The sequence below is a fragment of the Coloeus monedula genome, assembly GCF_965178545.1.
Source record: "Coloeus monedula genome assembly, chromosome: Z".
Lineage (NCBI taxonomy): Eukaryota > Metazoa > Chordata > Aves > Passeriformes > Corvidae > Coloeus > Coloeus monedula.
The window spans coordinates 62,434,366-62,578,544 of record NC_138822.1 but is presented as its reverse complement, the minus strand read 5'-3'; the positions used below and the strand labels follow the sequence as shown (position 1 = coordinate 62,578,544).

At 41.3% G+C, this 144,179-nt stretch overlaps 3 protein-coding genes across 6 annotated transcripts; all 3 read left to right on the top strand.

Annotated features, from left to right (window-relative positions):
- Positions 1 to 74,979: 74,979 nt before the first annotated feature.
- Positions 74,980 to 94,020, top strand: SLC30A5 (solute carrier family 30 member 5; the record flags this gene model as incomplete). Its single annotated transcript, XM_082301429.1, has 16 exons — positions 74,980 to 75,053; positions 75,219 to 75,341; positions 77,769 to 77,835; positions 79,144 to 79,229; positions 80,618 to 80,705; positions 82,458 to 82,545; positions 83,347 to 83,423; positions 84,527 to 84,697; positions 85,333 to 85,621; positions 85,987 to 86,195; positions 87,203 to 87,360; positions 87,980 to 88,109; positions 88,515 to 88,740; positions 90,096 to 90,322; positions 92,243 to 92,371; positions 92,967 to 94,020. 16 exons carry the CDS (start codon positions 74,980 to 74,982, stop codon positions 93,135 to 93,137), a joined length of 2,313 nt encoding a protein of 770 aa, XP_082157555.1. The 3' UTR covers positions 93,138 to 94,020.
- Positions 94,021 to 101,360: 7,340 nt separating this feature from the next.
- Positions 101,361 to 108,095, top strand: CENPH (centromere protein H; the record flags this gene model as incomplete). The annotated part of the gene is made up of 9 exons (XM_082301690.1): positions 101,361 to 101,515; positions 101,611 to 101,666; positions 102,901 to 102,949; positions 103,327 to 103,401; positions 104,069 to 104,125; positions 104,976 to 105,039; positions 105,337 to 105,388; positions 106,575 to 106,735; positions 108,009 to 108,095. 9 exons carry the CDS (start codon positions 101,361 to 101,363, stop codon positions 108,093 to 108,095), a joined length of 756 nt encoding a protein of 251 aa, XP_082157816.1.
- Positions 108,096 to 109,008: 913 nt separating this feature from the next.
- CDK7 (cyclin dependent kinase 7) lies at positions 109,009 to 140,974 on the top strand. Of its 4 annotated transcripts, XM_082301408.1 has the most exons (14): positions 109,009 to 109,067; positions 110,102 to 110,165; positions 112,915 to 113,117; positions 116,890 to 116,949; positions 120,370 to 120,403; positions 122,251 to 122,318; positions 124,074 to 124,142; positions 125,468 to 125,578; positions 126,730 to 126,848; positions 127,872 to 127,971; positions 129,710 to 129,796; positions 131,519 to 131,668; positions 133,853 to 134,000; positions 136,791 to 136,958. In XM_082301408.1, exons 1-14 carry the CDS (start codon positions 109,029 to 109,031, stop codon positions 136,814 to 136,816), a joined length of 1,278 nt encoding a protein of 425 aa, XP_082157534.1. In that variant the 5' UTR covers positions 109,009 to 109,028; the 3' UTR covers positions 136,817 to 136,958. The 4 variants fall into 4 exon arrangements, with proteins under 4 accessions (XP_082157534.1, XP_082157532.1, XP_082157531.1 ...); XM_082301406.1 differs by lacking the exons at positions 109,009 to 109,067; positions 110,102 to 110,165; positions 112,915 to 113,117; positions 136,791 to 136,958 and adding exons at positions 116,552 to 116,696; positions 140,639 to 140,974; XM_082301405.1 differs by lacking the exons at positions 109,009 to 109,067; positions 110,102 to 110,165; positions 112,915 to 113,117 and adding an exon at positions 116,552 to 116,696.
- Positions 140,975 to 144,179: the final 3,205 nt, after the last annotated feature.

The following is a 144,179-nucleotide window of genomic DNA, read 5'->3' as shown; positions in this document are numbered from 1 at the left end:
AAGTGCTTTGCTGTGGCTCCTTTAGGCAGTGAAGATGCTCAGTCCTGGAGCCCCTATTATGCTCAAGATAAAAGCACAGGTGAAACTAATAGATGGAAATTTAAGATGGAAATGTAGCTAAGGAACAGGTCACCATTTTTAAATAGCATGGGGGACAACTTTCAGACAAGCTGCCAAGGAATGTGATGGCTTCCTCTGATCGAGAGCAGCAAATCTTTAGAAATCTTCAGCAGAGTTAGAAGAACATGCAGATAGCACGCAATGTCCTCCAGTGCAGAGAAAATAGAGGAGTCTGGAGCAAATAGCCTTTTCTCGCTTCAGTCACGATGATTAAAAAGTGACTTTTCTGCAGATGTGAAAAGAAAATTTGGACCTTTTCATGCTCACTGTGAAGCATTGGGAAAATTCATCTTGTAAGTCCTTTGATACACTGAAAATCATCAGGTTTTGCACCAGAAAGGAAGGTAGATGTTTTTGTAAAGGTCAAATACTCATATCTGAACACCATAGGCAGCCTTGTCTACTCATCTTACTTATTACAAGAATTAATAAAACCATTACCTCATCAAGCCTACTCCAGCCAGATGGTCATCTTGCTAAATAGATGGCTTTACACAGTAGATCAGCTTCATGCTGAGGCAGAAGTCCAGAACACTTTTGATCTGTCATGTAGAAGATGCTGCAACCACTTTCCCTCCCTTTTAAGAACAGCGGGGCTTTTCTGTTCAGGCAGGTAGTGATGGAAAAGATTGCCAACAGAAGCAGGCACTTGGTTCATGGATAACAAGGACATTAGCTACTTTTGCAGCAAAAAATAGTAGCTACCAGAACAAATCTGTGATTTAGGGCTTCCAAGAGGAGACATTCTTTTTTTCATTGTTTTTATAGCACTTTAATGATCAGGGGGAAATAAAGTTACAACTATTTTCTGATGCTGCATCTCGGAACTATTATTTATAGCCTATATAATTCATCTCCAAATCCTGATTTTTTGGCAATGCAAAGCAGTAGCTAGGCCAGGAGTTAATGATAATGAGCTAAGCATTTATCTCACTTGGTGCCATGTCGGCTTGTTCTACTTTCAAATATTATTTGCTCTTATGCATGCTGCTCTTCTGCCAAAGCTGGAGACAAATTGCTATTTTTCCAAGAAAAAAAGCACTGTGACTCGATTCCAATTAACAGTGTAGATTTTAAGTGTAATCTTTGTATTGCTCCTTTTCTTTTTCACTCCTATTTATCACTATTGGGTACATGTCATCTGTTACACTCTACCCTTCCAATGCTTTTCCTCTTTTCTCATGTCTGAAGATACAGTTGAGGTAGAGACATATTGAACAAAAAGTGAATTTTCAGGCTCTGGTCTGAAAAGACAGAGGCCCCAGAGGTCGTATAATTCTTCTAGCATGTTCAAGAACTGTCCCACTTACAAATATTTGCTAAGTAGCTTTCTCCTGCACCGTGCCCTGAATTCCCTTTGAATTTGCCCTTACCTTTCATTTTTCATTCTGCATGATGGAGCCCCAGGTTACTGTCAGAACAGACCTGTTTAATGGTCCCCAAATGTTGCTTCTTCTGTGCAATTGAAGATGGCAACAGTGTGCAGGACTACAAAAAACCAAACCAAACCAAACCAAACAAAACAAAACAAAACAAACCTAGTCATTTTATTCTTTATGTGGGGATTGCTTCTTTGCATCCTGTCTTCTCAATGTCAGTGAATTGATCCAAAGATCAAAATGGAAGGTATTTTTCTCTATGACTATGTTCCACTCTGAGAGTATATTTCTCTCTGAAGTTAGAATTAGGCCACAAAACCTGTCATATTGTAAGTTGTTACACAGAGAAATAACAGACAGTATATTTTATAATCCACCTGTGTTTACTTTTTAATTTTGATTGAAAATTGGAGGTTTTGTAAAACTCAAGACATTTAAATTACTCAGTCTTTTAATATACTGAATATGCAGTGAGAAATGCAGAATACAGAAAGGTACTACTCTGTTTGAAGATTTTTACTTGTAAACCTAGTAAAAATTTAAGCCAATCAGAATATCCTTGTGCTCTGATTTCCCTGATCATTGCCTTCCAGAAGAGAAACCTCTGCTTGGTTTTCCCAAGTAGAGGGACCTTAGCTTATAGTCTTCATACTTCATTGACCTATTGTTTCTATAAGATTAATTCTGCATTCTAGTCTACTTTTTGTTGTCATAGTTTTTTACTGCCTCAATAAAAAGATTTTTTAAATTTAAAAAATAATTTTTGCTATAATTAAATTTTGATTCACATTTATTTCAACATATTTTACAGACGTCAACTAACTGATATCCCTGTAAGACAAGTCTAGTTTTTCATTTTTCTCTTGGTATTTAGCATTTTGTACAATCTAAACTGAAAACTAGTCTATGGTTTCAGGTTTTTAGTAGCTAGTGGTTTTTACACAGGCTCACTCCACCAACCTCAAACAAATACTGTCTAAAACTTCTTTGTCAGGATTTCATTTTGGTTGTCAGGTGACATGAAACATAAGGAAAAGTCTGCTAGTGACTTTATTCATTATGTAGTCATCTGCAGTATCTACAAATACATTAAAAAACACAGTTAAATTAAGTGTTGTGATTCATAAAAGGGGAAAAAATTCATTCAGAAAATTAAGTAGATGTTTAAGTTCGTACATGAATTTGTGAATCCATGACTTTTTAAAACTGGACAATAAACAGGATGTGCTTTGACTTTTTTAGTAAGAGAGATTCAGAATGAAAAATAAATTATAGTATTTCTAGCAATGAATGCCTAACATTAGAAACCACAGCAGATAAGACCATTTTACTGAGAGGCTATCTGCTACGTGATAGTCCCTAAAAATGTTTTTTTTTTCCTTTTTAATTTCCTCTGAAGAATAACAATAGGACCAAGGAAATAATGTAAAGTTCATTACATAATTGATAAAAAATCTTCTGTAGCCTGTTTTCTACCTTGAGGCATATAATCAAGACTAAAAACACATCATAAAATCTTAGCAAGAATAGCAGAAATAAGCAAATCTCACTGCTATTTATATCTGCTTTTTCTGCATCTCTTATTCATTTTGCTGTGATGATTTTTAAAATAAGAAAATTAGTTGACTAGAAATTTCAACTTAGTCCTACTCTTTAGGATTAAATAAAACCTGAGCAGCTAGCATTCTGCCAGTTGTACTTGGAGCCACACAAGTGTGCACGGCCTTCTTTTTATTAAATAAACTTTGAGGTGAGTCAAGACATTGAAGGCTTCCTTACACCCCAGCAAAGGCATATCTTTAGGAGAGGTGATAGGAAAATTGCCTGTAATGAGAGAGCACACTTCAGCCAAACACACAGCGGTGCCTTCAGCAGCGCACACACCTGTAGTGAGGCACTCCTCTGAGCACCCTGCAGCCACACACACGCAGTCCTGCCTATCAACTGCTAGTCTGCAAAACTGTGTTTGAAGAGAGCAGTGCCCAAATCACCTAACCTACCAGCCCCTCAAGTGCAAGGTGCCTAAGAAAGCAGAATCAAGTAGTAAAGACCTGTGTTCTGTGGAGCAAACAAATCACATCTTATGAAAGCCTCCAGGAGTACCCTGTCTGACAAGGTACAGACTCCTGCCTCTGCCCACGCAGTAGGCAGGGAGCACAGACACCGGCAAGACTGCTTCATACAAGGCCTAAAATCTAGGTGCAAGTTAGGTGGCAAAGCCAGAAACACAAGTTAGGCTGGCCAGCCCCTAGCCCAAGAAGGTAGCAGTCTGAAACACCCACCCTTCCAAGAGAGCAGGGCCACATGGCGCACTGTGCTCCAGTGGCTGCAGGCAGCACGCTACAGGGCACAGAGCAGCACAGCCCCTTCACACCTGGCACTGTTTCTTTAAAGACATTTGGGAGGTGTAGAGGCTTCAGAGTCCATTCAAGACTGAGTCCCAGGAACGGAGGAGCACAGAGTCACTTTGCGCATGTGAATTCCAGCCATCTGAGCCTCAAGCTGAAGGTGTATTAGTGTGTCTGTGATGCTATACCAGTGGCATGCAGAGTGTCATATTCTGCTCCAAATTGGCTCTAACACTTCTCTGGTACATGGGCTGATGAGCTTTCTAGGTAGACGCTCTTGCCATTCTATTTTTAAAAAACCTCCATGTAATGTCATATGATCCTTAGAGTTTCTCTAGGGACAACACACTGCTTCATGAGGGAGGCTGTGCTACATCTATCTGTAGCTTGAAAGCTGGCATGGACACGGCAGACAGTGACATCACCCGTCCACTCAGGCCTAGCACAATGCCAGATGGTGGAGTTCTGCATTTTCTCCCCAAGGGTTCCTTTCCTCCTGCACAGCGCTTCTCCTCTGTGGAAGCCACAGCCCAAGGCAAGAGATGACAACTGCACTGACAGCACAGAACAGACCATGTGGGCATCACTGCTGCATTTCAGCCAGCTCAGAATCACCACAGAATTTAGGTCTGAAGACAGCATCCGTTCCTTGTGCCTGAAGCTGCACAGAACATGCAGGAGGACACAGGAGTGTGGCCAATACTTAGTGCAGCCATCTGTTAAGATCTCCTACTTTCATGGAATGTGCTGGAACCTTCCTCTTGACCTCCTGCTAATTTAATTTAAATTGACAAACTAGTTCAAGAGTCATCAGAGTGATTGACAGAGGCTGAGGCTGCATAAAAAATGAGACATGAAAATGAGGAATGAGACAGAGAGAGAGGAGGAAGTTTTTTCTAGGATATTATAGATGAAATACAGGTAGCATCTAGTAACCATCCAAGCGAGCAACATGGGTGAACATCAGTCATCTGGCAGTAAATGGATTCTGACTTCTATAATGCAGAAAAAATGCTTAAGAAATACTGAAAAACTAAAGCATACCCTAAAAAAAAGTCACATTTAACATCAACTCTGAGACAATAAAATGGAGAAAACAATACTGTGGTATGTGGCAAAAAAAAAGAATGGCAAACTTATTTCTCTTTGGGAAATAAATTTGTGCTGCTCCTGAAGTCTCTTTCAATGTCACAGATCCAGAAATGAACAGTAGGAAAAATATGCACAGTCTGAGAGAACATTTATTTTAAATAATGCCTGTCTATTTGCTGGAACATCAGAGAATTGAATAGCTAAATACTGTGTACCAATCAAAAAAAGGAAATTACAAATAAGCCGAAATTACTTTGGGGAGAAACTATGTCTATAAACAACAATAAAAACAAAGATCTATGTCTATAAACAACAACAAAAACAAAAATAGAGCTTATTGTGTTTTACCTTCTGACCCCAATCAGGAAAACAGTTCTGTTTCCTAACTTCTTGGTTAGCCCCACCTGCCACATAAATAGGTGACAGATCAAGCTGCAACCATTATATCATTGTCTGGGAAGGATTATTGTCATTATAATCTGCAGAAAAAATGTAATAAAATAAATACTGGGAAATGGAGATGAGGTTTTCAAAAATAAGCATAATTATTTGTATGCTCTTTGTCAGCAATCAGATATTTTCCTGTGCAGCTGACCAGCTTCCCTAAGCATGTACAAACCAAACACCATAACACACTTGTCTACCGGCTCCACTGTGCACTTTCTCCCCTCCACTCTCTCCAGGATATGGCTTAAATTGCCAAGAACAGCTCAAGACAGAGCATGATTAAGTTGTTTTTCCAAGGAGTGAAGACATTGGTCTACCTGGCAAATTCATGACCCCATTCCGTAGCTTTTGGTTTGAAACTCTGTATGATGGTCACAGAAGAAAGACTGCACTTCTATCTCGCTCCAGCAGTGTCTGAGCTTTCTCTCTCTTGTGCCAATAGTCTCCGTCTAACATGTCCTCCCAACTGTTTCTCTTCCAGACGATATGAAAACCTGCAAGACAGTCTGAAGTCTCAAGAACGCAGTGGTTTATGTCAGTGTACATGTCCTATTCCATGTTCGGGTAACACTCTGCATAAAGTGTTTCAGTATGTTCTTCAGGAAGATGTTTCATCCTTAATTTTCTGTTTATTTTCTTAAAAAACAAACATAAATCATCTGCTCCAAGGATAACATCACCTGGGGTTTTCTTCATCTTCACCTTTTTATGGCTGACGTGGATCATTACTCGTGGTAATGAGGTTAAAAGCATTTCGGCATGTGAGCCAATACTGCATCTGGCTTCTCATCTCCCAGAGAATAGGCCAAATGATAAGAGCATCAGAACTGTGGTGGGAAAAGCAAAAAGTTATGAGGTAAGAAAATAATCAGTAACTAGCCATCCTAGATTCAACCAAGACCTTAATGTTATTTGATACCACCTCACATCATTGCAAGGGGCAGGGAAAAGGGACTCCCTCTGGCTTCTGAGAAGGGCATGGCTTCCATTCAAAAACATATGGTGGAAGGGGGAAAGCTGTCTGTCATTGTTCATTTTTCTTGGATTCTGTGGTAAACATTTTTGCATGTGAATCACCGTCTCTTTTCTATACTTCTGTAATTAATATTGTTGCTGTTTCTGTTTGTTTTCTTAGCTCATTGCTGTTTCCAGTAAATTGGTTTTATCTCAACCCATGACCTTCACCCTTTGTGCCTCCAATTCTCAACTCCATCCCACTGCAGTGGGAAATGGGAAGGAAAGGGAGAGTGAGAGTGAGAGTGAGAGTGAGAGTGAGAGTGAGAGTGAGAGTGAGAGTGAGAGTGAGAGTGAGAGATCAGCATCTGGTTTGGGACAGTCTCTGTGGAGCACTGAATTGAACAGTACGATACCTAACCACAACACTAATCAGGAGACACATTCCTGAGTGAAGGGAGGTCTGCTTAGTGACGAGACTAGTAGCATGAAACAAAGCTCAGTCAGATGTGGAGACCCAGACAGCTCCACATCTTATGGTCACTGAGGTCAAGGCTGCCCCCAGCCTTCACATCCCCAACTAGTCCTTTGTTTGCTATTACAAGGTCCAGCAGCCGACCTCTCCTCATTGTGTCCTTTACCATCTGTGCCACAGTGTTATCATCAATGCTCTGCAGGAATCTTCTTGACTGTGTGCCTCACTGTGTTGTCTTGGAGCAGAGTGATTGAATTCCCTCACAGTAATGAGGTCTTCTGACTGAGAGGCCGTTTCCAGCTATCTGTAGAAAGCCTCACTTACTTCTTCCTCATGATCAGATGGCCTGTAGCAAACACAGCAGTGCCAGCCGTGTTAGCCAGCCCCTCAATTCTTACCTATAAGCTCTTAACCCATTCTTCATCCACCCATTGGTAGAACTGGATACATTCTGGTAGCTTTCTCACATAAAGAGCAGATCCACCACCTTGCCTTCTGGCCTACCTTTCCTAAAGAAAGCATAGGCTGTCCCTGACAGCATTCCAGTAATGCAAGCTGTCCCATCTCTGTAATGGCCATGAGATTATGGCAGTGGCAGCAATGAGAGAAAATTTCCTGAATTTTTTTTTTGCATTTTCAAAATTGTTCTTCAGAGTGTTCGGAATAACCCTTTATGCCCAGGGTTGGTTACTAGTGCTTGAACAACCTTTAACACTCATTTGGTACACTGGTGTTTAATTGAATGCCTGAATCTCAGTGACCTCTGTATTCTACTGTCAATATTCAGCTTTCTCAGCGCCAATCATGAAAGAAGGAACCCTTACATTTAATGCTTTAAGGTGGTGAACAAACTTGTAACATTCTGGGATTACTGTGCTGATCATGGTAGCCTTTAGAGGTTTTTACACCTTTCTGCCAAAATTATCTTTGATTATTTGACATTTATCTAGAACTTGGCCACCTAATACCTCTGTTGCTAGAGAAAGAGAAAGATCAAGGGGTACTGCCTCATTACTTAATCTCTGTTGTTACCTCCCCAAAATCAATATAATCTGCCATTTTCCTCCAGAAGAAATCACATTGCAAAGGTTTCCATCACAATGTAAAGAGAAACTTGTAATGGTGTGCTGTTCATCTAAGTACTCCAGGCAAGACAAGGAGTACTATGAGGTACATCTGTATAAATATACCTTCTATTCTGTGTCATCACGTATGTATGTGGGTTGAAATAAAATCACGCCACTCTTCAGTTGCCCACAATTAGGGAGAATAAAACATAACCAGAAGGTCAGGTTCTTAACTAGTATAAACCACCAGCACTCTGTTGTCTCCCATGTTTTCCCATTATCCTCATCCTATGCAGCTTTAGTCCAGAGGAAGAAATCTATAAAGTGTGTACTACCCATTGCAGAAGACCCATATTCCTTTCTCATTGATGCCCCTTCTGTAGGATTTCTCATTCCCTCCTACCCAAAACTCCTGTTTTGACCACATAAAGAAGGCTTTTTTTCACAATGAGATAGAATTAAAGGGAAAGAGAGAGATGCCTGCATGCATGTAATTAATAGAAACTTCCAAAAGAAGGTCTGGCGGTTTGCAACATACAATTAGCTTTAATAACAAAGAGAAAATAAATTGGATGACAACTTACTCAGACTAACTGATTATCCAGTGGAATGTAAACTTATTAAACATTTTTAATCTAAGACATAAGTTGGAATTTTCTAACAGCAAGGTTGATTGCCTATGGAACAATTTATCAAAGACTGCTGTAGATTATTTATCACTTGAGGTCTTTAAAACTGGACCTTCTTCTCAGGGTCATGCGCTAGCCAAGCATAAACTGCATCATGCAAAAGGCACTTTCTAGTAATCTGTGTTGGATGTCTGTGACTTTTCCAACCTGAAGGTCCGTCATGATTCTGTCTAGATTAAGGTCTAGATGGGAGAAACAGGTAGAATGCCCCAAAATGGATTCACTGCCAAAAAAGACTTAGAGCAATAGATACTCTGACCCAAAGAGTGAGTGAAATACATCCAAGTCCAAGACATAGTTGAGATGCATGGAAAGGCTCTTTTTTAAGTCTGTAAGTGTTGGATAACAGCCTTAGAGGGTGGGTGCAGTGCAGACAGTTTGCAGTGACCAGGCATATCACTTCCAGCAAGTATTGGGTGACACTGCCCTCAGACGGTCAAGGCAGAGTAGGTAAATACTTCCTAATTCTTAAAATAAACTTATTAACTGGTTATATACATTTCAAGCAATGCACTGCAAACAAATCTCCATCACAATGAACCCCTGAGAAAATGGTCGTTTCTTTGTCTACAGCTATCAATAGCCCGGAGTGAGATTATTCCAGAGAACAATGTGCACTACAGAATAGACCTCCTGCTGCAAAGGGAGAACAGGAAGAAATTAAAAGGAAAAATCCTTCTCAGTGTAAGACCTTTGTACCATAGCTAAATTTGTCTAGAAAGTTAACACTAGGGAAATGAAATGGGCACTGCAAAATCCTCCATTAGCTGAAAGAATATTATATTAACATCAGATATAGAATATACTTACATTTTTAAATCATCTTTTATGCTCAAGTTATGAGAATGCTCTGCACAGTGTGAAACTGGAGATGCTGGAATAGATTATACCACATCTCAACAAGAATGAGGGGCACTGGGGAAGCAATTTAAACAGGGCTACAGGAGGAGATTCAGGTTCCTTCTTCGGATTAGGTATTTACAGGTTTTCTGTATTGTCATATCATCCCAGTAACACAGCCCTTCTGAGGTGCAGCAGCTCAGGCATCTCTTCTCTGGCTGTCCTGACAGCTACAGACTTGGAGTCAGGCTCCTGCGACCACCCCGAGGAAGGCTGGCAGCACTGGCTTCAGGAGAAAGAGGAGTTCTCATCACTGCAGCTCAGCCACTGGCTGCACTGTCAAGACAGCAGCACCTGACCACAGGATGAGCCATGACACTGATCCTCTTCCAGCTCCTAACAGGCACACTTGCCAGTCCATGTGTCCCCAACCTCTGCTCTCACCGAAGGAGATGGATGGAACCCCTTCCTCACCCTCAGTGGCTAAAATGCTGTCCTGGGCTGTGGGGCATGGGGAGATCCCAGCTCCAGGTCCCCAAGGACATCAGGACGGTGAACACCCTCCAAAGACTTTTGTGGTGTGACACCAACATCTGGACCAAACAATTGAAGTCACCAGTGTGGTGCAAGCCGAGACTCAGGCTGGATTCATCTGAGCTAATCTATGCTTGTGCTTCAAGACATAATGAATCACATTCCTGGGAGTCCCACTCGCCTCCTCTGGTCATGCATGAGCTGCGAGTGAGCCACACAGACAGGGGCATCTGCACTGGAGTGTCCAAGTTTGGGAAACCATAGACAGATAAGAAGTTGCCAACTCTCTCAATTCAATTTAGAAGAAACTGAGTTAGAAAGATAATTCACATTTTTTTAAGATAGGGGGAAGAAACTCCTTCACACACCTAAAAATTAAAAGAGACTCTTCCGAAGACCTGGGGTGATTAATCTGGAGTGGGAGAGGTCAGAAACCAGCTCAGAGGGCACATTTTGCTATAGTAAAAAACTGCCATTTTCCCTTCCTTTTTGGTAAAGTTGCTACCTTCCTGCTTGCTTGGGCTAAGCCAAAAAAGATGTTTCTGTCCAATATTCTAAATTTTTATGGAAGGTTTTAATACAAACTCAAGGAGAATCAAGTTCTAAAATCCTTTTCACATGTCGTCTGAGAAAAAAAAGTAAATAAAATCTCATCTTGTGGTTAAGCATATTAATGGTGGAAAACATGGCAGGAAAAACGTGCCTCTGTCAAATGCTCTGTATAAGATCATTCTCATAATCAAAAGAAAACTAATCCTCTTCCACTAGATAACAGGCTTAGCTAGCCAGTGATTTTACTACCTCAGACAAAAGTTCTCTGAATTCAAAGATAAAAAGCGACAGAGATTTCAAAATGTTTGAAATGCATATAGCAGAAAGTACTTAGGTGAAAAAAAAAATCAAACCAACCAACTTTCTCTCTTGGGTACATTTTTTTAGAGAAAAAAAGAAAGCAGGGGAGAAGGACACTTTTCCACCTAGACTTCCTTTATCATCTGTCACACGCTGTTCTGTCAGTTGGGGATTGGACCAGACCTAGCCAACAGCCACCAGAGAAGTGTTACAAAGGTGCAGTGGTGCAAAAGGCACTGTGCAGGATATAAACTGGTCATTTTCACATTTCTGCTGCAGACGTGCTTGCCGTGGCTGTAGTATATTGAAATAATTCTGATTTAGACTGCAATAACTTCCAAGTTTACCCAAAACTAGGCAGATGCCTACAAGTTTTCCTGCAGGGGCTTTTCACACCTTTTAATTGACTAAGAAATATAAAGGATAAACAGCCTTCTCATTAAAAAGACAAAATAAAAGATTTTATTAATTAAAATATTAAAATTAAATCAACTCAAAATTAAATATTTGAGTTGATTAAATTAACGATGCCACTCTGAGTAATTTCAGCTGAGTTCCTCTGTTACTTCTGAAATTAAAAGTTCAAAACTGAAAGAACCCAATGCAGATTTAAGACAGAAATATATTTTCCAATGTTTGAAAATTCTAGTCTTGGTAAATCTGTTCTTCAGCATCTCTGTGAAATTTAGGTAAGAGTCTCTCTACCATAGAAGGATTATGGGAATGAAACAGAATCACAGAATCACAGAGTCATTGAAGTTGAAAAAGATCTCCAAGATCATTGGATACAACCTTTGACTGATCACCACCATGTCGACTCAGTGCCATACTCTGTCGCTTCTTGAACACTTCCGCCTCTCTGGGCAGCCTATTCCAACGCTTAACCACCCTTTCAGTGAAGAACTGCTTTCAGGCAGTTGTAGAGAGCAATAAGGTCTACTCTGAGCCTCCTTTTCTCCAAGATAACTACCCCAGGAGTAGGTAAATACTTCCTAATAACTACCCCAGCTCCCTCGGCTGTTCCTTGTAGGACTTGGGTTCCACATCCTTCATCAGCTCCATTGTCCTTCTCTGGACATACTCCAGCACTTCAATGTCCTGTTTGTCATGAGGCATATAAACAGTGTTGAGGAGCACATTCAATGCAGGTCGCTCAGGGTGCAGCTGCAGTGGGAGCTGCAGGTTGAGCTCTGGGTTGAGCTCTGGCAAGAGCCCCTGGAAAGAGGCCATGAACTGCCAACTCTTTGCAGAACAAGGGGCCCGGGGACCTGTGGCCCTGCCAGGTGAGAGGACACTGAGACACAGCAGGAGCCAATGACACCTGGATTTCCCTGTGTTTACATGGTGGGGATATAAAAGCCCAGGGGTTCCTTTGTTCTGGGTCCCTCCTCAGAGGCAACCAGCTTGAGCTGTTATTTTGTTATAATGCCATGATTAAATTATTTTAAGGATTTGGACATCTAAGACTCTGCCAAGAGAAACCTGGGACTGAGCCGGTAAGGAAATCTGATCTGGCTGTGTGAGAGTGGGGTGTGTAGCTGAGATTGGGCTTCAATCCCAGCTCAGGTGGTGCGAGAGTGACTGACAGAGTGGCTCCTGGATGGCTGAGCGGGGAAGTTTCCTTAACAACTGGACACAGGATTTGAGGTGTGGCCTCACCATTGCCAAGCACAGGGGGGAATCCCTGCCCTGGTCCTGCTGGCCACACTGTTGCTGATCCAGGCCAGGATGCCATTTGCCCTCTTGGCCACCTGGGCACACCCTGGCCCATGTTCAGTTGCTGTCACCAGCACCCCCAGGTCCTTTTCCTGTGGGCAGCTTTGCAGCCACTCTGCCCCAGCCTGTGGCACTGCCTGGGGTTGTTGTGACCCAAGGGCAGGACCCAGCACTGGGTCCTGTTGAACTTTATATCCGTGTCCTCGGCCCATCAGTGTCCAGATCCCTCTGGAGAGCCCTCCTGACCGAAAGTGTGCTCAGTTCCCTCATCCAGACCACTGATAAAGGTATTAAAAAGAATTTGGCCTCAATGCTGAACCCTGGGGAACAGCACTGGTGACTGATCACCAGGTGGATGTAACTCCACTCACCACCACTCTGTGGGCCCAGACACCCAGGCAGTTTTTTACCCAGTGAACAGTACACCTGTCTAAGCCATCACCTGACAGCTTTTCCAGATGAATGCCATGGGAGACAGTATCAAAGGTTTTACTAACATGCAGCTAGACAACATCCACAGCCTTTCCCTGATCCACCAGGCGGGTCACCTGGTCATAAATGGAGATCAGGTTGGTTAGGCAGGACCTGCCTTTCACTCACCCATGCTGGCTAGGCCTAATCCCCTGGTTCTCTTCTACATGCCTTGAGTGTGATGGGCTCAAGATGATGGTTTCCATAACCTTCCCCAGCACCAAGGTCAGCTTGACAGCCTGTAGTTCCCCAGATCCTCCTTCTGATCCTTCTTGTAGACGGGCATTATACTAGCCAATCTCCAGTCCCCTGGGACGTCCCCGCTTAGCCAGACTGATAATAAATGATGGAGAGCAGCTTGGCGAGCTCTTCCATCCACCACCTCCCTCAGTACCCTTGGATCTCATCTGGTCCCAGAGACTTGTGAGCATCTAAGTGAAATAAAAGGTCACTAACTGCTTCCTCCTGAATTTCAAGTGGACTTTTCTGCTCCCTGTCCCTGTCTACCAGCTCATGGGACTGGTTGCCTTGAGGATACCAGGTTTTTCTGTAAAAACTGAGGCAAAGTAGGCATCAAGTATCTCAGCCTTTTCCTCATCGTTGGTGACAATGCTCCTCCCATGTCCAATAAAGGATGAAGATCTTCCTTGGACCTTCTTTAGCTGCTGAAGTACTTGTAAAAAAACTTTTTATTATGTTTCAGAGCAGTGACCGGATTCAGTTCTAGCTGAGCTTTCACCTTTCTAAATTTCTATCTACCTGACCTAATGACATCCTTGTACTCTTCTGGAGTTGCCTGGTCCTACTTCCAAAGGTCAAAAATTCTTTTTATTGCCCTGAATTCATGCAAAAGCTCTCTGTTCAGCCAGGCCAGTCTTCTTCCCCACTGGCTCATCTTTCAGTACACAGGGATGGCCTGCTCCTGCACCTTTAAGATTTCCTCCTTGAAATATGTCTGGTTTTCATGGAGCCCTTTGTTACTAAGGGTTGTTCCCCAGGAGATTTGCTGAACCAGTGTCTGAACAGGCCACTGCTCTCTGCCCAGTGTAAGTACAGCTTTCTGTACTGGCCATATGTTGCTTTTCACTAGTTCCCGAGCTATCATTGTACTGTGACTATGAAATGTGGAGCCAGGCTGCAGACGGTGCCTGCCCAATGACTGTGAACCAGCGACACTTACGCAACACCACTAACACTAATGACATTATACCAGATTCATAGTATGAAGATTAATGCAGAATCTGGCCTGTATTAACTGCTTCTTAAAAAGTGTATTATTATTCCCAAAATTGGGAATAATGTGTTACACTGACTCCAGCTCTAAGAGAGGCTAGGATCAGCACCTAGGACTCCTTTCTTGCAAACTCATCCAATTCTATTCAGAAAGATATTATCTAATGTGTTAGTATTGTTTTCTTATCTTTTCTTGCACTGATGAGAAATTAGAATGCTTTCTCACTCTTCTATTTTTTTATAAGTTAACAGCCGGCAATATGGTTTTGTATAGATAGAACACCCAATATATAGGCAATAAATTATTCTGAAGCAAATGTTAAAATGTGGTAAGCCAGTGAAATACATCACAGTTTAGCTTGTAAATTAGTTGAAGCTCTTTTATTTAAACCTGTGACAGAATTTGCACTTTGTTGGACTGTGGTTAAAGCACGGTTCTGGAGCCCGCAGGCTAATGGACGTGAAGGAGGAACCTGACTCCAAAATCTTGAAATGCAAAATGCATCAGTCCAGGGGAAGGAATTGTGTTTCCACTATATCCATGCATTTCTATAAAATATCCTTCCACCTTATGCTAGTTAGGCCTTTTTTTTTTTTTGTCTTTTCTTTTTCCACTCAACTAAGATGTAACAATAATGTGGAAAGGAAAATTTCTTGCATTTTGAAAAGGGGCCAGCTGGCAATTTAAAAAACACACATCCTGATAGAGATTTATTGAACAAGCTCTTTAAAACAAACCTGCATCAGTGAAATCGTGTCACCTAGCAGGGGGCCTAGTATTGAATTTATGATTAATGATAGCTAGGTGAACGGGTGGTTGAACACAGATGTGAGGAAAGAGTGAGGGAAGAAGATAAAATAGCAGCTCATTCCTTGGCTTGGCTAACACCAAAGCACTGACTAGCAAAAGTGATTGAATCACAGGTTGTACCTTTCTGTTGAAGCCTTAAACAAGAAGTTACCTTCACAGTGGCTCCTATAAAAACCCATCTTAATATCTCAAGGTTGTCTGGGTGCAGAGTCTCTAGACTCTAAAATACAGGTTGTTAGCTAGGTCTGCTATAGCTAATACTCATGAGCTCCCTTGGTGACTCCAAACTGACTTTTGGATGGGTGTTTCCTGCTAAGGATGCAGTTTTAAAGCAATTTCCTAAATATTTTTGCTGGATACCACAGCCAACAGTGGCAGCTATAGACAGCAGCAGCTGGAGTAGACATCTACCACCACAGGCTAACTCTGCACCAGATTGTGTAATCCATGTACCTCTGCCTGAGAAGCCTGACTCTGAAGTAAACTCTTAAGTTTTAATCAGTGGTTTTAATTTTTCATTATATTCACAATGAAGGCTGCTGTCAAAGTAACTGTTCTCCCTAAGGCTGTGTTGGGACATCTGATCTTCACTGAACACAAGAAGTACAACTGACAGAGAAAGACAGTCCTAAGCTAAGACCTTTGAGCAGCTTCACCCAACCTCAGCTGGATCCTTGATCAGGATTTTTGCCCTTGACAAATGTAGTGTCTTGGGAAGGGCAAGGCAAGATGTTGTGGCTGCTCACTTGAGGGGGCTGCCAAACAAGGGCTAAGTTTTTCATTCTTCCCTAATTAGGGAAGGTGAGCAGAGAAATCACCAAAATGTGTTGCTCAGCCCCTTACCTTCCTGAATCACTCAGAAAGGTCTTTTCCACAGGAAAGTATAGCCATGAGCCTGCCCTAATACTCTTGCAGCATCCAAGGGTTCCCCTACACTCAAAGCCCAAAAAGACTTAGCTGTCAGGCTATAATCAGTTGGGCTTTAAGCTAGCACCTACTGTTCTTGTAATTACCTTCTTGTAGTGATTGTAGGAATTTTATCAGGCTTGTCAGAAATTTGCCCCAAATGTCCAGATGTGCTATGTTACGTGCTATGGCTCTGGAGACACATTCATGATTTCATTGCAGTGATATGTGCTTTCTCTAACCTAAGGACCTTGGAGGTTAAGGATTTTTTTTTTTTTAAAGGAAGGAATGGGGGCTTTTTCTGAATAGATATTCAGTGACTGGCTTTCCTTCGGAATTGCAGGCACCACTGATGCCCTAGTATGTGGGCAAATGGTCCAGTACTTCAGCAGATATTTCCCTAAAATGGGACTATTAGTGTTTGCAGTTTTCAAAGGGAACTTCTGTACTTCAAAGCGACAAGGTTAAAGCACTACAAATGCTTGTAGTCTGATCTTTGCCTCCAAGCAGAGCACCACTAACTCTCACTGGTTTGCAACACTTGGCAGCACACTGATGGGCAATATAATATGTATGAAAATGAGAGAACAAAATATATGGAAGGCTTCAATGGTGGTGCAAAGGGCTGGGTAATACCTTGTATAGCACATCATTTCACAGAAATTTCTGATTTTCAGAACATTGCTTCTAATATTAATGCAGTCATAATGTTTAATATCTCCATAATGGAACTCCAACATTCTAAAAAAATAAAATCTATGGCTTCTAGCTAGGAAAGTATACCTCACTGCTTTTGACCATGCTGATTATGACTGTTTTAGGAGCTACACCCACCCATCCCTAGGACAGGGCGCCTGCAGGCTCCAGAATAGTAAGTACCTGGTAAGAAAACCTATCACAAGCAAGAGTCCTCTCCATACAAATCCACACTTAGGAAGGATGTTACAGATACAAAAATACTCTTGAGGGGCAGTACACATTATTTTAAAATTTTGCCTCTATCCCTTCCTCTTTTTGTATTTAGCAGCTGTGAGGTTGTGATGTCTGCAGAAAGGAGACTATTTTTTTTTCCATGAGAGGCAGACTTCTTGGTAGTTCCATTCTGTTTAATTAGGGCCATCTCTGCTTGTGCTGTCTCTTTATGCAGTTCCTTATCTGGCCAGTATTAACTGATGCTGCTCTGTTGTGCTAAGGCTGGTGCTATATATCTTTCAAATAAAATAAGAATTTGATAGGAGAATGCTTAGAAGAGATTCAAATGACACACTTATTCTGATTATACTATTTTCACCATTGTAAATTACCTCTCTGGAAAACTAAGCACCATTATTCACTCTACAGAGGACGTCATTTCCCCAGGCATTCCTTAGACAGTACAGACCATTACAAAGGTTTTGTGAGCCTGATGGGACAAGGCAGTGCAAAACTGAAAAGCAGAAATAACGCTTCATGAGGATTCCTATGGATGTGTCTCCCCTCTCCTCATGAATGCATCAGGAGGCAGGAAGGAAAAGCATGGATGGACATTTCAGCTCCACCAGTAAACGGTTGATTGTGTGAAATAAAAGGTTTTTGTCCAAGTTCCACTGGTCCCATGTGCTTACCTCAGACCTGTTGCTGTGTATTAGCAGTTAGGGTGTATCAGCCAGGGATGATTCAGACGATGCCTAGCAGAGCTATGGAGCTACTGCCAGATTCTTAAAGAAGATCACAATGTTAGTGTGATGAGCAGGCTAGCAGGACAGCATCTTTGAGATTTCTCCCCTGGTTTTTCCCTCTCTGAACTTGGGAACTGCCTTCGTATGAATAAAATGATCCTGTTGAAAAGACATAACACAGCTTTGGTCTGCCTTGTGATGCCAGTCAACAGATGCTGAGGAAATGAAGCAACAAGTCCAGGATATGGTAGAGGTGTATCTAAACTACTCCTAGTTGTTCCTCTCTGCTGGGGACACCCTTTAGTATGTGGTAAACTTACTGGAGGAGCAAAGATGACTGTAGTCCCACTGCCACCACTGCCTAACACAGCAGGCAGTTTGGGGCCTGGAACACTGTCAGACTGCTGGGCAGACCCACCCCAAAAACTTCTGCAGAGAAGACATCTGCATCCTTCCCGGCCATCCTTCTGCCTGCCAGCTCTTGTGCTTAAGAAACCTTTATGTGCTTGCTGAAGTTTTTAAGCCACCTTTCTGAGCTGGTTTGAAAGCTCACATGTGACTTAAGCAGTTTCTATTTTTGTCATTGCCTGTAAAACCCTTTTGTATAACTTGAGCCTGACCAGGGACACCTTCTCCTAAGCAAAATACAGGGATCCCTAGAGGTTCATCCTGCTCATACCATAACCAATACTTTCTTCCACTTTTTGAAGTTCTAAAATACAGAGAACTGTTGCCTGTTCATAAGGTTCATGAAAAATCTACACCACCTGGAGTAAAATTCTCCTTTACCTGGTGGACTGAAGAAACAATGTAATGAGATGCAATAAATATTCAGATAACAAAATGTTCTAGGGAGTGCCTTAGGTAGGTTTTTTTGGTGGGGTTGGTTTCGGGGTTTTTTGGGGGTTTTTTTGCAATATGCTTTAAATCATTTAAGGGAACAATCACTTTGACGCAAAATACCTCCATTTTTTGGTAGTATCAGTATTTATCATGTTCAGCTTGTTTATCACCTTCACCTTCACATAAAACAGAGAAGCCCAGGCAGCTATGGAAGTGAAAGTGCTTAGGATCAGAGGCATTTCAGGAAAGTGGACATCAAGCATCTAAATATCTTTGGTCTGAGACTCAAAATGTCAATATCAATTTTTGGAATAAAAAAATCCCAACCATCCTGCTGGAGCAAGTAAAGGGAGGACTCACAGGCCCTGGGAGTAATGACAGGCATTTGTACCCCTGCACAGACCTTAGCCAGGCCCCATGCAGACCCAGAGGTGCAGCAGAATGCAAGAGGAAACCTCTGCAAACCACCAACTCCTCAGACACAAAAGCAAACCCGGGGCTTTTTTATCCCAAGGTCACTATTGTGCCTATTGTCATCAAATGATGGGAGGTGTGGATCTGTGCAGGAAAGGATCTACGCAGACTTTAAAGCCAATTAATTTTAGAATTGATTCTCTCTCTTTTGCCAGCATCCTCTACCACCAGCAGGGCTCTTTGCTGCAATCCAGTGCAATGCACACACCTTTGAAAAATGATGCTTTCAAGCTTGCCCTGTGGTGCAGTAAATTGGAAAGTGCTCTTAATAATAATAAGGATCAACATTGACTTTAATGGTCTTCAAACCCTTCATGTAATTTCATTAGCTACCCAACACAGATGCAAGCAGGGATGATGTCATACTTTTTACTTTGCTCTGAAACCTGAGTCAGGCGCCAGAGATAGAAAACAGTTTTATTGTTGTAATCAGATTAAAGTTTCTGTCAGTTGATGACAGATAGGTGATTGCCAGAAGTACATGAGGTTCTTGTGAAGATACAGCTCAGATTGGGGCGAGGGTCTTACGGATTGCATGCAGTGCAGAGTTGTGGGTGCTGTCAGATGGCTGTGAGCTCTATGAATCAGCATGGGCAATTTGTCATTTAATAACATTTCTGCCGATGCAAGCACCAGAAGACAGTGCAGTTTCACAGCATGGAGAAACATCAGTTTTCACACCAGTAGTGACTACCAGAACTCCAATTTTCATTGCAAAGCCCTTTGGCATAAACACCTCATGCAGGTAGCACACCGCTTCACATGTGTGCAGAGTGCAAGTGTCTGTGTGTGCAAGTTCTCTCCAGAGCTAGACTCCTGCTGTCTTCCTCTGCCTGGCATGGTGAGCACCACAGACAGTCTACATTTATCAGCACCTTACCACAGACTGGCATCTTTCCCAAGAACAGGAAGCAATAATGGTAACCTTGTGATATTTGTGGACACAGAGCAACACCATGACCTCTATCCCACCTTCCAGAACTCAGATGCAATGGATAAAGAAAATTTTAAAAATGCAGAACAGAAACAAAGAGAAATCAGGAAGCTAGATAAGTCCATGACCATTGACTGCTTTACAAGACTTTTTCAATAAGCTGATAAGATGCAATTAGCTCATCATCTGAATATTGCAGCAGTAAAATCAATGCTACTTGAGGAGTCTGGCAATCAGTTAGGCACTCTCTCGATATTTGTGACAGTCAAGGCGATTCTGTATAAAACATTGATAGCATTAAAGCACCAAAATACCAGTTCCCTAATGGGTACTGAGAAAATTAACTTATTCCAGCTATGGAGTTATGATAAATTCAGACCTCTGAATCTTCATTTTTAGCTGGATAAAGGGGTTTTTTTCTGGGTGAGGGTTCTTCAGCAATGTCATTGCTGTTGCATAAGAGGCATTCACACAGGACCCAGCACATACCTGCCTAACAAGAAGTTAGAATGAACAAGTCCATCCAGAACAACCCTCTGGATGGACTTGTCGTGTATTAACATCATAACGTTGTTATCCCGAGTGTAATGCTAGACAATCTGATTTTAGTTTTATCCCAATGTATCTGATTAGTAATAGACCTGCAAACATGTAACAAACAAAAATCAAGGTCACAAATACCCAAATCATCAAAATTATCTAAGTAATTTATTTTGATTATTAGAAGAGGCAAGCATCTGTCTGCCTTTCAGCATGTCTGAATGTCCTCTGATTTATGTACACTACAGATACCAAGCAGGGGAATAGATTGTCGTGAAAGGTTGTGGAATCTCTATCATTCAAGATTTCCTCAGAGCAGATCAGACAATCATCTTCCGGGGATAACCCGGGCATAGTTGTTCCTGTGTTCCAGCAAGAAATGGGCTGCACAACCTCTTGAGGCTGTCCAGCTCTACAACTCTGAAAAAGACCCTGATATTCATTTCATGGTTTTCTGATTGTATGGGAAGTCTGTCTGGGCTTTCATCAGATATTTAAATAGTAAACCAGCATTAATTCAGTCATAACAATCATACCAAGAATAATATGGATCAATTTTATTTCTGGCATGATGTGACTTCCCTGGAATTATATAAGGGACTAATTTAGTTCAGCATTTGGATAATTAATAATCTATCAATGTGTTACCTTAATGTGCATATTGAGTTATTCTGCCATCATTTAAAACAGTTACATCACTAATGAGACTATTAACTATAGAGATCATCAAGCCACATTGGATTCATGTTTTCATTATTTCTATCTGAGGCTAGTTTTTAGCTCAGCCAGTTAATAAATGCCACGGTAGTGCTGGCACAGGAAACATGCATCTCTTAATTTTCATTAAGATGGCATAGAGAATGCTAGTAAAGACAGATGTGACTGTTTTGTATCACAGGATCCTGCTAGACAGAGAAAACTTAAAAGTGTATTCTCATTTAGAACACGATACATAGATGCTTTTTGCTTATTATTTCTGGAATTATTTGAACTGTACCAAATTCAGAAGCTAATTAGGATCTAGTTCTGGAAAACTCATCAGCTCCTGCTGAACTTCAAATACCCAAGTAGCTTCACTGAATAGAACAGCTAACTTTAAGCTCCTGAGCATTTGCAGGATAGATTACCATGGCTCCTCAAGTGTGATTACAACCAGTTATCTGACAAATTAACAGATATACCACCTTTTCAAGTTGAATTGGGTAGTGAGTCTGAGGTCAGACAGAAGAGTCCCCACTGGAAGCTCCATTTCAGATTAGTCAAACAACAGATCAAAACATTAAAATGTTTCTTAACATTCTATTTCTTAAAACTCAGACTTTAAGACTGACAATGTGAGCTGCAATGCAGAAAAAAAAATACTGCAAGAGCCTCAGTAAAGTGGAACTTTCAGGGCAAGTTTTAGAAATTACATCATTTGGGGATGTTTTTGCTATTATGTCTCTAGCAAAAATGAAGTACACTTTGAAAGATGAAAATGTCACTTCAGTGCATTGTATTGTGTGCCAGATTGGCCGTGTAGATTCAGATTATAACTATGTGGGCACCAGGCCCATTCTTCATTGACAATCATAAAGAATAAATATTAAGAGATCAAGAACACAGCAGCAGTCAAGATGAAGAACATTCCAATCCCTGTTGCACATGGTGATTCTTTAAATGTTCAGAATATATCCCAGCAGTGATATCAGCAAGGCACAATTGTGTATTTCCCTGGGTCCACAAAGACAGAAAAAATTTCAGCTGCAGTTGAAAACGTATCCCAAAATAATAGAGCTGTAGCAGTGGCTACAGTTGTATGGTCATTGGTAGCCATGCCTAAGTTCAGACACAGACTCCATCAAGTGGTTTGCACTAGTTGTAGTCCTACTTTAGGCCTGTACTTGTCTCTGGCTCATGCCTTCTCCTTCCACACTGTCCTTGGTTCTTTGCCTTCCCACTACTTTACTCCGTACTAAAAAAGCCACCCATCCAGTACATCTGCTCCCAAGCTTCCTTGCCTGGCAGAATATTGTGTGTTCTCCTGTAGAATGAGAAATGCTAGGTAAGAGGTTGAACTGATCTCTGTCTGTTCTAGAGAACAGAAGTTCCAATATCAGTGAATGTGTATTAATGCATGGGAAAAAAAAAAAGAAGAAATAGAATTTTTACTTCCATTCATGTTTTTCCATTCTCATTCTCTTTCCATGACCTCCACTGGTAATGAATCAGCATGAGCCCTTAGTGCCTCACACCAGACACATAGGTAGAGACTCTGGAAAGAATCACATTTTCTCCTTTTCCTTGCCCTGTCATAACTTCTTAGAGCAAGGCACAAGTCTTATATTTCCCCCAAGACCCAACGCCAGAGACATTTCTCACTAATATGAAGCAGTAGCTGAAAAGTCACACAAAAACCTTGCAAATTCCTTACTATTTTTTCCTCTGTGCTGCACCATAGGTCTACACGAAGCTTCTCAGACCAGTAAAAACAAGAGGTGAACACACTTCTTCTAATATTTCCCATACGGATTCACAGATGCAGAAGAAGCTGTACCCAGGGGAGATGACACAGGAAACATGCACCCTCACAGTCCTGCTCCCAAAAGCAGAAAAAGGTATGGGGTAAGGAGCCCTCACTTGGTGCACCTGACATAGGAAGAACCCTATATAACCCAGATCAGAAGTGATTTGCCTTCACCAGTAGCACTGCAGGAATAGGACTTAGGTGTGGAATGCATATTTCTGTTGTTGCACATGTTTAAAAGTTTTTTCAGTAAGGCATTGGGAACAGCCCTCTTGCAGGCCAGGAGAGAATCACGTGCTCATACCCCAAGGATTTCCCACTCTACACTGGTCTCTATTACAGCTTCCTCAGCAACTGGAAACTAAACATCTTTCAGGGAACGCTATATGGGCTAAGTTCTTCTATTTAGCATTGCATGCTGAAGTAAATGAGGCCGTACGCGAAATCCCACTTTTTTCAAATGTCATTGACATTATAATTCTATAGGTTCTGACTTGGCATGGTTTTAAATCTTGTTCTTAACAGTGTAATAACACAAAAGCAGGGACAGAAAGGAGAGGGAAGAGATAAATTTATATGCAACAGATCACTCTTGTCTTTTGCTTTCAAGAGATTTTGCTGTAAAATACACTTCAGGTTTTCATGGGTACCTTTTTAATAATTTTTAGGCCTAATTTAAGGGTGCAGAAAGCAACCGTGTTACTAGTTACACTGTTTACACATCAACTGGCTCGTTAACCTCAAAAAAGGTAAAATAAAAGGACCTAGGCGCATACACTTTCCCCCTTTCTTGCTCCTGCAGAAAATCACTCTTGTGGACATACTGGGAGAGTTTTAAGAAAAAAAAAGAAAAGATACATGATGAAATAAAAATATCAGTAAGTAAAGCCAAGTGAGAAAACATTAGAAAGAGCAAGAACTGTGTTAGGGATGGCAAACTGAGTCCCCGACTGTGCTATTGGGGATAACGAGGGCACTCCAAACACCAGGCCCTGTTATTCCAAAGCAGGTGCAGATAAGCCTTAGAAAATCCTTCCAGGGAAAGTCCTCACCCGGTTGAAATCACAGTGATTTGTTATCTCTCATGGTGCCTGGATCTCACTTTCAAACCTCAGGATATTTATTAGAGCCTGTAAGATCTCAAGATCCCTTTTCTTGTGCTTTTCTTGAAGACAATAGATAGTCAAGATGAAAAGTTAAGGCAGAAGTGTGAAGTCACTCTTCATTCTTAGTGGCTTTAGGAATAAGGTAGTAGGGATACATCCAGACATATTTTTTAAGCCAGGATCTTCCCCACATATAACACAAATATTGTTATGAAATCTGTCAGCAGGTCTGTGATCCCACTGCCCATGGAGTTATTCATGGTCTCATCAGTAGGGTAGAAGCGATTGGCCCATACTGTTATTGTAAGCAATTTCAGCTATGAAACAAAGAAACATTTAAAAATGAGGTTTTTAAATAAGGAATCATTGTAATAAGGTCATTTCTGTATTGATGATGCTGAAACTTCATCCTGGTGCTTGTAAGAGTACACAAGGTGGCCTGACTGCTTTCAGCACACTGTAACAGTGGTGATTTCTTCTGGCTGTGGGCAGAAAAAACTTTCACATCTCGCACCATATGAAAGAAAAGATAAGGCAAGAATGAAAAAAAGCCTGTATTTTAATTCCTGGGCAAACTGGAACTCAAAATGCCAATAGCTGACCCTCAATAGTAACTGTGTTATAAATAAAATATGTAATTCGTGCTATTATGTATAAAACTGGAATGTAATCAGACCCTACAGAGACCGAGTTTCAAAATCCCTGCACCAGCCTGGTTGAGAGGAAAAATTTCACAACACTGAAAGTATTTCTTTCACAATAAGTGAGGATTCCACCTAGGTGGGGTTAGATCTTATCACAACTGTTCCAGGAACCAGAGATGGCCCATCCATCAGCAGAAATAGCCCACTCATCACCCGGGATGGACAATTCATCAGACCCAGGAAAGGCTTTGTGCAGCCCAACTCCGGGACAAGAAAACTTCATGAATACGAGAAGAATAGAATTAATCCGGACTCTGCCCAAAAACTGTATAAGAAGGGACCAGCCAAAGCAGCATTCGTGAACTTGGGAGGTCTGATGCAATAGAGATCAGATCTATGAGTGTTCACCCAGCTCCGACCCCGGGCTCGGTGCTGCTTTTCTCGATCGTGGCTTTTGAAACTGATATTTTGGTCGCATAATGTATGTCATTTCTTTATTAATTTTGATTCGGCAATTTTGTTTATATTAACTTGTATTGGGTTGACCCTGAGTTGATGGACAGTCTTTAAGACCAATTACGCTTCTCACAATTTACATATTTAAACTGCACAGACAGGCGGGACTTCCCCTTTTGTCGGAGCTCGCTTGCTGGAAGGTGGGGGGGGCTCTGAGCCTCCCGGCCCCGCCGGGCCGGGGCCACTGCCCCTTTCCCCCTTTCCCAACGCTGTGGCACGGACCCTGGGTGGCTGGGGGGGACTGCCTCAGAGCCACAGGCAGCTAAAACCAGCCATGGACTGCTCACAGCTAAACCCATCCAGCGCGGCTTCTGGGGACCGGCGGGTCCCTCTCCTCTCCATGCGGAGCCGGCGGAGTCAACGGGAGCCGGCAGAGCCTCCTGTCTGCAGCCAGCACACTTCGTGCTGAACTGAAGAAGACACCACGCAGCCAGCAGCACAAAGGGAGCGAGGCTTTCCCCACCGTAAAGCTGAACAAGAACACCCTTCAGCATGGCGGCGTCAGAGTCAGAGAGAAAGAGAAGTGAGTCCCGTGGGACGGAGCTGGAAATGGCGACGGGAGAAAAGAGGGCGGTGCCACGATTCTGGCGGGCAGCTTAAAAGAAACCTTCTTGCATGCCGTGGTAAGAAACTGTAATACCACAAACTGTTTGTCTCTTTAATCCATTTGAAGAACATGGGGGGATGGAGTATCTTCGTGTGCCTGTGAAGATTGTGAAGAATGCCAATGCCAGGCTATATAGAAGTAGTAAGAGGCTGCTAGAGACTTGTGGCGAAGAAGAGCCTTTGTGTGCAGGCCAAAACAACTTACCCTTAAAAAGATTAATAACCCCATGTGATGGCCCATGTTTTGTAGTGTGAAGGAACTGTGAGATTTTTCATGGAAGAGATGTTCTACACACAGCAGATTGATTGTTTCCGGGGGGGTCTGCTGTTGGTGGCAGTTTAGGAACCACGTGCAACTGAAGGAAAAACCCTTTTTTCCTTAAGCATAAGAGAGAGACTTTTCAAGAACTGGAACACTGACTAACATCCCATGTTCTGTTATCCCTTGTGTGAGCTGGGTAAAAGGAGAGAAGTGCTGGGGGGGGGGGGGGGATTTGCTTTAATTTTGTTTTGTTATTTTTCTCTTTACTTTTAATTCTATTAGTAATAAAGCTCTTTCATTGTACTGCAACTGTTTAAGGTTTGTGCCGGCTTTGCTTTTTCTCCTAATTCTTATCTCACAGAAGGAAAATAAGTAAGTAATGAATATTTTGAATCAAAACCACTACATTTAATTGGTGTTTCTGCCCAGTTTCGAACTCAACCCGCTACATAACTGTAAGGTCCAGCAGGGCATAGGTGATACCTAGACCACGAACAGGCATTTTGGACAGGATTAGCAACCATGTGTTCAGATAAGTTAATGGGTAAGAGGACAGTTTCAGGCTTGCATGGGCTGCTGGTTGGGCAGCAGTACAAAGAGCCACACGTAGCATGATTACAGCAGCCCAGACAGGTTCATAGTCCTTCTCATCCATGCAAGGAAAAGACAGGCTCTGTGCCAAAGGGGCTTTCCTTTCCTGACATTTCACAGCATGTGCCACCAGACAGCTCAGGGCCAAGAGTGGGAAGTTTATTAGCAGCAGCTGGAAGAGTTTAGACAGCTTGCTTTCCACTGTCTTTCTGAAAGTCTTGGGGACCCACACTCGTAGAGAATGTTATCTCCAAAGCACTGATCAAGAATGCATCCACAGGGAATTCAGCTTCAAATATGTAAGAAGTTCCAGCAAAGAAGAAATAAACCAGCTGTCTCAGTGCCCATGGTGGAACAGACCAGACTCAGTGGGCCTACTGCAGCAGGCTAGCTGAACATGGTGAGAAGCTTCTCAGGAGTGAGCATAGTGAAGCCCTGGAACAACTCATCTGCAAGGCTGCCTGCAAAGCCTTGTGCGGAGGGATGGTAACAAAAGTAACCCATCTAGTCACAATGGCAGGAGATGGACATGGAGTGCTCTTGAGGGTCTTTCAGACTTTCAAGTTTTCACAGGTTTCACAGGCAGTAAAGCCCTAAAGATACTAGAACTGTGCTATGTTGATAGTTACACACATCTTTTAGTCAAAACAGAAACAAAAATTTCACTTCAGAAAAGTTTCCTAGAATGTGCATGCTTGACTTCCACATACCTTGATATGCCGCATACTTGGAAGGATTATGCTCTATTTGTACCTGCTGACAAAGTGCTGAAATAATCCTTTTCTCCATGGAGTTACCAGGTCTCTCCTATCTGCTCTTCTTTGTCCACAAAGGCTTCAGCTAGTTTGCACTGCCAGAGTGAGTTACTTCAAAACTTTGGCAGGTATTGAAGATAACTGGCAAGTTTTGCCTGCACTCTGGACTCCTCTACAATTTAGCAGAGACACCTCAAAACCCTACTAGCACCTCTTTTTGGTGAGAGATTTTCATCTTTTGAAGAAGAGTCATTATCAAAATAGATCAAGTTGAAAGTCTTTGGAAAATACACGGCAATCTTTTTGACTTTATAAGTAACTAATGACAAGTAAAGAGTCTGAAGGAAATGCTGTGCCCTACCACAAGCAGGAGAAAATGAGAAGTTTAAAGCAAGAAGAACTTCCAGGGAAAGACCAGAAACATTGCCAATAGGAATTCCCAGAGGGGTCAGGGGTCATATGGCACAGCAGCCTTGCTGGGTTTATCACACGCATCTAAGTTTCCTTGAAAACTTGAAATTATCCTTGACCAGATTTTTTTTTTAAGTCTTTTAAATTGAGGCAGTTTTTCCCAGTGCTAATGAAAACCCCTTCATGATTAATTCAATAACCTGATATTTGAAGAGCACTGCTGTTGTGGTATTACACTGCTATCACAGAAAATTACCACTTCAGGACAGATGGTGCAGTGGTGCTGATGAGTGACAATTAAGCCCAATCATTAAGGGCTGTTCTGATCAGTGAAGTCATCCACTGAAGACATGTACATGAAAAGTCAGTATGACTTTTCTGCTAGAAAGATCTTCATAGAGTTTCTAGAAGACCCTTTTTATCTTTGGAAGACTTAATTAAAGGGGCTGTATTTGAATTATGACTTTTGATTCTCTTTCCAAAGTGTTAAACTGTTTTAGAAAAAGTTTCCTGTCTTAACCTAGAGTTACAAAGTACTTTTAATCATTGAAGGCTGTTCCATTATATCTCAGTGTTAAGTTTCTAACTTTGAATAACTAGATGAACCAGGTCTTTAAAACTTTATATTCTAGGAACTCCACAAAGTCACAAGGAAAAGTGTCCCAACTCCATCCTCAAAAGGTACAAATTTTTTGGGTAAACTTTGGAGAAAAGGTGATTAGCATGGGTGGTTTCATAAACAAGGTTGGTTGGTATTTTCTCAATAGAAGAAGAGAAGGATGATTGAAATGTCACATGAAACAAGTAACAGTGATTTGATACACATTTAAATATGCTAAGATCCATCAGATTCCAAGAGTGATTGGGTGACAAGCCTCCTTACCTCCTCACCTTCCTCCTTACCAAGATGAAGCTAGCTGGTGATCAGTTTGACCTTATCCTGGTTGAAATGGTTCCCTGCACGATGCAATTCTTCATTTACCTTCTGTAACACATTCTCAGGTTCTATCCTAAACCTGATATAGAGGATCAATAGACCATCCCATTTTCAGTCTGTAGTCTGCAACAAGCCAGATAGCTGGGGGTACAGCCAAGGCAGTGATCTCAGCATTCATATCCAGAATTTTCTGGTTATAACAGAGAGAGAGAAATCGCTGGATTTCATTTTGGTACTAGTCTTGAATTCCAATATGTAAGCTGTGCATGGAGGCCTTTGGAGACAGTCTTCAAACAAGGCACAGCCAGGGGTCCCCCTGCAAGCCAAATGCTGCAGTGTAGCGGCAACATGCTAAACAGACATGCTTAAACAAATCTGCATCAGAGATATGACCTGCTCTCACTGTGTCAAATGAGGAAAAGCAGAGCACTGCTTGTAGCTGCTTTGCACTGGGCTTGGAGGGAAGAGCAGAGCCTGGAGGTCTTGAGCAGAGATGAGGGTGGGGAGACCAGGTTCAGTTGCGGGCTCTCTGCAACCAGGCCCCTTGATGAATGAGGAAAATTTAGACTCTGGGATTCCTCTGTGCCATGACACAAAATACTGCGGGATGAAGACATGTAAGTACAAAGCCAGATGAAATATCCATTCAGATATTTACAGAGATGGAGCAGAATCGCAATTGCTTCATAGATAATAGTAACTATTCATCCTAATTTTCTGCTGAAAGCCTATAGTCTACAACAGGGTCATGCTAACCCATTGCCCTCTTCTCCCCAAATAAAAGAATGTAGGATACCAAGAGAATAGAAAGCACATGTTAAATATCTGACTTGTGCCTAGCTATTATCCTCCTTCTTCCACATAATAACCTCCTCTATTTATATTCACATCTATATTTAATGCTTACTGAAGACTATGGACTTGTGTTTGATGTTCATCTGAAGACATGATTCATCACAATCTTCAATTTTAGTAATGGAAAAAGGCTGTGTTAGAAAAAAAAATGGATGAGCACTTTTCATCTTGGTAGCCACGTAACCTTTATGTGAACTTGAAAAGTCATACAAAAAATGGCATTCTCAGCCTATTGCGGTTGATTCACAAAGTTTTCTGAATGCTGCATGAGCCTCCCTAGCAGTATCTGATCTCTCCTTCTTTAAAGAACACTCATTAAAAAGAGACAGCAAATCACTCATTCCTTGACCTACCGTATCTGCTGTTTCTAACATGAGATGTAAAAACATTCTACTCATTATAAGAAGTTTTTGAAAAAACAGATGTTATCATGTCTATGTCTGTAGACCCGACAATGAAAAACAAGGACAATAGGTCAATTATTAACTTGTTTTTCATGCTCTACCCTGCAGCCAGAGCCACCAGTGCTGACTCCCAAGCAAGTGGTCAGAGGAGAGCATGGCACCCCCTTCCCTGTTATGAACACCAACCCTCTAAGAGCAACCTACTCCAGCGTCACTGAATGCAAACAACTGAAGAGCCTCTGATATCAACTCACCACAAAAATAGTCTACTGCTCTTCCTTACCAGAATAAAAGGAGCACCAGATTATTTTGTGTCATGGAACCTATATGCTCAGAGTCTCCTATACATCCTCACATGGAGAATGCCAATGTATGTGGGGTAAAACTATTCCTACACACAGAGCTAGTTGCTATCTATTACTTACCATTACTTTATAAATCTCTTTGCACAAAACATAGGTTTACCCTCTCTTTTCCAAACTAGCAAGTTTCCCTTAAAATAACTAACATCAGCCTGTTAAATACACAGCTGGGTTAGATGACACTATAATTTAAGGATATCATTTAATGTGAACATCTAATTCCAATGTGAAAGATTGAAATTCCATTGAAATATGTGAATTCATTAAACGGAAGATATTTTCATTCATCAGAATATGTTCTGTACAGAAATAAGAAAGTGACCTCCAAATTTACAGTTGCTGTTAGGTATATTTTTTTTTTTGTCTGAATTAAAAACCCTTAATTTCTGGAAAAGGAGAAGTATGCACCTTCACGTCTCTCATCCTACCTTCCCCAAAGGAGCATCAGTCAAAGGAGAAAGCGAGGAATCAAAATACCTGGCTGAAACTGCATCTGCATGGTGGTGAAGACAAATCAGAAGGTGTGGTCTGGATGCCTGAAGCACTAGCCCTGAAAGGGGCAGGTGGCTGAGACAGGTTCATCTGATAACCTCAAACCACACTCCAGCACCTTTTGTTTGCTCAAAATAGCTCCTCAGGTCCAAAACATCCTGGAGCTTCTCTCATGCCAAGGAGCTGACATCAAACTTTCAAATGCTGCTCCTCCTGGGAGAGGAACAGAGCAGAACCTGAGCCCCAAGTGCCTGATGCAGTGATGGGTAGGGCAGGAAGCAGGAATCACACACAGGTACATGGTCCTGCCACAGGGAAGGTTTTCACACAACTCCTTCAGCTGCACCAGGCCATCTGGTTGGGATGGGTACAACTGGATTGTGGGACCAACCTGAGTTAAGCTGGATTGTCCTTCTGGGTTGGGTTTTGAGGAACTAGATTTGTGACACCTTGCTGGCCAAGGGAGCCAGACCAAGAAGAGCAGGAGGTCAGTGCTGCTGTCTCTGGCTCTGTTGCCAGAAGAAAGCTTTGTCTAAGTCTAGCCCTGGTGACGTCATGAACTGAGATGTCTGGGACCATGCACCTCATGCAATAGCTTAATCTTCTCTGTCACTTCACACAGATGCTTATGCAACATGGCAGAGGGAGGCAGGCATGGTGTCCCGCTTGTATGCATATGCTGTACCTCTGGACTTCTTTACAAAGAGCATACCATTTCCAACATACTCTCTCCTCATTCCAGCAGACGTACCCCTTCCCTTTCTCTAGCCATTACTGCCTGCATGCCCGACTTGGGTACCCAGTACCCAAACGCTGCAGAAAGGCTCAGATGAATAGCATGACACTGCAATGGCTGTGCTAGAAATCAAGGAGGTCACAGGCTCTTCCTTCCATCAACATGGGTATAACAGCACCACATAAGGGAAAATCTGACCCATGCAACCTAGAACATATTCCCACAGATGCATGAAGAGACTAAAACCAGAAGGGCAGATCAGGTACTGCTGTTTTTCTGCTATCGCCAGTGTTCTCCACATTCCTATTTAAAAGCAATGATTGAAGCACATTTCCCTTCTTGCTATTCCTGCATTATAATTGTTTTTAAATGCCTTTTTTTCTTTAATTACCCCTTCCTACATATGCATGAGAATGATAGGATAAAGAACAATATAACACTGCAATTGAATTACAAAAGCATTGCAGAAGTATTGTCCTGTTAACTTCATAGCAGTGATGTGTTATAAAATGCAAAGTAAAGAAAAAGGGAGAGTAATTTGTTTATAAATATGTTAGGTGGACCAAATGCCATATTGCCTGATTGCAACTGATTGCAAAGCATGCCTTCTAGGATGGATTTCATGGAGCAAAATGTAGCTAATAAAACTACCTTTATGATTTTTATTGCAGCCTTTTAGCATAAATAGCTAATAACCAATTTACATTAATGGTATTGGCACAAATGTAAATTAGTGTCTTTTTGTTTGTATTGCTGAAGTGCAGTTCTATTACTAGACAATTGTATTTGGCCGTTCCATTAACTGGAGAGATCCAAGAAACAGATACAGTCCCAGGGCCTGCTCAAGGAATATTAATTCAGAAGAGAAATTGTACTGCATACCTCCTTACCAGCTAGGGCCTCACAAAGAGCATCTCTGCCTTTTTCACCCAAGCCTGTTCCTCCAGCACACATGTTGGCATTGAGACAACACCTCAAGCAGGCTGGTGCTGCTTCAAATCAGGTTTAGAAACCAGGTTTCCAGCCTCACACAGTATCTCCATATTTCATCTGATTTCCTTTTCTAAGTCACAAGCATCAAGGTCTTAGGAAACTGGTTGCCACCCACCCTAACAAAGAGACCTCAGTAGTCGGGTCATTCACTTAGAAGGGGAAACTTGTTCCTGCAGAAGCCTGGCAGCTTCACTGGGGATGATACCAGGCAACACTCAAAAAAGGGGCTGTCCCCTCCCTACGCTCTCCTGGTCCAGATCCCTTCTGCTAGCAAACATTCTCCTGCTCCTGACTGCTTAGGTCACCTTCTTCCTCTCCATGGTGAAATCCAGCAGCCAAGAGACACTCCTCATGTTTTCTTCAGTGTAGTAAGTGAACAGGATTTACACCACCACTTCTCCCCTTTTCCCAGGTGATGGCTTTCCTGCTTGACACCTAGAAAAAGGGATGGTTGTAATATAATAACTTTCATTGGTGCAAATGGCGGGTGGGGAAAGGCACCTTTACAGCCTACTAAATCAATGCTCCTGCAAGCCAAAGATCAAATGTAAACACTGGCAAATTACTGGCAAGGCATGTGAAAGCCACACAATCCTGCCTGCTGTAGAAATAGAGGTTTTCCTCTATTTCAGGCCTCATTCATCTGGGACCTTTCCTATTCACAGGGTTTTTCTTTAGTCATGCTATATAAGCAGCTACTGTATATACTGAAAGCCAATTTTCCCATATACTTAAGAGCACTGCTGGAAGAACAATAAATCATTAATCTATTTCCAGTTTCATTACCCTTTATATGATATTGATACAAAAGCATCCTTTCATCTGCTTGATTCTTAGATGAAGACTAGAAGAAAGTCTTCTTCTCTTCACACAAATTGGCAGTAAGCTCTTTTCCTTTCAATAGTACAGAAGGTGAAAGACATTTTCTACTGCACAAGGGTTCTGGACAAGAGATGCATGCAGTGGTTGTGTGTCATTTTGCTTCCAAGCATACAATAGTGTGGGCTAAATTTTCCTGCTGTTAACAACAGTCTAATATCTCCAGAAAATCCCCAATGAACATAGAATATGTTTTTTTCCTTTTGAACATGAACAGCCATTTTAAAGAATCATTGTATAAATATACATATATACATGTCAAGTACAACTCCCTCTTACCCTCAGCATGAGCAATGCCATTCTAGCAGATAAACAGAATTACAGTAGGCCTTAGATTCATACTTGTGCTGTGCTACTATATACCAAGAATAAATTCATCGAAGTTCATCAAATTCTGTTGATGCATCTCCAATGTAAATGAGATCAGAAACAAGGCTTTGTGACCTCTGGGTCCTCTTGTCCACTACATGCACAGAACATAATGAACTAAGCAAACATAGTAGACAAGATAATGCTATCCTTGTAGCATATTAAATACTAATGTACTTAATGACATCAACATTATGAGATGAGTGTTATGAATAGCCAAGACTCATGAGAAGTAAAAGAGGAGAATCACTTTACTGGAGACCTGGAACTAGAAGACAGAATCCATGATGTGACATCAGGGCTCAAGCTTGTTCTGATTTGCTAATTTCTTACATACCATCTGATTTAAATTAGGTGGACTAAGGGAAACTCTTCATGGTTTCACTTCCATTCCTAAGCACAAGAACAATGCTCCAGCTGGCTCATGTGCCTCTCTTGCATATTATGAGCCATAAAAATACCAAATTGAGCTAATTATGATTCATGTTAAACTTATACCATCCAATCCAAATCCCATTATCTGAATATAAAGATTCCCAAGAGGTTCCACAGAGTTTGGATTAGAGCTACAACGACAAATGCCAAGTTTGTAAGGGCAAAATGAGCTGACTACACCAGTGCAATTTTGGCATGACTCTATTAAACTCTGGGAGGCTACTCTGATTTATGTGGAATCTGAAAGAAGAATTTAACCATTAGTGATTTGCACTAGAGTACAGTCTGCTTCCCATTTTATACCAGCACTAAAGGTTTCAGTTTTCTTTTTATTTTCTTTTTAAACCCTAATTAATTTGTCTTTCAACTCTATCTGTTATGTGTTCTCCTAATAATTTTTCAGAGATAATATTCTGTGCAGTTCATGATTTCTTCTACTAAAAATATTGGAGGCAACCTATAATAGGACAGGAAAGCTTTTAGCATTGCATAGTCTTTGAGTCAAATTCAGGTCTTACACTTCAGGGGTATTCTGTTCCCACTTGACATCAATAATGTAGCTTAAAAGGAAATGAGAGAGGGCTTTGGTCAATTATACAAGCACAATTTTTACAAAACCAGCTTGAAAGTGGCAGAAGTAATCATTAATGAAGATTAATGGGAAGATTCTGGGGTACAGAAATAATTATTTACTATTTCACTTCAGAGGCATGAATGGGAGGGCAAAAAATGAAGGATCACAAGATATACAAGCTGTTATGGAGCAGTGTGTTTAGGAATATATGCCTATTAATAAACTCTTTTGCCAGTATTTTAGTATGAATAATAATATCTCAAAGCTTCCTGCAGCTGCCACAGCCTTGGCTCGGATTTATTGAGAAAGCACCACCTGCTGCTCTGCAGCACTGATTGGGTTAAGAAGCTGGTAAAACAGTATTTATTTCTCCCGAGGCTGGCTGGTTGAGGCAGCTCCTATAACTGGGCAGCCGTCCTGTGCTCCCTGCTGTTGGTGTCTACATCCCCACTGGCCACCAATGCAGAGGAACCAATGGCACCTGCATGACTCCCACACACACAGGATGCCCAGTATGTTACAGGTAAATAAATATATTTACAAGGAAAGAGAGTTATCTTTTATTTTCAAAAGTTATCTCCTGCAAGGAAAAAGCCCTTTTTTTAATCACTGGGAATAGAACGTTTTGCAATAAAAGGACACCAAATCAGAACAGTCTTTCTTACACATAGACAAAGCTCAGCAGAGTTCAGCTGCTGATCCAATGCTTCTTACAATCCCCTTGAATATTTGAATGCCTTGGCATTGCAATTAGGGGATAAAACTGTGTATTCCACAAACCTACCTTAATCTGGCAACTTTTACAAGTACTAAACATCCTTTTTAAAAGGTGTTTTAAAGACATACTGAGACACAGATTTAATAGCTTGGATTTAGTCAGTCAAAATCAAGGGCAGGTATGGAATAACTATTAAAAAAGATCAAAAGGCATGCACATCACATCCAGCCGAGGTGATATATGGTGCAGTTCAGACTGCCCTGTCTGCCCAGAGACACTGCATTACCAGCACTACATCCTAACTTAACTGATCTGTAAAAGTGCCTTGCAATATGGAAGAGTGAAAGAATCCATATAAAACCAATTTCTCTTCTGTTCTATTTAAAAGTTAAAGGCACTAGTAAAAAGATAATAAATATCACTCCTTGCTTTTTCAGATGGGAATATCTATCATAAAGTGAGTGATAAGCCTTAGGCAAACAGCCCTCAGGGTGCTGCTCTGTGCTGCCCCAAAAAGAGATATGTGACATATGGCCACAGCTGTAAAGCTGGTGGGATGCTCCCTGCCAGCCTCTCAGTGCCTGGAGCAGGAGCAGGAGCTTCTTGGGTGGTCTGCAGAGGTGGGAAACCTGCTGTCACCCTTTGGCCAGGGGCCTGGGCAGGAGCCCTTGCATGTGGCCCATGGGTGGTCTTGCACTACGTACACTACACCATACCTCTTGTCACACCTGGACTGTTTCTTTTCAGACCAGGAAGCAGGAATGCTCCAGGCTATCCATTGCATCAGAAAGGATGTGCCGATAACTGCCCTGAGTGTATCATTCATTGGACAACTTCTCTAGGAAAGAAAAAACTCTCCAGAGGGTGTGTAGGAACAAATTGTCTACAGCAATTTCAGATGCCTGGAGACCTCTTCAGTGTCCATTTGCAATACCTGTTGGAAGGAGTGAGAGGAACATTCAGCAGACAGCAATCAGTCACTGACAAAGCCAAATTCACCTCAGAAACAGGGCAGGACAAGATTTGCACAGAAAGGTGAGCAAGAGAAGGAAGTTGTCACACCAACACAAATTTAAATACCATCTTGTGATCCAGAACAACTGCCTGCACTAGATGTCATTAAAACTTCAGGGGAAGGGATAGCTAAATGAAACTTCTCACCAGGAAAAAATTACCTCCAGGAGAAAGATGCTTCAGGAGTACAGGAACCTACTCCTGGCACTCAGCTGGTGACCCTCCCAGTCTACTGACAGGACAGCAGGGCAGGCTGCTTTGACCAACCCTATCAGTGCTCTCCACAGCCATCACAGCTCTGAGCCCTGCAGCCTGAGAGTCCATGGCACCTCCTGCCCACCTACTTGGACAGCTCTGCTTTTACCTGCCAGCACCTCTGACCTGCAGTCAAAACACAAAAATTCAGATGTCTAATGATCCCCCTGAGGACTGTAACATAGTCAGCCTCAGACATGGCCCCAGGTGACCAAGAGCATAGGGCATAATTGCAAAAAGTAAATTACTTATGTAAATACCAGGCTAAAATTGTGTTGAATTATGTGCTTGTCTTGTCTCTAGCTCCTGTCAAATGCCTCAACAGTCGCATGCTGGCAACCATCCTCCTCATAGAGGGCAGTGAGCCTATCAGACTTGCACACCGAGCCACCTTAACACCTGCACACAGCCATCTGCCCTCACCAGAGCTTCCATTCACATATCCAGTTGTTCCCTTTAGGAAGACATTTCTAGAAGGTATCACTGATCACCAGCTAATGGACTGCCCCTGCCACATGCTTAGAAATCTCCTTTAATTGCTAGGAAGTGGAACATTTAAAACAACTCCTTTGTGACTGTTTCTTTACCTGCAGTGTAAATTTTGTTTGCATTGTCTATATAGGGATATTTATTTCTAAACTTTATTGTTTTCTACCCATCCATGTATAAGGGCAGGTGTTAAAGAAATTTCCTATTTGGTGTTACTTATGGATGTGATTTTTAGAAATAAAAACAAGCAAAGAAAGTGACCTCATACATGTCAGTCTCAAAATAGGCTTCATTAAATCACAAATGTAATTGCTACAGATAAAAAATTATTTCTATATAAAAACCACAAAGAAGGCTCCCTTCAAAGTTGGAAGTGGTGCAGTAGCCACAGCAGACCAGCATAATGGACTTGCTGAACAGAGGGACTGGGAAGCAGGTCTCTGCAGGGCACCTGGCTGTCTGTGGCTACCACATCTGGAGAAGGGGGTGTTCAAACAGTTAGTGAGGTGCAAATGGAGCCATGGTCCTTCAGAGGATGTCTCTGAGAAGCATCAGGGACAGTTTAGTTTATCAATTCAGTTCATAAAAAACATTGCACCAACTTAACTTGGACCATCTTTTCTATCAAGGATGCTGGGCAGGACTATTTTCATTACCTATTGAGTGCCTGAGATGTCCAGGGTAGACAGATCCCTCAATTGCATCTGACCCAAAACCAACTGGTTTTGGCCTGACTGAGATGTTTTAGTCTGTCTGAACGTCCAATCTTGTTATGAGAACATCAGGAAATAGAAACTCCATCTTCTGCTCCCATGGTTTACTCCGGAAATATTACCCTCCCTGCACTACAGCTCCAGCCAGTTATGCCTTTCTCCACTACAATAAATTCTCTTTGAATAGCTATTACTGTCTACCCATAGAAGAGCTTCTCACCACAAATTAATCATCTCTCTGATAGATAACAAGAGGGCAAATGCTTTGATCCCATATTCTACGCACACTGAAGTGAGGTGAGCTTAGTGGGAGTAGCTTTTCCATAACATCCTTTTGAGAGGATGAAGCCCCTTGGATGGGAAGCACCACCTTAAGTTTTCTCAGGTCAAAGCTGGTGTCCAAGGTGTCCCGTTTGGTAGAGAAAGGACAGCAGTCAGCTATCTTTGGGCTATGACTTACTTTTCATACATTAAATCTTACTTGGTTTAGGTGAGTGTCCTTCTGAGTGTGCTGACCCAGCAAAAATTACTAATCAGGGTGGCAGCCCTTGGTAATCCTTGGGGTGGCATAAAATTATAAACGGAAACTCTTTTATCTCTGCAAAAAGGATTCTGATAACACCGCTGAATAATATGAGGTTTAGGACTGATCTCAGCATTACAGTCACCCCAGCTCTGTAATCCTTCCCCGTGACCAACCATTCTTCCAGACCTATCAGTAGAACCCCATCCATAAACTTTCCAATTTTTTTTTCCAAAAAAACCAGATGGATTAGAAGACTTTGATAGAGTGTGAAGTCAACCACCTACATATGCATCTTCAGTGCCAGGCCGTACAGAAATACATCTCCTTTCATTCAAAGAGAGTCTCAGAAAATCTTCATTAGAGATATGTTAATCTGAAGCCATCTCTGTAAATTAAATGTCTGTGACCATTTGAATGACCACTTCCTCTGCTTCCCAGCAAGAGAGAGGTGAACAAATGGATCTTTCTTTGCTGCTTCAGGTTCATCAGACACTAAGTAAAGTCCACCAAGAAATTAGGATGCAGTGCACAGAAAATGCCTACGTCCCATTCCTATGTCTACAAATAATCTGGTGAAAATACACTGAAGATCTTCTTGCTGCATGTTGCCTCAATCCACATTTCCTCAGGCATAGAAACCAGAAGAAAATACAAGTTCCCTTCCACCAAATGGCTCTCTTCAAGAGCAAAGTTTCCAAAGACAAAAGTCCTCACACACTTACAGCTGGAAGCACTGCCCAAGAGCTCTGCCAACTCACACTAGACCCACTAGACAAAAATATTCATGTGTTATCAGCCTGTTGGTAAGGCTGCCCCTTATGACTAGAAAGTGTCTCTTCACACAGTCATGGAGGAAGAACGGTATAATTTACCATATGAGTTTTGGATTTAGGATTTCCTGGCCCACAAAAGCTCTGTGATCTTCATCAAGCCACTTACAAACTTCCTGGCAATTTTTCACTCTTTAAAAAATCTAAGGATGAAAATGCTGCTTTAGTCGTGGCATGTTCTAAGGATAAACACAGCTCAGATGCTGAAGTGCTGAGATTCTACAATAGCATATGTGCTATGGAAAGGAAATGTCTCATGAACACACTGAAGAAGAAAGAAAACAGGTAAAGCTTCAAGGAACAACATATGTCAGTCTAGCAATGTACAGTCAGATGTTTCTTCAGCTTATTCTGTTTCTGCCATGAATGGACTAAATCCATGGCCCACTCACATCACCTGCTTGCCATCAAAGCAACAGTGCCCAGTCAATAGCATCAAGAGCTTCAGACAAGATCTTAACTAAAAATCAGTAGCAAAACCTGCCTGGTGGTGTAGCCTAGTACACAGAAGCAATGGTGCACAGGGAATTATTCATCACAGAACTAGCTGTATATCATGACCTCTGATGAAACCTCAAAGTCAGGAAGGGGCCTTCATTCTAGAGGAGAGGATTACCAAGACATGCCACTAAGGTAAGTCTTTCTGGCAAGTCATATCTGCTTAGCATAATGTCTGGGTCCGTGTTTGCCTTCACTATACATAAAGGTTTAGGGCTTGTTTTGAAAGACAAGAGCTGATGGAAAGCCATGGCATTCCTGACAGCCTGTATGATATTCAAGTAAAATTAGTAGTGTTGGTAAATGCAACCTCAGGTGCATCACCTTGGACCTCTGTGTGTCCAAAAATTACTTCTGGGTTTAGTTTGTTACTCATTGACTTAGGTTATTTTGACTCCTTGCAGTGCTCTACATCATTTGTCCAGTGCAGTGTCCATAGCCTTTACAGTGGACCTACTCCACAACTTCCCAGATTGTCCTGTTTGTACTGACACTCTGTTCCGGTTTGGCCAAATTTAGAAATATATCCTCTGAGAGAAGGCACAACCACCCCTCCCCCACCAGGTTTGGGAAGAAATAAATTTTCCTCGAAGGAAAGTGAAGAAGATAAAACTATTTATTTAATAAACACATGGGAAAGGAAAATAAGGTTAAATGGTAAAATCTTTCGCTGCAGAGGAAAAACCTGGGAAAGTGTTCGAGTCCTCCCTTTGGTCTCCTTGGAGCCTGGGCTTGGCCCAGGGCCAGGCCCTCTGTGCCCGGTGGAAAGTCCTCCCCATGTGCTCTGATGTTAAAGCAATCAAGCAGTCCAGTAGAAAAGGGACAAAAAATCTGAAATTCCAGAGAAGGAAAAGTTCAACTCTCAGTCTCTCTCCGGAGAACCAGAAACTGGAAAAACTGGCCAAAAGCTGACTGGAAAAAAAACACGCAAGCCGGGTGCTTCCTCGCTCCCCTGCCCCAGCTGGGGAAAAAAAAACCTGCTATCTTTGTGTGACCTTGAACAAGCTGCAAACTGCTTTGAGAAAGTTTTGCTCCGTTTTTTTCCTTCCCCCTCTCAGGCTCAGTTTAGAGGCATAGAAAGGCACAAAAATTAATTTCTGGGCATAAGCAGCGATATGGGATACACATCATAAGGTCACCCCAAGACACACTCACAGGATTTTAATACTGATAGCAAAACTGTTGTCATGGCTGGGGATTGTAGAAGGGTGGGTCCCGGGAGCAGGGGAATCCAGCCAGAGTCACGATACGAACACCGATACGATTTGAGCATCGTGCTCCCCTTTTATTGTTTGCCTTCACCAAGTTATACTTTTTCAAAGTTCACACCCCTTTCCCATGAGAAAGCCTCTAAGCAGTGGGGGAGCTGACCAGTGTATACCTTTTGCCAAGGCTGTTCAAGGCTGCCAGCTAGCAGGTGCCTTGCAAGCCTATCTTCAGCCTGAGACCCTGTCAGGGGTACTTCTGCAACAGCCCTGGGATGCCCAAGCTCTCCTGGGGTATCCTATATTCCACAAGGAATCCCTCTACAGGGGATAAGAGTCATGTTCTCAAACAAAACAGCCTGTGACAGCACATATTACCAAAAGAGAAATGAAAAGTCTGTTAATAAGCAAAAGCAAAATTCTGTAGCAGAACTTGATGCAAAGCGGCTTGTAAAATTTTCAGTGGGGCTACAGAAAATACATTAAGTTCCTGGTATAAGCCCATGAAAATAGACAAAAAGAATTTTGAGATAAACATGATGACAAAGTTTGAAGAATTTAATATGCAAACAGTACTAAAAGAAAAGTGTATGACTGAGGAAGAAAGAGGTAAAAAGCAAAACCATAACTGGTACTCCACTGGCCTTGCAGGAACATTAAGCTGTCAGAATTTGTGGAGCAAATCTGTGTATCAATTGTCATGAAAAACAAAAGGAAAACAAACACAATGAAGAACAATACAGAATATTAGACTTCACATAGTCAGACATCTACATGTAGACTGCTCACTGCAGCTTGTGGATAGATTGTGTATAGAAACACTTTCACTCATCTTTTGTTTGTATCAGAAAAATGCGAGAAAGTATCAGAAAACAACAACACTACTGAGAAAAACAAAAGCTTTCCTTCTGATTTTCTACTCTGCACACAGAAGACATATTCTCTTGGGTAGCAGATGTATTTGGTTCACATTTTTTCCTTTCTCTGAGAAAAGAGATATTTAAAACAGTTTAGCACCATTTTAAGATATATTTGTCATCTGTTTTTCCAGTTTCCCTTAGTCTTTTTATTTGTGAAACTATGAGCATGGGGGGAGTGTTCTGTCCTGCTTAAAGAAAGTGCCTCTTCAGGGGCCCAGGCATGGCCACCTCACCTGTCCATGCCTCAAGATCATGGCTTCTCCCTATCGGAGCTCTTCAAAAACAGTCTGGACTGCCTTTGTCCCTTAATTTTTACAATGGCTGATAAATGCAAACAAATAACCCCCAATCCTCATTCACAGAATGGTCTATTTACATTTTTCTGTTATTTTAAAGGATCTCTCAAGTGGGTTGGTATTTAACATTTGCTGCCTTTCCAACATTCATTGCTATCTGGAGCCTTAGAGAGACTCATTATTTCTCCATAAACATGTCTTTCTAGATGAGCTTTCTGATCTTGTTTGTGTTGGTGATTGAAAGTGTAATGTCCCCAGACTGCCAGTGTAAATCATTAAAGTTTAATTATCAAAACTGTTTTCTCCTCCTCACAGTCTTCGGCTAAACAAGTCTATGTGAGGTGAAGACAGGAGTTTTTACAGAAAGATTGTATGTACCCAGGTATTGTGGACAGCAAGGGCACATGTAAGATTTTTATTTCAGGAAGGCTTGCAGGATCAGATCCTCCATACTGGAAGAGGCAAGGCATGGTGTGCAAGCTCAAGTACAGCTCCTCCATTTTCAGATGGCTATCCCAATACAGAACTGACGTGATCTTACCAAAATACATCTGTATGAGGAAACTGGTCTTGGCTCCACTGGGGTCAGATGCAGATCTCCCTGTCCATGTTGGAACTGATGACAACAAACTTAATCCCGTATGCATCATTCAAAAGTTAATGTGGCCCTGTGAGAAAACCAACAGTATGTATCTGCCACCTTGACAGCTTGAAGTGCTGAATCTCTCCATTCAGGCAGTCCAAGGGCAAAAATGTGTACGTTTGCTAGAACTCTCAGAATATTTTCAGTTAATAGGTTGCATTAATGTCTAAAAGTTTAATTACAGTCTTTACACTTTCTCTGCCTTTCCTCAGAATACTTAGCTGCATTTGTGCATGTACAGACAGGAGAGATTTTGAATTAATAAATGTGGTATTATGGCATGATCCTTTAAGCAACTGAGAGATGAAAGGCTGATTTTTGTTTTATTCCTAAGCACACTGACATCAGGGGTAAATTTGGAGCTTGATGCAAGAGATTCAGCTGTGCAACTGACATTAAGGCTAATAGCAGCCACAAGAAAAACAAAATTACATTCTCTTCCTTGGTCAAAAAATTAAATACAGATTGCAACTTATTCAAAGAGTTCAAAGTCAATTACTTTTCCCAGTGGAATCAATGAGAAGGACTTTCATTTCAGTTCATCAGACTTTCTGCCTGCTGAGAAGAGTGACTTTATCTGGGATCTTTATCACCATTTGCCTTCCTGGGTTGTTGGGTTTTCTTTCTTTCTTTCTTTGCCTGATTGATGATTGGTCTCATAAATACAGCATTCTGGGTTTTTTTCAAGGCAATTCAGTTGCTTTCAAGAACTGCTAGAATTTTGAAAAATCACTAGAATTTTCCTTTAAGACACAGTAAATGCCACAACAAAGACCAATGTTAGCTGGATGAAAGATCCAAAGCCCACATTCCATTCCTGGAAACAGGCCTGTGAAGTGTCACTGCAGATCCATGGAGACATTCTGACCAGGATAAACTTTCATCCAGTGACATCTCTAAAAGTGGTGTGATTTGGTTTTCATTTGTCACTGTTTGTTTCAGGCAGGTGTCACTTGAAAGGTCTTAATCTTTTCCCATCAATAGTATCAGTACACAAGGGCAGACAGCCACTTACAAAACCACTACAGAACATAGAGTAGATGTGCCTGGGGCAGATTAAGGTGATGTCCATGTTCAGTTCATTCAAAGATGTCAACACTATCAGCTTACATGTACTGATCCCAATTTTTTTTCTAGGAAATTTGGTTTTGGCATTGCCACCTCCAAGATCTGGGCTGGTTCCCACACTGACAACTGTCATTCATTCTTAAAACCAAAAGTCCATACAACACAACCAGGACTAGTACAAAATTAGTTACCTCCCATCTATGTACAACTACACAAGACAAGCTGAGAATTCTGCATCCAAATCCCAGGACCCAATTTCAAATATTATTTAATCATCATCGTAACATTTAGCTGCTAAGTAGCCATAGCAATCACATTGTTCTCACATTCCCATGCCCTGCTGTCATCCCACTCCAGGCAGTCACTGCTCCACAGCCCACAGTGGCTCTGCCACCTGGTATCACCCTCTAATAGGCTCCACCCAAAGCTTGTGCTTGTAAAAATGTATGTTCAAGATGCAGAGGGGATGCATGTCCAGGTGGGGCAGGGGTGGGAGCAGGAGCTGATGGTGCAGCTAACACTGCTGGAGCTGTCGTGGCAGCGTGTAGCCTGACACACTGTCCTTGAGGGGAAGGGGGCATATAAGAAGACTATTCATGTATGTGTGGCTGTGAGAAAAAATTTCTTTCACTATATACATTATTAGCAAATAGAAATGATTAAGTTAAAACAGGACAACAGCTGGATTACAACACAATCCCAGGGGCCACTAACTCAAGAGATTTTTACAGTTTACCATTAGAGCAAAATCACTTGAAATGCCTTATATACCATAAAGAGCGTATCTCAACAGAAGGAGAGCAGGAAGGGTAGTCAGAACCAGGTAAGTGCAAGGAAAACAGCCTTCCCACCACACCAGCCAGGGGCAAAAATACAACTATTCCAGTAACAAAAAGTAACACAGCATTCCTCTGTGACAGTATGTAGTGTTTGCTGTGACAGTGCAAGTGTTGTATCCAAGCTATATCCACTGCAGGGTTGGACTCACCAAGTATTGGGTTTCCAGGGTGTAAAAGAGAGAGGAGACCCCATGCCGATGTCAGTGCCCTGCCAGTTGTGAAGGAGGAGGCTGAGGAGCACTAGGGCCAAGGCTCGGGGGCTTCAGGGGACATCACTGCTCCCACTACCCTGCAAGGCACCCCTTACTGCTCACTGAGTCATAGGCTCCAGTGGATGAGCCACTGGCAGCAGCCACCTCTCTCTGTCATCCTTCCTTCAATGTCCAAGGCACTTGGGCTTTCTCCCCAGTATGCTGGCTGGAGCCCAGGTCAGTTTTGGAAAGATTTCTCCCACAGCAGATTTTCCAAAATCTTGCTGACCATCCCAACAGCAATCCCAAAAGCTGTTCATCCCAGGCAGGTAAAGCACCAAGAGAGCACAGGTCCCATGATCAAGCACAGCCCCCTGCCTCCCTGAGCTTCCCAACACAGAAAACAAGATTCACACACACTCAGGGAGACAAAACCCACTTCGAGACCACATCTGCCCTTAGCTCTGGGGTCACACATATATCGATACCTTTCTATCCTTTATTTTCAACCTCATTGGTAGAGGAAAACACCCAACCATAATCATGAGGGAGGCCCCTGCTGGTAAATTAATTTCTGGCTGAAGAAAAGGAAACAACAAAATTTTAGTTGGGTTTCTTCTCTACCCTGTCAGCAGATCCGTAAGGTCTTACAGCAAAGTGTCTTGCAGCACCCTTTCATAACCGCGTTAAGGGAACAATGACATCTGAAAATCTATGTGCTGGGAAAACAGTGAGGAATGAGGTCCCCAGGTTAGGAAGATCAAGTTAGGACAGTTTGCTACTGATTTCCTGTGGCAAATTTAACTGTTGAGTTAAAACTCACGGACAGAGGGTGACATTACAATGTAAGTCACACGAAGGTGCTGCAAAAGGCTGGAGAGCAGAGGAGAGGGCAAGTTTCCCATTCCCTGCTCACGCACCAATTCTCCAGGTGCACTGCTTATGTGATGAACAAGACGTGAATCTGAGCTGCCATTTGTGCTACACAGGTTGTCACCCAAGTGTTGGGTGTGAACACTGCTTTCCCCAGTCTCTGCATTTCAGTCCTATTTCAGTACATGTAGCAGTGTCCAAATTCCATTCAGATAATAATACCACCTTTGAAAATTCAGGATTGAAATAAACCCAGGGGGCAACAGACAGACAATTAGATGTAGTTTGGCAATGGTGTGTGGCTGGAAGGCAATCAGTATGGTGCTCCACAGTGAGGAAGGAGGATCATACTCTAGGGCAGGAAGGCAATCCTTCCTTCCCAACACAGCTTTATCATAGCCCTCTCTGGGATTTTGCCATCAATCTGGCCATTCAGTTATCCATGACATATGACACAGGAAGGGAAAAGCATGAAAAAGGGTGAGGGTTACTACACTTCAGTTATTCCTATTATCTTTCTCTAACAAGACCATTCAAATAAAAAGAAAAACACATAGAGAAACATTAAATTTTTGATTTATGGTAGACGGAAATACATGTGGGACATACTGACAATTTGTTGCAGTTTGAAACTGTGACAAAATATGACTGAAAAAAAATATGTTACTAATCATTTAGTAAGAGGCAAGAGGTCAAATACTCTACAGCTTCATGGCTCCCTTGAAATGTGCAACAATAAAAAGCAAGAAGAACGAAGCGTGCGAAGACTTTTTTTCTCACTAAGACCAGATTTTTATGTTCATATATTGAATTGTAAAACAGCTAATTTGAAGAGGGAGCCTTTATAAATTGACCTATTCTCTGCAATGCTGGTTTCCTATTTTTCATCTTTCCTAATATAATCAATAGTAAAGGACTGTAAGTGGAACTGCTCATGTGGGCAGTCAATAGACTGAGAGGATGTTTTAAACATCTTGGTAACAGCTAACACCTCAGAGAGGGTGTTGCAGCCATCAATGGGGCTGGTTTAATGCAGTGTTAGAAGGAATTGCATCAGGTAGGCCACACACCTCTGCAACACCACAAACTTCTTGGTTTTTCAGAAAATGTAGTGCACTGGGTATGAATTCAGCAGTGGTTAACTTCCTTTTGCCAGTGCTTATTCCAGAGAGAGGAGCTAAGCTGCACTGTGGAGAGGATAGGGCAAAAGGCACAAAAGTATCACTGGACCCCAAACTACCCATATCATGAATATTCATTGCCAACAGGACCCAGACTGGGTACCTTTCCCAACCATCCTCCATTAAGCACACGTTCCCCTTCAGTGGATTTGTGAAGAGATCACCAAACCATCAGAAACTGTCCCTTGACCACCAAAAATCCCAGCCACGGGCCAGCACACAAGCTTCTTTGATCCTTCAATTGGGCCCAAGACTGTTTTCATCTCTTCCAGGAATGCCTGCCACACCTGACAGGATCTGTGTTGCAGGAAAATACCATGAATCTCCTTTTAATTGTCTATACTGGGAGCCCTAATGTTTATCTAAGTGCCATTTGTAGGTAGTGGACTACCTTTTTTTTAAGTAATCTTATTCCTAGAATTGCAGTAAAGACCTCAAAATGGGTTTTATCACTGTAATTTTACTTATTTATTAAAATCTAAAGTTTTCACTTAAAACAGAGAATGGTCTCCAGCAGTCAGCTATCTTCTGCCAATTTAGTCAGGTGGGGGTTGACCTCTTTCACCAGGCGGCAACTGACAGAACGAGAGGACACAGTCTCAAGCTGCATCAAGGGAAATATAAGTTGGATATTAGGAAAAAGTTTTTTACAGAAAGGGTGATAAAGTGCTGGAATGGACTGCCTGGGGAGGTGGTGGAATCACCATCCCTGGATGTGTTTAAAAAAAGACTGGATATGGCACTCGATGCCATGATCTAGTTGAGGTGCTAGGGCATGGGTTGGACTCGACGATCTTGAAAGTCTCTTCCAACCCAGACATTCTGTGAATTCTGTGAATTTACTATTCATAATCTGATATTAATTTTTTAGATGTTAAGCTATTGTCCAATAGCTGATTGTGATATTTTGGGAGGGTGAGGAATGGAAAATAATGCTTTTGAATTAGGCTTAGACTCATGGCACAGGAGTTGCAATTGCAAGGACCCTCACTGCTCCAGTGCTGCCATACTCATCTTCTGCAATGTGATTTATTGGACCCAGTCATGTACCCCAAGAACCTCCCTTGCACCCATTTGTCTATCAGTGCATGGGAAAGGGACAGAACTTATGAAAGGATTACTTGGCCTCTGCTGTGGAAGATGAGAAGAGTTACAAAAAGACAACAGACTGGAGCAGGTTAGTTCCACAACCTTTTGGCAGTGCTCTAAAGCATCTATCTCTGATGGGATTTTCATCATCTCAGAGACGTCACAGTAGCATGCAAGGAATTAGCAGAGCTGTGGTTTAGCTATGCCCCAAGCACTGAGAAACTGGAAGGGTTTCACACAAGCTCCCTGGAAACCGGAGGTACCATGGTCCTGTTCGCACAAAGGGTTGTTGCACTGACATACTTCTCCATGCCCCAGCTTGGGGAACTCATTTCTGTGCCTGAACCAATTTCATCTGAGCTTTCTTTTTTCCTTTCACTGTATGTTCTTCATCTTATTTAAGCCAGCTTGTTCCAAACGACCCACTGCCTGTGTGACCAAGAATTATCACTGAAATAACCACACAAGAACAAGGGAGGAGATACTTAAAAGCACAGATGAGCATGAGAATCTTGTTTGTGTTTTTGAAAATTCCCCTCATTAGTATTACAAGCATATCTTGAGAAGGATGCCTGATAGTGTCAGACCATATGGTGAAAAGAAAGACAACGTTCAAATAACAAGAGACATATTTGCCAAAAGCCAGGGCAGAGGCATCATCACATTATATCGCAGGTGTTAAGTGCATTGCCCTGGGCACTCTCTGCTTATCCAGTTTTGCTGTATGCCAGATCCTTACTCAGCACCTTCTTCAAAGAGAAGAAGTGAAACCTTTTAGAAAGCCTTGTGAGACACCCAGGATCAGTGTTGTAACACAGCACCCCTCTTTTGCAGTGCCTCCAAATCCACCCAGAAAATGCAATATTCCTCTTGCTTACTCATTCCAATTTCTACTTGTTCCATGAAACCAAAATCTCATTTCTACACATGCTTTGCTCTGTAATTCACTCTCCAGTCTCTGTTTAAAACACGCCAGATTCTAGGTATAAACTGCTCTGAATATCCTGAGAACTTCTGTAAAACACAATGCAAATTTGAAAAGTTCAAGCCTGGTGCTAATGCAATAAAAGAAGGCAAATATGATTCCAGATATACAGCTGGTGTAATGCCTTTAGGAAGTGCTCCATCAGTTTGATTTAGAAAATGATTGCATTATGTTAAAACAACTAAATTGGATAAGAGGAAGAGGGATTTGTTGACATAAATCTTGTCTCTGGACTTCAAACCCCTCCAAGGAAATACAAATAAGAAAATATATACACAGAGAACTGCCAATTTCCCCTGAGAAGATCTGTTTTCAAGGAAGTAAAAGTCTATATTGGAAATCAATCCAGTTGTTTTTAAAGCAAGAAACCTCTATTGAAAGTCAGCAGGAAGGAACATTGGAAGCAAACCATCAAATAGCAGAGAACAAAGTGAAAAAATAACCAAACTGTATAACCCAAACTTATTGTTTTCAAATAATTGTATGATTCTGACTTCATCTGCAATAAATTTGGAATAACTTGGCATGTGAACACCACCAGCTCAAAGGAAACAAAACACAGTGTAAGAGCAATCATGAACAGCCGAGTAGTTTTAATAAAGGTTGCCCTGAGCGACCAGCACAGGGAAGAAAAAAGGCAGAAACGACCTTACACAGCAGAAATTCCCTGACTATTTTGCATGGACCTGACATGGTGTGCTGGTGGTAATCTTTAGCCTAAAAACTGATCTAGACAGCTATTCACTTTAATACTTCTGCCAGAAGAGTCCTATCAATCTAGTGGGAACAGCATGGGCACAGGCCAGGGTAGGAGATGAAGGATTTTCCTCCCTCCTGCTTTCCCCTGTCCCTACAACTCCACAAAATTTTGAGGAAGGGAAGCAGGGAGCAGAGCCTGATGGAGGCACCTTTCCATAGTCAGCTGTGATTTAACCAATCAATTCTTCTTCCAGGCCAGCCTTGTTTGTCCACAATCTCCTTTTTAAATAGGCAACTGAATATTGCTTCGCTGAATTAAATAGAAGATCTGGGAAAAAACTGCAGCTTCATGATGTAGAAATGATGGGGAAAGTTATCAATATGTGCATCCGTGAAATGCTAAACAGCTGTCAAGAAATGAAAAGAAACAAATCTGAAATGCCACTGTTATGCATCCTCACACAAACTTCCTTCCCTGTAACCATTACTGCTCCTTTATCTGTTACACCAGCAGGAAAAGATTTGCTAGGTGGTGGATTAACTCAATAAGATTATTCAAAGTTTTGATTGCTGAGCAATGGTCAAAGGCTCTTTGGGTACTGTCCCCAATCCCACAGGCTGGTGTGGCCACGGCGATTACTGACAGCCCTTTGTGCAGGTGGAGAGCAGTGGCAGTGATGGTGGAGAGCTGCCCGTGCTCACTGAAGGTGCAGGCACAGGTGAGGGGGACCTCAAGCCATGCCCTGGCCTTCAGAGAGTGGGATCCATTTCAAGGGTTGCCGGCCTGGAGGTGCCTAGATCCTAGGATCAACTCACCCTTAATTTGAACCAAGTCATCATACAAGCAAATGGGAATAAGGTAGTCATACATCCCAACAGGTGACATGGCTGCAAAGTTATTACAGACAGAGGCTGACAGAAATGGAAAAACCCATGCTTTATCTCCTTCTATAGAGAGTGAAATCACAAGGGCATCTCGCCCTTGTTGTGAAGGACATTAGGGATTGTGGGGACTGGGGTCCCTCAGCCAGCAGCAGTAGTGAACCAACTCTGGCACCTCTGGCCATCCAAGGCACCATTTCAGCCTTCTTCCCCACTGACTGACTGCTTTCACTTCTCCAGAATTGCTCTCATCTTCTTGGCAGACTGGGAATTCTCATCTTCTTGTCCCAGTGTTGTGTATTAGCACCTGCCCTAGTGCTTGACCAAATCTTGAACACATTACTGGTCCATTAAAGAGTAAAATCCTCTCTCCTGCTCAGCACAGTAATGGACTGCCCGAAAGCCTTGTCATACAGTGAATTAGACAAATTTGAACATGTAGGCCAGTGCCCACATACTGTTTAGGTGTGGAAGGCAAGCCCTTTGCAAAAGGCAGATCCAACACTGACTTTTGAGGAAAGCAATTACTCTTATAGCAACAGCTCCTCACCAGCTCCTGTCCTTGCCATGGCAAAGTAAAGAACAGCAAGAGAGAGCATTTCTTCATTCTCTTTTACTAACATACTGCTCAGTCTTAGACACAGAGGCACACCTTTACACTGGGGCTCTGATCCCATGACGACAGGGATGAAGCTAAGGACCAAAGTTCCTGTTGATCAAACCACTGGAGGAATATACAGAAGAGAAAGACAGCTGCCTACCTGCCTTTCTTGGGCCTTCTCAGGCCAGGAGAGGTCTGAGGTTTCTTCACAGATGGGGCTGCAGAAACTGAAGAAACCAGAGATAAAAAAAATCCCTTTCCATTCAGACAATATCTTATGAAAGGACTCTTCTCCTTGAAATCCAGTTCTCAATTATGCTCACATATATATTCTTGCATTTTCAGCTCATCATTCCCAGGGGACTGAGACAAACTTACAGCCATTGGATAATTTAGTCTTCTATTAACCTGTTCAAGTTGTGGCCATTACACAGCATGAGGGGCACAGGTACAAACTGCAAATGCAAAGGAACCACTAAACTCACTGGAGGTCTCACTTGGTGTCTCACAGAAAGTCCTGTGGGAAGACATCACCTCACTGCAGACGTCTGTCATTCAAACCACAGCAATTTATTTTTCATTACAGGAGAGGGAGTTGGTTAACACATCATCATCACAACTCAATCTTCACCTCAAGATGGTCTTAGCATCCACCAGCATTTGTTCTCTAACCTTACACCACCCCTGCTCCGTAAACTATGTGACAGTCTGCTTCCGCTCTTAGAATGTCCAGGATCAAAAATATCATGGACATGCCTCTGAAATGTAAAAATGTTTCTCCTTGCCCTAGGAAATCCATAGGTCATTGGTACATTGCCATGACACTTCTATAAGGGAAAAATGTTTATCCAAAATCCTCAGGTGCTAGAAAGAGGGGGTTTCCATCCTAGACCATCCCACTGTTGCCTCAGCTGCCAAAAAGAGTCATTGTGGCCCTGTACATGGCCAGCTTTCACCCCTGATAGTGATTTGTTTTCCCAAAATCACCTGCTGGAAAATCAGAAATAGGAATTAGAAATCCTGACTCTGAATCTTATGCTTCGATTATATGACCATTGCTTCACTCTTCTGCCTTTGCCAGTTTTATATAGTCCTACTTGCAATGATATTCATGCTCTTCAGCATCTCTCTCCTCCAAATGAAATCAATAGAAGTTACTGCTATTTTAAAAAATTAAGGAAACAATATTTTCAGTAACTAACAATTGTTCAGAAAGAGAAAAAAGCATTCCAGACACCTGCACCTCATCAGGTTTTTAGTAACTGCTGTTTTGGGACTGCTCCTCTTCCCTTTGCCTTTTCTGCTATCAGAAAACAAACTCAGATATAACATTTTACTTGACGTATATCAAGATCTACCATTCTGTACCAACCTTGGGAAAATATGGGGGGGAAGTAAGATAGCTGTAGCAACTAGCTCTATGTATGTAGCAGCCAGTCCTATACTGCTGGATAAATATGCCATAGGAAAATCCCTGGGAGATGAGTGAATGCAGTAGTGGTGGCTTATCTGTACGGTATTTGATTAACAAAAAGGAGCTAAATAAACAGTGATTTCTTTTTGACAATCTGATCTATTTCCTCCTAGCACTGAGGAAAAAAAAAAAAAAGGCCTGTTTTTAGATACAGCAAGTTCTTGTCAATGTCCCAGCTCTGCACTCTGGGCCACCAAAATTTGGGGAAGGAGAGTCAGCTGCTGAGGGGGTTGGCAGCCTGGATCCCTGCAGCACGCTCACATCACCACCAGCACTGCACCAGGACCTCCCAAAGGCTTCAGAGGCAAGAGCCACAAGGCAAGAGCCAAGAAACCCAGAAATTAATGGCAAGATTTCTACTGCTTTCAGACAGGTGAGTGTGTCATCCAGACACTTCTGCAGCAGACACTCACATTCCTTATTTCATCTATTTCAACAGCCAATTAAACAAATTTCAACTAATCCTCACCCCACCAGCACTGCTGGTCAACTGATGGACAACCCCATCATGTTGTCCTGCCTGGCACCACAGGTGAACAAGGCAGAGTGATATACCCCATGGATGAGGAAGACTCTGCTGGCAGCCTGGGATGGAGGAATCCACACTGAAGTAGTACCCACATGTCTTCATGAGACAGGATGAGAACTCCACAATTAAGATAATTCAATTCTCCTTTGAAAAAAACATGAAGTGGAAAACACTCAAGTACATAGACTTCACACCTGCAATTTTTTTTCTAGAAGTCTGGTTCCAAGGTATGTATAATGATGTAAATTAGAAAAACTCTTATTAGATTAAATAATCTCAAAAATTCCCCTTTATAGTAAAAATATGTTTCTCTTGTAAAACTGAAAAAGTCCTCTAGGATGCTAACTATTCTTATGCATCTCAGTCATTACATTATTTGCATCCAGTTGGAGATGGCAGAAATTCTCAGGGAGAAACTGACGTGGGTATTTTAAGGGTTGCTTTTTTCCTTTTTTTTTCTTTACAGTTTCCTATGTGCAAAACCTAGAGGCTTGTTTTTCTCTTTTATCACAGAGAAAAAATGATCCTGATTCAAATCAGCACTGAAATACAATACAAGGCTCTGCCAGATGTTACATAAACGATGATGTAATGCTGAAATATTTCATTACACATGCAGGTCTGTTCTTCAGCCCGGCAGTGATTTATTACATTTTGTCAATCCCATTTTATGTACCCATATCACTTTTACATCATTTTTCTTCATGACATTGTTACATTCTCACAGAAGCACATAGAGATAACATCATAACAGCACAGCCAATGAAGTTAGCATTTTACAAATAATGTTACTAATAAATAAATATACCAGTGAGGGGAAAATAGTCTTTCTGAGAGAGTGAAAAGCAAATTTACCTTTGAATAACCTGATGGGGGGGAGGAGGCCACAAGTCCAATAAGAAAATTGAGTTTGCATCCTCTCGGAGCATCTTCTGCCTTCATGCAGAACAGTGAGGAAATGCTGTTCTTGCCTCTTTTTGGTTTAATCTCACATTCTCTTTGTTCTCCTAATGTGTTCTGTGTGCTGCTGGCTAGATCTTATGCACCAGCTGCCTGGTCAAACAGATGCATCAGCAAGTGAAAGAAGATCAACACATAAAATCTGTTTTGACCCTGAAATTATCAAGCCACTGGACAGCTTTTTTTTTTTTCCTGATCATCCATCAAGGTTTATTAGAAAAAGCACACCCAGCAACATTGCTTCTTATGGGGAGAAAAAGAATTCCAGAAACTGTAAGTTCAAAAGATACGAAAGTCATGTCAAAATAATGTAGCAGGCTATTTAGAAGATGCATTCCTACAGCAATATTGTTAAAGAAAAAAATCCTTCTAACAAGCAGGTTGCCAAAAATCCTGTTAGACAACTGAAACAGAGAAGTCCTCTTTTTTTGCAGTCAGCCATTCACCTGCATCAAGCAAAATGTTGCAGTGAGAAGCTGCAGTTGAAAAGAATTCAAAATTTTCTTCTTTGTAACAACACAGGGTGAGATTTTGCATTTGCTGTGTCACTAGAAAACCAAAAAAACTTGGTTTTTTTTCTTGGCATTTTAAATGGTGTCTCCCCCTTGGACATATAAAAGGCAAATCCCCAGTGTTTTCTAAGTGACTTCCTTCTGAGGGAAACCGAAGCTCCCATGTGCCAACAGGACCAATTCCACAGGGAAATCTGCTGCCTCCCTGGGGCCTGGGTGAGAGATATTACTAGAAAACTCCCTGAACTGAGTCAGCGCTCTGATAATTATTCACTGTTGTTACCCAGGTTGGCAGTACTGACACTGAGGAGAGAAGTCCTAGGGCAGTCAAAAAGGACTTCAGGGCACTGGGATGACCAGTTGTAAGGACAGGAGAATAGGTGTTGCTTTCTTCAATTCCTTTGGTAGCAGGGAAGAATGCCAAAAGGAACAGCCACCTTATCAACATGTGGCTTGTGCCACCAGTGGAATTTTGGCTTTTTTATTCACGGGGTGTTTTATATGGCACCAGGCCTGGTGGAAAGAGATAGGGTTTGCCTGTCTAAAAGAGGGAAAAGGATTCTAGCCCATGAGTTGGCAGGGCTGATTGAGAGGGCTTTAATCTGGGTTTGAAGGGGGAATATGATAAAACCAGGCTCAGCAGAGATGAGCGTAGAGTGGGGATGCCAGCGTTGGGGGTGAAATCAGTACCCCAGCTGACGGTCATCCACACCAGTGCACACAGTATGGGCAACAAAGTGACAAACAGGAGGGAGCCATTGGCAGCAGGAAAGCTGTGACATAGTCACCATCATCTAAATGTGGTGGGATGACTCACATGACTGGAGTGCTGTAACCATGGTTATAATGGTTCTTCAGAAGGGATGGGTGGGGAAGCAGAGCCAGAGGAGTGGCTTTGTATTAGGGAGTGTTTCACTGCATAGAGCCCAAGGACAGTGATGACAAGGTTGAGTGGCTATGGGTAAGAATCAGGGGGAAGGCTAACAAAGCAGATGTACTGGTGGGAGTCTGTTGCAGACTACACAACCAAAATGAAGAGGCAGATGAAGTATTCTATGAGTGGCTAGGTTTCACGAGCACTAGTCCTTGTTCTTGTGAGAGACTACCTTGCTGGATGTCTGCTGGAAACCCAACACAGCAGGGAGGGGGCAGTCTAGGAGGCTCCTGTACTATGAAGAAGATGACTTCCTGACTTCATAAGTGAGTCTATCAGGGGCAGTGACCTGACAGACCCACTGTTTGCAAACAAAGAAGGGAGATGTGGGAGATTTCAATTATTATGAAATAATTGGGTTCAAGTAAGGAAGTGGGTAACAAATCCTCTACCTTGGACTTTGAGCTGGTAGAGTTCCCTGGAAAAGAGTCCTTAATAACAAATGGGTCCAGGAATGCTGGACATACTTTAAGAAGGAAATCTTAAAAGTGCAGGAGCAGGCCATCCCTATGCGCCAAAAGACAAGCTAGTTGGGAAGAAGATGGCCTAGCTGAACAGAGAGCTTTTGCATGAATTCCGGGACATAAAGAGAACTTTTGACCTTTGGAAGAAGGTGAAGGCAATTCCAGAAGAGTACAAGGATCTTGTTAGGTAATGTAGACAGAAATTCAGAAAGATGAAAGCTCAGCTAGAACTCAATCTGGTCACACTGAGGCCTTGAGAGGCCTCCTAGAAACAGAGACTAGACTGGAGTAAAGGATTAAAAGAGGTATTTCTTTGAAAGGCCTTCAAAGGTACAGGAGCCTGAAGCTATTCTACAAAAATGGACTCCAAGATGGACCCCAGGTCACAAGTTCTTCACTCTTTTATAGGTTTGGTTCATTTGCATAGCAGGGTTAATTCTCCAATTAAATTCTCCAATTCAGTTTTCCCCTCAGCTTGCCCCCCCCATTAGCGGCTCTTTGGTTTATACTTTTGGCCTAGGACAGTCTTGGTGTCCTGGGAAAGCAGGGCCGGAGAGGCTTTGTTATGTCTACCTAGCATGAGAGAGCAGAAATTAACAGGATACAGGAAACTTTACAGTCACACACCAAGCAGTACAAATTTGAAAAATATAAAAGTTAAAATCTAAGGCATCACTGCTTTGAAACCTAATGAAGTGTTTCTCTAAATACTTCAAACAAAAGAATGTCCAAGGAAGATCTCCATCCTTTATTGGACATGGGGGAACATTTTCCTCAAGGATGAGGAAGAGGCTGAGATACTTGATGCCTTCTTTGCCTCGATGTTTCACAGAAAGACTGGATATCCTCAGGGCAACCAGTCCCGTGAGCTGGTAGACAGGGACAGGGAGCAGAAAAGACCCCCTGAAATCCAGGAATAAGTAGTTAGTGACCTGCTGAGCTATTCAGACAGTCATTAGTGTGTATGGCACCAGATGAGATTCATCTAAGAGTACTGAGGGAGGTGGCGGAAGAGCTCACCAAGCCACTCTCCATCATTTGTCATCAGTCCTGGCTACCCGGGGAGGTTCCAGGTGATTGGAAGCTGGACAATGTGATGTCCATCCACAAGAAGGGCCAGAAGGAGGATCTGGGGAACTACAGCCTGTCAGCTTGACTTTGGTACTGGGGGAGGTTATGGAATAAAGATCCCCTTGAGTGTGATCATACAGCACATACAGGACAACCAGGGGATTAGGCCTAGCCAGCAGTGGTTTGTGAAAGGCAAGTGCTGCCTGACCAACCTGATCTCCATTTATGACCAGGTGACCTGCCTGGTGGATGAGGCAAAAGCCGTGGATATTCTCTACCTGGACTTTAGTAAAGCCTTTGACACTGTCTCCCATGGCGCTCTCCTGGAAAAGTTGGCAGCTTTGGTGGATGCAGGCTGCTTTTATCTTCTCCTTAGAATTTTAAAAAAAAGTTTGTTGTCCAACTAGCCATGAGATTTAAACTGGGAAAATAAGAGTTTGACTTCTTTTCAGATAAAAGAGATGTTACAAATAAGAATTTTATCTTGCATGGAGGCATGACAAAGAATGAGACAGAATCTTTCTTGATTACAATCGTCCATCATTTTGATTTTATAATTACTGAATGGAATCAATCAGCTTTCAATTGTTACCTTGGAGAAAGATTAAAACATCATTACTTGCCATACATATTTCACACTTTAGCAAATTTTAATAAACTGAATGCATGAGAAATGTTTGTATTATCTTTCACAGTACTGGGATGCTAATGACATTTCTATTGATTTTAATCCACGTTTGTTGGTCAAAATAACTCAGATTCGGGCAAGGCATGGACTTCCAACATCATTTGTTAGTGTTGACCACCATCAACACTAACAAATGAAGACTGCTGAGCACTGAAATGGCTAAAATAGAATCATTAATGAGAAACATCATAAAACAATGTGCTAGGGAGGTTTTATCTTCCTAATGATGAACATTTTGGTCTATTGATCCATTTGTAAAGGATACATGGTGATCGTTTCATGACAGCACTAGGGAGGAGGTAAACGAGAGCACTACAATGTAGGCAACACAAGACAAGCAAGGGACGCCATGTCAGACACAGCTGCCCATCATGAGAGCCTTTTTCACCACCCTGGTACTTTGGTAGGAAGACAGATGCCTTCTTGGGGGTCTGGCCTTTGCTTGCTGTGACAGAAATCTTTTCTTCATGGTGCTCATCACCCAGGCCAGTCAAGACAAACCCTTGGAACCCCCATCAGTGTGCCTGCCAAATCACAGCTGGTGCTAGCACTAGCCTTCACAGCTGTGACAATCAATGCTGCAATACCATGTGTATGCCAGGTCTAGTTGATGCTGCTCCAAACTAGTCAATGCAGGGTACCAAAGCCTCTTCCATGAATAAAGTGATGGGGAGCAGATTTGGGAGGTTTTTGTGTGTTCTGAATACAATAAATACAAATTGCAGGACAGTCTGCTTTTCTTACCACAAATACTGTGAGTAAACCAAGAGTCCAAGTTATCCATTCAACCTAAATAATCCCACCTATTAAGACAAGCACAGATACTTACTACTCAATATCCCTAAAAGTTTTAGAAATCTAGTGCAACTGGCACTTTTGTTGAATCGTATTTCGTTGTTCGAACTTATATTGGTGCTTTCTCTTCTTCTTCTAAGCACACCCTAATAGCAAGATGATGTAATTAGATCTTGAATTACTCAGACTTCATTACTATTATCAGAATGTTACAGAACAGTTACTAATATACTCTGAAATATTATAAATAATTAAAACTTAAATATATTTGTTGACTTAATATGGTACATTTTGGGATACACTTCTTTTTCTTTTATGGTCCAATACTGGGATGCTATTAGCCTACACACCTGCAAGCTTTTAAAATCAATTCACCTCTAAGCACTTGAGGAGTGCCATTAACAGCAAGACATAGACACGACCTTAAAGCTGAGCACATGCAGAAGTGTTTGGAAGACCAAGATTTAACTTTGTTGCCTTCTACTGATCTTGAGTTCCCATGTCAGCCAGTGAAGGAAGTGCATTTATTGTTCTGTAGGACAACCCAATAATACTATTTATGGTTTTAATGCATGCACTCACAGATCTATGCAATTCAGTAATTTACAGCAGAATTTCATCAACCATGGAATGCATTAGCAAAACTGCAACTTACCTGAATTACCAGCTGATTTCTAAAATTACCACTAGAAATCTCAATTGTCCCTCTCCCTCTTTATCACCAAATGTCATGGGTGGGTAGGAGTACTGTATGTCATGGTTTTAACATGCATAATGCAAACCACTATACTTGTTAGTGCACTTGCTCTACCAGTGCTCTGTTCTTTTTTTCAGAAGTCTCTCACACAGAAGTATGGATGTGGTGTTGTATCCCTATATTATTATCTGAGACTCAGCTTTACTCAGCACAGAGAATGCATAACCACTGTGGTATGTGGAGGGCTGTGAGCCCTTGGCACAAGAGTCCTCTGCACTCCCTTGGAGGAGAAAAGCCTGAGGCCCAAAAGAATCTCCCCAGAGATAAGCAACCTTCCTCAGGTTAGGGTGACAAAGTGAACCACTCCCAACATGCTTTGTTTCTATATGGTAATAGCCTGTACCCAGTTGGCTAATTGGTTTCTACCCCACCCCCTGCCTTTCCCATAAAAACCCCCTCTTTCTGCCCGTTGGTGGGGAGTTTTTGTCTCTGGCTTTCTCTTTACAGGGGCTGCTGGACAATAAGAGCTACTTCTGTGGAATTGTCATACGAGGCTCCTGTCTCTCTGTCCCTGAGTTTGCCTTGGGTGATTTCACAAAGAGCTGGATCACAAGAGCTGGAATCGCCTGTAGTGGAGAAGTTGCTACACTTGCTGAAATAACCTGTTGCCCAGGGAGGCCTGCCACTGCCCCTGGAAGAGATAGTCTTTGCAGGACGCCCTCTCTAGGAGGGTTGCAGCGCACCGGTGCTGACCAGCATCGGACCCCCTGCGACAGTGGTAACCCTTAGAAGCCACGTTTGTCCTGTTACACAGTGCATGCAGACATGTAGCTGTTCAACAGTCCCTTCCCTAAAACTTGATGACTCGTTTGTAATGCAGCACCCAATAGCAGATAAAGTGGTTTGTACATACCATTCACTGCAAATCGTTTAACTCCATAAAGAAAGTGAGATAAAGGTACTTAGAAAGCAAAATTGATTACAATCTTCCACCACTTTGATTTTCTTGTGTTTCTTGGTGCATTCCTGCTGGAAACAAAGGACAAATTCTCTGCACTCCCTCTGTTGTAGAGATTATTGGTTACCCAGTGAATCTGGCTCCTCCAAAGGTTGTGCAGTGAACACAGGCAAGCCAGGGTTTGAGGCCCACTTCTACACTGTACAATACTGAATGAAATCCAGAGATTTCAGGAGGACTGGATGAGACTTTTTTAAAGTTTGGCATGGATGACTAGGTATTTATGGAATAAATACTGGAAATGCAAGAAAGAGCTGCACAAAGCTGCACTGGCTGAGAGTTTAACTTTCAAGTGTTTTAAAATGCATCAGGGGTGAGTGCATGTCACTGTGTCATTTTACAGGCTTGGGCACCACATTTCAGGACTGTTCAAATAAAGTTTTCCTTATACTATATCCCTCTTCTATCAGACAGAACTGCTGTGCTAACTAAAGCATTTTCGTAAGCAGCAGACACATTGCAAAAGCCCATTACAAAAGCCTATTTTAAGATCTAAAATATATTAAGATCTAACTCTGTTAAAGATAAAATACAAATACACACACCAGGAAATTTGAACTGAGCTTGAAAGGCCTGATGAAGGGAATCCCTGAAGCCATCAGTGCTTTGGACCAACAACACCAAAAACCAGTGGACTATAAATCATATTTTAGGATCATAGAATGGTAGAATATCCTGACTAGGAAGGGACCCACAAAGGTCTTCAACTCCAGGCCCTGCCCAGGACACCTTCAAGAATCAAACCACACTCCTGACAGTGTTTTCCAAATGCTTCCTGAACTCTGGCAGGCCTCATGTCATGACCACTTCTCTGGGAAGTCTGCTCCAGTGTCCAACCACTTTCTGGGCAAAAAATCATTTCCTAAAATATCAAACCTAAACCTATCCTGATGCAGCTTCATGCCATTCGCTCAGGTCCTATCTCCCACAATAAAACATAATTCCTTAGCTCCCTGCACCTCTTCAGAATGGGAGATATGATAATATTCAAATGCTTTTGCAGAAGTACACCCTATGTCGGGGATTTTGTGTTTCTTCATGCTTAAAAATCAGAGTTCCAAGCAATACCACCTGTGAACTTGCTTCAGTTCAAGGCCACAGGCAAAATCTCCTAAACAACTTGCTCACATCCATAAAATCAAGACATTCTAGTCTCTGAATTTCCTTGCAGTTAGTGAGCAGCCAGCAAAACATCCCTTGATATCAGCCCACAGGACTTCACATGCTCACCAGGAAAGCTTGGTACCAGGAAAACAAAACCACACTAACTCATAAGGAAATCAGCAGCAATTTTCTTCTGATTACATTGTCTCAAGAACAATCAGGCACTGTCCCTCACATTCAAAGACACAACATCAAAGACACAAAAAGAGACACTTTTATCATGTTGATGATTTGTTGATTAATGGCTTCCAAACAGTTGAGTTCATTTACTGCATATTCAACATGATTGATGCAACCCACTGTGGTAATGATCCCAAATCAGAGATAACAAAAATGAGCCTCAAGGACAGAATTCTCCCTTTCCTATTCCCACATAATGGCCATTTATACAGTTACAATAAGCCTCAAAGTGCACCTCAGAACACCAAATTTAAACACAGGAGGCTGACTTGCAAAGTGAAATGAATGTAAAAGATTTTACTCACTATATGTTTTAGCTTAAGAGGCCTCTTATGGTGTAACTGTTAAAAGAAAAAAAATCAAGAAAATTATGGCAGTGACACAAAACCAATAAAGCAGATAAATTTGGAATCAAGGAATCACTTTTACACTGCATCGCTCCCTAAGAGAACAAAATGTGTTGCTAAAATAAAGCCCCATTAAGATGTCATATACTCTTCCTGGGTTTTTTTTCCCATGGTCACTGTTTAGCAGGGTTTCTCCTTTCTAATCAGTTCCCATTTAATATCTTGCTCATACCATGTGAAGTATTGGCTTTAGAGCCTCCACTCACTTCAGGAGGACCAGGACCTCACACTAGGATTTTATCCTAGTGGTTTGGCATAACCCTGCAGGGGCCCTACACCTGTGCCCACTATCTGCCCTTCCCAACCCTCTGTCCACCAGGTATCTCCACAGCTTTATCATCAGCAAGAAATTCCCAGCTTTTACTGAGCACATGTACATACATATATGTGTATGAATATGGAACAGGTACATATACATACATATTCTTGTATGTATATCTATGATTCCAAGGAGGGAAAGATGAAGTGTATACAGCTAAACTAAAGATTTCAAATATGTGTAGGTCCCTATCAGCTCACACAGGTATCGTGCCCACCAATCCAGCTGCACAGCCCACGTTATATTGGAGCGCCAGTAAACTGGAGAGGTGTCATCTCCTGGTCCCCAAGTTTTTTCTTCCCTCTGCTCTAAATTATGTGGGACTTGGACTGTAAAACCTGCAATTCTAATATGTGGTCAGGATTGTGGGTATGATCCTGTCATACCCACCAACAGTCATGGCTCAGCTGGGGCTCTCATTTTGAGTAGTCCTCTGCTTGTCTGGTTGTGGACTGACACATGTGAATCACTACCACAGGGAAGAGAGACACAGGGGTTTCAAGTCTGGGGAACGGGCTGCAGGTGATTGGGATTCTCTCTTGTAACCTGTTGATTCTGCCCTTCTTTGTTATAACAAAATACACTTCTAACATCTTTACAGATGTACGTGGAAATGTGAATTCTGTTGTTGTTATGTATTGTTAAAGAAACTATAAATGCCTTATGACTCAAGGAACTCCAGCCAGAAGAGAAGAGCTTAAAAATGGAACAAAATTGCTATCTATAATTTAAATGGGCAGCTCTCCCTTTGAAAAATGCTTTTCAATTTAAGCTCTAATAACAGGAAATTAGGAGATCACCCATCACAGTATTTTTGTTTATTTTAAAATGAAAACTAAGAACATGAAATTGCTATCAGCACAAATGTTTGATGGACCCAGAAATAAATTAAACCATTTTATTACATTTTTTTACCCCCCATGTTTATGTTATAGCCTCCAGCAATTTAAATTTAATAGACAAAACCATTAAGAAGGTGGTGTAAATTGACATTTTGGGCCAACTCCTCATTGTTCTGGAATCAGTGACAGAACTGGCACTAATTTCCATATGATCAGCATTTAGAGAAGGATGTTTGTATTAACAGTACATTTACCACAGAAAGGACTGACCCTTGATTCCTTGCTTTACCATTCCTTCACTGATGTCCAGAGGAGAACACCACAATGACCATGGGTAACAAAAAAATTTTACTTGCTGTCTGAATTCCTTTGTAAAATATATATCTATATATAGATGTATCGTGTGCATATTTTAGGGATAAATACGTGCATTCGTGTGTAGCTGTGGGTGCAGCTCCGTGTCCATACGTACGTCAGTGTTAACCATTGCACTGCACTGCCAAGGCGGCAGACTCTGTCATGTTAATGGGAATTTAGTCCCTGTTAAATAGTTGCATGTGCAATGTATGGTTCAGCACAGCAGGTAGTAGAGTATGCCAGCATACAGAGTCCTGCAATTTTATTTGCAGAGCATCCAGTACCTCAGGCATAGTTTTCAAGTGTCCAAAACTACCTGATTTAGAAAAATGACATCACCCCATGCTTTTTCTTCCAGGAAAGGTTCTGAAAATGCCTCATTTCAGCCTGGCCAGAAATATAGTAACACCAATCTTTCTTATAATACATAAGGCTTCTTCTAATGTCTAAAAACAAGAAGCATAAGGAGATGCAAAAAAGGAGAGAAAAAGACTAGCTAGAATTTTGCAAAACCTCAGGAGAAACAGAAACTGTAATTGTATTCACAATTAAAATGTTTCAAATCACTGCATGACAACAAAGAAAGCTCCTGTCTTTCTTTGGTTGAGTAGTTTTTATTTTCTTATGAACTGTATTGGCTCATTCATTCCTTGATCTAGTTTCCATCAAAGTTTGTGTTTCCATACTGTGTTTTTAGCAAAGATTTTCCACATGTTTACAGTAAAGAAACGTGACTTCTTGCAGTACAAAGCTACTTGTCTTTCTAGTTCATGTCCCTTGTCATATGCCCTGAGGGCTTGGTCTCTGTGAACCAATGAAGCCCCAAAGAGCACCAATAAAACCTGATAACAACTAACATTGTCAAAACATGCAGGCAAATGGCAAAATGCCCTTCAGTGAGCTACACTTTACAGGTGCACCCCTAAAGAATATAGGATGGGCTTGGCTCTTCCATGCCTTCAGAAACAAAACCTGTTCCATCCCTCAGGTTCTCTTGCAGTCCTCCTCTCCCTCCTGGCCAGTGCCTCCAAGTCCTGCTCACAGCACATCTCTGGCATGGCAGCACGGCATATGAGGTGAGCTCTGCCTAGTTCAGGTCCTTCAGTGTCAGGATGCCCATGAACTGCACCAAACTTGCTCTCAGGTCCGCAGGTCCACTAAAAAGAGCAAGAGAGGGAAGGAGAAGTAGCAATGGAAGTCACTGAGCTAGTGGAGTCTGGTTTCCTGACACTTTGCCTCCCTGGTTGGGAATTTCCTATTGAGCACAAGCTCCAGGTGAAGATTTCTTTTATAAGAAATATCAAAAATATACCTTTAACATGTAGGTTTTCTATGAAGTTCAATAAAGGGTGAATGCAGAGAGGCACAGGCCCTCAAAGGTGCCCTCCATGGCATCTCTGTCATTTCCAATAAACTTATTTTAAATAAGTGCTTCTACATCCCCAGCTATAATTAGTCCACAGATCCCAATGAGAGGTGCAAGCATACAGACATTGATGCACTCTGAAAGGCTATAACAGGCCACTTTTTGTGGGGAAAAGGGGCAAAAACGGTTGGTCTTGGCTATTATTAGTAACACTGCCGAAGTTCCTCATAGGAACATATACAGGGGGAGGAACGTTGCTGTCTTGGTGCTGCAGCAGATATGAAGTTACAACACATATAAGTTGTCCCAGTTACATTCCCAGGTTTTTCCTGAGATCCTCTTGCACAATGTGGCTGCCATCAGAGCTGAAATCTCTCTCTCCTGGCAGCTCAGATATTTGTGCTGTTCTGTCACTCTCATCACTCAATCCTTTCTGCAGCTTCAGGTTTCTCCAGCAGTTGCATCCCCAGAGCCTACAGGGCCAACCTAACTCCCTGGTGAGATTCCATCACTCCTCTGATGTCCCCACCTTCATAGGGTGAATCTGCAGCAGCTGGCTGGGCTGGAGCCAGTTTTGTACCAGCACTGTCCCAGATATGTCTACAGGGTAGATCAAAGGGAGGAACAGGCCTGCTTTACCTTCCTTGGCCATGCCACCTTGGGAAGGTGATCTCAGTAGCCTGATGCTGAGCTGAGCAAAGATCCTTCTAGATCTATGCAGCATGCACTTGCTCTGGCTGAGTCTCTGACTACAGCATGCTCAGGCTGAGCTGCTGGGAGCCCAACCAGCTCTGAGCACAGACAGAGCTAGCACCATCCCTCCAGCCTGCCCATGGCTGTGTTTTTTATAGTTTTTATAGTTGAGCTTATACTCAAGTTCTCCATGCCATGGCACATTTTAAGTGCTTCCAGCTGATTCAGCCATGAGAAAATCAGCCTTCATAATATGCTGCTCTGGAAGGACTGAGACCTGTCATCTCCCTTAGCTCATAACTCCAGTTATTGTTTATGAGGACACAGAGAGCCGCTTGATCATCTCCAGTACAGACTAACTACTTAGCCAAGTGCTTTTTCCTGAATTCTGGTAATCTCCTTCTTCCACATCCCATATGTCTTTGTCCTCACTACCAAACCCATATTTGACACAACAGGCCACTCCGCTGGTTTCGGAGGACCCACACTCATGGATGCCAGTGTCAGATCCTGCTCATCATCATCCATGATCCTACAGGACCACCCATCATCTGCTGCTCTGAGTGCACACAAAGCAACTGTTCAAGGAGGAGCATCCACTCCGAGTGACCTCACTGATTGCAGGCTGTTTCAATAATCTTTACTAAAATCCTTTCTCCTTTTCTCTGCTAAATCCACCTACTGAAAGAAAGGTCACTCCAAAGGGAGAATCTCGCTCTGACATCATGGCATTCTGAGATAATTCAGAGTAGTTATGATAAATGCTCTGACTGCTGGCTTCAAGAAACAATGGGCTCACAGCAAAATAAGACAAAACATGTTTCCACAATTATCTGGGGAATTGTCTTGCTGACCATACCTTTTTATTGATAGTTTTTAGTGCCTGAAACAAAGAGAGTACCACAGAGAATTGTGTGAAATATAGCTGCAGCATATTAGACTCCCCCAAAAGGCAAGGAAGCTCTGTTAGAGAAGGATTGTCACTTGTCAGATAAGAAAGGATGTGTTTGTAACCTCTGCCCCACAGGTTCCACTTGGTCCATTTGGGAGAGAAGCAGTGCTGAGCAGTGCTTCTTACAAGAGCTAATTTTTGCTGATGGAAGGGTAATGCTGCACCATTAGCTGGGTGGAGAGAGGTACACTCAGCCAGGTGAAAACAAGCCTGGGTGGCAAAAGCCAAAAAGATTTGCAGTGAGAGGAAGCATGGCTTGCCAAGCCAGAATGCAAAGCAATCCTTGATCCCAGCCACCAACTGTGCCAAAGAGCCTAGTACTCTGTAGCTCAGTCATGAAAACACTCAGCCCTACCAAACAGCAAGTAGGAGCAGATGAAGCAAGCTAAGAAGTACAAAAACCTGTGTTCAGAGTTGTAGGCAGGATCAGATTATGAAAGAAAAAGAAGCAAGTAGTTCATCAGAGCACCTCCATTTTAATTCAGCTGCTAATTCCCTCAAGATCCCCCCTGCAACATTTCTTCTGTTCATTTCCATTTCCATTGTTTCTCCAACAAGAACTTACCCCTCAGGCTCCCTTCCTTCCTCAACACTATGAGAAGACACTTCATTTGGTCCCCACCAACTCCATACACCTCCCTTCCTTAAGTCAGCCAGCCACTCCATCATACCAACCCATGAGATCTCACAGTGTGAATTAGCTATGAGCATGCATGTTGATGTGTTCCTTTGGGGCTAGAGCCAAACCCATACCTCAAGACAGCCTGGCCACATGTGCCACAAGCCAGCCATACCATTTCACAGCTTAATTTCCTAGATAGTTTCACTGTTGCTGGATCCCTGGAAGTGTTCACAGCCAGGTTGGATGGGGCGACCTGGTCTAGTGGAAGGTGTCTCAGCCCATGAGTTGGAACTAGATGACCTTTAAGGTCCTTTCCAATCCAAACCAATCTATGATTCTGTGTGTGCTTTCCTACCAGACTGCTTGCCCACATATTGTCTACAGGTAATTTAATTGGCTTTGCTTTCATCTCCTCCTAAGATATTTTGACTTGTTGGCCAGCCCTTGCTACTGATGGAACAAGAGGTCCTAGAGACATTCAGTTCCCAGAGTTTTGTGAAAATATGCACCCAGGCAGAAGAGAGATATCTAGAGTGGCATCTCACTGGGGAAAGTCTTCACTATAAGTTTGACCCAACTACCAGACAAAAGAGAACCCACACATAGTAAGACCATCCTAAATGCCTCAATAATAGGTAAAGTTTCATTCAGGGTTAATTGATGATTCAGTGGTTAGAACATCATTCCAGATAACCTAATTATCATTAGTAACTATGGTTTTAAACTATGGCATAAAAAATGTTTCTTTGTTCACAGTGCCTTTTTTAATTTCTGTTCCCTCCTGTCCTCACATTACCTGCTGTCATAAAGAGGTTTTTAATTTAAAATAAAATAAAAAACCCTATGTTCCAATATGAGCAAAAATGCATTCTCAGCCTAAGTCCTGGTTCTCCAGGGATGAGATCCTATTACCTAGCTTGTCAAAAAAAGATCTGAGGAATACCAGTATGGATGTCAACTAGTAACAGTATGGGAAAAAAGCATGATATATCCCAGGGCAACATAAAAGAAAACACCTGCCTGTTCAAGCAGTACACATACCGTCTTAGGTTATAATGTAGGATGTAACCAAAGGTATGTATTCTATCACCATCTGTTAAAACCAGATGGGGCAGTGTTCTTTGTCTCTTCCATGACACATCCCTGATAACTCCCTCCAGGCGATTTCTTCTGCTAATGAGCCATCCAGCCTCACTGCATGACTCATAAAATGACATCATCCCATTGTGAGATGCTCCACCCAGGGGGAGGAACCAAGCATTCCCACCTAGATATAATCTGAGGTTTGGAACAGCACAAGCAGCCCTTACCTACTGGGTGCCCAGAGGACAAGAGCTACATAGCCACCACTGGGCCTTCAGAGGAAGACCAGACCCTTCTACAGGATCACTGCTTCAACAGGACCATATCTATAACCTCAAAAGGACTGCAGCCACCATTTAATTGGACTGCTACCACCACCCTGACCGACAGGGTGTCAGGTTGCATCCTGACTCTGTCAGTGTTTCTGTACTACTGCATTTATTTTTAATTTTCCTATTAAATTGTAGTTCTGATTTCAAGTCTCGCACTGGTTTGCTTTCAAACTAGTACACATTCATACACACAAGAGCTGAACAATGGTCAGAAACCTTCCACTCTCCATCCTGATAAAGTAGTCCAGCTGTCCCCCAGGGGTCTGCAGAAGAGGAGATGAATGTGTAATGTGAATTCTGCCTTCGATTTATGGCTTAATTTTAAAATAACTGGAAATAAAACATGAAGAGGAATATCACCCACAGAGAATAGTCTGAACTCTGCTTTCTATCACTTTTCTACAGCTTCCATTTATCTCTGTCAGCATGGATAGCTTTCTGAATATTCCCATACTGTGAGCTATACATTGGATCAGGCTTGTTCCCAGGGCAGGGCTTGCTCACCATCCACATCATGTCCAGTCCATACATCTGTAGTCCTCCACAGCCAGGAATTGGAGGTCTAAGCAGTTACTTGTGGGTCATACATGGCTGACACCAGAACAAAGGTACAGTGAGACACAATCCTCACTGTCCTTTGAGTACAAAGCCCAAATATAGGGCTTTAAAGCGTGGGGGTTTTTTGGGTTTTTTGGGGGTTTTTTTTTGTTTTTTTTAACACATCCCCAAGAGCTTTCTTTTTAAGCCTCTGATAGTTTCTGGGAAAAGGTAAGAGGGTGGTGGAGCAAGTCACAGGGTTTGGATTATCTATTGCCATGAACTCATCATGTCTCCATCATCTCCCCTGCCTGCATTGCCAGCTCTCTTAAATTTTCTACTATTTTTAGAAAACATAGGTGAGCTAGCATAAAATAACCATTAATTGTGGATACAAAAAAGCTGCTAGCAAGGATTTTCTTGCTATTTTCTAAGTCCATGAGAGAATTTTTCTCTCTCACAGAGATAGTAGCAGAGTTCTGTAAACAACCAAACACCTGCAGCCTTGAGAAGTCTTGTTTATAGTACAGTAGAAAAATATTTTGACAATGGATGTTTTAGGACTCGAGCCAATCACCCCAAGGGGGTGGCTGATCTTTGTCCAATTAGACTATGAAGAAAAAAGTCTATAAAAGAGTTTGTAAAATAATTAAATAAATCAATCTTGCTGCACAATTCCTGCCTGCTGGATCTTCTCTCCTCCTCCCTACAGCTGCGGGACATAGTGAAATACTCTAGGGCTGCGGTAATAATTAATATCTTTGTATCATTCTGAAGGTTCAAGAAGACAATGCTTTATTGGTAATGTTCACATGATTGTGAACCCAAAACTGATGCCTTCAGTCATGCTGGGGAAAGAGGAAATTTGAGGCAAAATGCCATTAAAGGATGTTTATGTAGCTCACCTTTCCAGCAACACAAGTTTCTTATCATTCACGTCTGACACTGGGAAGACAATATAAAATAAGAGCTAACTGAAGCTGCTGGGTTTAGACAGAAAGTTAGCATCATGTATTTGTCTGTACTCACACTAGCCATACTCCAGGAGCTTCCTAAAGCAGAATGCACTGCATCAGCAAAACAGAACATCTGCTAATTCACATCCTTAGCAAGGAAAGCAGTGAATAATTTCTCATGATTCAGTTGCTCAACTTGTAGCACCTAATTATTTCTAACTGGAAAGTTGTAAAAAATTATCTAACACAATTTCAAGTATTTATTTCAGATTTATTATTAAATAAGTTTAAATGAATGAGGAATTGACTTGTTGTTAAATCATTGGCCTATGACTGAGATCCAGTCATCAGCTGAGCTCCCTATGAAACCACATCACTTTGCTGGCCGTTGCTGTATGGGTTCCTTTCACTGAACATTTATCAAACCACACACATGACCTTGGCAGATGCTCAGCTCTCTGCATGAATCATCACTATCAAAGGGACAAACCCTGAAGGGGGGAACACAGAAGGCAGGACTGATCTCTGGGGGCTCTTGATTTTCCTGGGGAAAATGCAGGTCAGACTGCCAACTAGCTCTTAGCAGGGCTACACACCTGAGCATGGAGCTTAAAGGAGGAAGCTGACTGCCCTCTAACACAGCAGTACTGGAACCAGCAAGATCCCCACCAGTGGCTCCATCTGTGCCAAGCATGTCAGAGCCTGAACCACACCAGGAAGATGGTGTCAGGCTGCAGCAAGTGCAGGGAGAGGAGGGAAAACTACTGCCAGAGACATGTGTTAAGGAGTCCAAGTGAAAAAAAGCTGCTTACACCTAAATACAAGCATTCTGATGATGCAAAATTAAACATTTTGCAAACATGATAGAATATAGCCTAACATACATTTTAGTATGCTTTATGTAAATTTGAACAGGCACCATCCTCAGTGAATGGTTTGATAAGGAACACAACTCTCATTCTAGCGTAGAAACCCTGTGTCTGTTCACTCAAGTTTTATTTTCTGCTATATTGACCTCAGCTACAAATTTCCCAGCAAAAATACAATAGGTGGTTTATATCACATTACAGGAAATCACAAAAGTTCTAAAGTGACCCTGATTTTCAGGAACTTCTGATTTTCTATCAGCCCTTTTTTCCCTTTTCATGCCTGTGACACAGTTAATATTGGAGCTTTATATCAGAAAAGACATCACTTTTAAGTCACAATTAGGCTTTCTTGCGACATCATTTTCTCTGAATTGATATACCAGAGAATTTTTTTACTTACTCCTCTATCACTTTAATTTCACTAGTTCGCATAGTGATATGTACATAAAACAGCAGCAGCACAAGAAGAGATGGAGATTCGCAGCAATCCAAGTCACAATGTTATTTCAGAGACAGTTGCCCTTCTTTCCTCGCTTCCTCAGACACCAACTGTCTGAAACTTTCTGCAAATTGATGTGTGTCAGTTTAGTATGATGACAGGAACAATGGATATCTGTGCACTTCCCAATAAAGCTGCTCTCTATTTAGTTGTTCTCTACTAGCTGAAAAATGAAAGACCACAGCTTGCATTAGAATCAAAAGGAAGAAGTGCAGAAGCCAAGTCTTAGCAAAGTCACTGTCCTCCTATGCCGAGTCAAAGAGAAAAGACATTTTCTGCCATTCCAATTACTTAGTTAATCCCAGTGAGCGTTTCCTGGAACAGATATCTGTGTCACCATTACTCAATAAACACAAAGCTATTAAGATATTTTCCAAACAAAACTCTTCATAAAAGCACAACTTGAAAAAAATGCCCATTGGCAGCACAGCTCTACCAGAGCTCCCTCACCAGGACATTAGCCACTATCCTGAGTGTGCCTCCCCACACACTTAAGTCCAGAGCCAGCTACAGATAACTGCCCCTCCATTTGGTGGCAAATGAAGACATTGTTTCTTTCAATGCCAAGGGAAAATGCTTGATGTGTCTTGACAGACCAGAAGTTCAAACTTGAAATGACTGCAGCTCTTCATTGAGCACAAGTTTGAGTACTTTTGCTTTCACAGGAAGGGGAATTTTTTTTCCCCCTTAATCTACTATAGTTAACTGTAATCCTGAAATAACAGTAAGAACTATATCACTTAGAAGGTGGTCCTTTTTTTGCTTCAACTGCCACAAGATCTCTTTCAGTGGAGAAAATGAAAAAATTTATCCTCCCAAATTTCTCTGAGCCTCTTCCTTCTGAGTTTCCCCTGGTTTCACCAGGTTGCAGTAACAATCAGCTTTATCATTTCACAGGGACATTTGTTACGCCTGTGTTGTACTTCTCACCACATCACATTTTCTTTGAGGGGTAACAAAGACATCCTAGGACCACCGCTAACATTTCAACTACCCTTTCCCCAAGATTTCTAATCTTTTAGATACTCTGATTTCACAATTTAAGTCTTCAGGAGTATGCAACATTCAAGCAAACAGAAACCATAGCTAATACACATCAAGAATTAAATGAAACAATAGATGTTTATACATTACTTTATGTCTCGATTTTCTTACCTTTCCTGCATGTTTTGCAGGGATTAAACAAGAGTCAGCTCAAATCCTATCCAAGAACTCCCTACCCTGCATATGGTTTCTTTTTCAGTCATGAAGTCTGTGGGTTTAGGTCTATTCATTCTGGGACTTTAACTTCTCTCTCCTTCATCTATTCCTCATCTCATTAGAAGTCATTTTTTTTCACCATTCCCTTGAACAACCCTAACCAATTTGACCGTGTGGTTTTTGATTCTGCAGTTTTGGTTTTTAGGTACATGCCCCCCATCTTTGCAGCAGGATAGAAGCCATCTGTGTGTGCAGTGGTGCTCCACTGGAACATATGAACAATGCACATCTGATAGACCCTGGCAGGGCCTAGTAATGTGTATTTTCAAAACTCACAGAGTTGTTACATGCTTTCACACGTGATAAAGTTCACATGCTGACACCAAGACACCTCTCGGCCAAACCAAGTACAGCTGCACCAGGCTGACAAGCCAGGAGTGGATTTCCAGTAAGTCAAGATTATGCACAGGTCTAAGTTCATGTCCTAGGTATATTTATGTATATACAGTGAGACAGGACTGCTGATGTGGCAGGACACAGGTCCTCCCAGGAGGTTCCTTTGAGCCAGGGGTCCTGTTGGAGTGCAGAGCCTAGGCAGGGGTGTCTTGCCACCGCTCCAGCCTGGGACACCCAGCACCCAAGAGGATGCCACCTGGCGCAGGTGCTTGAGACATGTTGGGGAGGCACTGGGGACCAGCTAAGTGAACTGGCAGGCCAGTAACTGTAACACCACTCAGCTTGTGTGAGCAGTCACTGCACAAGTCACTGGAGAGCCAATGATGGGCAGCAGGCTGCCCCAGCATGCCACATATACCAACCCTCAGAAAGCATTGAGGATGCATATCTGCATCCCATGCTCTTTGCAATGCTGTCATTCAACTCACACATTTGCTTTTGGTGTTTCCCCCTGTTTTGGTCTCAGAAAGTTCTCCCCTGTGCCTTACTAGCCTTTTTCTCTTCCTTTCTCTGCATGTTTCTGACCCAGTGCCCTGATTCTCACTCTCTCCCTTCTTCCACATCACTTGGTCTCCCTACCCGGCTCCCGGGCCATCCACCCACTCCCGCCTCTCGTTTGCGCTCCGCTCACTTGTGCTGTTTGCCAACACCTCCATCTCCCGGACACAGCGTACACGGCACGTAATAAAACTTTTTTTCACCCCTCCCCTACTTAAAAACATTATCGACATCCTGTGGTTGATCCATGGGCTTCAGGGACTCCGAGTTCTTAACTGAGGGGTTTTTTTGACAGGAGACAAGGCCTGTGGATTAAACTTTGAATGGGTGTTTACAAGGCAGAGACAGCATTTCACGTAATATGCTTATGCTCACCATGCTGAGGTCTTCACCTGCACTGGGAATAATTTGAAAATCTCTAAATAATTTTTTTAAATCTTTTATTTTTGACTATTGAAATTCTGGAAATTTCATTTTCAGAAATCATACCCCTCTGTGCTCCCATCTCTGTATCTCTTCCTAGTTTAACTCTACCCAAGTCTGTTTCAAAGAAATCCAATATGCAGCTGACCATTGGTGAGCTAATTCAATACATCAGTACATTCTTGATTTCTTTTTCCTGCCTCAGTGCTGAACTGCGTACCAAAATCATGTGTTGCGAACCAAAACCAGAGAGCTTGATACACGGCTGGAAGAAAGCAGCTAGCTCACAATACGGACATTTCCAATTTTCTTTCTCAGTTTTCCCATTAGTTTCAACTAGACATTTGAAGCCGTCGGCAGGGAAACAGTCTCCTGATGCTTGATACTGGCGCAGGGCTTTGTGCCATAATAACACAAAATAAATTGATTTGCATTAAAAATAAATAAATAAATAAAGTAAATCCGCTATCACCGCCCCGCGCCCCGCCCCGAGGGGAGGGAGCCGCGCCCCTCACAGCCCCGGCCCCGCCCCCCGCTGCGGCGCCTGCGCACTGCTCGCGCGCACGCGCGCTGGCGGGCGCGCTGAGTCGCGTACTTCCCGTTCCCGGTTCCCGTGCCGCCGCTCCCGTTCCCGTCTCGCCGCTCTGCCCGCGGGTGATGCGGTGCTCCCGGCGCAGGGCAAGCGGGCCGCGCCTGCGCGCCTGAGCGCTCGCAGCCGTTCCCTGCAGGAGCTCGCTCCCTCCGTCCCGCCATGGAGCAGCCGTACGGCGGGCAGGCCCTGGCCGGCGGCGGCGCGCTGGGGCCTGTGGATGTGCCCAGCGCCCGGTAACGGCGGCGGGGGGGAGCGGCCGCCCTCCCCTCTTCAGGGGGACAGTGGGCATCGCCCCGCGTCCTCCTGGAGGCGGGGGTGCCGGCGGCCTCCGCTGAGGCGTCGGGCCCGGGCTTGGGCGGCGGCGTGGCAGGTGCCAACCGGCCTCTCTCCTTCTGCAGGCTGACTCGGTACATCGTGCTGCTGTGCTTCGCCAAGGTTTTGAAAGCCGTGGGGCTGTTTGAATCCTATGATCTCTTGAAAGTGGTCCACCTCGTGCAGTTTATCTTCGTAGTGCAGCTGGGGTGAGTGTGCAAGCGTTGGAGCCTTATTCCCCACCCGTACAACTGCTCTGGTTCTTTGTCAGCATCAAACTTGTAATCCTGCATTATGTTGTTATCATTTACTCGAAGAGAAGAAGGCATAATAGTGAATCCAGGAAGTTCATACCAGTGTTTTTGCTTCACATTTCTGTTCACTGCAATTTCAGTATCTTGGAATGTCTCAAGTTGGAAGTGACCCGTAAGGTCCATTGAGTCCAACTCTCTGCTCCTCATAGAAATATCTGAAACTTAAACATATGATCAAGAGTGTTTTCCAGATACTCCTTGAGCTCTGACAGGCTTGGAGCTGTGACACTCCTGGGGAGCCAGTTACCACCTGGAGGCCGGCCACCCTCTCAGTGGAGAACCTTTCCGTAATGCAGTGTGGATTTACTCTGATGCAGCGTTAGTCCATCTCATGCCCTGTCATTGGTCACCAGAGATCAGCACCTGCCCCTCCACTGGGGAAGGTGCCACGAGGTCACCCCTCAGCCTTCTCTGAGCTGAGCAAACCAAGCGACCTCAGATACTCCTGTTGCCCTTGAGACCTTACACTATCTCAGCTGCCTCCCCCAGACACAGTCTAACAGTTTCTAGCATGGAGGCTTCTAAAACTGCACACAAGACCTGAGCTGAGACCACATCAGTGCATTGCAGAGCATTGCAGTCATGTCCCTCGAGCAGCTGGTGATGCTGTGCTTGAATGCAAATGCACCCCAGGACACAGCTGACCCTTTTTGTTGACCTATATTCAACTTGCCATCAACCCAGACCTCCAGATTTCTTTCTGTGGGGCTGCCTTCCAGCCTTTTGTCCCCTTCTTTGTGCATACAAGCAGGGTTATCCCACCACAGATGGAGAATCCAGCACTTTCTCTTGTTAGATTTCATATTGTTGGCAGTTGTCCAGCTCTCTGGTCTTTCCAAATGTCTCTGTAAGGCCTCTCTGTGCTTGAGAAACTTCAGTGTTTTTCCAGCTTCAAAGGTGGGCCTACTCTGACAGTGCTGACAGTGCTGGTGGTCATGGTGTGACTGTTGCTGCAACTGGCAATCAAGTATCACACAACTGTGCCCTCACTTTCCCCCATCCCAGGGGGCTAGGGAGGAGAATCAGGAGGAAAACAAAAAGAAAAACTCGTGGGTTGAGATAAGAAGAGTTTAATAATTGAAATTAACAAGTTAATGAATTATTAATAAGTTAATAAGCCAAATATAGTAATAAAAGGAAGGGAGAGAGAAAACTTGATAAAAACAAATGACATACAATGCAACTGCCAACCACACAATGACTGATACCCAGCCCACCCCCAAATCACAATCAGCTCCCCTTCTGGATAGCTTCCTCAGTTTGTATACTGAGTATATGGCATTTATGGTATGGAACATCCCTTTGGCCAGTTCAGGCCAGGCCTCCAGCCCATCCTGCCTTCCAGCTTGTTGTGCACCTGCTTGCTGCCAGAGCATGTGAAACTGAGACGTCCTTGATTTTGGATAAGCGGTACTAAGAAACTACCAAAACTGTGTTATCAGCATTGTTCTCACACTGAATCCAAAGCACAGCACTGCACCAGCAATAGCACTGGAGTAGCAGCTACTGAGAAAAAAATATCTCAGTCCAAGCTGAAACCAGGACACTTGGGCACATCCAAATTTTGTTAACAAGGGTGTAGAGGATAAGCTTTCTTTTTTATAGTTTGTGTTCCTGTAGTTCTTATCAGATTCAGTTGTTTTTCCCAGACTGAGGGCTGAGGTATGAAAGCTGATAGCAAATACGCAGAAGCAACCTTTGCAGACAAAATCCTGCTTCATGTTTACTTGATGAGATGTAGAGGAGCATTAATGTAATAAACTTGAGAGAGTTGGAACAGTTGGAACTCCTGTTTTTTCCTTTTATTTCATATTCATGTACATTTCTGGACTTCTCTCTTGCACCATAGGGGGTTTTTTTTGCCCATCACTTTTGATCCCACTTGAAAAAGTTGTGTGCCATGTCTTCTATTCCTACAGGATTGTGTATTCAGCATTCTATATATGAGTAAGCCTTTTGGTATATCTATCTTGCTAATAAAAATCAGTATTATTTCTCTTCAAAACTTCTGAGATCAGTTATTTTGATTTTTGTAAATAACAAGTCGACTTCTTATTAGCCATTTTCTCGAGAACTGGCATTTGAAGTTGACCAGAACTGAAGTTCATTGTCATCACTGTAGTACTGGTATTTGACACTGGTAATGCAGCAGGGAAAATAAAATCAGTGGATGTGGTCAGTGTGGCCTGTTAAAGGAAAAAATTGTGGAGGAAGCCATTTTGTAAACTGAGCCAGATATGAGAGACCTAGTTGTTTAGATCTGGTTTGAATAAAAAGCTGACTGCTAGTACACTAATAGACAAAACTTTCTGCTTTTGACAGGTCTGCTTTTTTTATGGTTTTGTTCCAAAAACCGTTTTCTTCTGGAAAAGTGGTAACCAAGCGTCAGGTGAGTTGACATATGTAAGAGTGACTTGCATCTTTGTAAATATTCTTGGCAATATGGCTTTTGCCAAAAGTGAAAGGGGAACGAAGATTACTCCACTTAAAAGATGTGGTTACAGTTTCTAGAGGTGTGCAACTAGCTCAGTGTCTTGTGGGCTAAAACACTATATGTTCTTAGCTTTTGTCAGCTTCTTTTGAGAGTATAGTGAAAAGACAGGTCCTTATTGCCATTCAAGCATCTACTTTGAGGAGTGGATTTTCAAAAAGAGCCTTAAGCTTAGTCAAAAAGCTAAGTCTACTTAGCTGACTTTGACAGTTAGACAGGCAATTTCTGGACTGCCAGAATGTTGAAATGCTCCAGTCTTGTCCCTCAGAACAGAAGAGTCCTTTCTGCATGTGATGAGGGCCTGATCTAACTGCTTGTCAAACCTTTGTGAGTTCCTAGTATCCCAAGGAGTTGAGAGTCGGGTCGGGTTGGAACCTGCTGATTTGTAAGAAATAAATTTTCTTCACCTGCTTCATATTCATCTTGGATTTATGTAATTATGTGTGCAAAAACTTGATCCAGTGTGTACGCTAAGTAGACAGAATCTGAAGGAAAGGCTCAAAGTGTTTCTTGTGTCAGCTGCTTTCATGACTAGACATGTATAGCAGAATTTTAAAAATGTGAATAGGAATAAATGGCGTCTTTGATTTGAATTCAGAAAAATCTGTCCATACATGGTTTTACTGTTGCTAAAAAAATTTAAATTCTAGATTTTGAAGATACTGTATTTGTTGTAGGTACTTTGTCTTGTTTAACATATTTCCAAAATTAATTTCTTTTCTTCTAAAACTGGCATTTAAAGTTAATAATGTATTGAATATCTGAATTACAGCCTGCTTCCTGAAGAAAGAATTTAACATACACATAAATATTTGTAAGCATAAGGTCTTAGTCTCGATTTTGTGTGGTTTATCTAGTTCTTTTTATGTTTATCCAATATATACAATAGATTAAAAAGTAGGTAAATGGACTTGCTATTTTTTTCAACCATTTTTCAGGCGTTTTGTTGAAGAGAACGCAAACAATGTTACAGAATCTAGTACTGTGGTAGAAAAAAAATTCTGGTTCACAGTATGTCCAAATAAATCTTAGTTGCCTGGCAAAGTAGCTAAGAAGACAATCATTCTTTAAACTGTAATTATAGAACTTACAAAGCACATATCTTCCCCTCAATTTCTACAGCTATTGTGTTAAAACAATGCTAGTAATAGGGTGTTTATTTTGAAACTCTGGAGAAAATGATAATGAAATACCTTTCTTTTGTAGTGGATCAAAATTTTTAAGCATGCTGTTGTTGGATGTATCATTTCACTCTTGTGGTTTTTTGGCCTCACTCTTTGTGGACCACTGAGGTAAATACATATCTACTGTAAATACTGTTTTTCTTTTGTGATCCTTCCCTGTCTTGCTCCTTTGCTTTTTGTTTTCTGTCTGTCAGATCATGCTGCTAGCCACTTAATGTATATTTCAAAAATATATTGAATCCTTACGAATTTTCCTGTGAAATCTTTAGTGCTTGGAAAAAAGTACATATACTTTCTGTAGGTATTTAAGTGTGTCATTTTCTTCACTGCTTCTTTTATGAGATGCCAGTGAAATTCTTGATAATGCTTAAACACTTGATGTGAGTGATACATCAAGGTCACAGAATGTATTTTTTGTCATTTCCCTGCCATTAGTGTAATGCCAATTGTTTATTTACCTGTTTGGAGTCCATGGCTTGACGGCTAGTGCTAGCAGCTGGTATTCCTTTGACAGGCAAATAGAATCAATTTCTGCACTGGTTGCGGGGTACTTCTTTATCTGGTTGGCTGTGTGCTCTGTGCTGAAATTGGGTAACATTAGTGCATGTACAGGTAAAACCATTTGTGCTGTGTGTTAGCACTATCGACTGAGTAATTATACAAGAGTAGCTAGACTTACAAAAATGAAGGTTAATATATTGAAAAGCATGTTTCACGAGAGAGAGGAAAGTAAAGCCTTAAATTATACATTTATGAATGTGAAGTTTTATCATCTACGCAGAAGAAGGCATACCTGAGAGTAATAATGCTGTGATTAAGTTATTACTCTCATATCTTTCTGGATGCTGGCAGCCTGCCCAAACAGAACCATTTACATGGGTCCTAGCATGTTGTATTGCTATGCAGAGGATTGCAAAAGCACTTGGTAAACTTGACAGCAATAATTACTTCCATGTTCTGCTCAGAAAAGCTGTCATTACAGCTTGTTAGGCAGCCTTTGCTGTCTGAAGGAGGTAGTGTGTCAGCTAGACTTTTTTATTTTGAGCAATTAAGAGGTTTTGGCATAAGCTACTAGGTTATCAGCCCCTCAATAAACAGAATGCCATGCAACAGAACAGGATGTCTTTTTTTCTCTGGGAGCAGAAGCTGGTTTAGAGGAGGTATTGTAGTGGGAATATTAAGTCCATCTTGAGTAAGTTAGTATCTTGTTGTGTTGCTAGAAGAAAATACAATTTAAAGTTATTTGTAAATTAATAATTTTAATCTGTTCCTTGATTTAGGAAGTTCTTGTTTTGTAACATGTATAAATGTCTGCAGCTAGATCTATTGCTAGTGAAGGGAAATTGATCTGTGTTTATTCTTTTTAATTGCTTAAACCTGCTGTTGTAATCACAGGATAAATCTTCGTTGTGTCATTCATTTTAGCTGAAATAGTGTATATCAAGGTTGTGAGGTAAACTCATGGTAAATGGAGTATTTATTTCACTTTTTTATAGAACGTTGTTACTGTTTGAGCACAGTGATGTGGTTGTGCTGTCACTCCTTAGTGTCTTGTTCACAAGCTCAGGTGGAGGACCAGCAAAGGTATTTAAAAATCTATTTTACCAAATGTAAAACATACTGAATCCTATAAATTCAAGTACTTCTTTACCTGAAGCAAACTGGTGGTTCAGATCCATGTTCATAGAAATACGTGCTTTTTTAGTTTAATTAGTGGTGGAATTTTAAGATGAACTACTTGAATTAATAAATATGGCATTGAGAGGGAACCAGTACATGAAGGTGTTGGATATCCATGGCAGATACCTGAGAAGTTTTTCTGTTTCTGGGCAGAAAAGAACCTTGAGAATTATTTTTGCACTTCAGCATTCTTTTTAATGGGATTTTGGGTTCAAACTGACAAAAGAACATCGTGCATGTAGTAGTCCTGACCCTTAGACATTGAAGTCCAGCAATACAGTCTCCAGTTCCTGGCCTAGAATCTTCAGTGTGTTTAGCTTTTCACATACATCATTTCTTTCTGCCAGGAAGTTCTCTTAAGTAGTTTTATGTCTGCATGATCCTGTGTGTGCTGCATACTTAGGCCCTTTCATTTAACTGAAGACCTATACTTGAGGCGTGCTCTGTCTCCAGTCTCGTTGTACATGCTTTTGCAAGGTGTTCTCTAAATGTGCCCAATCAGCCCTAAATTGAAAGAACTTATCCCAATACCTAGCAGTTTTGAGCACTTTCACTCAAAAACAGTAACAGGTAGAAGAAAATACCTGCTGTTATATACTTGAGGCTAGAAGGGAAGTCTCAACTTTGGTACCATCTCAGGCTGTAAGTTCTGAAATCTGTGTCTCATAACTGCACTGGAATCCCCTAAGCACTTTCAGGCAGCCTTAGAGTAAAGCCACAGTCATCTGCACTGACAACTCTATGCTCACCCCATGCAAATTGAGAAGCTTAGGGCATCCAGCATGAAGATCATGCTGAAGACAAATTATTTTCTCCAGCCAGCTACCAAAAGGATAGATGTAGAGCTTCAGAGATTCTTTGTCAATCTGTATCTTAGTGGGCCACATTTGGTAATTAAGCTGCATATCTTAAGGCAGCAGAAACAAGGGAGCAATAACCCTGTCCTCTGAACGTTTCAGCTTTATGAAATGAACTGATCAGATAACTTTCTGAAACGAGAATGTGATAGCTCTATTGGACTTTAGAAGATTGTAATAGTATTTTTCAGACACAGAGCTCAGTATGTAGCTAAGATAATGAATACCAAAAATTGCAGTGGTTTAAGTCTGGGTGGTGAAAGCTCTGGGAGCTGGGATTTCATCACTACCTCTGTCCTTTCCCCACAAAAGCACCTCAGAGCTGTTCTTTCCCATAGTCTTTGCATAATTCCCTAGCCTTTAGGTCCCGTAAGACAAAATTCACTAGTTTGTACAGATCTTGTTTGTAGCTCATTGAAGCTACAAAACATTGAATCATCAGGCTGAAATAACAGTGCATTCTGGCAGGCAGAAACACACCATGAAGAAGAAAGTAATCACACTTAAAGTTTGTAGGATACCAGCTTCTAGCTTGCTACAGTGGTGATGTGTCCTGAGTTATCTGGTAAGTCTGAAAATCAGAAAAAATGTGAAATGATATTGTCATGGCCACTTTCTTAAAAATAACAGGGGTTTCATTCATGGTTTTCTTTCTGCAGTATGTTACATTGATCAGGAAGCAGGGAAGGAGGGGACTTATTTCCTGGATTTTTTGATAGTAATCTATTGTAGCAGATTGTAGAAATACTTAGGGGTTTTTGTTGTTTGGTTGTTTATTGTTTGTTTGGTTTTTTTACAGACAAGAGGTGCTGCATTTTTCATCATAGCTGTCGTCTGCTTACTACTTTTTGATAATGATGACCTTATGGCTAAAATAGCAGAACATCGTATCCTTTCTTGTTACGTGTAACAGCAAGTGACTCTTACTACTGGAGCAGAGAAAATGTGAAATTGAGTGTACTGAATTAAATTATAATTCGACCGTTTACCCAGCACTGCCAAGCACACCACTAAATCGTGTCCCTAAGTGCTACGTCTTTATGTCTTTTAAGAACTGCCAGGGATGTTCACTCAGCCACTTTGCTAGGTACCCTGTTTCAATGTTTGATAATCCTTTCTGTGAAGAAAAGATCAACACTGCCACCGAGCTTGGTGTCACCTGCCAACTGCCTGAGGATGCACTTGATCCCCTTGCTCAGACCACTGATAAAGGTATAAAACAGGACTGGCCCCAGTACTGAGCCCTGGGGAACAGCACTGGTAACTGAACACCAGCTGGATGTAACTCCACAAATCACCACTCTGGGCCCAGCCATCCAGATGGTTTTTTACACAGTGAACGTGCACCTGTCCAAGCCAGGAGCAGCTGGTTTCTCTGGGAAGATTGTGTGGGAAATGGTGTCCAAGGCTTTACTGGAGCCCACGCATCCACAGCTTTTCCTTCATTCACTAGGCAGGTCACGTTGTCATAGAAGATCAGGTTGGTCAGTCAGGACCTGCCTTTCACAAACCCATGCTGAGGGCTGGGCGCAATCCCCTGGTTGTCCTGCACATGCCAACACATCATAAAGCTCAGTTTGCTTACATCTGCTTTCTGTGTTCTGCTACCTTTGCGTATTCTTGTTGTTCCTGGTTAAAAAAAAAAAAAAAGAAAATCAAGTTAAACTCTTCCTTAATTTTTTATTTAGCTGAGGGGCATCATGACAGTGCTCTCACTCATGTTCTGTATACAATCATTGCTTTCCTGGGTGTTGCAGATCACAAGGTAAATAACAAGTATTTTAGAATATCTGTCTAAAGTTTTGTAGGTAAGATATTCACCAGCTCAGAGCTAATCCATGCCGGAATGAAAACCAAAAGGTTGAACATCCCCACCCCATATTGGAACTGAACTAGCACTGTAATTTTTACATACTGATCAGAGTATGAAGAGCTTCAGTAAAGCAAGCTAAACCATGTAATATTCAACCTCTAAAGCTGGTAAGGACTTCGCTGTAGTGCATAACCTAAAAAGTCTTGTTAAAATTAGCATGAAATATTCTGTCATCAGTGTTCTGGATTTTTATAATGCTTTGTGTACAAGCCATTTCTTGCTTTTGTTGCCTGTGTTTTGTTGGTGCATCTTTAGCTTTCCCTAGTTTTTCCTTTACATTAAACCGGTATTTGAAGACCCAGATTCTGATACCCCTCAGTAAGATAGTCCAGTTGTAATTGGTGGTATGAATAGCTGTCTATCATAACCTTACTATATGGGGTCACCTGGCTGATTGAGTTGTGTTAGCTTAGTCTTGCTGAAGTGGCTTCATTGAGGACTAAAACAGAAAAAAGATGTGGAGCAACTGAGAAAGTATTACTATAAAAATAAACCAAATGTTAGAAAGACTGGTTAATGGTGCACAAAAGCAAGTGTGATCTAAGGGAGATGAGATGCTGTGTTTCTTGTAATTAATTTACAGAACAATTTTGAAAGAGTATTTTGTAAAGAAATGTGATACAATATGATCAAAGGTGAGTAGATGAAAAGGTTATGAAAGGTCTAGAGGACAAGATATGTGAACCTTTGGGGGTTTATGTATGCTTTCAACACACTTTTAATAATGGAAGATGGCAAAAACAAGCTTTGGGTGATTTTTCTTCCTCAGGTGGTGTTTGCTACCATTTTGCTGCTGGTGTATGCCAACGAACACTATCGAGAGTTTTAAAATTCAGCTCATATTAGGCTGTTGGGAATAGTGCTAAGCTATCCTAGTTTTGGTTTTTGTTGTCAGGTTAAGAAAAGCACATTAATCTTCTCTCCATGTGTCACTGTGTTTGGAGTGAGGTTTTTGGTACTTAAGAAATGCTAATGGAATCCCTTTATGTCTCCAGGGTGGAGTACTGCTTCTGGTACTCGCATTGTGCTGTAAGGTTGGTTTTCACATGGCATCCCGAAAACTATCTGTAGATGTAGGTGGAGCCAAGCGTCTTCAAGCTTTGTCTCGTCTTGTTTCCGTCCTTCTTTTGTGCCCGTGGGTTATTGTTCTCTCTCTGACAACAGAGGTAAGGTAATACATACAAAGATAAATTTTATTTTTAAGTGCTTTTGAAGTGCAATTTAAATATTTCCTTTAAGATACCTTTAAAATTACCGAAGTTGCTGTCTTTATTTTTTAGTAAGCTTTGTTTGAATTTTTTCCATTACGCTTTTCTTCTATATTTGTTTTTGTGTGATACTATCTGTGTGATACTTTAATTTCCTCTTTTGTGTGATAACTGTATTTCATCCTTCTAGCTCAGAAATTTTATCTTGAGTTCATCTACTAACTTTTCACAAGCATTAATGACTATATAAATACAGCGCTCTTTTATCCCTAAGAAGTAGATTATTTATTGTCATTTTAAAAAATGCTCTTTCTGCCTGCATGCATAGGGAGAGTGGGCCTTTGCAACCATGGCATTGCATATGGTATTCCTTTTAAGAATGTGAAAGTATTTAAAATAAAATACTTTAGTGCACTTTAGACCTATGTCTCTTTCTATATCTGGAATGATGTGTTTATATGATAAAGTCTAAAAGTATTTATGTTTTATGGATTAGTGAAAACACTTGTAATTCAAGTGAACGAGCTTTAATGCTATAAATACAATCACTCTTCTGGTGAGCAGTCCTGTTTGAAATTTATTTTTTGTTGCAGAGTAAAGTAGAGTCTTGGTCTTCTCTCATCATGCCTTTCATAACAGTCATCTTCTTTGTTGTGATCCTGGATTTCTACGTGGAGTCCATATGCTCTGTGAAGATGGAAGCTTCCACGTGTGCTCGATACGGATCCTTTCTTATTTTCATTAGTGCACTGCTTTTTGGCAACTTTTGGACACATCCAATAACAGACCAGCTACGAGCTATGAACAAGCCACCTCACCATGAAAGCACAGAGCATGTTCTTTCTGGAGGGGTGGTAGTGAGTGCTGTCTTCTTCTTTTTATGTACGTATTCTAAACTGTGGTTAAATCTGTGGTCTTGTGTAACTGGAAGGCCAGTTAGAAAATTGAGGTGTGCGGAATTCTTTTGGATGAGCTTTTATGGATTTTTTTGAATAAGGCAGCCTGTAGCTTTTCACTCTTTTACTGTCTGTCGGGAAGGAAGAAAAAAAGGAATGTGATAGATCTTTTGTGGAAGTGATGATCTAATTTTACATAACAATGAAATCTAATGATAAATCTCAAGATGAAGTTGACAATCACTTTGCTGCCTGCAAACTTCATGTAAACTTTGATTGTTGATTAAACACATTATAAACTAGCTGTGAAGCTTAGAAACAGCAACAAAAACTTCAATACTTTCCTTGCAGCTGCCAATATCCTGTCCTCCCCCTCCAGGAAAGGGCAGAAGGGTACCCTTATTGGCTATTCCCCTGAAGGCACTCCTCTCTATAACTTCATGGGTGATGCGTTACAGCAGAGCTCTCAGTCATTGCCCCGGTTTATTAAGGAGTCACTGAAACAAATCCTTGAGGAGTATGATTCTAGGCAGATCTTCTATTTCTTGTGCCTAAATCTGGTAAGTGCATGGCTTTTTTCTTCAAACCAATCACAATAGTGCATATATAATACAATAAAAAGAGTCATTCTTTAAAAGATTCCCATAATCAACTGGTTTGACAGTGACCTTTGACAGAGTAATTTAATTAGTGGTCACTGTTTTGTTGTCACAGTGTCACACTGGTTCTATGTATAAGGGTTGCACCAGTAACTGAATATGTGTATGACAGTATGTTTAAGGTTGACTTCAATGTTGCCAGCAGATAAGGTGAAACTGATAAGGTCTTCAAGGATGGGGACGACAAAATAGAAGGTGTGGGATTGATTAGGGTCATTTTGGAGTAGGCTAGTTTTATTTCTAGCTTCTCTTTTCTTGAAAGGAAAAGATGATGCAGTATCAAATTTGATAGAACCTCATTTGTAAAGATCTCCAGGAAAATAAGGGGAGAAACTTGAAGTATCCTTGTTAACTGTAAGGAATTCCATTATGGAATATGAAAGATTGGAAAAAAGTTTTTAGGCAGATGAATTAATAGTAGTAAAATGTATGTGGTAAATGTATGTATTAAAAATTATTCCTTGTGTATCCTTCTCAAAATCAGTTCCTAAGATTTAAACAGTCAACTTACTGGTGGAGAAAATGTTGGCATAACAGATTTATAGACAGCATTACTTTTACACTAATGATATGTCAGATCAGAGTTCTTCCATTTTTAATGATAAAATGCTTAGAATTTTGTCTGCAGAATGTTAGTTTAAAATTCAAAATGAAAACTTGAATTTACTCCTGTAAAGAGTTGGGTTTTTATGTGTGAGGCTTTAAGGAGAGTAGGTTCAAAAATGTCTCTTCATAGACTTGGAATGCGTCACGGATTTCAGTGCAGGAGAGAAAAAATGGTCTAGAAATACTTTGAACAATAGCTCTGAAAAATATTGAGGGTTCTGTGAAAAGAATATCCTTCTATCTACAAAAACATTCATATAGAAGTTAATATTTGAAAAATTAAAACTCTTATTTTGTTTTAGGCTTTCACTTTTGTGGAGCTTTTTTATGGAGTATGGACCAATAGCCTTGGTCTTATTTCTGACGGCTTTCACATGCTTTTTGATTGTTCTGCGTTAGTGATGGGGCTTTTTGCAGCTCTGATGACAAGGTGGAAAGCAACTCGCATATTTTCATATGGGTATGTATCTTGGGTTCTTTAAGGACTATTTGAAACTTAATTCTTGCTCATTTTCAAAATGTCCTGGTTTGGGATATTTTACTAATGCATGCTTCTGTGGGCTTTTCACTGTGTCTCTCCTGTTCTATTTGTGCTCATGCTATTCTCTTCTTACCTCTGCAAAAAATATGTCTGAAATGTAAATTTCACTTACCTCTACAAGTAAAACTTTTATCAATGTGAATATCATTTAGAAATTACCTCATTCTATGCATTTATGTCAAACAAAAATCTATGTTAAAAATCAGTGTTCACATGAAGATCTAAATTCAGCTGATATAATTAAACTTATATGTTTGCATAACAGTTTAGCAATTTGAAGCCCTGAATGGGCAGTATATTTAAGAGAATTCTTCTATACTGCTTTATCCTAATGGAGTTTGGACAGTTGGAAACTGGCAACCTCTTGATCAGAAAAAAAATAACTTAGAAATTCAGGCGCGATTCTGTGACATTGAGGAAAAAAATCATAGCAATCTTAATGCTGCATTAAAAGAATTACAACTTTATTTATTGTAACTTTGACATTTGTTCAGAGTACCTGTTCTTCACTCTCAAAAGTATGTATATTTACTTTCAGGTATGGACGTGTAGAAATTCTCTCTGGATTTATTAATGGCCTCTTTCTGATGGTGATTGCTTTCTTTGTCTTCATGGAATCAGTGGCTAGACTGGTGGATCCTCCAGACATAGATACAAACATGCTAACTGTAAGTTTTGTCCTTCTGTTTCAGTGTAGTTTTGCAGTTAATGGTTAATTTATGTTTATCTCCAGGGTGTTAGTCCTTCCAGTATCTGAAGGGAGCTTTCAGGAGAGCTGGAGAGGGACTTTTTACCAGGGCATTTAGCGACAAGACAAGAGGGAATGGCTTCAAACTGAAGCAGGATATGTATAGATTAGATACTAGGAATGAGTTAGATATTAGGAAGGAATTCTTTACTGTGAGGATGGTAAGGCACTGGAACAGGTTGCCCAGAGAAGTTGTGGACTTCCACAGTTTTCCTTAATTAAGTGCATGGTGTTTCTGGTTCTAGAAAAATAAGTTTGTTCTAGAAAATGAGTTTGAATACCTGTGAGGATGCAGTGAAGTTAAAGACTTTTCTCCCTCTCACAGCCGGTTTCTGTTGGAGGGCTGATTGTAAACCTTGTTGGTATCTGTGCCTTCAGCCACGCTCACTCCCACGGGGCGTCTCGGGGAGGCTGTCCTGCACATGAGCACAGCCATTCTCACCATGGCCACAGCCACAGCCACGGGCACGGCCATTCCCACAGTGACCATGGCCACAGCCATGGACATTCTCATGGATCCTCTGGAGGAGGCATGAACACCAACATGAGAGGCAAGTACAGATTGTTGAATCATAAGTGATGTACATGATTTCTAGGAGACTGAAGATTTTCAGAATCAGACCTATGCAGTATTATGCATCAATCTACAAAGTGCTCTCAAGGAGTGATCTGACAGCCATTAAATGTGCTATACAGGAATTGCTCAAACCATTAATGAATTTAACTTGAAGAAACTTTAAATGTTTCTATGCATATGTCTTTAATACATAAGGAACAATAAAAAGCAGTAATCTACAGTCTTCACTAACATTAATAAAGATCACTGTAAACCATAGTCAAAAAGCTTAAAGTCCTCGTTTCTAAGTTCAAACTGGAAATGAAGGTACAAGGTCTCTATTATTATAAAGATGCTACCATGCTTCTAGGTGTCATGTGACAGCTGGTTGTAAAAACTAGGGAAGGGGATAAGAAGCAGGAGAAAAAATACAGACCAGCAATAGAATATGCTTTTATTTGTGATTCAGAAGATAAGGTGCTAAAGAAAAACTTCCAAATCAAAAATCATAAGCTAACTGAGAAGGGCACTCTATATAAAACTTCAGCATAGGATTTTTTCTCTAGTATTTAGAAAGTAGTTATTTACCAACTGTCTGGCTTATAAAAAAAAACCTATGAAGGAGTGATGTTTTCTGTGTAAGCTTGTCAGAATATGGTAAATAGTCTCATGCTTCATAGGTTATTTTATGTCTTAACTCAGTTGGTTATCCTGATTATTCATATTCATTATGTCTGTCATTTTTGTAAAGTCTGCCTATACTCATGTTTCAGTATTCTTTAAAATCCTGACACTTAACTAGCACTAATCTTACCAATGGTTAGAGAGTATTTTTCTATGCCCATTGAGTGTACATTGAGAATGAACCCACAATTAAAGCAGTAGAAGGTATAACATTCATAGCAGTAGCACAAAGACAATGCTCTTGTAAAATTGGAGTAGAATTGGCATACAAAAACCAACCAGTACATTCATGTGTGTCCACATTAGCAAGTCAATGCATGTACACTGATCTTTTAACTCTCCATTAAGGATCAATGAGTCCTTATGTACAATGTTAAATGATTATGCTGTATTGTACAAATCCCACTAACAATTTACAGACTATTCTCATATACTTTAGTCTGTGGATGCCTACCTAGATCATTGCCCTATAGAGTAAAAATTGGTTTTACATTAATTTGTAATTAAACATTAGAAAAGCGAAATATTTAGTGTATTTTGTCCCAGGTTAGGCAGAGAGTCATCTCTATTTGAGGGTATTTAGTAAGCCTTACTAAGTTTTTGCTGTTGAACATATGTGTACATTTTAGACAGAACTGTTAATTACTTTGTTTGTTTTGGTTTTAGGTGTGTTTCTGCATGTGTTAGCAGACACTCTTGGCAGTGTTGGTGTTATTGTATCCACGATATTTATTCAGCAATTTGGATGGCTCATAGCTGATCCACTCTGCTCTCTCTTTATTGCTACATTGATTTTTCTTAGTGTTATCCCACTATTGAAAGATGCCTGTCAAGTGCTTTTGTTGAGGATACCTCCAGAGCAGGAAAAAGATCTGCATGCTGCTTTGGAAAAGGTAAAATTATAAATGTTTTCATATACAAACATACAAAGCTGTAACTGTTTTTAATGATTATTAAACTCAAGCCGTTTGGTCAGACAGCTTCTGTTACCTTAGACAACTTCATGTCTCAGGTTGTTTAAAATCTATTTTGCAGAGAAGTGACAAAATTACTAGTTCTAATGATAAAAGTGGGTTTGCAGCTAAAAAGACTTCCATTGTTTTTTGCTTTTATGAGTAGCCCATGATTTCAGACAAGTATGGTAACAGTGTGGTAAATGTACCACAGTGTAGTACTAAGAAAGTAATATGGCACTTCCCCAAACCTGCAGCCTTTTTAAACTTACGAACATTCAGGCTACAGGATTATATAATGAGCTTGTAATGTCAAGGTTTCTGATTTGTCCGTATCACGAAGGGTATACTGGTTCACAGTAGGTAGGATGGCAAAAAAAGAGCTGTTTCTTTCTAATTACCTTCTGTTTCTAGTCTGTTCTCTTCCTGTCTGGTGCAGTATGGCATCAGCTGTGAGGCTGTACCTAGTCTTTGCTATTGTTTCATTTGAAGTTCCTGACCAGAATCATAGTGTGGAGTGTGGAGAACTCCTCTCTGTAAAAGAATGAGTTAAAAGTTCTTTGAGGATGCTATCAACTAGAGGCTTCAAGGAAGAGTATGCTTATGGTGTCCTGTCAGTTAGTAGAGGGGGAAGTATGTTCTTGTCTGCATGAGAAAGAAAGGAATGGGAATTGTCTGGGAGAGATTTTTTATGTAGCGAAAGGAAGGTAAGGTGCAGAGTGTGGTTTCACTTTTTCATGAAGGAAGACTAATTCTGAGAGACTGGAGAAGAAGAAAGTACTTTTTGAGAACAATCAAAGGCCAGTTCATTAAAAAATAGAAGGAAAGCATTTTAAAAATTACATCACAATAAAACAATGTGCTTGCTGTAGGTTGACCTCAGCCAGCAGCCAGATATCCATACAGCCACTTGCTCACTCCCCTCCTTTCCCACCACCACCACTGCTAGTGGGTCAGGGGAGCATAAGCAAGAAAACTCAGGAACAATTTAACAGGTGAAGGAAGAGCAGTGGAAAAAAGGAAAAAAAAGTGGTGTACCACCTCCCTCAAGCAGACCGATACCCAGACAGTCTCCAAACAACAGCCACCTTGGAAGCCAAAATCCCCACTTCATTCTCTACCCCAGCTTTTACTGCTGAACAAGGTGTTATATGGCATGCAGTGTTCCTGTGGACAACTTGGGTCAGCTGCCCTGGCTGTGTCACCTCCCTACTTCTTGTCCATCCCCAGCCTACCCACTAGGGCAAGGGCAAAGTGGGAAAAACACAAAGCCTTGAAACTGTCTGATAGAAAAGAGAAAGCCAGAACAGTCCAGCAATAGCTGGTGTGATAACACACATTGGTGTGTTATCAAAAAGGTTTTAGGCAGAAATCCAAAACACACCACCTTACCAGCTGCTCTGAAAAACCATCACAGCCAATCCAGAACAAAGATCAATTTGAAAAAATCATAAATTATGGAAAAGAAGTTATGTCTCTGAATTAAGTTCAGCTATGATAACTAAATATAGCTGCTAAACAGTGAGGTAACAAGTGCCCTGGTAGATGCCAAAACAGCATTCTGATTAGTCTATCCATATATGTTCCTATGATCTGTTTACTAAATCAGGGGATTTTTTTCCTCATCCTGTTCAGCATTGATCTTCTGGGATTTTCATTTAGTTTGACTTTTACCTTCTAGAATTTTACAGTAGTAGCAAGATGACCAACCTTTCAATACAAGATATTTCTGAATATAGCTTAGTTGGAAAGCTGCTGTGCTACATAGTTTTGTTTCCTTGTAAAATATTATCCACCAATAGCCATGTACATATACAAGTTTAAAATTACTTAATTGTTGCTAATGAAATTTCTTCACAGATTCAAAAAATAGAGGGAGTCATATCCTATAGAGATCCTCACTTTTGGTGTCACTCTGCAACTGTTGTGGCAGGCACAGTACATGTGCAAGTAGTATCGGATGTGATGGAACAGAGAATTGTACAGCAGGTAAAGTGCAAGGTTTTTAGACTCTTAATTTCCTACTCGACATCTCCCTTTCAGTCATAGACCGAAGTTTCAAGCTGACACCTATGATTTTTTTTTTGTAGTTCTCCATTACTGTCTCAGAGCTGATCTCTAACGCTGTACTGCCCCTTGCCTGCTAGCTTGAAATTAGCTGTGTAAAGAGTTGTTTTCTAGAACATCTGCCAAAACACTCACTGGTGAAAGTCGCACTATATCTGCTCTGAGAAAAAAAAGGGGAGGTGGAAAAACAGGCCTGCAAAACAGGGAATAAACTGTAGGGATATCTGGATGCTAATCACGCATTTATAACTGGATATCCACTACCTGTCTGCCGTGGGTTTCTCTTTTCCTTAAAAAGATACGTATTTCCTTATGCAAGACACTGAGAATCACCCAGTGTGCAGAAGTTGCAAAGCCATACCCTCTTAAGGTACTCTTTGCTTTCCAGAGAGTTGAATTCTTCACAGTGGTATGTGGGGGGGAGGACGTTTACAGCATTTCAGAGCCAGAATACTGCAAGTTACTGTGAGATACATATGAAGTACAATGCTGATGTTAACTGTACCATTCTGTTCAGGTCACAGCAATTCTGAAAGATGCTGGCGTAAACAACTTAACTGTCCAAGTGGAGAAGGAAGCTTATTTTCAACACATGTCCGGACTCAGTACAGGATTTCAGGATGTTCTCGCAATGACTCAGCAACTAGAATCCATGAAATACTACAAAGATGGTACTTACATCATGTGATACAAAGTTATATTTGCCAAAGGAGATGTAAATGGTCAAACTGTTGGATTCCCTATTGTATTTTTGCCAGGAAATCTTGCACATACATGTACAGAAACAAATGTACTATATATTCGAATTTTTGTAAGTGTACTATCTTTGTTAATTGGATTGAGATGCTTTTATAAAGGAAATAAGAAGGACTTGAGTACTTGCTGTATATGTGAAAATAGTCAAAATCCTATATACTATACTTGGTGTTTATTAAACAGAAGTCTTGCAAATTGTAGATGAGCACAGATATATTCCATACTTTCTTTCAAGTGTGGAACATTGGTTTTGTAATTTCTTGTTAGCAGTAAGAAATAGAAGTAGTTTATATTGGAATGCAAACATAATCAACTGGGAAATATTTTTCCTTTAAAGGATAGCTTGAAGACTCTTGGAATGAAAAAAAAGTTTATTATGGGGAGTAAAAAACATGAAATCCTGTGTTTTGCATAAGTATACAGTTTTTACATTATGTCTCAGCATACAAATCTGATTTCTACACTTAATGCACCAGAGCAAATACACATTACCATTTTGCATTTGTATTGAACTATTTTTTTTAAGAAGAGAAATGCACAGATTTAACAGTGAGAAATAAGGAAGGGGGAAAAAATGAAGACACTTTTCTCTTTCCTGGGAAGACTCAGAATCATAAACCACTCTGTAAAATAAATCTTTTGTACTTTTTGTATGAATAACTGCAAATGCTAAGTTTGAAGGCTAGAAGTAATAAATCAGTGAGCATCCTAGCACTCAACCAAACTTCATCTCTTCAAGATATGTTATCCTGTACTTTACTTGATTTTTTTTAGTAATACCATGATAGCTGCATGTGTACTGTAGTCAACTGTACCTCCTGTATTACCCAGGGAAGAAGTTAAGGTTTAGAATGCTAAACTGCAACAGTAGTCTTAGACTTGACAAGTTGTTGAAATGAACAGTAAATTGAGACTTCTTGACTGGAAAGTGAAAGAGAGTGTCTTTAAGAAAGAATTATGGATGAGGACTTAATACTGCAAAGAAAACAAATCTGTGTATTTAGTGAAAACCTGTCAATGGGGGAGTAACATACATCTTCAGAAGTAGTTGTCCTTACATCTGTTTACAGGCTTCTTGTGCCCCCTTTTCTCCTTGTCTGTAGCACGTCAATATTTTCCTTGAAATTCAAGAAATTAATTCAGTGGTTAACACGGATGAATACATCTTTCATCACCCCATGTATCACAGCAGTATTATTTTGTCATACTGTTTTCTTGTTTGTGGTATTCAGTGGTTCTTGAATACCATTATAATAAGAATAGACTTGATGTTAGTGAAATTGAAGGACAGGACAGAGTCATAAAGGAATTACATAATCAGAGCAGATTTACCAGGATGTTCTTGAGCCATTTTGCTTACCTTGTGATCAGACTGTTTATACAAATCTGCATGGTTTGTTTTGTTACTCTTGAAGGAGTTCCTCCCATGCTATGTTAAAACACTATCTGCAGTACAAGACTGACTTGGAAAACTCTGGTCAGAAGATTTCTAGAAGTTGCGCTGCATTTGTGTAGAGTGATGACGATAAAGTGCATAAATCACAGTCCCTCGTCTCAGGATGGTACTGGAGAGTCAGCCACCTTCTCAAAGCTGAATCCTGTTTTTTGCCCATTTACACATTTGTCAGTGGTTTTCTTACCTTGCCTCATCCAGAAGGCTCGTCACTTGACGAGCTACAGTTATGCTCAGTCTAGAACTAGGATGATATTTTGGTTTTGAAACCAATCTCAAACAAAAAGTTTCAGTTAATGTTTACAATGTGCCACTCCTGTTTTGAGGTGGTTGTACTAGACTTGACAGTATTTCAGCAAACCCTATTGTGACATGGAAATGAAGATGATGAAAATGGAGGTGATTCTGTCTTTCAAATCATTATCTTAACATAATTATAAAGCTTTTGTGCTTGCCACAGTTTCCTCTGAGGAAATAGTGATTTCCCACTTCAGCTGCTAGCGACAGAACCCAAAACAAATCCAAGGTGGCCGGCACTGTGACCATGGTAGTGAAGATGAGCCCATACCTGGATACTTCACAGGCAAGTGCAAATCTACATCTTAGCTTGCACTTGGCAGGTTTTTGCATGTTACCCAGTACACATGTACAGTGTTCTTCCTGGCTGTCCTGGCAGGAAGACAATGGCAATTAGCATTGTCTATCTTAACAGCATCTATCTTAAATTTGTTTAGTCTGTCAATAATCCTCCGAAGAGGGGTTCAGGATTCCCCACAAGATTTATTGGAACTGTGCTATGTGGCGGGTTTTCAAATCACAGATGCGGGCCAGTTGATTCATATCTTAATACTGGGAGGGCATGGGGAGCTTCAATCTAGTCACCTGATCTGTATGCAGAGAGTTGCAACAAAACACTTTGAACAACTAAACAGGTTTGAAAGGAACTCCGAGCGAGCAGTACATGTGTACCGAAGGAGGAAAATGTTAGTGTTTTCCAGTAATGTTTTATGTCCTGTGTCTTGGCTTCCCTGGTTACAGAAGCCATGGGGGCGTAAGCAGGGCCCGAGTTACGGGCCCGAGAGCGGCCCGCCCGTGGCCGCGGCGGCAGCACCGCGCCCCGTCCTACTGCTCTCTGGTGCCCGGCAGGGTCACCCGCGTACGTGCGCGATGGGTCCGGCTCGGCGTGAGGTGAGCGGGGTGTCACCGTGACTCGGGAGGAGGCAGCCGCGCGGCCCTTCGTGTCCTGCTCTGCCCTCCCCTTCCCTTCCCCTCCATTCAGCTTGGCGGGCAGTGCGGAGTACAGCCCGGGGGCAGCCCGGTCTTGGCTTGGGGGGGAGGGTGGTGGGTGTGTCCCTGTTTCGCTTTCTCCTGGGACAACGTATTGGTTCCCTCGCTCTCCTCCCCTTCAGGCCTCTTCTGTGCGAAGGGGAGCGCTCGGGAAGCTCCTCAACTCTGCACGTACGGAGCCGTGCGGTCTTGCCCCGGTTCCGCTCCTCCAGCCCGCCGTCGCTGCCTGCAGCGCTGCCCCTCTTCTCCCGTTCCCGCGGCCCGGGGACGCGGCGGTGCAGCTCACACCCACACGCGCCGTCCCCTGACCGCCCTTCTCTCGCCCTTCCTTGCAGTCCCGCTCCGCAGCCGATCCCTCGAACAAGAGGAGCGCGCCGCCCGTCCCCGAGAATGGGACGGCGGCCGCCCCCGCGATGGGGCTGCGCCCCCGTACCGCCCTGGGGGACATCAGCAACTGCGTTGGCTGAGCCGAAAGTGCGGCCAGTCGCCAAGAAGTTGACGTTGGAGGGGGACCAAGGGCAGCCGAGTGTCAAGTACGCCCCCGTCCCGGAGAGGATGGTCGCTAGGAGGCTGCTGAGGTTTTCCGCAAAGGAAAATGTGCCTCCGCCAGCCCCGGAGCCCCAGACAGAACCCTGACAAGTACCGTCTGCGGCCTCCTTGTGCTGTGCACCCCTCTCCCAGCCCAGTGCTCGGCTGCTGCTGCGGCCATGCCTTCCTCTGGTGCCCTGACATAGGGGTCGCGAGCCTCTGCAGTGCCGATGGGCCCTGTTCCACCCGCGGAACCCTCCCTTCCCTCCCCCCCCCCGCCCCCCAGCCCTGCTGTGGGCAGGCAGAGCAGCCCAGCTCCCCCTCTCCAGTGCAGCCGAGATTCAGCTAAAGCTGCACCGCTGTCCAGCACAGATCATGTGACCGACAGCGATAAGCCACATTCCAGCTGCAAGGCCTGGGGGAGATTAACCCTTTTAGTGCTGTGAAGAGCTGAAAACCTGAGGGAAGAGAAAGAGGAGATGCTTAAAGCTGAGATTCTGTTGTGAAGCTATGATATATCAGAGTATCCTGTTGTAATTTCATGAAGATATGGGGGGCGGAGCGTTCAACTTGTGAGCAACAGCACCTGCGCTGAGATAGGTAAATGCTGAAGCAGCTGTAATTTGATGAGAAGTTTGAACAGAGAGACATGGAAGCGATGAGGACTTTTGCTCCAAATGGAAAGGAGAAGACCTCAGTTCCTAGAGACGCTCCCAGAGATGGTCCTAGAGATGAAGATGAAGAGGACCCTTTGCTCCCAGGTGCTACAGTGCAGATACTGTAACCCGATGTATCAAACAAGGAATCCCGTGGAAAAGAAATATATATCGACAGATTCTTGGTAGATGTTTCAGAGATGTTTATTTCCCCAGCCGCATGGCCGGGGCTCTGCCCAGGAACTGCTCAGTCACGGGACCCGAGGGTCCTTCTGCCCGCGCAGGGAACACAAACCAACCCATGGGAACGAGGCTGAGCAGGGGCAGGGAAACCCCGTGCCTGTGCCCTCAGGGCCCCTCTGCCAGGGCTACACGGCAGGGGGAGGGACCCCAACATCAAGGGAAGGCGGAGGCCCTCTGTTCCCAGAGATGGGTGAAGAGAACTTTTGTTTCTGAACGGCTCAACCTTAAAATTGCACCCCAGTAGCTCAAGAGTGGACCCTCGAAAGCAGTTGTGGGAAAAGCTGCAAGTCGTGGGAAGGGACTCACACACGAGCAGAGAACCAACCCAGGCGGCTGTCTCGTTGTGATAATGTTTTCATAGCATGAGCAAGAGAGACTCCTCTTCCTAAATGGACTGAACAAAGTTGTTAATGGAAGTGGTAAACAGACTGAACATCTTAAGGGTTGTTTTTTTTACATTGTCAGTGGGAAAAGGGAGAAAGGTGGAGGGGGGAGGAGAAGAGTTCTGAAGGTGTGGTATGATTTTATTTTTTAAATTTTTCGTCTTTTAGGTCTGTTAATAAACTTCTTTGTATTCTTTCAAGTTTAGTGTCTGCTTTGTTTTTCTCCTAATTCTTATCTCACAGAAGGTAAACAGTAATGAGTATTTTGGACCAAACTACTACACTAAATTGGTGTTTCCACTTGGTTACAAACCGAACCTGCTACAGATCCATATCTGCCAGATTGAGACGAAGATCCTGAAAGCCCTGGACATCCATCTGGGTTGCCCTCTCCCTCTGCACTTCCTAAGAAGAGCTTTAAAGATTGCAGAAGTGTTGAGAATAGGTGTTACTGTAAATTGCATCTGGAAAAGGCAATACTTAACTGTAGCAACTTGTTAAAATGCTCTACAATTTTGAGCACTGCAACTGAGCCTGATTGAGACCTGTCTCCCATGTAGAAATTAGTTTTATTTATCTGTTCCTGTGACATGATTCACATGTTCCTGTGACAAAATTCAGTGTTAAAAGTGCGTGCCTGGTAGTGCAGGTAACTGCTAGACTGCCATTGAAAGGGGTAGTCCTAGACTATGAGCAGCCTAATATAAAACAGAACTGCTCTGTGGTTAAGCCACTTGAATTTCAACTCTGTACTCTGAGAGTGTTGTCTAAGGAAGTATTTCTTCCTGCTTAACTAAACCAAGGCTTGACAGGATGCTCTTGCCCTGGAGATAGCCAATATTCACCTCTGACTTACTGCAGGTGAACTCTGAACAATACATTCTGGCCATGTACCTGATGGAGTTGTGCACTGTGAAATATAATATGGTTCACTTCCCTCCATCCAGGATTGCAGAAGCTGCCTTCGGTTTGTCTCTGAAACTCCTCAATGGATGTAAGCTGCTAAGTTGTGCTTGTCAGGCCATCTCCTGCTTTGTAACTCAGTGTGCCTGTGCAGCAGCTCAAAAGGTCACTCTTATAAGGTGCATGCCTCCTCCATTCCTCATGGCATTTCACCATGTCCTTGTCTCTCTGTGGCCCACTAAAAGGGGCAGCAGTAGGGCAGTACCTGTTAAAACTTCCCACTGTGAGACAAGAGACCACAAATGTCCAAGCAAAACTGAAGATGAAGAACCCAGTGTACTTGGATTATTCTAATAGGCTTTATCTAATGGATTGCCTTCCTTTCAGTTACCACTTCTGCAACGCTACACATCTTACACTGAGAGTGACATTCTCCAGTTATGCGGCAAATGGCAAAGAATGTAATCAATGTGAATAAGTGTGCTGCCAAGCAAAAGGTAAGAATCTTAGGGTGCAAGGGTGGGGGGAGAATATATGTGGTTATGTGTCAATATATGGCACAGTGAGGCTGATGCAGGCAGACTTAAATAAGATCTGCTCACTTCTGAGCTGAAGATCTGTATTTTTCTCAGGTGGCATGAGCCATCCATGAACTGGGTTTGTGTACTAGGATAGGCCTGGCTGGATCACCAAGCCTTAAGTGAACTATTAAATGAATAATATGAAAATAGTGTTAGTTCATGAACAGGCAAACATCATCAGCTTTATTTCTCTGCAGGCAATCATGAAGAAATATGCCACAGATGCCAGAATGAGTTTTGCTTTTATACTTCCTTCATATATATTTGTAGCTCTGTAAAATATTGTTGTACAGTTATATAGTTCCTAGTACTAGCCCCAGTACTTTTTCCTACCTTTTCCCTACCCTGATAGGTAGAAAGACAAAACACATTCCAAATGTTCCAAACCCCAGGGGTCCAAGGCCCCTATGCTATCTTAGTTCTTCCTGGGAGCCAAGGTTGAAACCAGCTCTTTGAGACACATTTTCATACCCAAAGTTTAGTTCCTATCTAAGGGAGAGGGAAATTACTTCATCACTTGTGCTTCTAATTGGGAATTCTTGTCAATTATGCTAATTTGCTAAACTTATAAAACTGTATTCACCCCATGCGGGGGGCAGCATTTTTTCATATCTGCCACTGGAGGCCTCCAATAAAGACCAGCCATTATATTACCTCCTATACTAATATTGCCTTGAATGTGTGTTGTTTCATTTCTAGGTCTTTAAGCCATCAACCACCAACAACAACACTAAGATAAGCACCACTGAACAGTTGTACTCTCTGATTATATTGGATCTGGCTAAAAATTTTTAACTCCTATATGAACTTAAGCAGAATGCTTAAGTATATACACTATACAGTATTACCGCTGACCTGGGCCGTAGGGTATGTCACCGTGTCCCGCAGCCATAGGGAGGAGGAGGAGAGAAGATCCAGCAGGCAGGAATTGTGCAGCAAGATTGATTTATTTAATTATTTTACAAACTCTTTTATAGACTTTTTTCTTCATAGTCTAATTGGACAAAGGACCAAGCCACCCCCTGGGCTGATTGGCTAAAATCCTAAAACATCCATTGTCAAAATATTTTTCTACTATACCATAAACAAGACTTTTCAAGGTTGCAGGTGGCTTGGGTGTTTACATAACTCTGCTACCCCTTCTGTGAGACAGAAAAGTCTCTCACGGACTTAGAAAATAGCAAGAAAATCCTTGGTAGAGCATTTTTGTATCTACAATACAGTACATCACTGTATATACAAAGTACCTTATTAGTATTAAACTTATTAAAGCTGTTATCATTTGGGGGGGATTTTTTTTTTGGGGGGGGGGGGAGGTGGTGGTAGAGTTACCTTCCTCCTACAGCTGAGGCATCTCAGTGGAGGCTGTGACCAGTGCTGCGAGCTTGGGGGAGCTCTGGGGCCAGCTCAGGTGCTGTTGGCTGCTCGCCTGGGGTGGTGTGTGGACAGGAGCATTGGCATGGGCCCTGCTAATGTGGTGGTGGAGTGTCTGCCAGATTAGACTCGGGGGGCAGCAGAGGAAACAGCTGTATGAGGTGGATGATCTGCTCAGCCTGGTGGCAGAGCTCAAAGAGGAAGGAGAAAGTGCTGAGGACGCTAGGAGATCGACTGGTGGAGCCGTATTCTCCCCTCCCTTAGACAATTACACAGGCTGTACAAGGTAGTCAGACACTGGAAAAAGCTGCCCAGAGTTGTGCTGGAGTCACCATCCCTGGGCCTATTCCAAAAAATGTGTGGATGTAACAGTTGGGGTCATGGTTTAATGGCGAACAGGATCAGTGTGCTGGGTCGACAGCTGCGCTTGCTCTTAAACCCAATTAAGTCTCTGGTTCTATGCAGCGGCTCTCTTCACTTAGTGTTTATTTTTTGCAATCTATTTTTTACTTCGGTTAGTGGCTTGCGCCTATTGCTTCTATCTCCGCACGAACACTAGGTCAGAGGGAAGGATTATTGCGCTTTACCTAGTGCTCGGCCATTCCTGTTTTTTCCCTTGCGTGCACTGAGCCAGCGCCGCTGCACCTCCCGCAAGCCGGGCCGGGGGCGCGGCCCTCCCACGCCGCTGCTCTGCGCAGGCGCGGGGCGCGCGGGCAGCCGGGAGCCGCGCGGTTTGAAGGCGCGGCGATGGCGGCAGTGACTGAGGAGCTGGACCGGGCCCCGGCGCTGGCCGGGCAAATGGATTCGGCCCTGGCCTCGGCACTGACTCGGGAGCTGGAGCTGGCTTCGGCCCCGGCGCGGCCCCAGGGCGGCGGCGACGTGGGTGTTCTCACCCTGGTCCGGTTAGTGCCGGCGGGACGGGACAGGGAGGAGCAGCCCAGGGGTGGAATGCAGGGATGCGCAGCCTCTGACCGTTGTCTCTTTACTCCCGCCGCAGCCTGAGGGACCAAATGAAGGACCAGCTCATGGAGTACAACACTGCCATTCTTGGCGGTAAGTACATCCCTTCTCGCCGTGGGATCTTGCACTAACAAAGAATGCGACGTGGTGTATATATATATATATATATATATATATATATATGTATATAAAATCTTTAATTATTTATCAAAAGTGCTTCTTACGATAATGAAATGTTTTTCTTGGCTGTACGTTTTACCACATTTTCTAGGCAGCTTTTGAGACGTATTTGAATGATGACAAAGATGCCATATAGTTGCTGCCCACTGCCCTTTCTCTTCTTTTCTGGGTTTGAACTTAAGACTCCTGACACATAGTGATGGTTTTCAGAAATCTGGTCACTGGGGCTGAAGTCTTGCCAAAAGTCTGCCAAAGTGTTTGGCAGCAATACTGATTTAAGGTGTTTCCATTACCTGAAGAATCACTAGATTATTTGGGTTGAAAAGGACGTTAAAGATATCTGGTTCCAAACCCCCCACCACGCTCAGGGACACCTTCCACTACCAACCTGACAACCTGATCTTGAACACTTCCAGGGATGAGGCATCCACAGCTTCTCTGGGCAGTCTCTGCCAGTGCCTCACCATGCCTCACCACCCCACAGTATGTCTAATCTAAGCCTACCCTCTTTCAATTTAAAGCCATTTCTCTTTGTCCTGTCACTACATGCCCTGGCAAAAAGTTCTTCTCCAGCTCTCTCATAAGCTCCATTCACAGAAATGACTCAGTAACGTCACCATGCAACCTTCTCCAAGCTGAACAGCCACTCTCTCAGCCTTTCCTCAAAGGAGAGGTGCTCCAGCCCTCTGATCATCTTCACTGACCTCCTCTGGACCTGCTCGAACAGATCCATGTTCTTCTTATGTCAGGAATCCCAGGCCTAAATGCAGCACAGCAGGTGGGGTCTGCCAAGAGCAGAATAGAGGGGCAGAATCACCTCCCTCAACCTGCTGGCCACAGTTCTGATACAGCCAGAGTGCAGCTGGGTACATGCTCTTCCACTGAACCATCCATTGGCATGTATAGAGCAATGTCATGAACCAGCTCCAGCTCATCTAAAAAGTGCTGAATTAAAATATTTTAAAGCCTAATTATTTCTCTGATACAGATTGATAGTGTAGTCTCATTAACAGTAAAAGAGATAATAAAGCTTGGAGGTAGAAGTAAGAAATAATCTGTTCACACAAAAAATGCTGATCCTTTATGCTCTGTAGATTGTCTTTAAAAGTCTCTGCTGTGCTTTTTAAAATGATGTTCTCTTTTGCAGGTCAAGAAAATTTCCCTGATCATGTAATTGAAGAAAAATGTATCCAGAGGTATGTCACTGGATAACTTCAAAATTCTCTTGTAGGTATTCCTTCTTAGTGAATTGCTGGATTAACAACCAGTACTTTGGAGAAGTTTGGTGAAAATAATGGAAACGAAGAGAAAATGTGGGGGGAAAATGCTTTATTCATTTTCCTGATGTATTTCTGTATCCGAGATGGCTTTTAAATTTGCAGTCCTTTATGTGATGGCTAGAATTCACTAATATAGTTTCACATAGTAAATTACTCCTGACCCTAATAATCTGTGGCTTACATGAAAAATTCTGACATTAGATATGTAGAAAGCAAGTTAAAATGTGACACTGCTTTTAAACTTCGTTATCTTCACACTCAGGTTGTCTGTCTTACTGCTTTTTGTCTTTCAGTGCCTCACAAGATTTGCAAAGAGAGACAGAGGAAGTAAAAGTCTCTTTCCAGAACAAGGCATTGGCCTTGCAAAGGTAGAATTTTCTTCACCCTTTATTTGGAGGTTTCCTCTCTGTGTGTATAGATGCATATATACATAGGTCTAATTAAATGGGATTTTTAAGTGATATGGGAGCTTAGATTTTAAGTACCATTGAATGCCATAGGAATACAGATGGATATGCTGTAGAAAACAAAACAAAAAAACCCCCACCAAAACTAAAAACTTACCAGTTGAAATGTATGAACCCTAAAGTTACTTCACAGTTATGAAAGTGTGACTGTACAGATCAGAAAGCATATTTCTTGGCAGTATTTTCCAAATGCATATGAAAAGATGAAAGTTGATAATGTTAGGCATCCCATGTTGCATGGCTGTTTATTTGAATTCACACTTTTGCCCATCTTCCTTTCTGCAGACTCTGGGATTAATGGTGTCCAAATATGTTGGTCAAGAGGAAAAGGAGTTGTTACTCTCACAAATAATCATTGATACTTCTTTCTTGTCCTGAGAGTTAAGGCCCATTTTTAAAGAAGTGTGTTATTTAAAAGGTGCTGAATATTGTGTTTATAGAATTTCAATGTGAAAGTGGACAAAAGTGGAATTCTGGAAATAATCTTTTTCTATTACTTATTTAAATCTGCTTCTCTCTGTTTGCTATGAGTTCTCATCAGTCTTATGTTCCTTCTTACACTATGCAGGATCCAGATTACGGATATCCTGAGAAACAAAGTGAATCAAGACGATGAGGAGTCACGGTAAGGTGTTCTTGGGGGTCAGATGGCTAGAAAGGAACGGACTTTGCACAGTTTATTGTGACACATTTCTAGATTGTTTCATTTTACCTCTTATGAAAGCAAGCTTCCTTTTTCTAGACCTGACAGAATGATACACTGTCTACCTTCTGGCTAGAATCAGCATGATCAGACCTCATACACCCACTCTAGATTTACAGACGGGCTCTGAATTTACCCACCTTTGATTACAGAGATCATAACTCTTGATTCACTAGTGAGAACTGCTTGTAGCCAAGAGAGCTTTTTGTCTTTAGTACCTGAATTACCTGCATTTATAATAGCTGAGCAGATTACAGGCTTGTAACAGGGCCTTGCCTCTGCTTTGCTGCCTTTATTAACCGTGTAGGAGCAAAACGTCTTTGAAAAAGAACTGAAAGCTTAAACATATTTAAAAGTAGCTTTCCACTTCCTACCTAATATTAGCAGGTCGATGCGTATGAAATGTAATATGAGAAATTTCATTTCTATCAGAAATACAGCTAAGGGATTGCATCTCCGTGATTTAGGAGCTTAAATTCGTAGCCATTTCCAAATAGCTAGACTTTCTTGATGCCTTCCAAACTCTGTGATTGAAAATGTTGGACAGCCTTAAATGAAATCTTAGGAAAACCGAGAGAAAAGTAAGGGAGCTCTTTGGCCTCTTCAATGATACTTAGTATATTAACTGTAAAAAGTGTGCAGACATGTAATATTATTTTTCTGTTACAATAAAGGAGAAATTCTTTGTTTAAATCAAATAAAGCTGAATAAAACATTTATGATATTGACTTATATCAGTGGTCTTACGGTATGCAACTGTTTCCTTCTTTAGTCTGATCCTGGAAACAATGAAACACATAATATCACTCAGCCAGACAGTGATTGAATATCAGCAGGTAAGTGGCAGTTGCAGCTTCTGTTGCTATTGTGCAGGTCAACCAACCTCAGCATGGGCACTTTGAAAGCAACAGGACTGCACAAGTCATTTGAAGCTAAATTTGTGGTGATAAGGGTGAAGTTCCTACTCACCAATAATCTCAAAATTATTGAGAGGATTACTTAAAGTGAGCATGTAAGTAAGTATGTTTTAGAGTTGCCCTTAGCTGTGGATTGCGCTTTTGTGGATTTGAATTAGCATCTTTCAATATTTTTGGAGACAAGAGTCTGGAAAATACTTTTTTTTCCCCTTTCAGCGAGCACACTCGAAGGAACAGCAGTTGATTGACATTAAAAGGAAAAGACTCTGTAAGTGTGTTATCTGTATTGACTTTGGTTTGTATTTTAATGCAGAGTTCATATAGTTCATATTTTGAAGCTGTTCTTGTAGCAATATTAATTTACATGGGAAGTAACAAAACTCTCAACACTGTTACAAAACTTGTTAAAAGAGTAGGAAGTACTGTAGAGATGAGCTGGTATGTTCCCTGTTTGGACATGAGACTGACACATTAGAATGAGAAATGCAAGACAACACTCAAAAACAATGTGGCAGCATTTTATTATTTAATATAAGCTCCCCAGAAAGTTACACATTGGTTAGTCATTTAAATTAGCCCTATAGCACCTAAAAGATAATTTTTTGTCATACTGCACATTTATGAGGTGTTTGCAGGATAGGGAGGGGATTTACTTACAAAGTGTATATATATTGGTATTCAGTAGTCTTGTTAGAGTGGGTCAAATTTAGGAGTGAAGTCAATATTCAGACTTCATAAGGTAAATGTGTTCTTTCTTTCATGACCAAGTTTGCCACCAATTTTAACAGCTGTTGTTCGATTCATGCATAGGGAGTTGTGTATATGTTGACAGTAATGAACAAACACAATGAAATAACTGTTCACATGGGAAAAATGAACATACTTTATATCTTTGCAAATAAAGGAAGGAGTGCTCTGCCAGCATTCTTTCAACATATGAACTGTCCCTAAACACTTTTAATCAGTCTAGTTTTTAGCCTGGTTTCCTATAAAAATAGTAAAATTCACTGGTTGTGTCCATATGCTTGTTGTATGACTTTTGAATTTGGTTTCAATGAAATCTGAAAAAGGAGTAAGGGTCTTAAAAAGGTATACAGAAGACCTATACAAGTTGTGGCACTTGAAGACACTTGAAAGGGTATAGGACTGATGTGCAAATTAATGGTCCCTGTCTGAGGGAAATGCAGACAGCATACAATGTACTTCCTGTTTTGCTGTTGGCCAGGGAGCCAATTGTTGTAGTTTGATACCAGGTAGCCACTTTCATGTGTTTCATGTGTTGCCTCTTTCATGAAATTAATATCTTGAGGTATATTGGAGGGAAGGTGTGGAGGGTAAAGCTAAGGTTTTTGCAGTGGAAGTGCTTTAGCTGGATGTGAGGAAAAAAGAAAATCTTCAGTTCTACTGTTCACCTAACTACTTCTTAATGCTTCATTTTCCTAATAATGTAACAGCACTAAAAAAAGATACAGGACAGAAACTACAGCAAGTTCAGAACATGATGAAAAGGCAAAGGGAGAAACAAGCAGCTGTGAATGCCACTGCAAAACAGAAGTTGCTCGATAAATTAGAACAAGAAAGACAGACAACTACAGTAATTCAAAACGTGTTCCAGGTAATGTTTTATGGCTTTTAGAACCAAGTTTACAATTTTTCATTACACTCAAGATAACATACTGTATGGCAAATGTAACTTACACAAACTGTGTAACTTTTGTGTTTCGAAAACTGTTTTCTAAAACCTTTAACAGTGGTAATGGAAAAACTGTGTATGGAAGGAAGACTTCTATTGCTTTAAAGGCTAAAAGCCTGAAATTGTCACAAGCATCTTTGCATTATTTTTTTTGCAGGGTTTAGAGACAGTCTATCAATCTGTCTTTGTTTCCTTGAAGGTACAAAGATAATGCACTTTTTTGAACGTCTGTCACAGCAATGGCTGTATTTCCTTCTACTCTTTATTGCCTCTGGACCCTACCAAATCAATTCCCCCATCTCATGGTTAGAAAAAATAAGTAGGTGTTAATCCCATGTTACCAGTGACCCTCCATCTGCCCCTTCTGACCACATGCCTTCTCTGTGTCATCCCCTGCAGCCCTGTGAAAGCCCTGGCCCGCAGCCACAGCCAGTTTCCAGATCCTTTCAGCAGTGTAGCCTTTGCCCTTTTGGTTATCCATGTGTCAGGGGCTGCCAACTAGTCTGTACATGCAGCCAGTTGACTGGCAGGTCACCTGGAGTGTGAAGTCATGCAAAGTGAGGAAGAAAACCTCATGGTTTTGGGTTAGGGTGGAAGGGTCTCAGGCTGCATAAGAATGTCAAGGACAGAAAGAGTGTTCTTTTTGCATTGCATCCTGTGGCTGCTACTGGTTTGCATTGATTACATTGTTACAGCTCAAATTGAGGACGAGAAATCTTAACGTTTTACTGGGTTTTAGAATAGAGTCTAAAACAATCTCCTGGTTTTGTATTCCTGAAATTTTCTGAGCCCTTGGTAGAGAAGATCCTTTTTGGTTAAATTTAAATTCCCATTTTCAATCCAGAATGGCAGGGTGAGAATGTTAACTGTGTTATTTTGTATCTGAGGCAAACTTTATTTTGCATTGTTAAAAACATTCTCTAGGTTTCTGCATTTAAAATAGGGGTAGTATGCAGGCCCCTCTAGGAAATCAAAAAGCATAGATTTGGGGGTTTTTTTGCCCGTGTATCAACGATAGGATCCAAACCAGTACTTCCTCTTCTCCTTTTTCCCCCCATCCTGCCTACTTCAAACATTTGTGAATTTCAAGGGCTTTCAAATTAATAATTAAAAAGCAGACTTTCTTTGAGATATTTTACTAGGAATTGTCCTTTTTAAGGGCTTGTTTTAACCTGTAAATCTTTCTCATTTATAGAGTATCATAATTGGAAGTGGAGTTAACTGGGCAGAAGATCCATCTTTAAAGACAATTGTTCTACAGCTTGAGAAAAATGTCTCCTGAGATAGAAGATGGGGTGTTTATTTTATACATTTTATGCATTTTCACTAAATTTGATAGGTTATACATTTCTCAAAGATACACTTCAAGAATTTCTGAAAAGATGTTGTTCTGTCTGGAGAATCAGAGTGTGCCAAGCAATTCTTTGAAATTGTAGACAATGGTCGTGCAGCTGATAAGATGAAACTACCTGAAGACTCACTTCTCAAACTGTCCTGTCTCAAGCACTCATTTTCCTGTGAAAGGCAACAGTAACGCAAGGAAGGTTTCAAGGTTTTATGTAGAAGTGGACTTAAAACTGAGGCTCTGCTGTACCCCTTTCCTGGTGACCAGCAGGCCATAGAGCTTAGGGCGGATGCATGACCTTGCTCTGTCCCAGTGGAAAGCTCAAGCTGGAAAATGTTTTAGCAAGTCTGGAGTTGGGATTATTTTTGTTGTTAAGACATTATGTATTATTTCAAACAGCAGAAATTTTATGCTCTTGTTAGCAGCAACTCTTGTCTGCAGAGGCAACTTCGTACTGTTGACTGTGCAGCAAGCAGTATTTTGCTTACATGTCTTTACTAGCATTTGCGCTTTTTTTAACTGGTGATGTTTGGTGTTTGAAGGAAATTTACTCGGGGTGGTAGAAATCCCTGTGTTCCAGGAATGTGTAGTGTCCTTTTTTATCTTGGTGTGTATCTTCACTTTTAACTTGGCAAGTGATCCCAAGCTATTCTTTTTAAGTGAGTTCCTTGATCTAATAAAAAGAATAAAGCGTTGATTTTCCAAAAAAATGTTTTATTTGGTTTGGAGGCTTTTTAAACTTATGGTAAAGCGGTTTTTTGGCGGGCCGGGCCAGAGTTCCGGGTCCCCCCCACGGCGGGCGTTCGTGGCTATGGGCGGGGCCTCGCTCTCTGTGGGCGGGGCCCGGAGGTGCCACTCAGGCTCATCACCATGGGCAGCAAGATGGCGGCTGCCACCAGGGCGGTGCAGGTAAGGGCGGCCCCGGGACTGCGGTGTCTGAGGCAGCCGGGGCTCTGACTCGGGCGGCGGGGCTCGCTTGTCCTGCTGTCGCCGTCGAGCAGCAGGCCTGAGGCGGCCGCGGCTTGGGGACACGCCGCCGGGGCGGCCGGTGTCCTTGGGGAGAGCCGTGCAGTGGCGCGCGCACGGTGTCGCAGCTGCCTGGTGCCGTGATAGCAGGGGGTGCGGAGCTGGCTGGCAGCTCCTTCCTAAACTGTGTCTCTCCAGGGTGAAAGTGCTTTGTACAGGCAGAGGACAGCTCGCGATTCCGTGTGCTAAAGCGCTGTGGAACTATGGGATGGTTTGGATTGGAAGGGGCCTTAAAGGTCACCTCGTTACAACCGCCCCTGCCGTGGGCAGGAGCACCTTCACTATACCAAGGTTGCTCAAAGCCCCGTCCAACCTGGCCTTAGACACTTCCAGGGATGGGGCAGCCACAGATTCTCTAGACAACCTGTGCCAACCACTCTCAAAGTAAATACTTTCTTCCTAATCTTCGTAATCTTTCTAATCCAAACCTGCCCTCTTTGGGTTGTAAGGTGTCCTCAGAGCCTTCGTCAGGTTGAGCAATCCCAGCTCTTTCAGCCTGTCCTGACAGGAGTGGTGCTTCAGCCCTCTGATCATCTTCATGGCCCTGCTCTGGACTCACTCTAGTACGTCCATGGTTTTTTTGCTTTGAGGACCCCAGAGCCGGACACAGCACTCTGGGTGGGTTCTCACCAGAGCAGATTGTATTGTGACTGCATTCATGCAATGGCAGTGGCTGTTACTGCACATACACACTGATGAGAAAAGGAAGACAAAGCCTGTCCCTGCTCTGGACATCAGGGTGCAGGCCTGCTTCTTAAAGTAAAATTCTTCTTGGGGTAAACTTAGAACTTCAAGAAGTAGTAAGTGTATCAGAGTAGTGGTGCAGAGAGCAGCAGTTGTTTGATACATTGTACATTCCATTTTATTATTTCAAGGTAACCTGTGTCTGTTTCTCCCGCTAACTGGTCTTGTTCTAGGTAGTCAAGCCACATACTCCATTAATTAAATTCCCAGACAGAAAAAGTGGTCCCAGACCTAAAAGTGAGTATTTTGTGTATGGATACAGCTTGTACCACATTTCTTTACATGGACTGTTTTACTGAAGAACCAGCACCTAATTTCTCTATTTCAGCTATACAGCTGAACTGAGTTGGAACAGGGTTTTTGAAACATGCTTGATTTAGTTTACCGGCAACTCTTAGACTTTGTGTACAACTTCTTTTCTGTACAACTGTGTGGAGACACATAATGCATGCACATGTTTCTTTTTTGTTCAAGAAAGGTTCACAAAGATTTCCAGTGTTGTTTTTCTACTTTTATATAAAGTCACATTTTCCCAAATACTAATATTTACTGAAATGAATGTGCCCAAGTCAGTTTGAAGCACCTTTAGGTATTCAATGATATTTGCATTTATGTTGCATTTTCCTCATTTTTTCTTAGTTGAAGCATGTCATGTATTTTCTGCTGTATTTTCAAAACATTATTATAGCTGGGAGAGACAGCCCTCTGTACATTTTAAGAAGTATTTTCTTGTATTACTAATTAATGCAGAGGAAAAAAAAAGTCATTGCAATCTTTTACGTTAACTTTTATAACTACACTGGTATTTATGGTATTCCCAATACTATTATATTTAAACCACAGATTTATATTAGCAATATGTTGGTTTAGAAGTCCTTTTGCATCAAAAAGCATCTGAAAGAAAAGTAGGAATTGTCTTTAAAAGCTCTGTTATTCTTACTTCTTTAGAAATTATACTGTGCCATGTTATTTGCCACAGTATTATCAAGCTTGCAATTAACTTTAAGTTTAGTTTAACATTCAAAAGCCTCTACAATGCACATAAATCCCTCTTCTGACTTACCTGTGAACTCTTCAGGAGCTATTTTCTGCAATAACTTTCTGTCAAAATCCTGTACATTTTGCACAGTTCAGCCAATTGCACCACCTCTCATGCCAGTGAACTACTTTCTCAAAAGCTTGACAATCTATTTCTTACCTCTTGTTTATCTCTGTGTCAGAAGATTTTTGTGACTGTATCTTTTAAGTATGTTAGACTTTTCTACCTTAATCAGGATCTGTCATCTCGTTAGTAAGCTGCAACCTACTCTGTCTTGCTTGAATGCTGTAGCAAAAACTGCATTTAACTGTACCAGATTGTTACTTCCATAGAGCTAACTGGCTTCTCAGAGCAACTAGGAATGTGAAAGGCCAGCCAGAGTCTACTGGGCCTTTTACTACTGCAACATCATGGTCTCAAACAGTGAAGGGAGAGATGTAGTAGAGACTGTATCAGAACTAAAGCAGCAGCAGTAAAACTTCTGATTACTGTACTTCTGATGGTTTTAATTAGCTAATGAGTCTACTCCAACTACATTTCAGACTAACACATAGAGGAAAATAGCAGAGGAAAATCCTTAACAAATCTCCGTACTTTTTTGTGGTAGATGAAACAAACTTCGAGAAACTGCGCTTTTTTTCATATGTAAGGTGTATTATTTCTTGGAACAAAAATACTTTTTCCCCTGTTCAGAATATGCTGCTTCTGATGAGCTCACTTCTGCCTTGCTCTGTTTGGAATCTTCCATCATTTCTGAACCACCTTGGGACTTCCAGACCCAGTCTTATGACTGACAGCTTCTGAATATGCCTCTCAATGGTGGCTTGGTCTCAATGCTGCAGCTGTTTGGTGTCCCAATCCTGCAACTGCCTCAGACTCATTAAGGCTAAAAGTCCCTCCTCTCCTTTGTGGTCATTGGTTTTGTTGGAGCCAGGAAGGACAAAGGAAGGCAAAACGGTGGTGGTTTAGCTGCTCACATGCTTTGGTACATGCAGTCTTCATGCTGCTTATTTTATGGGTGTATAGAGCCTCTGTCCAGCTGTTAGATGTTCCACTTGTCTTGCTCATTTTTCTGGAGCACTGGGAGGGACTTCTGTGAAGCATTCTGCTTTGTCAGGTGTTTCACCCTTACATATATAGAGGACTGAGTGCTAAAATGAACATATTGCTGTGGTCTTTGTCCTGCCCAGTGGGGTAATTGCATATTTCCATTGTAAAATCCACCCTGGTGGGACAGACCTAAGGTTCAGAATGCTGACTGTGACAACACTGCCTTTTTGTCATCTCTTCTATCTGCACAATCAAGGCAACTTCTCTAATGTGAATTCCTGAAGCTTAGCTCCTGATCCTCACCTGTGAAGAACTTCATGCACTCCTCAGTCTCTGCATTTCATTAACATTGGCTGTTGATGCCTGATACTTGTTGGTCATTCTGCATATCATTAACAAAATGTGATAGGATGCCATTTTGTAGTATTAAAAATGGGTACAGCACTGCATTGCATGTTGTGGTCTGTTGTGATTGTGACCTTTATCCTTCTGTAAGCCTCTAGATCTTTTTCATTTGTCTCTCTACAGTTGCAGTAAACAAAAAGCATCATCTCAGTTAGTTTTCTACATAATTGCCCACACACAAACATTTACATAACTTTATGCTTTTTCTCCAAGTACAGCTTCCCAGTGAAAGAGCCATTGTTAGGGTATATGCTGATACATCTTCTGTTTCCACATCAGTGTTTCTGCCATTCAAACTACTGTCAGAATTTTTAGATTCTGCACTTGATACATTTAACAACAAAAAAAGCAGGTTATGAAAAGTAGACTTAACTCTTTTAGGTACTTGTTATAACAAATAAGATTTTTAAGCAATGGTAAATTTTATTGGCTGTTTATTAATTTTACAGTCTATTAATATTTCTGTAAATGGTTTTGAAATCTGATTTTCAGTACAGGAATCTCTACAAGCAAGTGTGCCATCTCTCCATGCTTCAAAAGCAATGGAATCTGTAGGAGGTGTATCACCGGCCTTTCAAAATATATCACCTGTTAGTAGAGTACAAGGTACACCAGACACTTCTGAATTAACAAGAACCTTACCTCAGAAATACAGGAGGAGACAAATGTCAGATGAAGAGATTGAATACATTCAAGTAAGTTTTCTTCTTTAGCTTATTTCTACACCTTCTTGTACAGTATTACATAGTAATTCTTTTTAAGTGTGTGCCCTGGGCTGTCATGGTTTTCATATGCAATACCCAAGGTACCAATTCTTAATACAGAAGGTAGCCAACTCTCACTGGTTAGCAGCTTGCGGTACCACAGAGTAGAGAGATTTGGACTTAGAACAGATGTGCAGGTAAGCTGGTGATAGTCACAGCCTGCATTAATTGCCACCACTATCTGGTTTATAACAGCTGTTTAATGTGTAATTTGATTGTGCTGGACAGGAGCATGAAAGTCCGTTCTTAGACCAGGAAAGGTTATTACCAGGTGATTGAAGTCCAAAATATTGCTTAAATTAGTTTTGTAAGTTATCTATTAATGAATTAACTCTTGTATTTCTAGTAGTGGAAACATTTTATTAAATTTGATATAAGTATTTTCTTCAGTACTTGCAAATACAACACTGTACATGAAAAGCAAGAAAAATCTGCTTCTGTTCTGTAACAATTCTCAATTGTAAAAACTGATGATTCACAAGGGAGAATGCACAAAATGCAAGGAATCTGTGAGGTGATTTTGAGTTTGAAATGAAAATATGCTTGCAAAGCTTTGTTAAACGGTAAGGATATGTATAGCATAACCATGTTAGTAGAGGAAATAATTTTTCCTTCATGTATGTAAGTATGCTGCATCTATATAGTAGAAACAAAATCAGTTATTTCCCACAGTAATACACTTCTTCACTTTTTGCATAAGTTTGCTTAACAGTGAGGTAAGTTGTAAAATAATTTTGTTGGGAAAATAATGAACTGAATACCTTTCTGATTTCTCATAAAGGTTGTAATGATTCTGTTTGGCTTTGTTTTTACTTTGCACTTTGGAATGTGGGCAGTAAAAGTAATTTTAAAACTTGTGTTTCCTGTCATTGTGTTTGTTGGACATTTTTAAGGTTAAGAGTCAGGTTTCTTCAGAGAAAGAGACATGGAAGCAGCTGTAACTGTAGGTTGCATGTGTTGATTTTTTTGTATTCTCCCTTAAAAAATGTAGCCGTTACTGGTAGATGCTGGTATTTGACACTCTGTGCCTGTTCTTATATAGATAAAAAAGTCAATATTTAAATCAGAAATTAAAACTAGAACTATGTCTCTTAGTCCTTAACAGTGCAAAAGAGAATTTGATCTCAGTTTTACATTCCATTAGTGGAATATATTTAACTGTATGCTTTTCTTTTACAGCGTGGAGGTCCAGAATAAGTGTAGAAGATAGTTCGTTAGCCACTGCTGAAGAATGAGGTATTATATTCACAAAAAAGGTGTTTCCTTAATATTAAAGATTATTGTATACTAATAGCTTTAATAAAATCCCATATGATGGATGAGAAGATTGACACAACACACAAGATACCGATTTGTGACTGAGAAGGATTTTATGTTGATGGCTAATAGCAACTGAATATATATAATGTCTGCACAATTAAAATATTTTTCTAATTAGCCATTTGAAAAATCAACAATCTAACAGAGTAATTTTGTTTTTCTACTGATTGAGATCACAAAATCACAGAATGGGTCAGGTTGGAAGGAGCCACAGTGGGTCATCTTGTCTGACCTTCCTACTCAAGCAGGATCATCCTAGAGCCCATGGCACAGGATTGTGTCCAAATGGTGCTTGAATATTTTCAGTGAGGAAGATTCCACAACCTCTCTGGTCAGTCTGTTCCAGTGCACGGTCACCTGCACAGTAAAGTTCTTCCTGGTGTTCAGGTGGAACTTCCTGTGCATCAGTTTCTGCCCATTGCCTCTTGTTCTGTTTCTGTTGCTCAGCACCACCGAGAAGAGCCTGGTCCATCTTGGCAATTTCCCTTCAGGTACTGATGAACATTAATGAGGTCCCCCTCTCAGTTGTATCTCTTTGAGGCTGAACAGGCCCAGCTCCCTCAGCCTTTCCTCATAAGAGATGCTCCAGACCCCTCATCATCTTTGTAGCCTCCACTGGACCCGCTCAGGAGTTCCACGTCTCTCTTGTCCTGAGGAGCCCAGAACTGGACACAGCTCTCCAGGTGAGGCCTCACCAGGGCTGAGTACAGGGGCAGGATCGCCTTCCATGACCTGCTGGCAATGCCCTTCCTAATGCCCCCCCTAATGCCCCCCAGGATACCATTGGCCTCCTTGGCCACCAGGACACTCTGCTGGCTCATGGACAGCTTGGTGTCCACCAGGACCCGCAGGTCCTTCTCTGCAGAGCTGCCCCCCAGCAGGTCAGCCCCAGCCTGTGCTGGTGCCTGGGCTTGTTCCTCCCCAGGTGCAGGACCTGGCATTTGCCTTTGCTGAATTTCAGATGGTTCTTCTCTGCCCATCTCTCCATCCTGTCAAGTCCTTCTGAAGGGCTGCAGAGCACGCCTGGGTATGTTGGCCATTCCTACCAACTCTGTGTCCTTGGTGAACTTGCTGAGGAGGCATCTGCCCCTTCATCCAAGTCATGGATGTACAAGTTGAACGGTTAAGCATTGAACCTTGGGAGACACCACTAGGGACAGGCCTGCAACCAGACCCTGTGCCACTGATTTTGACCCTCTGGGATCTGTTGTTCAGCCATTTCTCAACCCACCTCACTGTCCACTCACCACAGCCCTGAGTTTGTCTATGAGAATGTTGTGAGAGACAGCTTTGAAATCCCTGCTGAAGTCAAGTAGACAATATCCACTGCTTTCCCCTCATCCATCCAAGTTGTTTCATTGTAGACGGCAATCAGGTTGGTCACATGCTACTATTCCTGAATCAGCTTCTTGTCATCCACATAGGTAGAGATGGCCTCCACTATGAGGCATGCCATCACTTTTCTAGGGATTGAGGTAAGGCTGACTCACCAGGGTGACTCACTGGTAATGATTTTACAGGCACGAACGGGACGCTGAAGTGCTCTCAGAGATGATGGCTGTTCTTCACAGCTTTGTAGCTTTGTTGATCTTACAGACTAATTTTTTAAATAACAGCAAAGCTTGGGCATGTAGGGAAATGAATTTTCAAGTGAAAATTTCTCCGGAAGTATTTACCTCTGATGGGTATTGAATGGGAGTTTTCATTAGTATATTGCAAGTAATTGTTCATAATGAAGAAACTATAGGAGTATAATTAAGAATTTCCAGTAGAACCTAACAAAGTGGCCGAGAACACATTTTCTAGAGAGTAATATTTTTTTATTAAAATATACCTATCTACGCAGAAAGTATGCAGAATTTTTCCCGAATGTCAGACCTTAGATCAGGGTCAAAACGGAAGCAGCCTGTGGGACGAGCTGTTGCCCGTGGCAGCACACAGCCGCCACACACCCGAGCCGAGCACCCGTTCGTGAGGGAAGGGCGCGTGCGCCTGGCCCAGGGCGGCTGCGCGCGCAGGGGGCGGGCCGGGGCGGGGCCGGAAGCGGCGGGGCCGCGGGGTGAAAGCGCCGAGCAGGGCCGTCGCCGCGCCGTGGGATCCCCGCCGCTCCCTCCCCACATCCCGCCGGCTATGGATGCGCGGGCCCGCGCCAAGCGCTACGAGAAGCTCGACTTCCTTGGGGAGGGGCAGGTGAGCGACCGCGGCGGGGACCGTCCGGGGCCCTGGGGCTGCAGCAGCCCGGCTGGGCCCGGCTCCTCGCGGCAGGAGAGGGGCGCGGGGGGAGCCGGGTGGTGCCCACCCCGGGCCTGAGCGGGACTCGGCGGCCTCTCCCTCGCACGGTCCGTCAGCCCCTGCTCACGACACCATCTCTCTCTGTCCGCAGTTCGCCACCGTCTATAAAGCCAAGGACAAGACGAACAGCCGAATCGTGGCTATTAAGAAGGTGAGTGTCAGAATGTCTTCTCAGTGTGTCACCAAGTGCGTGGTTGCTCTTGACCTACCTAACGCCTTTTTTCTTATTTTTTGACCGACTTCTTGGGAAAGGGGATAATACACATTTTTGTTTCTAAAGAGTTTTGATTAAATGGTCTAGTTAACTTACCTGTAATGCCCACCCGCCCCAGAAGAGGGAGTGGCTTTGCTGTGTTTCTGAAGGGTTGTATGGTCTGTGACTTGAATTCCTAGTTATTTATTAGGTTTATTCAACAAACAAACCAACACACACATATTTCCAAACTGTAGACTTTACTATACCTTGATGGTTGTGGGTTTTTTTCTTTTATTTTAAATCTTTCCTGCTTCTGTGCCCAATTTCCTTCAGTCCAGAATGTTATCCCTTATTAAGTTCCTTAAAATTTATAGAATCATAGAATATACTGAGTTGGAAGGGACCCATCAAGATCATCGAGTCGCAGCTCTCATCCCTTTGCAGGACAACACAAGAATCAGACCATGTGCCCAAGAAAATTGTCCAAACATCTCTTGAATTTGTACAGGCTTGGTGCCTTGACCACTTCCCTGGGAAGCCTGTTCCAGTGCCCAGCTCCTCTGGATGAAGAACCCTTTCCTAATATCTAACCTTAACCTCTCCTAAGTCAGCTTCATGCTGTTACCTCAGGTCCTGTCATTTTTAGACAAATGGTTTCCTGAATAATTTAATTAGAAAAGCCTTGCTTCCTGCAGCTTTGTCCATTGAGATTGGCATCTCATGTTGATTCCTTTTCTAATAAATACTTAAGTGGCAAGCAACATCTCTGTATTCTTCCTCTGTCACCTGACCCTGCTTTCACTGGGCATACACCTGCCTTTTTTACCTTATATTCAAGAGGACATCGCTGTTCAGCCAAGTTGGCCTTCTGCCTTGTCTGCTTGACTTGTCACATTTGGGAATTGCCTGCTCTTGTGCCCTTAGGAGGTGATGCTTAAAAAGTGGTCAGCACTGATGGACCCCAGCACCTGCAAAAATGCTTTCCCAGGGAACTTACTAATTCCCTGAGCAGCCTGAAGTCTGCTCTCCTCATGTCCAGGGTTGAAGTTTTGCTGTCACTTTCCTCTTGTCAACAGAGATTTTAAACTCAATGGCTTTGTGGTTGCTGTGGCCAAGATAGCCCCAATTTCCACTTCACTCAGAAGATTCTCTCTGTTGACAAGCAGCAGATCAAAAAAGGCATCTTTCTGGGTTGGTTCCCTTAGGACCTGTTCCACAAAGTTTTCCAGGACTTTTAGGAATCTTCTGGCCCAGGCTGTACCAGTTGTGTGATGCTTCCACTTGATTTCTGGGAAATTGAATTCCCCCATAAGGACAAGGGCAGTTTACTTGGAAGCATCCGTTAGTTCTTCAAAGAATTCACTGGTGTCATCATCCTGGCTGGGAGGTCTATAGCAGACTCCCACAATGACATCTGCGTTATTTGTTTGTCCCTTGGTTCCTGTCCAGAGGCTCTCAACTGTGCTGTTGCCAGCTGTGAGTTCCATACATTCCAGCCCTTCCATTACATATGATGCCATGCCCCTGCCTCTTCTGCCCTGCATACGTCTCCTGAAGAGCCTGTAACTTCCCCACGGGGCACTCCAGTCACAGGACTCATCCCACCAGGTTTCCTTTAAGTCAGTGATATCAAATCTCTAGGACTGAGTCAAAGCTTTGAGCTCCTCTTGTTTGTTCCTCACGCTGCGTGCATTGGTGTAGAAACATTTCAGGAGTTGTGCTCTGTAGCCAGCACCGCATGGAGCAGATGGAGGTAGCCCATGAGTGTTTCCTCAAGTTTTGACACGCCATCCCACTGATCATCTCTGGCGAGCCTGGTATTTTCCTTTTCCCCCTTTCAAGCCAGTTTAAAGCTCTGTCAATGAGCCCCACTATCTCCTGTGCTCTTTTTCCCCTCCAAGAAAGGTGCAACCCATCAGGTGTCAGTAGAACAGGTGTTAAATCATTCCAAGGTCAAAGAACCCAAAGTTTTTCTGATGATACCAACCTCAGAGCCATGTGTAGATCTCTTGGATCTGCCTATTCCTATCAATACTATTTCTTGTTACCAGAAGGATTGAGGAAATCACTACCTGTGCTCCATATCCCCCTATAGATTGTCCTGGGACCGTGAAGTCTCTTCTGAGTGTCCTCAGTCTTTTATTTGTTATTGTGGACAACCAATAATGACTAGTAATCAGAGGGCCTCACTAGACTGGAGAGTTTCAGTAATGTCCCTTATCCAGAATGACAGGTTTTTGATAAAATATGACAAAAGTGATCTTGGATCTCCAACATGGTTGTTTGTATACAAGTGATGAAAATGTTTACATTGTTGTGAAGTGTTTCACTTGTTCCTATCTGAAGGGATTGCAGGAAGTTTTTGTATTAAAAATGGGTCTTCAGCTGTTCTTTGTGAGGATGAAAAATGCATGTTACAGCAGTTTCTTTAGTTAAGACTCTACTCAACAAAGTGAGTTGTGTCAATAGTAAGTAATGCACTAATCCCTTTTAGCATTGCAATACTTCTCTTGTATGGTTGATACTGGTAATAGTTGTGGTGAAAAGCATTCTTTATTGTATCAGAATATTTTCTTAACTTTTATCACCTAGAAATATCTAAGGTAGGATTCTGGACTTGAAATTTCAGGGCATTAGATGATTGAGACAGAAGGATTTTAAGTCAGCTCAAGTTTGCAACCTATGCTAATTTTACTAGAATCATTCTAAGGTAACTGTCAATTACTTAGCTCTCATTTCTCCCTGAGGATGAGCTCACAAGTGATATAATAAAGCTTTGTGGCTACAAAGCAGTTTATGCTGTCAGTTTGCATTATGACTGGTTTCAGTGCCATCATGGCTATTTTTTGTAAAAACTAATGCTGTAGAGACAGTTACTTTTTAAGGGGGAAAAAAAAACCCAACTAAAACCAACCTAGCTGGTAAAGTGCTTCATTATAATAAAACTCATTTGTGGATACAATATGCTGCTAGCAAGAATTTCTCTTGCTTTTTTCCAGTCCCGTGAGATATTTTTCTCTCTCAGGGAAGATTTTTTCAGAGTTCTATAAGCTGTGAATACCTGCAACCTTGCAAAGCTTTGTTTATGTACAGTAGAAAAATATTTTGACAATGGATGTTTTAGGATTTTTGCCAATCACCCCCAAGGGGTGGCTGATCCTTTGACCAATTAGACTATGAAGAAAAAAGTCTATAAAAGAGTTGTAAAATAATTAAATAAAGGAATCTTGCTGCACAATGCCTGCCTGTTGGATCTCTCTTCTCCTCTCTACCACTGCGGAACACTGTGATACTCATTCTGTTGTAGAAGAGCAGTACTAAAAAATGTATTCCCCACCACCGTAATCTTACTTAACATGAAATATTTATTTTCAGATTAAACTGGGGCATAGATCAGAAGCTAAAGATGGTGAGTTTTAAAACAAATCCATGCTCTAGAAGCTGTGCTTTGTTTTCTCTGGTTTTGTAAACTGATACATTAATTTCCTGTAACATACCTTGGCTGAGAAAATTGAACTCAATGCCTGCTGCAAGGCTTAGTAGAGGTTTGCTTCACAAACTTCAGGGACAGCCAAAAGCAGCATAGATACCTGCATGCATGGTATATATCTAAATATAAATATATAACTTCTCAATTTTAATGGAATTCAAACATAAATATAGCATAGAATAATAGTAATAATAATAATAATAACAGCACTGAGTTTAGAATACCTTTTTATATCAATACATCTCTGTGCCTTAAATATTTAAGACAAGCAAGAGTATTTTTGTCCATTTTCAGATGTTTCCTTTGTTCTGTTTTTGTGATGTATGCTGAGGCAAAAGTTGATAAAAAAAAGATCAAAACTTTTGTCTCTGTGTAAGTTTTTTTAATGTTCAGCACTGTAGAGCATGTGCTCTGAGCCACATGCCTCTAGGCATGGATATGGCAAATTGAAACCGAGTAATCTTGGTCTTCTCTTACAGCCTGTGGGGCGCAGCAGAATTTTGTGTGCAGGCTGCTGTCCTTCAGGAATCCTGCATCAGGTTACCAGCTTTCCAATGAAGAGTGTTTGCTATCAACTCTCCAGTTCCTTTCTTTTAAAGAGAAGCTGATCACTCATTCCAGAGTGTCATAGTTGAGCTGACTGCCTGAGAGTCGTGATCCACATGGCCTTCAGTGGCCTGATGTCCCTTATGGACAGTCATTACTTTTGGCCTCTACAGTGTCTAGCTGTAGATGAAAGATGTTATTAAAAATAATGATCATGTCTCCTTTCCCTGTGTTATCTCATAACATGGCATGCTTTTTTGTTTTCATCTAAGGCTGTGCCCACCCAAAAGCAGCCATTGTTAATTTGATTCCAAAACAGATAATTTAAACAGGCAAAGCAGGAATGTAAAGCAATCCATGTAGCTTTGCCCAAAACTTTGCTAGTCTTAGCATTGAATCATATCCCAGGTTTTAGGAGAGCACTGTTTTTCAGTTCATGTGCAGCTGCAACTTCTGTATGATATAATATACCACAGGAGCAGTTGCTTACCAGTCAGTTTTCATACAAGCCACACACTAGGATTTTTGAAGGAGGAACTGGTACCCTGCAGGAATCATGGTTTGATATAGTGCCATCAGGGTGACTGCTGAAGGGCATCATTTGCTTCCTGTTGGCCCCTGATTTTTTCTCTATAAAATCTGCTTGTGAAAAGATTCAAGCAAGAAGGAGCAGGTTTTTGTCACTCTCTCTTTTATGCCTTATGTATGCTACAGCATGAATATAGAAAAACATGTGCCTTGCATTTTCAGATAGTACTATGTTAAAAAGAAAAGAGATTTATTCATGATGTTTGACAGTATGCCTCCCTCTGGAAGTGAGGCATGTTGAGGAACTGATGTTTGCAAGATGAAACTTTTCTTAAAGCAAGCTTTCCAATACCCTGAAAAAGGTGGGGGGTTTTTTTTGGTTTGTTTTTTTTTTTTTTTTTGCTAGGCCTTCCCTTTTTGCCAAAATACAGACATGTTGCTTCATAACTAAACCTTATTGCTGTTGTGTAAAATAGACGTGCTGTGGAAGAAAGCATATGACCACTTTTATTCTGCAGTAATTTACTTAGTTATGGTAATATACTTGTTATTTAATAAGTTGTTGAGTGTGAAGAGTGCAATTTGTAGTAGTAAATAGTCTGTGAGTAGCAGAATGACAGGTTTATTTGGAGCTTAATTCGGAGTTTTTAGTTTTGTTCTTTCATCTTCATTTCTTCTTTCCATCAATGTAGGAATCAACAGGACAGCCCTCAGGGAGATAAAACTGTTACAGGAGCTAAGCCATCCAAATATTATTGGTGTAAGTAAAATAAATGCTAGCTCTAGAATCAGTCTTCAAATACTTTCAGTAGTTCAACAATTGTTATGGCAAAATGCCTATTTCAATAACAAAGGCAAGTATTTTTTTTAATCCTTTTAGTTTTTAGCCTTGGGCTACGTAGATATTAATGGTGCAAAGAATTGTGAAAATTTAGGTTACTTGATTTTGCATCTCTGATAGAACTGCAAATGAACACAGTGCTGAATTTACCTGACTGTTTGCTTCATATGGAATTGGTGACGGTCAAAAAGCAGGCTTTTTAAGCAATGGTAAAGGGGAAGTCATGTGGCTTGTTAGATTTTAGCACACAGATACGATGTTTGAAATCTCGGTTGGAAGGAGTAAAGCCTGCATCTTTTCAGCTTCAGTTGCATTTTGGTAGACTTACACCTACAGATACCCAGCTGGAGTTGAAGACATTTTGAAGTTAGCTCATAATGATAGTTAGAAAGTGTCAAATACAATCGAGCAGACCAAATACGAGTTTTCCATATACTTCTCAAAGTGGAAACATTGTTCTCTTCTGGGTTGTGAACTTGCATTCAAAGTAGCTGCTTTAGCTGTTGAGGTTAGAGAATATGCAGAGAAGGACAACTAAAATGGCAAAGGGGTGGAGCATATTCTTTATGAAAAAGTGAGGAATTCATCACTCTGGAGAGGGATAGGCTGGGAATGGGGAGGTCTACAAAACCAAAGTGATAGGTGGTGTCCATGCAGAACTGGTATTTCCAAACCCCACTGTACTAGAAATAAGAGATGTGTTTAAAAACCTACTGGCAGCAGGAGTGCAACCTGTACTGCTTCACTCAGTGTGTAATGAATTTCTAGGATGTGTTGCCATGGGCAATGTAGAAGCAAATTGCATCAACAGTTCAAAGAAGAATTAGACAAATTTATGATCAGTTCCATAAGCAGATTCTAAAAATGATAGACAATGTTGTCTCCCTCTTAGTAGTCCTTACAAAACCATTGTGGATTTTGGGAGTGTAAGTGACACAGTCCCTGCTGTTATGAACTATTCAAATGAATACCTTGCAGTTTGCCAATTCACATGGTCATCACGCTGAGACTAAGGGATGAGCTGCATCAGGGAGGACATGCCTTACTCATCCTGACGGAAGAATACAAGGCTTGCTTTCACTCAGCATCACACTTGTGTTATCTCAAATTAGAAACTGATTCTGTCATTACACATCTTCATCCTAAGAAAGGGCTGTTTGGATGTTCTCCAGAGAGTTTTATTTATCTTGGAAAGCTAGCTACAAAAATGAATACACACCTAAAAATAGCTGAAGTTGATAAGCCTAACGCTTAGAATTTCTAAATACTGTATGCTTACAGGAAGCAAATACACAGACCTGAATCCATGGGCAAACTTAAACTGGTCTCAATAAAGGGTAGGAGTTCTGTAGAACAGCAGAGTTTTGAAGATAGGGTGTGCATTACATTATCTGTTGTAGTTAACATGATAAAGTTAATTCTTTCTCTTTTTTCCTATCTCCAGGAGGGAAGAGTGATCATGTAAAATGTTATTTCCATACTTAATGGGGATTTTTTCTGGTTTGGAAATTGAGTTAAGAAATTAAACTGAGTAAGAATTTTTGTGTTACAAGTCAAAAAACTTAAACCAGTTCTCAATAAGCTGAAAATCCACATGCAGACTACAATGGTGTTGAATTTCAGAAAACTGGAAGAATCAGAGCATACTTAATCATAATGTATTTTGTTTTGCAGCTTATTGATGCATTTGGACACAAGTCCAACATTAGTTTGGTGTTTGATTTTATGGAAACAGATCTAGAGGTAAGATTTTTAAAGACTTTTTAAATTTCAGTATCTTAAGATGGTTTGTGAAAGTGCTGCTTTAACAGGCCTATATTTGCCCATATTAGAAAGGTGCCTTTTATTATGTCAGTTGATGAAGATTGTGTCTTAAAAGTAGCTTGAGTAGTTTCAGTTTTTATGAGTTCTTATTTAATTCCTTCACTTTTAAATACTTGTTAGCATGATCTTAAAGAAACAAATTGTGTTTACTGTGTTAGTTTTCTGGAACTCCAGTCAGAGTGTAGAACCTCTGTCACAGATCATTGCTTCTGGAAGGGAATTGATAAGCATAATATCAGACATGTTCAGGTAAGTGTGACACTAAAATATACCAAGAAATGAGCTGGTAGAAAATCACATGCACTTAAAACATTTTTTCAAATGTAGCAATGCTAGGTAATTGCAAATCAGTACCTTACAGATACAAGCTTGCTGAAATTTAAATGCATGCAAGACTTGAGAAGGTTAGGTCAGATTTTTGCTATTGAAAGTAATAAGTAGACTTTTGGAGGATTCATTCTGTTTACACAGTAGCTATGCAGCGTTTAGAGATGAAGAAGATTGGTGTACAAAGAAAAATAAAATAATCTTGTACTACTGATGCTGTGGTCTTTGATGTGCAGTCTTTAAACTGTATTGTGGTATCACTCAGGCTGCCACTGAGACTGCTGCCTGTTGTGATTAATCGTATGCTGCATACGTGAAATTTGTGTTGTCTTACCTCTTCTGTAACTCAAACAACTTACGAAAGGCTACTACTGAACAGGACAGTAGTATTAACAAACAAGCTTTGGGGTGTTCACATAGAATTTTAATGTTAAAAATCAAAGAATGTAGAAAACTTAAATAGATTTTTTTAAAATACAGTGAAGTGGCCATAACTTCTGGTCTTTTTGGAAACAGAAGAGGAAACCATTGTATTTACAAAGATGAGTTGCTTAGATTGCAAAGAGAAAGGAATAAGTGGAAGCGTAATTTCAGGTTTACTGACACATTTATCATTTGTATGTGTACATCTTTGTCTTGGAAGTTTGGGTATCAACATGGAACTGAGATGAAATACTAAACTTCTGTTTCCCACACATTTTTTCATCGGCAGGTTATGCAAAGTTCATATAATCTATCTGGATGCCCCATTTCAATTTCTGATCTCCAGAGCAGACCTATTTTTCTGAAAAAAGGGTGAAATGGTAGAGAATATGTGACTGTTAATTTGTACTTTGCTGAAATGACTTTTGAGCAGAAAGAGTGGAAATAAGTTTGTCTTGTGTGCCGAGTTTTGCCATCATTTTAACACTTTCCAGGTTATTATAAAGGATACGAGTATTGTGTTGACACAGTCTCACATCAAGGCATATATGCTGATGACACTTCAAGGATTAGAATATTTGCATCAGCATTGGATTCTACACAGGGTAAGCATGTACTAAATTGACAGCCTTCATCCTGCAACAAAAATCACATTGGCTAGAATTAGAGTCTTAAGTCTAATGCAGGTAGTTTTGGAGTTCAGACATTCTCCTTCCATAGGCATTCATATTTAGTGTTTTGGAAAGATAATAGCAGTACCAGAAATGTTAAGAATTACTGATGTGGTTATGACTTCGATACTTACATAAAAGGTTCTCCAGTTAGATATGATGGTAATTATCACTATTAACTGGGTCTGACTGGGTTGGATTGGACTTTTTTCACAGCAGCTGGGCTCTTGAGGCTTTCTCCTTTGTATCAGGCAGTGTCAAGGCTTTCTCTTTTTCCCACTCTGCCCTTGCCCTGATGCACAGGCTTGAGATAGGCAAGAATTAATTAAGGACGAGACACAGCTGAGGCAGCTGACCCAAGTTGTCCGGAGGAATACTGCATGCCCTGTAATGCCTTGCTCAGCAGTAAAAACTGGGGTAGAGGAAAAAAGGGGAATTTTGGTTTCCAAGGTGGCTGTTGTTTGCAGACCATGTATTGCACTCCTTTTGGGAGGTGGTGAAGGATTTCCATTGCCTTGCTTGTTTGCTTGGATTTTTTCTTCTTTCCTTCACCTGTTATACTGCCTTTATATTGCTCCTAGAATTTTCTTTTGATCTTCTCTTCCCTATACCGCTGAAGGTGGCATGTGGGATGAGAATAGAATGAGCAAATGACTGTGTGGATACTTTTCTGTTGGTCAGAGGTCAACCCACAAGATGTTGCTACTGTATTGAACTGTGTGACTTCTGTGATTTCTGCAGTTATTTGAAGTATTGGCCAGGTCTTTTTGTTATTCAGTTGTCAGCTATGCAGATAACATAAGTGCTGTACCTGCAGAAAAGGTAAAACCTATCAAATGGCTTTTTAAAACTCTACTACATAAATGTGTTAATATTTAAATGGGTCTGTCTCACTATGATTTTCATATATGATGGAATATTTAATTCCTGGGGGGTTTAAATTTTTTTGCTCACAATGTAGGTTTTAGGATAGAATCAAATCTTTCATTTTACAATACTGTTATGATGTGTCTGCCAGGAGATTCATTATATGTCTGTTTTTATCAATCCTGACAAATCTCATAATTTGTTTTCTATACTGACAGGATCTTAAACCAAATAACTTGTTGCTAGATGAAAATGGAGTTTTAAAATTGGCTGACTTTGGCTTGGCAAAATCTTTTGGAAGCCCAAATAGAGTTTATACACACCAGGTAGTAACAAGGTAAGACATTCTATTTTGTTTCTTACACATAGATTGTTTAATTGTTTTATAGGTGTTTCTTGAAATATGTCATGTCAAATCAACATATTCAGAGTGGCATCTATCTGATGTGATGTGGTAAGAGCTACATTAAAAAAAAACCACAGGGAAGCATTGTTTAACAAAGTCTCCATAAGAACTGCTAGAATATGCATCTGTGGAGTTTGTTCTGGTATCTATCAAAATTATACTATTTTGAAATATGTGTAAATAGTATGTATCTACTTACAAGCCTGGATTTTGGAGCAAGACAGCTGCTGTTTTCTGATACTCACAGGACCTAGAACCATTTTTGGAGCTAGCCACATTACCTATTTTGAGACAAACAGTTGAACCTATTAAATTATTTATAAATGTTTTATATGGCATGCTTATATAAGGAGCTGCAAAATGTGCAATGTGTTGCTTTCTGACTGCTGTAATGCTAAAACTATTCAGGCAAAGCTGGTTTAAGACCTTTATTCAAAAGACAGAAATTCTACAGTAGTTTCAAACACAGTGTCATTTCATTAAACTTGATTGTTCTTAGGCAGTGTAAGTAGTTGTTTCAAAACAACAAGGCTCATTTTGCATAAAAGTAGTCTCTATACTTAGGTCTGTTGATATGGAGATTCTTGGAAAATGGGAGGAATTCTGTATTGCTGTGATTCATTCAACATAAAATTTTAAGGAAATTTCAGTTTACCTGCATGTTAAAAACTTTCTTCCTTGCATGTCTGCAGTTCAGTACTTGTCATCAGGTCAGTTGAAACTGTAGTTTATCTGTGGTTGTAGGTGACCCTATGGTGAGGTGTGACAAATTTGTTCATTCTTTTTTAAACAAAACAATTTGCAGAATACAGGTCTTCATTGTCTGAAAAAGTAATTCATTGTCTGGCAGAAGTAATACCCTTTATTTTTTTTTTAGCTTTTGCATTGCTACAATACATAGCACTTGATATGAACAAAGCCAGGTGATTCTTCCAAAATGTGTTTTCTTTTCAGGTGGTACCGAGCCCCAGAACTATTGTTTGGGGCTAGAATGTATGGTGTTGGTGTTGATATGTGGGCTGTTGGTTGTATTTTAGCTGAATTGCTCCTCAGAGTAAGTATTGAAATGTAAGCATTTTGTATTTGCCCTTCCGTGCATAATGGCTTTTTATGTGGGTTTCTTCTTTCCTGCTAGCAGGTTAGCAGGCTAGAAGACAAGCTAGAAGAAACTTCCAAAAGCTTGTTAACTGTAATGAAAGTGGTTTTTTTGGAATAGACTGAGGTTTCAAGAACATCACAAGCACTGGCAGTCTTTAAAAACAGCTGGGTAAAATAGTTGCAACAAACTGTCACAGTCTTGCCTTGGAAGAAGCCAAGTAGGTAACGCTAGCAGTCCACAGACATCTATTTTGGTTCATTATCCTTCTAGAAATGTAATATCACAGATGCCATACATGGGCTGTCCCTTATACTCTGTCCCTCAGTTATAATCACCGGTACCTTAATTGTGGGTTTATTTGTAGTGAATGAAAGAGTAATCTTTTTCTAAACTGCAGTTGGTTGACAATACTGGAATGAAGCTGAGGGTTAATATCAGGATAATCCTATGGCACTTCTGAGTGTGGTACACAGATGTAATGGTACTTGAGTATTTTCCATGGAAGTAGAATGTTTATTATACAGCTCTTTGGAGAAGACATGAAAGTGTGAGGGGACCAGTGGAGGGCTGGGGCACAGACACAGCTGAAGGCATGAAGTAGCCTGCAGCATAATTTATCTTCCATGATTAAGTAGCTTCTGCTTGGTTTCTGCACCTTACTTAGAATGTTTTTGTGGCCATATCATAACCAGACTGGAGAGCTTTCTGTGTGAAAACACCTTGAAAGAAACCTTTCGCCTTGATTGGTCACACCAAATAGGTGTGCTGGTTCAATTTGATTGGCAATTCAGACATAGAAATGTACAGTGGTTCTTTAAGTAGCCCTGGTGATGTGTACATAAATATGCATTAGACCTGCTAAAGTTGAATACATTTAAGCAAAGTTAAAAAAGCAAATAACTCTTGAATTCAGTTGATTCTTTGGTTTGTCACAAAACAGAAAGTGTATTATGGTTCAGTTTTTATCACTGTGATATTTTGAAATGTGTGTGTCCTTTTTCAGGACAAGGCAACTTTTGGGAGCTTTTAATGAAAGCAGTGTGTATTCAAGGGGCTTTTGTGGTGCTGAAATGAAGTTTGCTGTCTACTAGGAATATTCATTGTGGTGTTTCTGTCCTAATTAATACAACAGTTCCTCTAAGTCTTCATAAATTTGCTTTGGTCACCAAGTGTCTTTTTACTTGCATTGTGTGCCTGATATGCTAGCTACAAGTTGGACAGCAGATATCCCCTTTTCAGTCTTCTTCTTTGCTTAAATGAGATGTGACACTGATCAGACAGTTTTCTGTCCTAGTGGGTCTCTACTCTCCCTCACGCTTTCATTTCATTTCATAAGGCTAACTTGTGCAATCCAGAGAACAGGTGGTGAAAAGATCGCCATGACCAACTGACTTTAAGCTGACAACTGAGATATAAAATATTTTCTGTTTAGTTATTTTACATTAATGTGGTTGTGGTCTAATCTTCTGTTTCAGCTGTCTGCTGTCAAGTCAATGATATCAAGCCTGGGTTCAGGAAACCTTCAGAATCTATTTGGGCATGACTAGAATGCCTCAAATATCCAGTGTACCTTTTTGTGGGGAGATGGTATACAGAGGGCTTTTGCCTTGCAGTTGTGAGGTATCACTCAAAGCTTCTTTCTGAAATTGAAGTTCAGAAGTTAATTCAATCAAATGCCGTGTCCTTCTCCCAGGTTCCTTTTTTGCCTGGAGACTCTGATCTTGACCAGCTGACAAGGATATTTGAAACACTGGGCACTCCTACAGAAGAACAGTGGCCTGTGAGTCTTTTTGTTTAACAGACTGACATTGCATTTACTTGCTACTCTCTATTTTAGCTCTTGAAATTAAATGGTTATACCAGAATACTTGGGTAGATTTACAGAAGGCAGTTGCATCTCATGAAGCAGCTGAGATTTGTTGTTTCTCTTGGCAAACCACTGGTCAATAGCAACAGTAACAGCACTTGATTTCTTTCTGTGTGCCCCGTTTCCTATGGCTACTGGTGTGAGGTTATTGTTGCTGATTAATGTTTTTGAGATACTTATTTAATTAGCGTGCTTTAACCTAGAAGGCTTTAATCACTTGCAGAAGTAGGAACCATTTGTAGGGACCTAAGTTGGACTGGGTAAATTACAGTTTGGGGATAGTGAGAAACACAGACCAACAGCTTTAAGGATAAACAATGTCCTCAACAATGGTCCTGTAACAAATACAAATTAGTAGTACAGTTATCTGAGATGACAGCAAATTGGGTAATACCAGGCCAAACTTATTGTCGGGCCACGCAATGACCTACCTAACCATGGTTATTAAACAGACTGACTGGAAGTGGGACATAATGTCTGATGAGCAACTTGTATCAGCTGACAGGCACATGGAGTCCTGAATTCCCTGATCATGCTGTTGTGTTTTGTTGTTGAGTTGTGGAAGCACTTGCTGGACTTGTTCACGTCTGCTCCCTCTCCGTGCAGCTTTTTCTTAGTGTAAATGGTCCTGGAATGATATGGTATGTGATGACAAAATGGATCTGTAGCAAAATGGAGAAATGCTGTGTGAGGCACTGCTAGCCCCACACAATTCTGATATTGCTCCAGGATTCTAAATACAAAACATGAAAGTTTTTGCAATGACGTTTCTGCTTCCTTTGGAGAGGAAGATGTAAGATACAGGTGGGGAAAAGAGAGAATAGGACATTGGCTAACACAACTAAGATGATGCATTCCCAAGTTCATTTCCAAACACATACATTTTAATAATTGAAATCTTTACTATTAAGATGATAACTGATTAAACACATTTTTGACCTAGTGTCAGTATTTTCTTTTACTTGGACAAACTTGAAGTGTGACAACTAGGGGTTTAAATACTTAAAACATTACTAAAGTATTATGTTTGGGTAATTGTTACAATTATCTGTGTAATTTTTATGCTAGAATGTGAACACAGTGGTATTGATTTCATACCTACTGAACAAAAGAGTATGCAGTTAATCTTTTGTTTAACTTCTTGGTGCATATTTTCCTTCCCTCCTCCCATTGCCCAAATAAAGTTTCAGTTGTGCATTTAAAATCAAAATGCACACGATATTCAGCTAACTTTTATTAATGTAGAGAAAGTGAAAACTGACTCTTAGGTGAATCTTTTCCCTCCCACCATGTCAGTTCATTAAAGGAAGTTGTATTTCATTTTTCTGACCCAGTCTAAAATTCTTTCATGCTTCCTTTAGCAGTTTTTCTTTTTGAACTGGTCACAACTAAAGCAAGGGAAGGACAGATCATTTGGAAAGGGAAAGTGTGAAACAACTGTAACAGTTATTAAAAAAAAAAAGCTTTTATGACCTACTATCCCTACATTTATTTTATTTCACTGACCAAGTATTAGCAAGGTGTTTTGAAAGATGAATTGCTTCTGCTGAAAGACAGCCATATGAAGTTCCCTTTCTGTGAAAAGCTGAACTCCTTCTAAGGGAAAAACACACATTTCATTTTTGGTCTTTGTAGGGGATGACAAGTCTTCCAGATTATGTCACATTTAAGCCTTTCCCTGGAATGCCACTTCAACATATCTTCAGTGCAGCTGGTGATGATCTGCTCAATCTTCTTCAAGGCTTATTCACTTTTAATCCTAACACTAGAGTTACAGCTACTCAGGTATAGTACATTTGGGTCATCTCCTAATGTCCATTAACCTACTGTTAATATCACATAAATGTGTTTTGAAGCCAATAAGCCAAGTTTGAAATGAAACATCACATTAATTACTAGAAACATAATCCCAGTGTTTTATAGAGAGAACTTGTGGGAAACACAAAAGGTGGAAAAGCTCTTAGGTGTGAGAAAAAAGCAGGTTTCAGAAATAAAGCAAAAGAATTTAGGAATCAGCTCCGGCTGCAAAAACTTGAAGATAGAAGAAGATACAATTATATAGCAAGCAAGGACATTAAAACAATGATTAGAGTTTCTAGGTTTGGCTGGGATAAGTTTTGAAATTGCAAAAACTATGCTTAGCAAGATAGATAAGTTTAAGCCTAATAATGGAATATTGTGCATTATTATATAAGGCATAACAAGCAAGTATTGTGTACAACAGCTGTACGTGCGTTACTGAAGATTGGTTAAAACAGTTGTCTGTAAATTTTAGAAGCATGCTATTGGTAAAAAGCTTTTAAGAATGCTTTGTAGCAAGGAAGTCTTTGGCTGCCTGTGATGACATGAGCCTTGTACCATCTCTTGTGTCTCAACTTTGTATATGAGACTGATGCCGGAATAAAATAATAAAAAGGCTCCTGGAATGTCTGTCCAGGCTCCCCATCTCATTTGCTCACCGAAAACTCCAACAAGAACTCTGAAAGGCATGGGTAATGCTAACTGATCATCTCCATTCCCAGTGTAAAGTGAAGGTAGACAACTAAAAGGTGTATGAGCCATGACCTTCCAACAGTCATATTTGACATGCTAAATTCAGTCACCTAAAACTTGAAGGTTAAGTTTTAACATAGGTTATCTTATTCCCTGGGTTTGAAAGGTTTTCCTCCTTACTTCATCCAGTCTCTTCTTCAATATCATTTAAACTTTTATGGTACTTTTTAAACATAAAATTCTGTGGTGATTTAAACCATCATTCTTATCTAATTATCCTTTTCCATTATACTTTCAATTTCACTACTCCCTGATGAGGAGAAATGAAGGACTTAGAAGAAAAATCTTGCAGAATATTCTAGTTCAGCATACTGATTTCTGTGATGAGGAATATATACCAGTTGGCAGTTTGAAAACTGTATTTCTGATACTTCACACTGATAAGGAAGCATGCAAGAAACAGCTGTCCCCTTAGGTCCAGGACTCCCTCATTGCTGGTTGGACACAGCAGATCTGAATCCAGAGATTAGTGCATGTGTTATGTATCTTTCTACTAGAAGATTTTTTCAGAGCACATTCAGGCTGTTTTGGCCACCATCTTTAAGAACATTCAGTGTAAGTTTCCAGATAATTAGTTCTGCTATGCTTGGGACACCACTGTAGTAGTTCATATGAATGAAGTAATTTTTAGGTCATATTGTAGGATAGTGACTTGAATGTATGTTACTTTTCTAGTCTAAACTTTTCATTGACAATGCCGCAGTTTAAGACAGGAAATAGCTTGTGCTAAATGTGTTGGTTTGATTTATAGCTGACATTGAATATCATGTAACTGGCATTAGAAGGAGTATGATTACCTAAGAGACAGCCATTTTTTGTTAACCACACTTCATGGTTCCTAAAATTTAAAGTAAGGTATGTAATTCCACTACATGAAACCAACCTTGCTGTGGCTAGTGTTTGTCTTCTGCTCTAATACAACTGATGTCTTCCTCACAGTTTAGAGTAGAAACAGCACAGTTAAAGAAATATGGGGGAAAGACCCATCTTAAAAGCTAACAAAACAGCTGGTGTCCAGATCCTAAATGTGATCAAGACTTCAGATATATTCCTTTAATTTTTCTTTATTCCTACTTTCTTCTTTATCCTCATCTCATCTATTCAGAATGTAAGCTTTTCATAGCTAGAAGCTGCTTACACAAGACTTTTTCAAAATAATCTAGTTTTGTCAGGATGTCTGAGCACTAGTTAAAAATAAGAGTACACAATTATCCCTTACTTTACAGGTCCAGGTGGGGTGGACAGTAATTGAGAACACAATCTCTATTTGCCCCAAGGCCACCCTGTAGTATAAAAGTTTTCAAGTAGTTTTTAAGTCCCAATTGCAAGTGCTTTGTTTCTCTGTAACCTCTTTATAAATGTTGTTTTGGCACTTCATACTAATTACTTGGTTCTTTTTCTTCCATTATCATTAAGGCATTGAAACAGAAGTATTTTAGTAACCGACCAGGACCTACTCCAGGAAATCAGCTGCCAAGACCCAACTGTCCTGCAGAAGCTGCAAAGGAGCAACAAAATGCACTTTTAAATTTAAAAAGGAAAAGAATAGAAGGAATAGATCAAGGTAACTTCCTAATATGTCACCAGTTTTAAATAGGAGCTATGTGCTCAGAGAGAATGGAATGCTTCCAGTGTTTCAGAAGAAAAACTCTCTGAATGAACTAATTCCCTGGGTACTGGCTGATGCCCTTTGGTTTGGGGTCAGAATTACTTAGTTCTGTGTTCTAACAGAATTAGCACAAAACAGGCTCTTCTTTGATGCTTAGGAGTCTATTTGAAGAAATACCGTATTCCGTTAATATCTGTAATGGAGAGTGGTACTGCCCAGTAAATTATAGGCTGTTATGATGAACCTTTTTTTTTCCTGAGACATCTTACTCAGGTGGAAGTAATTTAACTTCACAGCACTTAAAAAAAAAAGAGTCTGAAACATAGTGTGATACTCTGTAAAATGATAGGCTGGAGAGTGTAGATCAGATTCAGAAGAGAGATTTCTGCTCACTCTCTCTTAAGGTAAGGAAGTTAACTGTTGAGAACACTCTGGGTAAGGAACATTAAGCGCACTTCTGTGACCCACCTCCAGTCTCCTCCAAGCGGTATCATGTATTTCATATCTTTGTGGAAAGAAAAGTGCTCAGGACTCAAGACCTATATCTGACATTAAATTACTAAGGCCTTCTATAAGGGAGGCAAATACTGATTCTTAAACTCAGAGTTGGTCTTCTGAAATATGCTAGATATAAGCTGTCAGGTTAGCATCAGCCTTTTGTTATTGCCAGTATGAGACAGTTTTAATATGAGTGACTTTTTTTTTTTTTGGAATGGAGCTACTTCGATTAAAGTGCATTTCGTCTTGAGTTCAGAGCACAGCTACCTTATTAGGGTTTAACTTACTTTTTAGGCACTTTGAATTGTTGTTTCTAAGTCTTTGTCAAATTAGAAGTAAAATACATTAGGTTCACTACCTTAAGATTTCAATCTCAAAAAAAAAAATGCAATCAGCTGACTACTTGCACACTGTTTTCTGACCCCAGTACTATGGGTCACCTGACATGTGGGAACTTGGCAAGTTACGATAGCGTAGGCAATTAATTTATGCATTTTAGTTCCTTTTCCAAAGATCATATGAGGATTTGTGTTTAGTGTTTTGGAGAATATGCCCTAAAATGTGCCTGTTAACTAAAGGACAGGAAAAAGAGAGAAATGCTTCCTTGATTTCTGTGACTTAATGATTTGAATTTGTGCTTTTGACAATGAGCAGAGTTTCCAGAGCTGTAGCAAGCTAGAACAATAATTGCTTTAACATCTGTCCAAAAGTCTTATCCTCAACAAGAGGAAATCATGCTTGTGTGTAAATGCTAGGAGTTCTTTGGCTATAAATGAGGCATTAAGGAAGTCAGCATTATTTTTTGAGACCTTTGAGCATTGGTATAAAAAGCAATATAATTTCTACCAGGAAATGGAGACATGGTGTATTTTCTAATGTGGATTTTCCATAATGTTCTGTTACTACCTTAGCTGGGCTGACAGAACCAGAAGGTTTCAAAGGTAGTTCCTCTAGTGCCAACAAACGTTAAAGGAGAGAGCCAGTGATAGAGCTAGCAAATCTGCTGCCCTGGATTTCATTTGCTATTCTTACATGGCATTACCATCTAAATTTAAAATTTGAATAGTGGTTTGGAAGAATAATCCTCCAAGTCTTGGTTTAAATGAAATTTGAAGGACAGCATGTTTTTATTGCTATAGCGGGTGGAATGTGCAAATGTAATTTCAGAGAAAAATAAGTTGCATTTCCTGAAATTTTTAGAGTGGCCTGTGCTTGCATCCTGCAGAGAACATTTCTTTCCTCTAGCCCTGTTGAGGCAGCACTCCAGAACTTGGCAGAATAGACTGCATGCTTGCTGATGGGTATCCTCCTCTAAAATATTGGCACCAGGAGCTGACTGCTAGGATAAAGATTTATGCTGTCCCCATGTGTGCCGCTTTTCCACAAGAACAAGCCCCTGTAGGCTGTGGGGCATATTCACCAAATTTAAGTACTTCTCAGAAAACAGCCTCTATTCTCAGGGGAAAACTATCACTAGATGGATGACTGCCTGTGAAAAGTATTAAGCATGCATGCTTTATATCTACTGCTACCACTTCTTTCTGATCAGTGAGGTTTGTGGAGACTCTGATTCTGTGATGACATCACTGCCCATCTCTTCCCTGGCACTTAACCAAAAGTAGCGCTGCTTCCCCAGAACACCTATTTCTAGTCCTATTAATATGCATTCTTACAGAGCTGTAGGTACACAAAACAGGGATTATAAAAGATGATGCACTAAATTTTTTCCTATGTTAATTCAGCATAAGGAATCTATCTAATATCAAAACTATTGGTTTGGGAAAAAAACGAAAACATTCTATTAATACCTAAGATTAAGAATTTGTCCTGGATTTGACAGCACGTAAGAAAAATCCTTAAGAGTGTGTGTGTGTGTGGTGGGACAGGGTTAAGCCTTAGAACAGCTTGCTCTTCTTAGGTTTCAAAGTAGAATTAAGTGGTTAGTTTTTCATATCAGCAGTTGGCTAGTTAGCTTTTTATATGAACAAAGAAAAATATTTACATGTATCCTAAATGTGGTTAATACTTAATTACAGAATTTGTTACTTTTGGAATACACATATTGATTCAAGTGAGCTTTGATTCTGGCAGTCTTTCAGAGATCTTGTTAGAAAATGTCATCATGTACTGCCATTGTCATAAACAGCATTTAGAAGCTAAGAGTAGATGTATCTTGAGAATGGTATCAAACCTTGGGAGGGGGCTGGACCTCTATGCTTTGCTAACAATGTGATTTACACTTTTCAGGATTACCAAAAAAACTGATTTTTTGATTGCTGTGGATGATGGATGAAAATGAGGGAAAATGCCCTGAGTGCCAGCCATTGATAAAACGTTTTGGTAGCTGCTGAATGGTTATTTTTTCATATTTACATATTTAAAATATGAATTTATAATTTCCTTACTGAAACTAAAGTTTCATTAACCCTTCTTTTTACAATAAAAACTTTATTGAGAAAAAAAGAAGATTCCTTTATCTGGTTTACTGTCTTGTTCCTTTGAGTCATGCTCTGAGGCAATAACTGTCAAAACTGCTCGCAGGCTACAGGTGTACACAGACTAATTTTGCAGAACCTCTGTGCTGAATCACATGCTATCCTCTACAGATGTATATCCTAAGGGGGAAAGCTACAAATAACACTTTCTTCTCACATGCAGCTTAGATAAATGTATGACTGTCTTCCAGACCTATAATAAAAATGTATTCCTGTAAGGAAAGGGTAGGATGGTTTTTGTTCCAGTTAATAGGTTCAAGTATTAACAAATGAGTTTGCATATGCTCTCTCAGCAGTCATACATTAAGACTTCTCCAAAGACACATCTACTGCTTTGAAAACAATATGATGTGCAGATTGAATATGAATTGTTTGGAGGGCTTTTTTTCGTATTCCAGTCTTCCAGGAGAAGTTACCTGAGAACATAGAAATGCTGTTTCCTTCACAGCCTTGAAGATTGCAGTAAGAGATAGAGGAGGGAGATCCAGCTGGGGAAACTATACTGTACTAGTCCTCCTGTCAGCCTGCCTCTGTTGAACAATCCATAGTGCAGACACTGGACTCAGCTTTGCCTGAATTCCAGCATGCAGAAGTAGCAAAGTTTCTGCGGGGTAATTGAATTTCTGCAGTGGAGAGAACCAAGCCTACCTATGCTGTTGCTGCATGTTAACTGTGTGCCTACTGCTGTTGTGCAGTGGATCTCAGGGATACCTGCTGAGCTGTTGTCATCTTTCTGCCTCTGAACCACATTCAGGATTCTCTTTTCTACTTTTGTAGCAAGTGTAGTAGTGAGGCTTGTAGAGGAACAGCAGCCATCATCTTGCTTGTGTGTTCCTTCATTTTGCTGCTGCTTGAGCTTATGTAAAGGCTGGCCTTGTAAGGGAGAAGAGTTAGTAGTTTCCCAGTAGTCTACTGTGTTCTGTATTGGTTTTTGGCAGTTGAAAAGTAAGCAAATTTCCTAAGATCTAACTGACAGTGTAGAGAAAAGTTTTACCCATTAACATTAGTTATATAAGTTTTTATTTTTTGTTTGATTAATCAAACATCATTCTCCTCATTGCAGGCTAGAGGATTAAGATAACTACAGTGCTACATCTCACTGGCACAGGTTCAAAAATATGTTAATCTGAATAGGGTAGAGGGATTTAGGAGTACTGTAAACTTTTTCGCATTAGCTTATTTAGCACATCTTTCTGACTGGTCCTAAAAGCTTGGAAACCTTCAGCCCCTAAAACAAATAGTCACTGAAAAATGCAGTATCCCAGCTCTTGTGTGTAACAGGTAAGGTTTGCATGACAGTGACAATGTTAATTTTGTCAGTTCTGCTTTGGGAGTAACACCATTTCCTTCTTGTAAAGAGCTGTATCTGTCTAGACAATACTCTTCCCTGAAGGAAATCTTTTCCACTAGAACAAGTACCAATCCTCTGAGCTCCTACTGGCAAAAGTTCTAGAGTAGGTACCAAGTTAGATGGGCAGTCAGTGTATTAATGTACAGGGCACGGTTACTGTGCTCCGTAAGAGTCGGCTTTAAGTGTGATGTGCTCAGGCCTGAGCAGCAGGCCTCAGCCAGAGCTGACTTACAAGATGAATCCTGGGCATTATGTGACTAGCACCATCAGTATTGTTTAGCTAGAAATAGATGACCAAGATGCTTATGCTAGCTATTTATCACCAAACTGGCTGCTTTAGAAACTTTCACATAACCTTGTGCAATTATCTGCAAGAAATGTATCATTTTAAGAAACTTTCCCAAGGGGCATTAATAGAGGCCTGTTTGTAGGGTATTTTAGGGAAAACCCTCCCAGCCAAGGCTTGGGCTCTGGCCAAGCCCTGGCCCTAGATGGGTGGGAAGTATGCCATCAGACCCAAGTGCTTCACTTTGACTTGCTGATTCAGGCCTGTAAAAGCTGGAGCCCATTTCAGGGTGAATTTGGTGACCTCATCTATGAGTGGACACACCGTGTAGGATTTTCCCAATTGCCAGCAAGGGCTCTCCAGGTCCTCACTGTGAAATGGGGCTCCCCAGCAATTTTGGACTCTGGATGATGGTAAACTATTTAGGCAAGGGGTGATATATCTTTCTAAATCACTATCCTTTCTCTTGTGTAGTAATGATTAGTTGCATTAGCTTGCTTACTTTTGCATGTTGCTAAAGCTGAGTGTGTAGTAAGCTTATTGTTTTATTGAATGTATCATTTTACTTCTGTGTTGCCTTAATATTCATAGTAAAATAAGTTGTTCTTTCCATTGGTGTCTGTGTCCTTTAAATCGCCCCTGTCAGTTGGCAAAACAAAGTGAGAGGATATTTTGTGACCAAGACCATTGTCTTGTTTGTGTGTATGCCACAGCAGAGGCTCAAAAAGTGCAATTTTTTATATAATACAAGTTCAGGAGTTGTTTCCTTCCAGCTCCCACACAGCAATTTGGCATACTGTGCTCTGTATATACAGTTGGGGCCTGTTCTATACCATGAGTGTGTGCAGTAAGTCTTGTTTTCACTTGAGTTCAGCTGAGTTGTTTCAATTGAGTAGAGCTGACTGAAGCTGCCTGTGTCAGGGACTAAAATTGCCTTGCTCTTAGTGATGGTGTACACAGATAAAATGTATGTGCAGCACAGAGTAAGATAAGATTAGAGAAAGGATCAGCGCAATATTTTTCTTAATCTCAGCCTTTTGGATGGTTTGACTTAACTTTGTGACTTAGGTTAGAACTCTGGAAGAAATATTTGGGACTTGTGGTGAATACAATATGCAGTCATGCAATTAGTCATCTAAATACTGTTTAATTTGTGCCTTGGTTCGTTTGTAAGCTCTAAATCATGTTAATCATGCTTCAGCATTGACAATCTGTTTCTACTCACTTCAATTTACTGAATATACGTGATGGCTTTTACCATGAGACTTGATGGAGTTTGAGTGACTTCTATGCGTTGTACTGGTATTGTTTATATAATTGAACTAGAACATTGTTTTCTTCTTCCACCTTTCTACCACAATAAATGTAATAAAACTCATTGTGTGAGCACACCATACACAAAGGTACTCTCTGTTTTAAACAAAACTGATTTCCTTTTCTTGTAGATGCCATGATTACTTGTGGTAATCACATCCTCCTCTGTCTCCCTGGTTCTTGATTAATGCTAATGCTGTGTGATCCTAGCAGCCTTTTTGTTTTGACAAAGAGGGTTCAGAGCTGAGTTGTAACATAGAGTTGTTTTGCGTTTTTGGTATTCTTCTATACATGGTGTGGCCTTGCCTTGATGCGCTGCAGGCAGCACTGCCAATTCTTTCTTTTTACCAGTCATCCTTGGCTTTTGTTACTGTTCTTTGTCTCTTGAATGCATGTGCACTGCTCACTTAGCCATTTCTTCTGGTGCACAAATGTTTATGCTCCATGTGCTCCAGTGTAATGATTCTTCTACAGAGCAGGTTTCACCTGCGACCTTTTAATACTCCAGGAGAAGGAAGGGGTCATTACAAAAGAGGCTGTTACTGGGTCTGTTTTTCTTTTAATCCCTCTTCTCCCCCTTGTATTTTATACTCAGATATGTCAGCTTTGTCTCTGAGTTAAGCTATTCTCTCCATTCTCTTTATTACAGGATAAACCAGGGATACGTCTGCATATGATTTATCAGGTTGAAATAGAAAAACTTCTCAGAGAGCTGAACAGAGTGTTTTGAACACTTTTGGCAGGGTGTATTTTGACATACACCTTGTTGATATCCAGTAGTGCAATTGGCTGTGGAAAAGACCTGCACGGCTGCAGTCTCTTTTGGCTCCAAAACTCAGCACTGCCTAGGAAAACCACCTGTTGATCCTAGTCTTCTGGAAGACCTTCTGGAAATTAGACTGATTCCTCCTGTAGCCCACCACTACCAGGAAGATTCTTGAAGCAGCTCTGGTCTTGCTAGTGAGAGAACTCTATTTGGCCAAACTTTTGATCACATAATGCCAATTTCTCATTTTCAGGTTTTCCTAAGTAGAGCTGTGATGCTATTGAACTGGACTCCTGTCATCTCTGTGTTCCATTCTAGTGTTTCCAATCTTTTTTTCTTCTTTGTTGGCAACTTATTCAGAAAATTTCTGTTTACTTCTTTTTAGAAACTTCTTTCAAATAAAAGGACAGGATGCTGGGGAGGGTTCTGTCTCTTTCTTCCAAAGAATCAAATCCATAGATTGGCAGGTCCTGCACAAGGATTTTTTGAGGGGCTTGCTTTGTGGACAGCACAGAGGCCATTAGCATTGTAACCATTTCTTCTTGTGCTGCCGGCTCAAATTGTGCCCCGCAAGTTTCATAGTAACAGTATTCGTTACTGTGATATAAGCAGAATGATCTGCAGAGCTGGAAGAAGATGAGGCACTTTACTCTTAATTAGAATGTGTTAGTGTTGTGTACTTTATTGCCTACCACAGGAGATTTATTCCTTTGGCACTGACAGTTACACAACAAATATCAAAGCTGTGCTTTGATTTGGGGAAATCTCTACTTTGGGCCCGGCTGGTAGGCAGGTACCCTCAAAAAATACTTATGCTGTCCTGCATGGACCTGTCATCTGCAAATTAATTATTTTTTTAAAAGAAAAAGTTCACTGTCAAAAAAAATTAACAGATAATTAATTATTGCAATCTGGCAGTCCTGAGGAAGTCTACTACTGAGCTGACAAATGTAAAACTGCCCTTTTCTTGTTACTCTAAATTTACCTGTAGGTTCAGGAGCTTCCTCTAGTGTTCCCACATCAGCATCCCAAGAAAGTCAGCAGTGCAGAAAGACAGTGCCTTTTTATATAAAGATGGTTTTCATCTTTATATATGATGGTAGAAACTGATTTTAATCTATCAGACTTAATTGCAGGAGTTGAAATACTGATTTACAACTGGCTTAGTTTTTCCTGCTGCTAGAGGCTGTGTGCAACAGAAAAATAAGGCAGGTGGTCAGATATAGTAACAACTGACTGACCTTAACCTAGCGCTTGCTTTTCTCTCTGCGAGTGATCACTCTGCAAGCTTCAAGTCCCTTGTAAGGATGGAGAACCAGGTTGTCTAGAAGCTTGAGTCTGTTTAACCTCATATTCTTGTAGAGCTGCTTTAGTAGACCCTCTATATTGACCTTATCTGGTAATTTGAGGATATGCAGGCTTCCCTTCTTCTATCTGTCACTCATTAACTCCATTAAGACTCAGTGCCTCCCAGCCAGCACCAGACTGCCTGCTGCTGGCTGGTTACCTGAGTGTCTGAAATGTGTAAATATGCTGGGATACACTGCTGTCTTCTTTTTACCCAGCACACTGTTTCCTCAGCATCACCAAAGTTAAATGTCCACGTCACTTGTTTCTAAGGTAAAGGTATTAGCTGTGATTGAAAATCTGAGACATCATGCAATGAAATTCTGAGTAGGAAGGAAATGCTGTGCTGCATCCAGTGGCAGGGGGCTTAGAAAGAACAGCATTTCTTAAGTGGCCTTTCATGTCATTGTGCTAGAAAGGGGCAATGAAGAGTGTGCAAATGCAGCACTGGGGAGTTCAGTGCAAAGCTGTGTAATGCCACACTTCTGTGCTTCACTTCTAAAAATTAACCTGCTCAGAAATGTGTAATTGATGCATTTCCGTAACAGACAATGCAGATTGTAATCCACTCTAACATTGGATTGGAAAAACAATTAAGCAACCAGTTTATTAAACTATCATTCTCAAAAGAAAGGTTCTTTAAGAAAATTTGCCTGGGAATACCAGCCTTGTGGGTTTTTTAATATTAAACTCTTCAAATGCTTTGCAATGCTTTCTTTCAAGTCCAGCAAGTTTCATTTGACCAGAATCTAACCAAATTTAAATACTTAAATGCATGGATAATTTTTTAGAAATCAGTAACTGCTACCAGTCAGAAAATATTTGTGTGAATTACAAAACACTAGTAAAGATATAGAGGAAGATACCACAATTTTGTGTTATGACCAACCCATTGTTCTGGAAGGGGTAGTTACATGTGTGTGTCAGGCCCCACATCCACTGACAGTCTCTGTGATCACCCTACCTCAGGGATTTATAGTTGCAGGCTGCTCTTGCCTTGCCCTGGCAGATCCTTGTGTGCTCACATTGCTGTTGTGGTTGCTTGCGGTGCCTCCCCAACCTCCATGCACAGTCATAAGGGTGATCATCCAGTCACAGCAGTAACAAGTACTGGGATATTCCAACTTTCTTTTTGTCAGGCCCACAGCTCGGACATACTGTGCTGTTCCAGCTGCTCCTGGCATGATTCTTAGGGTACGCTGGATTTTGGGAGATGTCCAAAGGCCAAGGCTTCTGGAAACCCTTGGCTACCTACAAGAATGTGGGAAGAAGTGGTCCATAATCCAGGTGTTGGTGCACATTTAGGAAAAAATGGAGAAAGTCATGCCTTTATTATGGTCTTTAGCCACCTAGACTGCATGACATAGATGGTCTTGCAGTGACCCACAAGTAAAACTGCAGGTGATGAGTAAGTTACTTCTGCTGCCTGCTCACACCTTTGCACAGTGCTTTCCTGTACTGAAATACCTTTTCCACGGGAAACAACTGTAGCAAACAGTAAGGTTATTGTTGGCTGTGTCAGAACTCCAATTGGGAATCTCAGTTGTGGTTTCCAGAGCATGTATGTGCACATGCGTAGACATTACTCCTCCTTCCCATAATCTTGTTTTTGCCTGTTGTCTTAACTACTAGGCTCAAGCAAAATACCTATTTTCTTAAAAAGCAATTTCAAGCCTTTTTTGTTTTAACAGGCATACAAATTCTAAATTTACAGAAGTGACCACCACAACATGTAATAATCTGGTTTGTTTTCTTTCTGCTTGCATTTACATTTGGAAAAAATCGCCATATTTCATTTCACCTGAAAAACAGTCAAGTGGCATATTTCTCCTCCTCACTGGATGCAGACTTTTTGTGCTCTTCATTTTGCCAATTGACACAAACCAAAAACGTTTAATTACAAAAAACTTGAAATTACATAACATTGAAAGCATTGTTCTGAGTTGTAGCTTTATTTCAGAAGATGTGAACAAAACAATGCAATTCCTAATATTCTTATCCTAAAATACACTGGGCTGCTTCATACTGAGGAAGCAGAGAGTCTTTGAGCATTCTTGGTAAGTTATGACTTCCCTGT

Coding starts and splice junctions, on each gene's coding strand:
- CDK7 (XM_082301408.1), top strand. CDS start 109,029: ATGGGCAGCAAGATGGCGGCTGCCACCAGGGCGGTGCAG. Junction 122,319..124,073: donor GCCATCCAAATATTATTGGT/GTAAGTAAAATA, acceptor TTTGTTTTGCAG/CTTATTGATGCATTTGGACA. Junction 127,972..129,709: donor TAGCTGAATTGCTCCTCAGA/GTAAGTATTGAA, acceptor TCCTTCTCCCAG/GTTCCTTTTTTGCCTGGAGA.